The sequence below is a fragment of the Suncus etruscus genome, chromosome X (genome assembly GCF_024139225.1).
Source record: "Suncus etruscus isolate mSunEtr1 chromosome X, mSunEtr1.pri.cur, whole genome shotgun sequence".
NCBI classification, from domain to species: Eukaryota; Metazoa; Chordata; class Mammalia; order Eulipotyphla; family Soricidae; genus Suncus; species Suncus etruscus.
This window is the reverse complement of record NC_064868.1, coordinates 69,955,657-70,088,796: the sequence shown is the minus strand read 5'-3', so window position 1 is coordinate 70,088,796 and position 133,140 is coordinate 69,955,657. Positions and strand designations below refer to the sequence as shown.

The following is a 133,140-nucleotide window of genomic DNA, read 5'->3' as shown; positions in this document are numbered from 1 at the left end:
TGAATTAAAAAAAAGGTAATAGGGGCCGGGAAGGTGGCGCTAGAGGTAAGGTGTCTGCCTTGCAAGCGCTAGCGTAGGAAGGACCGCGGTTCGATCCCCGGTGTCCCATATGGTCCCCCCAAGCCAAGGGTGATTTCTGAGTGCATAGCCAGGAGTAACCCCTGAGCGTCAAATGGGTGTGGCCCAAAAACCAAAAACCAAACCAAAACAAAACAAAAAAACCGTAATAGTAGTTTGCAAAAAAATACTCAATGAATGGGCTGTAACAAAAGTCTATGGTGTGCAGTTGCCTATTTCAGTAGTCTCTATGTACATAAGTATTAGATCATAGTAGCAGACATAATCAAAGGAAATGGATAAGTCAGAGTATTTTGTCAAGAAACTGTCCTAATGAGCACTGTGTTTGGAGTCTAATATGATAGAGCACTGAAAATTACAGCGTCCAAACATTATCTGCAAGAACCCCTGTGGACAAAGAAGTTGAAGAGTTATTTTATACATAATAAAATTAAGGTACCAAAACATACTGATAGTGAGCACTGCAGTGGGAGTCTCTGGCTTCCAATTATATTCAGCATGGGTAAAAATGGGCAAAACATTAGAACATTATTAGAGACCTCTGTAGTGAGAGGCTGATTGGACACCTGTTCAATCTAAAAAGGTCTTTTGTTTTCGCAGTTTTCTTTGTAGTATAAAAGAGAGTAAAGGCTTCGTGATTCTCCTCTTACATTTGATTTGTTTCCTTCTCACTGTGCCCTGGTGCCTATGGTGTTTGGAGCATCTATCATTTAGACCACTGTGTTTCTTCGTGGAGTTATTCTAAATACCACATATAAGTGATATCACTCTGTATTTATTCTTCTTCTGGCTTACTTTATTTAACATAAATTTTTCTAGTTCGAACCATGTTGCTGCAAATTGCATGATTTCATCATGTTTTACTGCTATGTAGTATGTACATGTATGTATATGTACAACATCTTCATGATCCACTCACCTGTTGTTGGACATCTAGGTTGATTCCTAGTCTTGAGATTCTATTGTACTCTCTCCCCTTTCATTTATGACTCGATTTATTTGAGCATTTCCCCTTTATTTCCTTGTGAGTCTTGCCAGTGTTCTATCTTGTTTATTCTTGCAGAAAACTAGCTCCTGATCTCATTGATTCTTTGTACTGTTTTCTTTGTTACTATGTTGTTTATTTCTGCTCTGGTTCTTATTTTTTATTGTCTTCTACTTGTGTTTGGTTTCCTTTGCTGCTGGTTTTCCAGACAATTAAGGTGTACCTTTAAGCTGTTGTTTTTTTCATTTTCCTCTTTCATAATGTAGGTCTGTATTGCTATGAGTTTCCCCTAATTACTGCTTTTGCTGTGTCCCATAGATTTGGACAATTTGTTTCTTCATTGTCATTAGTCTCAAGGAATCTTTTTATTTCTTCCCTGATTTCCTCTCTGATCCAGCTGTTGTTGAGCAGCATGTTGTTTAGTCTCCAGGTGTTAGATTTTCTTCACATCATTTTTACCATCAATCTAGATCTCTGTTGTGGTCGGATTGGTGTAATTCTTATATTTATGTAAGTTAGATTTTTGTCTTATGGTGTGGTCTACCCTAGAGTAGGTTCCATGTGTACTTGAGAAGAATGTGTATTCCATTTTCTGAGGATAGAGTAGAGGGCTCTGTTTAAGTCTGTTAGTCCTAGTTCCTCTAGTTTTTTAATTTAGGGCTCATATATCTTTGCTAGTGGATCTGTCTAGTGGTGATATTTGTGTGTTGAAATATCCCACTACTATCACATTTTCATTCATGTTTCTCTAGGTTTGCAAGAAAAAGCCTTACATATTTTGCTGGGGCTGCATTTGGTGCATAAGTATTGATTAGAGTTAATACATCTTGGTCTATTGTTCCCCTGATAATAGTAATAGTAATAGTGTCCATCTTTAGCTCTGAGTACTTTTTTGAGGTTGAATGCAATTTGGTCTGATATAAGTATGGCTATTCCAGTCTTTTTTTTGTTTACAATGGCACGTGTAATTGACTTCCATCCCTATATTCTTAGCCCATGTCTACCATGGACTTTTAAGTGTGTTTCCTGTAGGTAGCAAATATCTGGATTTTGTTTCCTGATCTGACCGTCTACTTTTTACCTTTTAATGGGAGAGTTTAGTCCATTGATATTTAATAAAATTATTGACAGAGAAGGCTGTTGTATTGTTATATTGTGTAGGGTTATTGTTGTTGCAATGAGTATTTGGTTTGTATAATTCATCTCTAAGTAGTTCATTTAGACTTGGTTTGGTTAGTGCAAATATTACGAACTCTTTTTTGTCTGAGAATGTTTTTAACCCTCCTTCTCATGTACTGAGAGTTTTTTTGGACAGTGGACTCATTACAAATAATGAAATCACACCACAGGTTCATGCTGTGCAGGACCAGGAACCCTCAACCCAAAGCATTCCTACTCCTCTCTGGATCTAACAAAATTTATTGAAGTTGAAGAAAGGAAAACCAGTAGCAAACTCCAACAGGTAATTGGGATAACAAACCATCATATCACCCTGTAGTGTTCAATAATTAACGATGGTGCTGGATGGAGAAGGATGGATGGAGGGATTTTTCTCTGCCATCCCAGGTCACGTGGCTCCGCAATCCCCATTCAGCTGGCGGGTCCCAGGTTTAGGTGAACGGCGGAATCAGACTCATCCAGAGACAGGCATCAGGAAGTATCAGCTTCATTCATGCCCTATCCACCACATGTGTGGCCTATATCATAACCTTTTAAGCATTCATCCATTCTTAGCTAGCCCTGCATCTTAACTCCTTTCAGCCATCTTCCCTTTGACCTCCATGCTGGCAAAAGACCAAAAAAGCCTTAATTCCCTCTGGTCCATACCTTATCTACCTTTTCCAAGACCCCTCCCAGGAAATGGGCGGGGTCTTGCAGGTAAGGTCAAGTTATAAAGAAAGAATGGAGGGATGAGGCTTCATCACCCTAAAGCAGAGATTGAAGGCTTTAGGAGTAATCAGATTTAAAATTTCAGTACTATGCTCCATATCATCCTGACTTCGATGTAGGCTATGCACAGAAACCAGTATCTCTAACTACAGTGATTGTGTGAAAAATTTTTACTGGGACCACAGAGAATGACTCAGGGATTGGACAACCTAGTATGACTAGAACCCAGTGTTGGTCTTATGTCATAATACTTCAGGGGTAAGGTCTCCCTGTATTTAGGCCAAGGCTTTTCCTTTCTGTCTCTCCCATGTATTGCTGGGCCTATGCAAACAACAATTGCCACTGACACACATTTTTACTGTATTTAACTCTTATCCTAAAAAAGAGCTTTTTAAATCTTCATTTCATTCAAACTTTTTTGATTAATATCTTTATTTAAACACCTCGATTACAAATATGATTATAGTTGGGTTTCAGTCATGTAAAAAATACCCCCCTTCACCAGTGCAACTCTCCCATGACCAATATCCCAAATCTCTCTCCTCCCCACCCCACCACCACCTGTAATCTAGACAGGTTTTCTACTTCCCTCATTCATTCACATTGTTAGGATAGTTCTCAACGTACTAAGGATACTAAGTATCCTTCCTCTAAACCTGAATATAAGTCGGGCTATGTGCAGTATCCTCAGTGATTCCTAGACACTAGTTATTACAGTAACTGGCTTAGTATTTACTCACCACTGTAGATTACAGGCGGGGGTGGGGTGGGATGGAAGGAGATTTGGGACATTGGTGGTGGGAATGTTGCACTGGTGAAGGGGGGTGTTCTTTACATGACTGAAACCTAATCAAAATCATATTTGTAATCAAGATGTTTATTTGTTTAACTTTTTTGTGGTTTTTGGGTCACACCCGGCAGTGCTCAGGGGATACTCCTGGCAGCATGCTCAGAAATTGCTCCTGGCAGTCACGGGGGACCGTATGTGACATCAGGATTCGAACTGATAACCTTCTGTATGAAAGGCCTTACCTCCACACTATCTCTCTGGCCCCAATCAAGATGTTTAAATAAAGAAAAAAAAGTAAAAAAATATTCACTCACCACCTTACTTGCTGGCTTTATATTTATGATGAGCTTTTACCCACTTATGATCCTAGATGGGTCAGTTTTACAGCTGTGTAAGATATTGATAAATAAATTATGTGTATGTGATAGCTACTTTTATGTTAGTCTCATATCCATCCGTGTTATACATACTGCCTGCCACTCAGCAAAATATATTCTATTGTTTCCCTATGCTCATGTATCCTGGACTTGTTGCTTTCCCTACTAAACCCATTTACCTCTACAGCTCAATACCCCTTTTGCCTGGAACACCATCCCAGTCACACAATCTTGTGCCTCACCCCAACCCCTTTCAACCTTGTTACCTTGGACTGTTACTCATGACTAGAACCAACTTTTCGATTGGTCATTTCTCAAGAACTGATCTCAGCCCATGACTGGAGCTGCAGGAAATTATTGACACTTCCATTGCCTACCTGACAACTCTCAGCCAACAGATTACCTTGTTAGCTGATGTAATCCTCCTGAATCATCTTACCTTGGAGTTGCTCTCAACAGACTTAAGATGATGGGTCTATTTTTTGGGGAATGATGTTATTGCCTTGAACTTGATTCAACAGACAAAAGGAGATAATGTGTAATTCTTTATATGTATTTATTGGGGAACACTGTTGTTACTATACCTATGAAACAGGAATAGTGTACTACAACCTAGCCACAGTCCCCTTGTATCCCAATATTTCCTTGTGTCAATATAATTTTCTCCTTTTTACATAGACCTACTATAATGGGGAACTATGAGAGTGGAGTTCCTGGCTTATAGGGAGAGGAACTCAAAACTGAACCTTTGTCATACTGGCATGACTTAAACTTCAGTTTAAGTCGATCTCAGTTGCTCTGAGTTTGACCATAAACCCCCAAACTTTGAGTCCCATCAATGGAACCAGGGATAGATTTCAAGCCACCTTATTGAGGAGAGAACTAGAGGCAAGCTTTATGCCATCCCAGCAAGGACTTGATACCAAGGGATGCTTTATGATACCCTGGCAAGGACTTGCAAAACAAAGCATGCCCCTCTATTCAATTTTAAACATTATTTTTATTTTTACATTAACATGGTTCAAATGAACCACCTTCTTCCTGTGGAAATCATATACAAGATTTCATATTACACACATTCTGACCACTGTGACTTTAAACAATTCATAGAGGAACTTCAGAACTATATATGTATGGATAGTAAGAGTATGTAGGACAACTTATGACACAACACTTCTGGAGAAAGAAGGCATCCATTCTATAAAATGGCCTTTTGATGATGGTATACCACCATCAACCAGAATCTTGATGATTGGCTAAGTCTTATTAAAATTAAATTTCTTTATTGCAATGTAGCCCTTAGGAGAGCTACAGCATTTGCTTTTCTAAGATTAATTGAAAGTGGGACAAAATATGAAGATGCAGTGTGGTTTATAACAAAAGTGGCATGGAATTTTTATATTTGTATATATTCTTTGGATTTGGAGAAGTATTGTCCTAAAATGCTGCTGCACTTCAAAGACTTCAATAGTCACAAAAGCAATTGTTCCATCAGTAAAACTGGGGTGCCTGATGCCATTGCCTTGGAAATGAAACTTGAGATCAGACCTCCCTTTTCAGACCTATGGCCAACATGTTGGCATGCTGATTAAGTGTAATGAAGTTTCCATGACAGTATTGGAAAGCATTCCTTTTGAAATACTTTCTTTACTTGGCTTCTAGTCTCGTCTACTGATCTTTATTTGGCTCAGTGATGCATCCTTCCCAGTCATTTGTCCAACTCTTTATCCTCTACTTCATGCCCCAGATTTGGCCTTCATCATCTTGTTTTTTTATCTGCACCCAGGGTGCTCACCTATTGTTAAGCTATTCACTAAAAATTATAAATTTATTTTTCCTCTCCCTATTTCATACTAATCCCTATACATGTCTAACCAATTGTTTATTCAACATCTTTGCCCTAATATGTATAAAACTCATGATTTCACATTCCTCCAACTTTGTTTCTCCTCTAGTATGCTCATCTCTCCTTCCCAGAATTCTGCAGTTACACAAAAATCTTAAGATTATTTTTTCTTCTCTTTTAACTCACCTCATACCCAAATTATCAGCAACTCAACATTCCATTTTTTGTGATGTACTCAGTAGTGGGAAGGAACTACTCCTGACTCCTTGGCTCTAAACCTTTGAATTATTCCTGACCATACTTGGGGAACCATAAGGGACGCTATTGAGCAAACCCAGGTTGGCCATGTTCAAATGTCCTATCCACTGTACTATCACTCCATCCCCAACTCTACATTCTTGACTTTTAAATATAGAGCCGGAATCCTTTAATATCCAATCACCTTCACCATTGTGTGCATTATCATCATCTACTACACTAGCCTAAAACGGCCTGGAATACTACTATAATAAGCTATTTGGTATCTCTGCTTTCACCCTTTCCTTTTTGAGGGTGTTGAACCATACCTAGCCATGGTCAGAAGCCATTCCTGGTGGTGTGGGGGGTAAAACATAACTTGCTGCATACAAGCATAACCCCTCTGCTAACTCTCCAGTCTTGCTTTCACTCAATCTTCCATTTACCCTTCATGTTGCAGGGTAAGTCAGATAATGCCACTTTTCTGATCCTATGTCTTCAATTTACCCTTACATAATCCACACTGGGGTAAAAGGACCTTCATGAACATATTTTAGCCTTTTCTTTGTTTAGGGGTGCGGAATAACTGGCAGTGCTCAGGGGTTACACGTCAGTCTTCTGTAGGTAGTGATCTTGGCTTTTGCACAGATCAGAGGATGACAAGTCTTCTGACTTCATCCTATCATTAGATGGTGGGGTAAGGCAACCTGCTCTTAGCTCAAGATGTTTCAATTTTCTCATTTTCAGGATATTATATAAAATTTGGCACATGTTTGGTGTCAGAGCAATATTAAGAATGTCCCAAGGAGGGGCCGGGCGGTGGCGCTAAAGGTAAGGTGCCTGCCTTGCCTGCGCTAACCTTGGACGGACCGCGGTTCGATCCCCCGGTGTCCCATATGGTCCCCCAAGCCAGGAGCAACTTCTGAGCACATAGCCAGGAGTAACCCCTGAGCGTTACTGGGTGTGGCCCAAAAACCAAAAAAAAAAAAAAAAAAAAAAAAAAAAGAATGTCCCAGGGGGAGTTTGGTTCCTGGAGCTGTTACAGAGAAGACTGATTAAAACAACAGTGATGGAACAGAACTTCTATAACTGTAAAGAAAGTCTTCATCATAGGCTCCATTCTTTGACCCATTCAGATACCAAAATCTCTAGATACAGAGGTTTGATTTTATCATCCATGATGGAACAGAAACTTTCCATTCACCACAAAAGGACCTAGGGGAGAGTAAATGAACATGTACGGAGTTGATAGTTATTCTCATGACAGTATACTTCAAGGGAATTCCCCCTTCTAATTTCCCTAATATTTATTATGCCTATGCAGAAAAAAATGCAGCACAAAATAATTGGGGGGGTTGTTATTGTTGTTTCTATTGTTTTCATCTTTTGCGCTTTGTTTTGTTTTTATTTCAGGACTGTGGTTAGTGTGTGGTGTTTGTCTTTATTGCTGTGGTGCATTTTTTGATTTTTCTTTTTGTATTGTTGATGTGTTTCTCTTCCTTTTTTCTTTTTGTATTGTTGATGTGTTTCTCTTCCTTTTTACCTTTATTTTCCCAAATTAATATTTATAGCCTCTTGAAAAACTTCACCCATATTTTTGCTTGTTTGATTTTTTTTTTTTTTTTTTTTTTTTTTTTTTGGTTTTTGGGCCACACCCAGTAACGCTCAGGGGTTACTCCTGGCTATGTGCTCAGAAGTTGCTCCTGGCTTGGGGGACCATATGGGACACCGGGGGATTGAACCGCGGTCCGTCCAAGGTTAGCGCAGGCAAGGCAGGCACCTTACCTTTAGCGCCACCGCCCGGCCCCTGCTTGTTTGATTTTTACCACATTTTATTTTTGTCTTTTCCTCAAACAGAACCACATAACTTGAACCAACTTGTTCTGCCTTTCAATTTGAGGGGTAAACAATGGAGGGCACCAAGACCAAACAGTTGTATGATCACTAAGTAGTAATAAAAATGATCAGACTTTAATACCAAAACCAATCCAATGACAACAGAATTGATACCCAATCTACAACAAGCTAGACATAGTGGGTACCACTTATACTAGCAGCCCGGGGGGTAAGATATGGGCATATGGGATGCATGCTGGGAACAGGGGTGGAGAGAGGACAACTTTGGTGGTGGGAATTCCCCTGATTCAATGTCAATATGTACCTAAAATATTACCTAAAATATGTAATCCACTTTGGTCAAAATAAAAATCTTTATTAAAAAAACAACACTATTGGGGCTGGAGCAGTGGTAAAACGTCTGCCTTGCCCACACTAGGCTAGGATGGACTGCAGTTCGATCCCCGGCGTCCCATATGGTCCCCCAAGCCAGAAATGATTTCTGAGTGCATAGCCAGGAGTAACTCCTGAGCATCACTGGGTGTGGCCCAAAAATCAAATAATATCAATGTTGTTAATAATAATAGTATCACCCTTAAAACAAAAATAAATTCAGCTAAAATTATTTGATACAAATTTTATTCAATTGTGTCACAGAATTAACATAATAGGAATCTTAATATTTCTAGAGAAAGTCAGTTAGAAGACCTTCTAGGATGTTCATACCCTTAGCGTGGGTATCTGATCAAAAACTCCTGAGAAAATATTATCTGCAGGCCCACTGAGAAATCTTTTCCCTCAAGTCAGGATGGCTGGAAGATTCCTGAAAGATCTCTCACCAATAGGCCCATCAAGTCTTCTCTCTCAGTGTGGATAATTGAATGAGACATTCTGTTAATGAAACTTACACACACATATATTATATATATGCATATATATATGCTTCCTTCTGCTGCGTGGATATAGTAAAACCTTTCTCATCCTAACATAGGGATTTTTATAGACAATATAGTCTTGATTAAATTTATCTTTACCTGGAATACTCAACATGAAAAAGAAAACCAGTTTCTTCTCTCCTTGTCTTTGAAAACCATAGCAGTTTGTAACAGAAAGGATTACTTTGATCAGGAACTTCCCCTAGACACTTTGAATACCTGCTAAATAATTTACACTCCCAACAAGTGTTGCCAGGATAGAATTGGGCTATTGAATTTTACTAGGTATAAGTTCTGTACCCCTTCATATAGTTTATCTCTTTCAAAACCAGATCTTAGGAAGTTAGTCTTAGCCCCTAAAGCTAGAAACTGTTCCTTTAGGTAAAGGAAAATTGTTACAGGAAACCTGGTTTCTTGCTAATCTCTTAATTTATCTCAGAATGACACCTAAGGCCAGGCCAGAGAGGAACTACTTTGAAATGAAAAAGTTTACCTTCCTTGTATCCTCTGGCCTCCTAACTGAACTATATTCTATTCTAAAATTACAAACCACGGGGCCGGCGAGGTGGCGCTAGAGGTAAGGTGTCTGCCTTGCAAAAGCTAGCCAAGGAAAAATTGCGACCTCGGACTCTGCGGTTCAATCCCCCGGCGTCCCATATGGTCCCCCCAAGCGCTTAGCCAGGAGTAACCCCTGAGCATCAAATGGGTGTGGCTCAAAAAAAAAACAAAATAAAAAAAAAAGGATTACAAACCACCTAGAGCCATATGTAGTGTCTTAAAGGTAAAACAATGTACACTATTTCTGTTGTACTTTGCAAAGAAAAAAGTGAGCATTCTTTTTATACCTGTGACAGGCAATATACCCCTTATAAAACCTCCTAGTCTGGATATTAAACTCAGAACGCTGTTCTCCCTACAAGCATTGTGTGTGCTCTCAACATTTCTTCATAATTCACCGTATGCACCCCACTTCCCTGAAATCCTCAATTCATTGAAATTCATTTCAATTCATTGAAATCCTCTGGTGCTGTCAGACAGAAGCTAGCCGGCAGCACTGTTGTACTGAAACAAAACTTTGTTCTAATATTTTAAAATATTCTAGCTATTTTGTTTTTGGGTCACACCCAATACCTGAGCAGCAATGCTCAGGTATTATTCCTGGCACTGTGCTCAGAAATCACTCCTGACAGACTTGGGGTACCATTTGAGGTGCTGGGGATTTAATCCAGGTCAGCTCTGTGCAAGGTAAATGCTCTATCCACTGTGTTATTTCTCTAGCCCCTAATATTATTTTCTTAAATATTTTGTTTGGGGGTCAAACCTGGCTGGGCTAGCGGTTACTCCTGGCAGGGGATCATATGGGATGTTAGGGATCAAATCAAATTGGACAAATGCAAGGCAAATGCCCTACCCACTGGGCTATTGCTCTGGCCCCTATTTTTAAATGTTTTAAGGTTCAAAATAACTTCTCCAAGTAAAAATTTATTTAGGCAAGAATACCTTCAGATGGTAGATATACATAGATATATGCAAAATATTTTCACACAAACCAAATGCTATAATGTGGACTCTTGCTTGCTATCAAATTTGGCTCCAAAGGGAACCCCAGCTCGAGGACACTACCTAATCCCTGATTGCTGCAAACCATTTCTCAGAGTCCACAAGACCACAGTACAGGCTGGAAATTTGCCATGGATCTTATCCCCTCTCAGACTTTTGAGATTCAAAAGACTTAAAGGGGATATCTTTATTTTCTTTATGTTTATGTTTCTGTAGATGCATTTCCTTAAAATTATAACACTTAGTGTTTACTTCATATGTAGAGTTAGCTTCCTCCCAATCCCCTGTTGTTTTGGCTCTGCTTAAGAAATTCTAATAGAACGGTCTTGCTTGGGAAAAGAGCTCAGGTCAAACGAGGGCACAGAGACTGTATAGCTTATTATTTTTACCCCCCAATGCACCAGTAATATAATAAGGCATTGTTCCTTTTTCATAAACATACTAAAATGGGAGAATCTTATTATAGAAAGAAGCTCTTATCTAATAGGGATAAGAACCCATACATTTTATAGTGCAGGGTGCCTTCCACTTTGAACATTTGTCATGGAGACTTGACTTAGACCTCAATTGCCCAGACATTGATTGTCCAACCCCAAACCATGGATATCAACCTTAGAACTGGCAGTTTCCTGCATCAGCACCAGGAGTCAACCCCGCCCCCCCCAGGGGGAAGTCCCTAATACCAATCTGGTACCAACTTGCTCCACGGTAGGTTCTTATGACACCCTAATGACAGTGAAACAACAACTTGATTTAAGGACAGGTTGTACTACCTCACCACCTAACAGTGAGATGAAATCAGAAGATGCTCTGTTCTAGAAACTATGCAAAACCCAAGATCTCTAATTACAGAAGACTGACTACGACAACCAAGCAGAACTTTTCCTGGGACCAAAAAGAAAGACATTATCCCAGGCTTTGTCCTAGGATCTGTGCAAAAAAACAAGATCTCTAATTACATAAGTCTGACTATGACAATCACAGGAGAATTTTTCATGGGACCATAGTGAAAGTCCTTGGGATTGGACAACTAACATGCCCAGAGCCTGTTGTCGGACTTATGACAGTATGCTTCATGGGTAGAGACACCCTGTATCTCTTTATTTAAATTATTTTAAAGCCAGTCAAATTGAGCAGTGGAGGGTTATAACCCTGTATCTCTTAAGACAAAGGAATTTTCTTTCTAATTTCCCCCAACATTTACTGTGCCTATGCATAAAACCAACAAAAAATTAAAACCCCAGACCTTGCCACATCTGCCTTACCCTTTAAAGTAAAACCTTAGAACATGAATCATCTTCTGCCTCATATTTCTATGTCTTCCTACAAATTGAGAAAAGAAAAAAGTGGATAGGACCCAGGGGCCAAGTAGAACCAGGAACATTGAGTAAAAAAAAGAGGTCAGATCTATAAATACCTAAGCTAAAGTCAACAATAGAATCAAGAGACCCAAACTATAACAAGCTAAACACAAAATGGACCCGTTAGACTAGTAATCCAGGGGGTTAAGTGTGGAGATAGGGTATTCATGCTGGGAATTATGGTGGGAGTTCAAAACAGGTGGTGGGAATGGTCCTAATACACTGTCACTAAATGCCTGAAATACAACTGTAGAAGACTTGTAATTCACAATGGTTTCAATAAAAATTTTTAAAAAAGAAAAAAATGCATCCTATTAATATGTTATTGTTCATTCTAAAAAAATTCAAAGCATTTTTGGACCACACCCAGTGGTACTCAGGGGTTATTCCTGAACCTGCACTCAGAAATTGCTCCTAGCAGGCTTGGGGGACCATATGGATGCCAGGGATTGAACCCGAGTCCATTCTGGGCCAACTGCATGCAAGGCATACACCTACTGTTGTGCTATTGCTCCGGCCCCGCATTCTGTGGTTTATGTCATGATGCATTACCTATTTTTTATTTTTCATCATCCATTGCATACTATATAAAATGTGAAAAGTCCCAAATCATGTACAATTAATGAACCCTGAAATTAAAATGTGCTATGCTGCAAAAATAGTAATAAGATGATATGCCAAAATATTTTTTTATTTAAACACCTTGATTACATACATGATTGTGTTTGGGTTTCAGTCATAAAAGGAACACCACCCATCACCAGTGCAACATTCCCATCACCCAAGTCCCAAATCTCCCTCCTCCCCACCCAACCCCCGCCTGTACCCTAAACAGGCTCTACATTTCCCTCATACATTCTCAATATTAGGACAGTTCAAAATGTAGTTATTTCTCTAACTAAACTCATCACTCTTTGTGGTGAGCTTCCTGAGGTGAGCTGGAACTTCCAGCTCTTTTCTCTTTTGTGTCTGAAATTTATTATTGCAAGAATGTCTTTCATTTTTCTTAAAACCCATAGATGAGTGAGACCATTCTGCGTTTTTCTCTCTCTCTCTGACTTATTTCACTCAGCATAATAGATTCTGTGTACATCCATGTATAGGAAAATTTCATGACTTCATCCCTCCTGACAGCTGCATAATATTCCATTGTGTATATGTACCACAGTTTCTTTAGCCATTCGTCTGTTGAAGGGCATCTTGGTTGTTTCCAGAGTCTTGCTATGGTAAATAGAGCTGCAATGAATATAGGTGTAAGGAAGGGATTTTTGTATTGTATTTTTGTGTTCTTAGGGTATATTCCTAGGAGTGGTATAGCTGGATCGTATGGGAGCTCGATTTCCAGTTTTTGGAGGAATCTCCATATTGCTTTCCATAAAGGTTGAACTAGACGGCATTCCCACCAGCAGTGGATAAGGGTTCCTTTCTCTCCACATCCCCGCCAACACTGTTTATTCTCATTCTTTGTGATGTGTGCCATTCTCTGTGGTGTGAGGTGGTATCTCATTGTTGTTTTGATTTTCATCTCTCTGATGATTAGTGATGTGGAGCATTTCTTCCTGTGTCTTTTGGCCATTTGTATTGCTTCTTTGTCAAAGTGTCTGTTCATTTCTTCTCCCCATTTTTTGATGGGATTAGATGTTTTTTTCTTGTAAATTTCTGTCAGTGCCTTGTATATTTTGGAGATTAGCCCTTTGTCTGATGGGTATTGGGTGAATAGATTCTCCCACTCAGTGGGTGGCTCTTGTATCCTGGGCACTATTTCCTTTGAGGTGCAGAAGCTTCTCAACTTAATATATTCCCATCTGTTAATCTCTGTTTTCACTTGCTTGGAGAGTGCAGTTTCCTCCTTGAAGATGCCTGAAGTCTCAATGTCCTGGAGAGTTTTGCCTATGTGTTGTTCTATATATCTTATGGTTTGGGGTCGGATATCGAGGTCTTTAATCCATTTGGATTTTACCTTCGTACATGATGTTAGCTGGGGGTCTAAGTTCAATTTTTTGCAAGTGGCTAGCCAGTTGTGCCAACACCACTTGTTGAAGAGGCTTTCCTTGCTCCATTTAGGATTTCCTGCTCCTTTATCAAAAATTAGGTGATTGTATGTCTGGGGAACATTTTCTGAGTATTCAAGCCTATTCCACTGATCTGAGGGTCTGTACTTATTCCAATACCATGCTGTTTTGATAACTATTGCTTTGTAGTACAGTTTAAAGTTGGGGAAAGTAATTCCTCCCATATTCTTTTTCCCAATGATTGCTTTAGCTATTCGAGGGTGTTTATTGTTCCAAACAAATTTCAAAAGTGCCTGATCCACTTCTTTGAAGAATGTCATAGGTATCTTTAGAGGGATAGCGTTGAATCTGTATAACGCCTTGGGGAGTATTGCCATTTTGATGATGTTAATCCTGCCAATCCATGAGCAGGGTATGTGTTTCCATTTCCGCGTGTCCTCTCTTATTTCTTGGAGCAGAGTTTTATAGTTTTCTTTGTATAGGTCTTTCACATTTTTAGTCAAGTTGATTCCAAGATATTTGAGTTTGTGTGGCACTATTGTGAATGGGGTTGTTTTCTTAATGTCTATTTCTTCCTTATTACTATTGGTGTATAGAAAGGCCATTGATTTTTGTATGCCAAAATATTTTAATTCAGATGATACTATATTGTAAATGAAGCTGCTAAGGTCAGATCCCAAGATGTAAAAGTCACTTGTGAGGTCATATCTCAGGTGAGTAGAGCACAAAGAAACATCCATGAGCCACTTTAGGAGAGTAACTCCATTTATTGTAGGTAGGAAATGGATATTTATATTAGGGGAGAGTAAGGTTGGACTGTCAGCCAATTGGGTAGGACATGCCCTGGGCCTCCTTGAGCACCACTGGAGGTGGGCCCATTAAACAATAAAAATAATTTAGGTTCAGAAATATAAAGTTAGCCAAATGGAGGTTCTCCCGAGTCACACAGAGAAAGTGAGTTTGTTGATGAAAGATATATGGAAACTCAATTTGAGCCTCTTGAGTAATGAAGGGTATTCCAGTCTGTGTAGATTTATTTGATGTTGATCATGTGGTTCATTATCTCTAAACAGATAAGTGACGAAAACTAGTTTCTATGAAAAGTTTTAAGCCTTGAAACCCCTTCGAAAATAAATAGTTCACATACAAGTTCCATTTATTTCCCTGCAGGCACAAAGAAAGAAAATTAGTCACTGATATTTACCATGCTGATCCTCTACTTCGAATTCTTTACCAAGTAAATGTTCCCAGTGCCCTCCTGCACGTTAGCACAAAGGTGCCAGAGTCTCCAAGTAGCATTTCAACCAGAGAGTACCAAACGTTCAAGGGCTGAACAAGAGTACATTGGCAAAAATAATAGTTTTTCAACTAAACAAAATTTTATGAAATGGAAGTGAGTCATTATCTCCACATAATTGGAATTTGACATATAAAAATAATGCAGAAATATCTTATTACATATATTGCCTTATTAAATTTGTACAGGGCAATGGATGACCGCTGGGATTTGCTAAATCGCATTACATTCACACATTAAACATTTAACTGTACTATAATTTAGACTTAACTGTATTATAAGACAAAGTTGTTGACCAACAATATCAAGAGTTAAGCTATGAACAAGCTACCTTAGATAATACTATAAGGATAGTCTCTTTAAAACATAAAAGCCATAGAATGAATTTTACAAGGCAAACATTTTGACACTGTGGAGATAACAGACTTAAAATATGCAAAAAAGCAAAATAATAAGTTCTCTTGGTGAAATTAATTTATACAGAATCCCTGAACATGAAGAAAGTAAACTGATTTACCCGAATAAGTTTGGTGCATACTCTCCTTTCTTCTGGAAATTCCTTAAAAACAAAACAAAAAAGGAAGTGAGAGATACAGATTGGAAGTAAAATGCATGGCAAAAATGTAAAAAACTATACCGGCTTTTCACTGTCTAATTCATTTGATATGTTCTATTCCTATCCTCCTCTTGGATTCCTTTTTTATTTTCATAAAGGGGCCAGATATGGCTGTGGTCACCCTTACTCCTGAATCTGTGCTCAGGGATCACTCCTGGCAGTGCTCTGGTAACTATACGGATTACTGGGGATCAAATCTGGGTTAGCCAGGTACAAAGCAAGCACTTTCCCCACTGAACTATTGCTCTAGTACTAATGGATTTTTTTAAGATATTTTATTTTTAATGACTGAATTACTTATTCATGATATTGTTAATCATAGATTCATATGAAGCTAATTCTAAAACCATACCCAACACCAGAGTACCCACTTCTTTAAGTTCCCCAAGGATCACCTTTAGATCTTTTTTTGCCATTCCCTTTCAAATTCAGCTCTGTGGATCAACTATCCCATTCAGTTGCCTGTGATTCATAGTTGCTACCACATATGAGATCATTTGTTATCTATACCTTTACTTCTGACTAACTTAGTATGATACTTTTAATTTTTGGTTCCTTATGAATATGTTCTAAACTTTTATATTTCTCCCTAGTAGAATTAATAAAAGGAAAATAAAATCATAATGGCTAAAGTTAGCACCATATTACTAATCTATATACTCATTTTAATAAATCTATACTCAGGCACCTGGTTGAAGATAGAGGTATTAAGAGAATGCTTTCCTGGGGAAATGTACCTGTGTACAAGTGTCAAGGGTCACTCCTGACAGTGTTCAGAGGACCAGATGTGGTACCAGGGAATGGACTCAGGTTGACAAGTGCGATGGTAAATATTAAGTTCATTATTTAAAATAAATGCTTTATTAACTCTTTAGTCTATAAATATTGAATTCTTAATCAAAAGTAAGGCAGACTGAACACATTTATTCCCTAACTGGGTAGTACTGTATTTCACCAAGAAACCATCCTAAGCAACAACAGTTTTTATACATAAGAGAAAACTTTGTTTTTGGATTTTGGGCCACACCTGGTGACACTCAGGGGTTACTCCTGGCTTTGCGCCCAGAAATTGCTCCTGGCTTGGGAGACCATATGGGATGCCAGGGATCAAACCGCGGTCCATCCTATGTCAGCTACGTGCAAGGCAAACACCTTACTGCGGTGCCATTGCTCCGGCCCCCATAAGAGAAAACTTCTTATCAAATTATGTATAAGACATTGCATTTTTAAAGCTTGGAATTTTTAAGAGTTTTACATGTAGGCAGATTTCAATAATTTCATTTAAAATAAATGCCAATGGGAAATATAAACAAATACTTGTTAATTATCAACATTGGCATCATTTTTGAAACAACCTACTCATCTATTGATGGAAGAAGTATTCATTCATCCAAGATGTGATTATACATAGGCAACAGAACTACTCAGCTATAAAAAACCAAGATGAAATGTTGCCATTTAGCAACAATATAGATGAATTTTGAAGGTACTATTTAGTGGAATAATTCAAAGAAGGCCTAATACCATATTTTACGCATGTGTAATAAAGAAACAAGCAACATAACCTAAAAGCAAACTCTTAGTTTCTGAGGACAAAACTGAGGTTTCCACTGGGGAAATGGGATGGGGAATTGGTAAAACAGATAAAGGGGATTATTTATTTATATGGTGGCAGATGGATACTTTCTTGTAGGGATCATTATATACTACATACAGGTGTCAAAAATAATACTGTATGCCTGGAACCTATATATTACAATACAATGTTATCTTATGTTATCTTAATACAAATTAAAATACTAATTGGTGAAAATACTTCTAAAACACCATTCAGAATCCAACAGTACTGAACTAGTAGTTAATTATTTTCTATCCAAGAGTTTTGGATATGTTTTTATTTTGGCACAATACTGTCTCCTGTGACAGATTGTTGCTGATGCTGATCTGCTTAAACTATCTAGAAATGACTGTTTCTGAGTTCTTAGCTTCAGAAAACTAATCTACTCTTGGATCCTGTTTCAAGAAAAATCCAAAACGTGTACTTCACTGCTTCTTTTTCTTTTTTCCTTCTCCTTTATATCCCAATTAACTTTATTTCAGGGGTGGGGGTTAAAACAGTATCCCATATTATTTCCAATTTCCCCCAAACTGTTAAGAATTTATTCTACAAAGTCTGATTCTGATATTCTGCTAATGCACATAAAAAAAGTAAAAACAACTTCATGATTAGTTTCTGGCTGGCTCTGATCAAAAATGCATCCAAATGTGAGAAACTGAAATATTTAACTGAAAAGTTAAATATTAGGTTATGAATTCCATCTTTATTTTTCTAGTCCCAATTTCTCTTCTGAGCTCTAAGCCTCCACTTCAAAATACCTAATTATATTTTTTCTTGGATGTTAACAAGCTGTGCCAATTATAGTTAACAAACAACAACTCAGCATTCCCCACTAGATGGCAGCATTTACTCTCCAACTTTTCCCAGACATTGATAAATCACAGTTCTTGAAAGAAAGAAGGGTGGTGCAGCTGCAAACTGTGTTAAATTACTGGGAAACAATCATAAATTAAAAATGACCATAAGTATGCCGAATTATTATATAAGTTAATGGTTAAATGGAGTTTTAATTCTTAAAATTGTATGTATAAGCATGGTTTCATTTTGCATTACTTCATAAATGATGAAACTGTTACCACTACCCAGGTAATTAATACATGTGAAGACCTGAGATTCACACGCATTATAACATTTATAATGTAAAGGACAGAAAAAGCATATATATAAAAGGATTTATGCACACCACTATTCATAACACCACTTAGTACAATCACTTGGAATCAACCTACATGTCTAACATATAGGTGGATCACGAAAATGTGATACATATATACAATGGAATAATATATATCTGTAAGGAATGATGAAATCATGTAATCTGTTGTACCATGGATATAACTGGAAGATATTATGCTAAAGCAAGCAAGAAGAAGGATAAATACAGAATATCATTAATATGTGGTTTTTATAGTAAGTGCATGAAGAAATGCAATGGTTTAAATGTAAGTTGTATTGAACACCCTTGGCCCCCGAGGATAGTGAGGAGAAGGAAATATACTGAGCGGAGGAGGATAAAACAAATATAAAAGGATGGGGCCAGGGGCCAAGCGGTCTCAGGTGCATTGGTCAAGATAAAAAATAAAAAATAAGGATAGAGACCAAAAAGATAGCTCAGCTGTAGGGCATTTGCCTTGCATGTGGAAGACCCAGAACAGACTCAGGTTTGGAGAATATGGTCCCCCAAGCCTACCAGGAACAATTCCTGAGCACAGAGCCAGAAGTAACCCCTGAGAACTGCTGGGTGTGGCCCAAAACCAAAAGAAAAAAATCCCTGCCAAAGGCAAAAACAATGGAGTCAAGAGACCCAAACTTTAACAACCTAAACTTAAAAACAAAACAAAACAAAACAAAACAAAATGGGCCTGTTAAACTGGCAGGCTAGGGGGCAGGGTCTTGGTATGGTATAATCAGGACATCGATGGAGGGAGGTTGACACTGGTGGTGGATTGGCCCTTATTCACTGTATGTCTGAAACCAATCATGAAGAACTTATAAAATAACAATTATTTCTATACAATTGAATTGAATTTAAAAAGGTTTAAATGTACAACCCAATGAGGTTAATGCTATTAATACATTTAACAAACAATGTAATGAATCCCAACTAGTTTAAAGAGTTTGAGAGCAGGTGTACATGGCCAAAAAGGAAGCAACAACGTAGCATTCTTTCCAATGTAGCAAAATCTCCAACAAAAACTTAAAATATAGAATCCTGCTGGAGATTTTGTCAAATAGGATACAGAGGAGTCAAAATAACCTCTCCAGGGAAGAACCCTGAAATGGAGAAAACAAGCAGCTGAGCCTTAAAACAAAAGTGCAGGGCCATTTTTTTCATATTGATTTATATATTTTATTAAATCTTTACAATCAGTAATTAAAATCAAATACACAATTATGTATATGGATTATATAAACCCTACATTTGGAGAAATCTTAAGGCAAAAAACGAAGTCCAATCCTACTCAGAAAATACTGCAAAGAAAAACAAGGGATAATATAAAGCAAGATATTTAGGAGACTCAATAGCAGTGGGCTTAACCTTAGTGGCCTCTTGCAACCTTGATATCATTAATTTCATAATGCATGTCAAACTTAATGATACCATCTTTGGTTGTCTTCAAAATAGAAACAATCTGAGAGCAAATACCAGAACATTTTCAAGCTAAGGATACAGCATCCTGGTGTGGAGTTACATCTGTTTATCCCTAACTAAATATAGCATTTATCCCTGTCCACATCTGCCTGGTATAAAGTAACCCAAATAAACTGTTAAAGAGTAAGTAAACTGCCAGAGTGTAATCTGCATTTCCAAGACTACCCAAGCGACCAGCACTGTCATTCCAAATCCAAGGCTGTAGGCTCGCCATTTGCCCATCCTGGCATCCCTCTGTCCTCTTTTCTCAAATATTTTAATTTATATCTTCGATTTCCTGGATGTAAGGCCTTGTACTTTTTTCTCTCTTATAATATACCATCTAATAAATCATTAGATCAAACCAAGTAACAGTTTACATTTGAGCAAACTCAAATAACCCTGCATGGTTTGGAATATGACATGAAATGCAAATGTATTGCTAATAATCTTTAGTATAATCAATACTATAGATTAACATTATTAAACCACAAAATGCATAGAACAATGGAGAAACTATAGAAGTCAACTGTAGTTATGGATAGAGAAAGAGACTTAGTTATGGCTCCAAAGTGACTGAAATGCAAGGACTACAATGAAGACCTAAAATAAGCAATGCGTTAGCAACAGAAATCAAGGAGGCAATAGTGAGCGAAATTAAGCAATCACTAGATAAGGAATTCAACCAATTCAAAGAATTCATTCAGAAGATAAGAGAATCCATACAGCAAGAATTTAAAGAACTAAAGAAAACATTAAACAGGCACAGTAGCAGAAGCTCAAAGATGATGAATTATATAGACAAACTTGAAGACAAATCACAAGACAAACTACAAGTCAGCATTAATAAAGACTTCCAAAAAGAAACAAAAGTATTGGAAGAAAAGGTAAAGTACTTAATGAGCAAAGACAAGAAAAGTAATCTACAAATCATAGGAATATGGGGAGAGGAAAAAAGGAAAGGGGGTAGATGAAGTGGTGGGAGAGATATTAGCAAAGAAGTTCCCCCGTCTCTGGACAAATCCAAGAAGCAAAAACAGTGCCAAAAACATATAATAATCAAAAATGACAAAAAATAGAGATGAACTTCTCAAAGCAGTAAAGGAGAAGAAAAATCTTAAACAAGAACATAAGAATCATACCAATCTTCCACACACAACTGTCCGGACAAGAGTAGAATGATATGTTCAAATAACTGAATGAAAGATATTTCCAACCTAGAGTTCACTCTCCAACAAACCTCTAATTTATATGGGAGGGAGAGATGGATGAAAACATTCTCAGACAAAAAAGAACTTGCAACATTTTTGATAACCGAGCAGGGGTCTCAAACTCACGGCCCGCAAGTTGTTGCGGCCCTCCGTACAACATTTTGTGGCCTGCAGCCGGCCTTCAAATATCGCAGTATTCGCGATTATTCGCTTACCGAATAAAAATTGCATATTTGAAGGCCGGCCGCGGGCCACACAATGTTGTACGGAGGGCTGCATCAACTCATGGGCCGTGAGTTTTAGACTCCTGCCGGGTCTAAGTGAACTATGAAAGGTCTCATATACAAATAATGAATAACAGCAACAGCTCTATACAATATAATGGCACACCAGCTTTTTCTCTCAACAGTTTCCTTGAGTGTCAACAACTAAACTAGGGGTCCTCAAACTATGGCCCAAGGGCCACATGTAGCCCACAAAGTACATTTATCTGGCCCACCGGGTGTTTTTGCCAAAGAGATATACCCATAAAAGGCCTCTTTATTTAGTACAGTGAGTCTATCAGGATCTACAATTAATGAAGGATTGAAAAAATGGGAGACATTTGTAAAACCCCAAAAATAAACTTTCCTATTTTTCTGAGACACCCAATGAAAGCAATGATGCTCGTGATTCTGCACAACTTCTAATTTTTATTTGTGGGTCGAAAAACTATTTCAAAGTAACAAAAGAGCTTGTTGTACTGCAAAGCATCTAAGGAACAACTAAAGGAGAGGATATCTGGGCTGGAGCGATAGCACAGTGGTTAGGGTGTTTGCCTTGCATGCGGCTGACCTGGATGGATCCGGGTTCGATCCAGAGCATCCCATATGGTCCCCTGAGCCTGCCAGGAGTCATTTCTTAGCAAACAGCCTGGAGTAACACTGAGCGCTGCCAGGTATAGCCTCAACACCTCCTCCCTCCAAAGGAGAGGATATCTATGAAATGGTTTGCCAAATTGTGAATGGTTTGGAGCTGGTCTGGGCTAAACTACCTAGTATAACAACTGATGGTGCTCCTAGCATGATGGGGTCTAAGAAAGGAGTAATATCTCTCTTTAATGAAGGGATAGACAAACAACCATTCTCATCCAATAGCTATACACTGCCCCATCCACCGACAAGTGCTGTGTAGTAAATCACTGCGGTGGGACTTGTGGTATCTTGTGTTATCTTCATTAGAGCTAATAAACTAAACCACTGCCAATTTCAGGAATTGTTTCTTATTTACATTTTCTTTTTTAATATATATATTTAAGAAACATGATTACAAACATGTTTGTACTTTGTTTCAGTTTTATATATATAAATAAAAATTATATATATACAAAATTTTATAAATATATAGCACTTATATATATTTATATATTATATATTTGTAATATAAATATACATACAATTTATAAATATATATAAAAGAACAACCCCCTTCACCAGTGCAACATTCCCACCACCAAAGAAAGCCCTCCATCTCCCTCCTCCCCCACCCCTTGCCTGCATTCAAGACAGGCATTCTATTTCTCTCATTCACTACCATTGTCATGGTAGTTATCAGTATAGTCATTTCTCCAACTGAACTCACCACTCTTTGTGGCAAGCTTTATATCGTGGGTTGGACCTTCCAGCCCTCATCTCTATTGTCTCTGTGTATTATTACAATAATGTTTTTTATACTTTTCTTAAAACCCATAGATTATAGAGAGACTATTCTGTGTCTATCTCTCTCCTGACTTATTTCATTCAGCATAATAGGTTTCATGTCATTATCTCTCCTGATGGCTGCATAGTATTCCACTGTGTATATGTACTGCAGTTTCTTTAAACACTCATCTGTTGTCAGGCATCTGGGTTATTTCCAGATTCTGGCTATTATAAATAGTGCTACAATGACTATAGGTGTGCAGAAGGCATTTTTGTGTTGTGTTTTTGTGTTCTTAGTGTAATCCCTAAGTGCTAGATCATTTGATAATTCAATTTCCAGTTTTTTAAGGAATCTCCGTATTGTTTTCCATAAAGGCTGAACAAGACGGCATTCCCACAAGCAGTGAATGAGAGTTCCTTTCTTCCCACATCCCCGCCAGCAATGATTGTTCTTATTTTTTTGTGATGTGTGCCAGTCTCCATGGTGATTTTCAGGAACTTATGCATGAGTTAAATGTCAACTACGAAGATATTCTATACCACACAGAAGTCCATTAGCTGAGTTGAGTGAGAGTTTTGAAACATTTCTATGACCTACTTCCAAGGATTATAGCTACTTTGCTTTTATAAAAGTAAAGTACCAGAGCTCAATAATGCAGAATGAAAATGGCAACTCGCCTTTCTGACAGATGTAACAGAGTTACTCAACAGTTTTAGTGTGCAATTTCAAGGAAAGGGGAGATGGCAGAAAACTTCTTCCTTCACTTTTTTTATGAGGAAGCCTATTTTTACTTCAGATGCTTTTCACATGTGATTGTATATCACATATGAGCTGTAGGATTTACAAAGTGGAACTCGCTGAACTGCAGAATAGTGACTCTCTAAAACACACATTCAGGTCAAGGAACCTTCCTAATTTCTAAGCATCTCTTCCCTCTGAGATATACCCTAATCTCAGGAACCATGCACTCAAAATGGCAAACGTCTTTGGTAACACTTATGTCTGTGAACAGATTTATTTCCCAGAATGAAAAATCTGCAATCTCCAACCAGATATAGACTAAGATGCACACTTGTTATGACAAGCATTGACAAATTTGGAACTGGACAATGACCTCATTATCTCATTAGCCTAAAGCAGGCCCATACTTCCCACTGAAATACTGGTGACTTTGTTGATTTAACTTTGTTCTTAATTTTGAATATTGTATTTACTCCTTTTTTTACTTCAAAATAAAGTATATGCAGTGTGCCTAGGAACTTGTTCATACATTTTTAGAAATGATAGTCTGGTCCACCAAAGGTCTGAGGGACAGTGAACTGGCCCCCTATTTAAAAAGTTTGAGGACTCTTAGACTAAACACTCCCATCAAAAGGTGAAGAGTATATGGGAAACACAAAACAACCACTTTTGGCTTACAGTAAACATACTTAAAAATCTCAGGATAGACTAAGGCATAGACTAAAAAGATGGAGTACAATTAGAGAAGTCAATGGAAAACAAAGAAAGCTGGGACAGCCACACTTATATCAGATCAAATTGCATTTAACTGCAAGAAAGTAATTAGAGACAAGGATGACACTACTTATTGATTAGGGGAATGAAAGATTAACTCTGTTCAATATATTAATTACTGGGTCAGCAAAGTAGGTAAAACATTTGCTCACAAACCTAGAGAGTCATATGGGTGGAACCAGGATAGTAGTTGGAGAGTTCAACATGTCCTCTCGCCACTCAATAGATCCACTAAGCAGAACATTAGGAAGGACTAAGAGCCCTAAATGAGAAACTAGAAAAACTGGGGACAATAGATTTATAAAAGGTCTTTCATCCTCAGAAAGATGAATATTCATTCTTTAATTGTGCACACAGAACATTCACTAGAATATATCATATTCTAGGACATAAGACTAAATTGCAAAAATTAAAAAAACATAGAAATCAAACCAAGGGGGCCAGAGAGATAGCACAGTGGGAGGGTGTTTGCCTTGCACACAGCTGACTCAGGACAGAAGGTGGTTCGAAACCTGGCATCCCATATGGGATTGAAAGAAATTGACTGTAAAAAGAAGATGTTGAGAAACTTTAGTACCTGGAGACTGAATATGCTTCTTAATAACAGCAAGATCAAAGAGGAAATTAAGGAAAAAATTAATAGAATCCTTTTTTAAAAAAGAACTTTATTGACTTTGAAATCAGACCCAAATCTATAAAGTTCATTGAGAAAAAATAGGCAGAACACATCAAGACTTATAACTCAAAAAAGTCTCTGATGACGAAATGCCAATGATGACGGAATGCAAGAGTTATAGCATCAAACCTAAATAAATGGAACCATATCAAACTAAAAAGTTTCTGCATGGTGAAAGATACCCTGGTTAAAACTAGAAGACAGCTAATGGAATGGGAAAAATTTTTTGCACTCAACACATCAGATAAAGGATTGATTACTAGGATATATAAAGCACTCAGAAAGGTTAGTGTAACAAAACCTAATAAAGCCATAGAAAAATGGGGAGAAGAAATGAATAGATAATTCTCTGAGGAAGACCAACAATAGATGGCCAATAGACACATGAGAACATGATCATGATCACTCATTATTAGGGAGATCCAAATCAAGACAACAATGAGGTGCCACCTTACACCAATGAGGACGGCATACATCAAAAATAATGGGACAATTTCTGTTGGCGAGGATGTGGTAAGAAAGGAACTCTCATCCACTGCTGATGGGAATACTGCATTGTTACAACCCCTTTTGAAAACAGTATAGAGGGTGATCAGTAAACTCAAAATTGAGCTGCCTTATGATCCATTTCAAAAGCTCTTCACACCCCAAATGACAAATATTCTCCTCTAGTGCGAATGAAACATTCTATAGGTTAGACTACATATTGGGGATACAAAACAAATGTCAATGAAGTAATGAAGACTAAAATATCAAGGCCCAGGGTATAGCTCAGTGACGTAGGAATGCCTGCCATATAAATTTAAGATTATGGGTTCTATTGCCAGTGTGTGCTGAGCATGATCCTGGGAATTTCACTGTTTGTGATACCCAGCACTTCAAGAAACTTCTGGCCATACCACATCTGGTTATCTGTGTGAACAGAATAAAAAAGCGATGTGAGATGCCAGTAAGACCTAATAAAAATTTGCAAGCATCACAAGCAGGAAGTAAAAGCCCTGGCAAGCATATCTGTAAAAACATTATAGTAAAACTACAATTAAGAGTGTGACCCTTGGAGCTGGAACTTTCACAGCAAGGACAGCACTTGCCTTGCACACAGCCGACCCAGTTCGATCCCATATAGTCTCCTGAACCACTCAGAAATGTTTTATGAGTGCCGCCGGAGGTGGCCCCCCAAAAAATTAAAAAAAAACTCAGGGTTTTAAGAGTGTGACCCTTGGTAAATGCATGTTCAACCATCAAAACTAAAGATGTGCAACCATAAGCAAGCACTATGGCTGTGTGCGCAAGTACTCCAACCTTACGTGCAATATGCAGTGCATAAGACACTTGGTTGCAACAACAATAATAACACAACAAAGTGAATAGAAGGGGGATAATGATATCAAGTAACTCAGAATACACTGGAAAAAATCAATCAAAAAAAGAAATGATAGTAAGGGACAGAAGCAGAATAACTATACCAGAGGGGTGGGGAAAAATGGGGGACACTAGTGGTGAGAAAGTTGCACTGGTGAAAGGCAGTGTACAATCATTCTATGACTGAAACCCAACTATGAACATTTCAGTAACCACAGTGCTTAAATAAATTCTTAAAAAAGAAATATAGAAAATATTTAAAATATTTTAAACTAGAAATATCTAAACTAGATGCTATTAACTATTGGGTCAATGATGAAATCAAAGAGAAAACAAAAATCCAAAAAAATTGTAGCAAACAAAATTCAACTTATTAAAAAAGATAGTACATGGGCCAGAGTGATGGCACATGTTAGGGTGTTGGCCTTGCATACGGACGACCCAGGACAAACCTCGGTACAATCCCTGGAGTCCCATATGGTCCCCCAGGCCAGGAGCAATTTCTGAGCGCATAGCCAGGAGTAACCCCTGAGCATCACCGATGTGGCCCCAAAACAAAACAAAAGATAGTACAGGGCTGGAGCAATAGTACATTGAGTGGTAGGGTGTTTACCTTGCACTTAGCTGACGAGTCCCCATGGTCTGTATACGATGGGTCTATTAACTCTCCTATTTGAAATATCGTATTTATTTTATGGGAACTTCCATTCTTCTCCCAATTTTTTCTAAAGCCTGAACCATCTCCACTCAAGCAGAAGTTTCTCACTTTTCCATTTTATTGTATTCTATTTACAATAGCCTTCCTCTGCCTGAGTCCAAGTTATTGAAGCATAGTCATTTAGTTAACTTAGAACCACCAGAATCTATCACAATGCCCAAACATATATATACGTGTATGTGTGTTTCTTGCAATATACAACAAAAATGAAATTCATGGGATTTCCTATTTCTGATGCTATAGTTTTCAAAATAAAATCTAAAGATTATTTATTCTTACCTGTAGTAGAAAGGAAACAGTATAACAAAGTAGAGCAGGGTGATGAATTAAATTCAAACTATTTTTATATTCCAATAACCCAGCTATCATAAAAAGTTCAGGCTTAATATATGTTCCGTTCTCGAGTAGCTTGGATGTCCACAGGCAACCAACCATTACTGTTAAGTATTGATTAAATTCTTGATAAGTCTTGCTACTGAAATTGTGCTCCAAATTTGTCTATTGAGAAAGAAATAAAAGTCAATATCAATTATTTCCCCTTTTTCTTTGAATTTCCAAAAGATTATATATAAGTAAATTCAAATTTTAAGCAGTGGTGATTTAACACAAAAGTTTGTCATTCATACCTTTTTCAACAGCACTTTTTCCTTTGCAGACATCAAATTGTTATGATACCTAATGGGGGGAACAAATAGAATAAAACTTTAAAATTCATTAGAAATGTAAATATAAGCAAAGTGCAACTGTAATGTAAATATGTGCAAATATGTATTCAAATATCTAGTATTCTATAAAAGATTTTTATCCTTTTGTGATACATGGTCTTCAAAGAATTAAAAATCAATACACAAAAATGAGTTATATAGTAGAGATGCTATTTGACTGCAAATGAATTATACAGCAATAGAAAAAAATGAAGGGTTAGAAGGTACTGCTGGTAATGTGCTTGTTTAGTATGTAGATTCTGGCAATGCATATGATCCCTTACAAGTAGTGATGCCTGAGGGCAGATACAGGAATGAGCCAGGTATAAGCCCTGAACACCACCAGAAATCAGAAAAACTAAACTATATTTATGGTTTCATATTAAAATTACTAGTCTCAAAACAGTCGCTGATAGGTCTGGAGCAGTGGCGCAAGGGGTAGGGCATTTGCCTTGTACGAGCTAACCTAGGACAGACCACAGTTCGATCCCCTAGTATACCACATGGTCCCCCAAGCCAGGAGCGATTTCTGAGAGCATAGCCAGGAGTAACCCCTGAGCGTCACCTGGTGTAGCTCCAAAACAATCCCCTCAAACAGTCGTTGATATAAAATATTTTTTCTTAATGTGAATAAAACTGCAGAGTATATTATAGAAAAAAATTTTTAATGTAATTCGGGGCCGGGCGGTGGCGCTCGAGGTAAGGTGCCTGCCTTACCTGCGCTAGCCTAGGAGACGGACCGCGGTTCGATCCCCCGGCGTCCCATATGGTCCCCCAAGCCAGGAGCGACTTCTGAGCGCATAGCCAGGAGTAACCCCTGAGCGTCACCGGGTGTGGCCCAAAAACCAAAAAAAAAAAAAAAAATGTAATTCTTCACTTGCCTGAAAACTATTTTGTTCCTGTTTTGGGCCACACTTGTAGTGGAGTGTTCAGGAATTACTTTTGGCTCTGTGATGAGGGGATAACCTCTGGCAGTGTTCACAGTAAGTGTGGGGCCAGGAATCAAACGCACTCTTAACTAATTAGCTTTTTAAAAGCAGTATAAGTAGCTTGCTCTTCAAGCCTGTGTTCTCTTTTTAAAATGTACTCTGTGAGGGCCAAAGTGATAGCACAGATGTAAGGTGTTTGCCTTACACATGGCCAAAACAGGACGAACCTGGGTTCGATTCCCAGCATCCCATGGTTCCCCGAGCCTGCCAGGAGCGACTTCTGAGCACAGAGCCACGCGTAACCCCTGTGCCACGAGGCGTGATCCAAAACCAAAAAAGAAAAGTAAAGAAAGAACATGATTGAAACCCAACCACAATCATGTTTGTAATCAAGGTGTGTAAATAAAATATTAAAAAAATTAAAAAAAGAAAGAAGAAAAAATATATTTTGTGGACTGGAGTGACGGTGCAGTGGGTAGGGTGCTTGCCTTGCATAAGGTTGACCTGGCACTCCATCTGGTTTTCGTAACGAGTACTAAGTCATGAGCCCTTCTGGGTGTGGCCCCAAAACAACGAAATTAAAATGAAACAAAACACATTTCGTTTGCTATGTCTATGTGTATTTAATTCCTTTTTTTCCCTATGCTGGAGAAGCTTGTGCTATCTCTTGAACAGATATTTCCTGTCTTTTTCTCCCTTCACATCTTTCTAAATATGCTTTGTTCAATAAAAACTATTTGGCTCTGGGGCCAAAGATATACTATCTCTCAGGCCAGAGATAGTATAGTCAGTAGGGTGCTTGCCTTGCCAAAAGCTAACCCAAATTTGATCACTGGCATACCAAATGGTCTCAATATCCCCTCCAGGAGTGATAGAACTAGGCACAGGATCATGAGTAAGCCTGAGTACAGTTAGGTATGCCCCCCCCAAAACAAAAATCTTAGCTCCCACAATGAAATGATAAAAAATCAACTGCAATTGATCCATATTGGAAGTAAATCCCAAAAGAAAGTCCGATATCCATTCTTCACAAGGCTTAAGTAGAAAACTGGTAATTGTTTTATTATACTACAGTTGGAAAATCAAGACAGAATTGAGGTGTTGATTCATAAAACAGTACAAAAACTTTGTACCTGTGCATAATGTAACCTAGCTGGTTCAGGACACTGGCATCCATGCTTAAGAGTGCAGGATAGAAGACACCAGGAGGAAGTACCACCAACAGCGGAAGGTCATAATTTATAAATATGTCACATACCTTTGGGGAGAAATGGTATAATCAGCTTATAAGCTGTAACTCAGAACCCCTCAACTGAGTTTATATCAAAAAATAATCAGTATAAAATAAACAATAATAATTATTAGGGCTTGAACCTGCATGATTCATAAATAGGTAGCCACATGCTTGCTTAAAAATATATCTCACAAAACATCATCTTTTCCATTGAGAATTATTTCCTTATTGAAAATTTATTAAATGGTTATATCATCATTAAAACCTTTCATTTTGGGGAAAGAAAAGGAGAAAGCATATTTCTTTTTTTTCTTAAGTTCTCTAAATATTGATCTATTGTATCAGTTATCAACCTGTAAAACAAAAGAGAAAGGCTCTAACAAACACAACCAAAGTCAGCCAGATATTGGTAGAGGGAAGAATTTAGCACAAATTTCCTCAATATGCAATACTGTAGTTTAGACTGAATATGACAAAATACTAAAGGATCTGAATCAAAGGCTCTAGATGAGACATTCCCAAACACATTTCACTACCATCCCTTTTCAGACAATCATTACTAAGCAAACACCCTGTCCTTAGAAATCTTTCATAAGCAAACAAACAGAAAGCACTCATCATTACTCCCAGGACTACTAATTTTCCCCTTGACCAGTCCAGAGGAGATGATTTTACCCACTTGGGAAAATATTATACTGAAGAATAAGGTGGTCGAATGGTGTAAATGGAAAGCTGGAGAAACATTAAAGAACCTTCAGTTTTTGCCAGAGGCTGGGACTGTACATGGATGAAGTAACAGATTTGCAGATGCATATCTAAAACCAGAATCAAGCAACAAAATGTGTATTAAAGTGATTCCTGGACCAAGATAGCATCTTTTTTTTTTTGCTTTTCTTTATGAAAGTCAGTTATTCAAGTGAGAATACATTCAACTTCATAATGTGAAGCTTATTTTCATTATTTCATTCATTGGCTACCAAGGTCATAGTCAAACTTAGTGGTTATATATAATGTTTAAATAAAAAGCCAGTAGAGTGCTCGCTTTGGCAGCACATATACTAAAATTGGAACGATACAGAGAATATTAGCATGACCCCTGCGCAAGGATAACATGCAAATTCGTGAAGTGTTCCATATTTTTTTTGGAAAAAAAATCCAGTGACAACCATCACAAAAATCTAAGTATAAAATAGCAGATGTATTACCTTCTCATAGAAATCCAAAATAAAATGCAGTAAGAAAGTTCGGTTGCTTTCCAAGCGCATTGCAATGGTGGAAAGCCACCCTACATAGTGAATCAGTTCAGCCACAGAATTCATGGATCCATCTAAAGTTGTCTCTCTGCAATAAGAAACCATGACAATTGGCTCGATATTAACAAATCTTCACAATTTCCAATCTAAAATGGGAGAATATACAGCAGAAACATTAAGTAATTTTTTTCGTTCCTGAACTACATTAGGCAGTGCTTTTTGGGACACTTCTGGTGCTATTAGGGGACCATGCAGAGCCTGGGAAGAAATCTGGGGCTCCCACCTGCAAGGCTTGCATTCTAACCCTGAATTATCTCCCTAGTCCCAATGTATAAGTTTTTTAAAACCTAAATAGTTAATTATTAAACTTGACTTCATCTTGTAAGGCACTGTTTACATTACTTCATAGAATATCCTCAGCAACCCACTTTTACTAGTCAAAGTCAATATCAGAGAAATAAAAGATTAAGCTCCAGATAGATTTTATTGATATTGTCAAAGTCGAGGGACAAAGGAGATAGTAAATTAGTTCCTAGTAATTGATAAATATTGAACTTTAATATTCCTTACTACAAAAATCCTTGAGTAAAAGATATTTTTAAATGGCATTTTTAGTACGGCTGAAGAAAAGATTTTGTAAGAGGTGATATCAAAATTTCAGAATAGGGCTGAAAATTTGGCTCAGTGGCAGATGTATGACTTACAAGTAAATATTAAAATATATTCACTTCAGAGAAGTGTCTACCATTGAGGCAGGCTGGGGGTGAGGGTGGGAAATTGTCTGGCAATATACTGGTCAAGGGATGGGTGTTGGAACACTGTATGATCAAGACTATCAACAACTTTTTAATTCTGTATTTTCCAGTGATTTAATACAAAATTAAAATTTTTTTTCTTTTAAGCCTTACTGCTGAAACTGCCATCTTCTAGTAAATCACCAAATTGGCCAAGCGGAATGGAAAAATAAGGAATCATTCTATAGCACATGTATTGACTGGGTACATGTTGCCTGAGCACATGCTGCCTGCATCTCCCATCTAAATTTGTACTTTTCTATTTTCAAGCTGGGTTGCGTACCTGGGCTGTTTCCACCATTGAAGAAACTAGCTCTCTCTCTCTCTCTCTCTCTCTCTCTCTCTCTCTCTCTCTCTCTCTCTCTCTCTCTCTCTCTCTCTCTCTCTCTCTCTCTCGTGTGTTTCTCATTATCCTCCTTTTCTTATCCTCTCCCTCCTCTTCCTCAGTTTTTATATTTTTTAAAATATAAATCACTTTATGTTCTCTTGGTATTTTAGAAAACCCAAAGTTGTTTTGGCCACATATATGTGAATGTAAAAGAAAGGTAATAAAGTAGACATAAAAAGAATGTATACTGTTAAAAAGCAATGCCCCACAAATATTACCAAATACTTCCAACAATACAGAAAGAATACACAGTGTTATTAAGCGTGCAGTTGGAATCGCCATAAACCATAAAAGGTAAGAACCTTTCCAAGTAAATCAATATCTAGGGACTGGAAAGATAGTAAAGTGTAGAGGGTGTTTGCCTTGTTTATAGCCAACCCTGGTTACAGCTCTGGCATCATATAAGGTCCCCCAAGCACCTCCAAGGGGACCTGACAGAAGAGGCAGGAGTAATCCCTGAGCAATGCCAGGCATGGTTTCCCCAAAACCCCCCAAAAAAGATGAAACTAGAAAAATCATGGTAGTACTCAGCATTTGAAACACTCTAAAAAAACTGTTTACTAAAAGTATGAAAGAAAATTATTTTTAACAAAGGGAAACGAGTAAAAAAGATACATGTGTTTAACTGAAGAGCTAAACTGCTGCAGCAGGATAACACACTTCGTGAAAATCAGCAGAAAAGAAGTGAGTTACATTGGACCAGAGCAATAGCACAGCAGGTAGGACATTTGCCTCGCACATGGCTGACCAGGTTTGACCCCTAGCATCCCATATGATACCCTGAGCCTGCCAAGAGTAATTTCTGAGTGCTGCCAGTGTGGCGCCAAAATAAATACAAAACAAAAACAAAGAAGTGAGTTGCAGAAACAATCCCCTACAAATTCATGGCATGATAAGTCTAGAAGAGTAATACTACTGGCTTATAAAACCTTTTCACTTTAATTGAAATGAAAGTCAAGCCTATAACTTAATTAGTAAAAATGTAGCTTCTAGGAAAAGCTATATCTGAATTTTTGTTTTAGGGCCACACCTGGTGATCTGCCTACCTTTGCCTGCACTCAGGGAATATTCCTGATGTCACTTGAGGGACCATATGTAGTGCTGATATCAAACAGGGGTCAGTTGTATGCAAGACAAGCTCCCTACTCAGAGTACAATTTCTCCAGCCTCATATATGAATATTAAGCAAAAAGTAGATTAGGAAAATCTACATGTACAAATGTTTTTAAGCCTACAAATCAGTGCTTATTCCAGTGAAACAAAGTCAACAGGATAGCAGCTCAGTGTTAAAGCCTAGAAATATGGTGCGAAGGACCTGCAGAGCTAGTGGTTACCAAGTTTACCCAAGATGTGCTCGGAGTCCTCTTACATTACACTAGCAATACCTGGAAAAGTAGGTGATGTCAGAGATTGTATCTGAGTTTTGCATGCAACCCCACCCCTGTACCATCTCCTCATTCCTAAGTATAGTTTTAAAGCTTGAGAGACAATGATAAGTACTATTTTATGAGGGTTTAGTGCCACTGCAAACAGAAAGTTTGAGAAACTATTCAAGTGGGGAGGTACCGAAGAGTCAGAAAGTCATTTGTAAAACTCTATATTAACTATAATTTTTAGCAAAAACGAGCAATGTGTAATAATGCTGACTGTTAGTAATAGCCTCTTTTGAAGTGTTTCACCACAGGATACCACTGGCATTTTATTTATTTTTTTTAGTTTGGTTTTTGGGCCAAACCTGGCTGCAGTCAGGGGTTACTCCTGGCTAACTATTCAGAAATCGCTCCTTGCAGACATGGGGGACCATATGGGATATCATGATTTGAACCACTGTCCATCCTGAGCTTGCAAGGCAAATAAATGCCCTACGGCTGTGCTATCTCCCCGGCCCCAACACTGGCATTTTAGATAAAACAGATCATTGTTCAAGAATCTTACTCCTCTAGCTCCCAATAGATCATTTAGCACTTTTGACTCCCACCTACTAAATAAAAAACACACTCTCTTACTTGTCATCATGCCAATCAAAAACACCTTTTGGAGAACCAGTGATCAAGATTGATTCCCAGAATATTCAACAATAATTTAATAACTTTTAAAAGATACAGGTTATCTTTTAGAAGGATGGGAATATGGCATTAAGTTCTCATTTCCAAACTAGATGGGACTATTATTAAGAACTAAAGGGGCTGGAGAGAAAGCACAGTGGCGTTTGCCTTGCAAGCAGCCGATCCAGGACCAAAGGTGGTTGGTTCGAATCCCAGCATCCTATGTGGTCCCCCGTGCCTGCCAGGAGCTATTTCTGAGCAGACAGTCAGGAGTAACCCCTGAGGACCGCCGAGTGTGTCCCAAAAACCAAAAAAAGAAAAAAGAACTAAAAACCAAATTGAGGGACCCCAGATGCCAGCACCCCTATCTGCCTGACTTCTGTGCTATGCTGCATTTTCGGCCTGATTTCATCTGTAGGTGGCTCATCTGCAGACGGCTTGCCTTCCCTGGAAGTGAGTTTAAATGTCCAGAAAGGGGAAGACGCTGAACTCTGGAACTCAGATGCCAGCACCCCTATCTGCCAGTCTTCTGTGCTGTACTGCATTTTCAGCCTGATTTCATCCTGTGTGTGGCTCATCTGTGGACGGCTTGCCTTCCCTGGAGCCTTCCCTGGAGGTGAGTTTACATGCTCAGAAAGGGAAGAGCCAGAGGAGCTGGACAGCTCCGCTTCCCTTCTCGGTGATGCACATCATTTAGCCAATGAATACAAACACAACATGTAGAAAAACCCACAATACAAGCGTGACAATGGGGAAAAAACACAAGACAGCGCCAGACATAGAGAATGACGATGGCAACTCTGATGACTTGAACATGACCAACCAACTAGTCAGTCTCTCAGATAAGGAGTTTAGAGTCGCAATATGAAAGATGTTCAAAGAACTCAAAGAAAGTATAGAAGTGAACACTAATAAGAATTGAGAATAAGAAGATAGAAATCAGAAAACTCCAAACTGATATTTCAGGTCAAATATCAGGTCTGAAAAACTCAGTAGATGAATTGAAGAAAACCATGGTTGAGCTTTCCCAGGGGTTAACAGAAGCTGAGGATAGAATTAGTACACTGGAAGATTAAATGAATAACAATTCCATACAACAGAAAAAATTGGAAAAAAGCCTAAAGCAAATGATCAAACAATGGAAAAATTACTCAAAGAATGGAAACACATAAAAATAAAAGTCTATGATGATAAGCTCAACTAAAACAACTTAAGAATCATTGGAGTCCCAGAGACCCAGGAAAAAAATCTTCAGGAAGAATCAACGGTCAAAAACATCATTAAAGAGAAACTAAAAGAGCTAACGAATAAATGTGATCAAATCCTGCATAACTGAAGAGTACCAACTAAAAGAGACCCCAGAAAAAACATCCCAAGACACATCCTAGTCACAATGACGAATCCCACAGATAGAGACAGAATTCTGAAAGCAGCAAGATCGAAAAGAGAAATTACATTCAAGGGAACATCCTTGAGATTTACTGCAGACCTGTCACCAGAAATACTCAAGGCCAGAAGGCAGTGGTGGGACATAGTAACAAAACTCAATGAAATAAATGCATCGCCTAGAATACTGCACCCAGCAACACTCACTTTCTGGTTTGAAGGAACAATACATGGTTTCACAGACAAAAAACAGCTCAGAAACTTTACAGACTCAAACCCAGTCTTAAGAGAAAATTAAACAGCCTACTTTAAGACAAGACTGATCAACAGACACAACAAACTTTGATATAAAGATGGAACTAACTCCCAGGACAATTCTTTCTCTCAATGTCAATGAACTAAATGCACCAGTTAAGACACACAGAGTGGCTAAATGGATCAAAAAACTCAATCCAACCTTCTGCTGCCTAAAAGAAACGTACCCGAATAGTCAGAACAAACATAGACTCAAAATAAAAGGCTGGAGGAAAATCATCCAAGCAAACAACACCCATAGAAAAGCTGGAATGGCCATACTAATATCAGATGATGCAAACTTTATACGTAGGAAAGTTGGGACAAAGATGGACATTTTGTATTAATCAAGGGATACGTACAGCAGGAAGAAATCACTCTCCTAAACATATATGCACCGATTGAGGGGCCAGAAAAATATTTGATAAAATTGTTGACAAATCTGAAAAATAATATCAATAACAGCACAATAATTGTGGGAGACCTCAACATGGCATTGTCAACACTTGATAGGTCAACCAGACTGAAACCCAACAAGAATATACTAAACCTGAACAGAGAAATGGAAGAAAGAGGCCTAGTAGATATAGACAGGACACTCCACCCCCAGAATCCTGGATACACATTCTTCTCTAATGTACATGGGACATTCTCCAGGATAAACTACATGCTAGCACATAAAACATACCTCCATAATATCAAGAGGATAGAAATTTTGCAGGCTACCTTCGCTGACCACAAGGCCCTGAAATTATATGTAAAATACAAGGGGACACAGAAGAAAAACTTTAATACCTGGAAGTTAAACAGCCTAATACTGAATAACCAGTGGGCCCAAGATGAAATGAAAAAGAAAATCAAAACCTTCCTGAAAACAAATGACAATGGAGATACAAACTATCAGAACCTATGGGACACAGCAAAAGCAGTACTGAGAGGAAAGAAATTTTTTTTGCAAGCACACATCAGGAAAGAAGAAGGGGCATACCTGAACAGCTTAATGACGCAGCTCATAGAACTAGAAAGTACTCAACAAAAGGACCGAAAAATAGGGAGACAGAAGGAAATAACAAAGCTGAGAGCAGAAATCAATGAAGTGGAAACCCAAAAAACAATCCAAAAGATCAACGAAAGCAGAAGTTGGTTCTTTGAAAAAATAAACAAGATTGATAGACCACTGGCAAAACTAACAAAGAAAAAGAGAGAGAAACTTGATAACTCATATTAGGAATGAAAAAGGAAGATCACTACTGATATGGTAGAGATTCTAAGGGTAAACAGAAACTACTTCGAGAAACTCTATGCCAATAAAATGAAAACATGGAAGAAATGGATAAATTTTTGGACTCTTATACTCTTCCACAGTTGAAGGAAGAGGATGTAGCATATCTAAACACACCCATCACTATTGAGGAAATTAAGACAGTAATCAAATGTCTGCCCAAAAACAAAAGCCCAGGCCCAGATAGATTTACTAATGAATTCTTTCAAACCTTTCAAGAGGAACTACTACCAATCCTAGAAAGACTCTTCCTTGAAATTGAAAAAACAGGAAAACTTCCAAATAGCTTTTATGAAGTCAACATCACGTTGATACCTAAACGAGACAGAGATGCTATGAAAAAAGAAAATTACAGAACAATATCGCTGATGAATACAGATACAAAGATCCTCAACAAAATCCTGGCAAATAGGATTCAATGCCTCATTAAGAAGATCATCCACTACGATCAAGTAGGTTTCATCCCAGGAATGCAAGGATGGTTTAACATCCATAAATCTATCAACATAATACACAACATCAACAACAGGAAAAATAGAAACCACATGATCATATCAATAGATGCAGAGCATTTGATAAGGTCCAACACCCATTCTTGATCAAAACTCTCAGCAAGATGGGAATGGAAGGAACCTTTCTTAATATAGTTAAGGCCATCTACCACAAGCCAGAGGCAAATATTGTCCTCAATGGAGAAAAACTGAAAGCCTTTCCTCTAAATTCTGGCAAAAGACAAGGCTGTCCTCTCTCACCACTTCTTCAACATAGCACTGGAAGTACTTGCTATAGTGATTAGGCAAGAAAAAGATATCAAGGGAATCCAGATAGGAAAGGAAGAAGTCGAGCTCTCGCTGTTTGCAGATGACATGATACTCAGAAAACCCTAAAGTCTCTCTGAAAAAGCTTCTAGAAACAATAGACTCATATAGCAAGGTGGCAGGCTACAAAATTAACACACAAAAATCAATGGCCTTTCTATACACCAGTAGTAATAAGGAAGAAATGGACATTAAGAAAACAACCCCATTCACATTAGTGCCACACAAACTCAAATATCTTGGAATCAACTTGACTAAAAATGTGAAGGACCTATACAAAGAAAACTATAAAACTCTCCTCCAAGAAATAACAGAGGACACGTGGAAATGGAAGCATATACCCTGCTCATGGATTGGCAGGATTCACATCATCAAAATGGCAATACTCCCCAAAGCATTGTACAGATTTAATGCGATCCCTCTAAAAATACCCAAGACATTCTTCAAAGAAGTGGATCAGGCACTTTTGAAATTCATTTGGAATAATAAACACCCTAGAATAGCTAAAGTAATCATTGGGAAAAAGAATATGGAAGTAATTACTTTCTCCAACTTTAAACTGTACTACAAAGCAGTAGTTATCAAAACAGCATTGTATTGGAATAAAGACAGGTACTCAGATCAGTGGAATAAGGTTGAATACTCAGAGAAGGTTCCCCAGACATACAATCACCTAATTTTTGATAAAGGAGGAAAAAATCCTAAATGGAGAAAAGAAAGCCTCTTCAACAAGTGGTGTTGGCACAACTGGCTAGCCAGTTGCAAAAAATTGAACTTAGATCCCTAGCTAACATCATGTATGAAGGTAAAATCCAAATGGATGAAAGACCTCGATATCAGACCCGAAACCATAAGATATATAGAATAACACGTAGGTAAAACACTCCAGGACATTGAGACTAAAGGCATCTTCAAAGAGGAACCTGCACTCTTCAAGCAAGTGAAAGCAGAGATTAACAGATGGGAATATATTAAACTGAGAAGCTTCTGCACCTCAAAGGAAATAGTGCCCAGGATACAAGAGCCACCCACTGAGTGGGAGAAACTATTCACCCAATACCCATCAGATAAGGGGCTAATCTCCAAAATATACAAGGCACTAACAGAAATTTACAAGAAAAAAACATCTAATCCCATCAAAAAATGGGGAGAAGAAATGGACAGACACTTTGACAAAGAAGAAATACAAATGGCCAAAAGACACATGAAAAAATGCTCCACCTCACTAATTATCAGGGAGATGCAAATCAAAACAACTATGAGGTACCACCTCACACCCCAGAGAATGGCACACATCACAAAGAATGAGAATAAGCAGTGTTGGCGGGGATGTGGAGAGAAGGGAACTCTTATCCACTGCTGGTGCGAATGCCTTCTAGTTCAACCTTTATGGAACCTTTATGGAGATTCCTCCAAAAACTGGAAATCGAGCTCCCATACGACCCAGCTATACCAATTCCAGGAATATACCCTAGAAACACAAAAATACAATGCAAAAATCCCTTCCTTACACCTATATTCATTGCAGCAGTATTTACCATAACAAAACTATGGAAACAGCCAAGATACTCTTCAACAGATGAATGGCTAAAGAAACTGTGGTACATATACACAATGGAATATTATGCAGCTGTCAGGAGAGATGAAGTCATGAAATTTTCCTATACATGGATGTCCATGGAATCTATTATGCTGAGTGAAATAAGTCAGAGAGAGAGAGAAAGATGCAGAATGTTCTCACTCATCTATGGGTTTTAAGAAAAATAAAAGACATCTTGGAATAAAAACTTTCAGACACAAAAGAAAAAAGAGCTGGAAGTTACAGCTCACCTCATGAAGATCACTGCAAACAGGGATGATTTTAGTTAGAGAAGTAACTACATTTTGAACTATCCTAATAATGAGAATGTACAAGGGAAATAGAAAGCCTGTCTAGAGTACAGGCGGGGTTGGTTGGGGAGGAGGGAGATTTGGGACATTGGTGATGGGTAGTGTTCTTTACATGACTGGAACCCAAACACAATCATGGATGTAATAAAGTTGTTTAAATTAAAAAAAAGAGAAATGAAAAAAAATTGAAGTGAAGTGAGTGAGCGCAAGCAAGAGAGTGACTGTGGTGACAAAACAAAACAAAAAGTGAATTAAATAACAAGAAAATAAAGTGAATACTATTATATATTTGAAGGTATTTAGTAATATTAATTATTGTCCTTGGCAGAGGTCACACCTTGCAATGCTTATAGTTTATTCTTGACTCTGGTTTCTGAGATCATACCTGGTAAGGCTCACGGGGCCATATATATTGTCGGACTGATATCATTTTGTTTTTGTTTTGTACTACACTGTACTGTGCTCAGAATTACTTCTGGCTTTGCACTCAGGGAACACTCCTGGCAGGCTCAGGGGACTATATGTGGTAAGAGGGATTGAACCCAGGTCCACTACACTATTTCTCCAGCACCATGGTATCACTTTTTAAATGATGATGTCTACGTTTCTCTTTTAAAACATAATAAAAATTTTAACTATGACTTGGTAAGGTAAGGGTTCCTAAGAGTAACATTCTATATTTTCTTCACTTTTAATTATTCTCACAGTTTTCTATAAAATTCTAAAATAATGCTCATAAATAACATGACTGATGAGAAGCAAAGGTTTTTAATTAAAATGAGTCAAAACAACTTGTTTGAAGACAGAATTTAAAACTGTTTACTTGGGGTGTTTACTAAGTGAAACATAAATTTAAATTCTTAAGCTAAATTTAGAAACCATTAAATCTATGATTTTTTTCCTAATTTCATTTAGCAGATGAAAACTGGTAATTTTAATAGGAAATAAAAGGCTAAAATTAAAAGAAAAACAAACTGTTTAAGCAGTCCCTTAAAATTCAATCAGACTCATTTGGAGAAGAGTGTGGGCCACACCTGGCAATGCTCAGGGTTAACTCCAGGATCTGTGCTACAAAATCATTCTTGGTGGAGCTTGCAGAAATAGATGTGGGGCTGGAAATAAATAGTGGTCTCCTGCATGTAAAGCAAGTGTCATAACCCTCACCACAATCAATCACACATTTTACAATAACCAATGAATAAATACTTCGAATTTTTACTAAAATGTGAAAATAAATTAGTTCAATAATCGAAAAATTTTAAAGAAACGTAAAGCCAAAACTGTAAGGTTACAGTTTTTCTATCATCAGAACTGACTTTATATATAATAAGAATATACTTTATTAAGTGAGCTAAGCTACAAGCATATCAAAGCTTCACAGAGTTCTAAATCAATTCTTCAACTTTTTGCTATAACTCTTGAGACTAAGGGGCTGTTTTCTAATGATACTGCAGAAATGAACTAAATCTCACAAGGTTGTAGGGAAAAAAGACAAAGTAACATTATTTGTACAAGAAAGCACCACTAAGCATTTACATGGATTAATAAGGTTTTATGCCATATAAAATTCATAATCAAACATCTTTGTACAAATTATTCTTAGAAAAATTAAGTGATACTCACTGAGGATTTATAAACCTGTTCACAAGTTTCATTTGGTAATCTGCAGAAAGCCTCAACAGCCAATTCTGCAGCAATTCCTTCAAACTTTGAAGATAACTACACTGAAAGAGGAAAAAAATTATTTTCAAAATTATTCTCCATTGAGAACATCAAAAGATTAGAGATAAAAAAGGTTGCAGAGATGATGCCAGGTAATTCATAACCCAACAGCTTCTACTCTAACCTCACCAGACTGAGAAAGATGAGATGAATGCAAGTACACATTTATTTTACCATTTTCTCTACAACAAACACGCATCTACATACTGCTCAGCCTCCAATTATCACTCCAAGAGGATTCTTGTTTCTTTAAATTAGACTAATTTACAACCTCTAGTACATCATTAAATACAGCATTACCCGCCTCTTAATGTCTTCCTTCAGAGATCCTTTGAAGTTGTGACAGATACGAGTCTTCCACTCTTTTTACCTTGTCTACAGCTACAATTTACTCCTTCTGGGTGGCTATAATTTTATCTTTCTTCTGTGAGCATGAAAAACAATTCTAGATTTTCCTAAAATCTTAGGCCTTGTCTTGATTTTTCAGAGCCTCATTCACATACATACAATCTCTCATACGCACACACAAAACAAAATTTCTATAGTACTGTGTCCAGGACAAGTATGAGAATCATCATATCTGAATTTAAGGTCATATACATGACTGCAAAACCGAACATCGAAAAGCTTTCTTAAATGTCTTGATAAATAATGGCCTAGCTATACTTGAATACTGTTGTTGATAGGGTGCTCATTACTACTTCATGATTATCTGAATTAAAAACTTTTAAAAACTGACAAATAGAATTCAGGGTATAAAATATGTTCAAGTTAAAATTAAATTGGTACAATATAAAATAATCTTTTTTTTAGTTTGTGGGCCACACCAGGCAATCAGGGGTTACTACTGGCTCTTTACTCAGAAATTGCTCCTGACCATATGGGATGGCGGGAATCGAACCTGAGTCCGTCCCAGGTTGGCAGCGTGCAAGGCTGAGATCATTACAGTTCTTTCCAGACCATCTCTTCTGAAGCCCCCTACTCAAAACTATATCCTCCACAACAAGCTTCATGTTTTGAAAAGTATATTTTTAAGCCACAAACTCAATTTCTGGGTCCCACAGGAATAGCACACTGGCAAAGAATGACTGCCCTGCAAACAAGCAGTGGCCATGAATACCCAATGTTGCCCAAAGCGCCCAACAGTGTCTTGGCAGCTTTGCTGTCTGTGATTCCCCCACACTGCCATAGATTCCAGCTGTACCTCTGCCAGGTGGCTAAGGGATGAAAAACAATGTGAACACCACAGCCAGAAAGTGAAACACCTGAAGATCATGATGAATGTGAGCATAACAGCACTCCCCAACTCAGCAAGCAGTACAATAATAATTTGTATGCCCCGACTAAAGAGAGTGACTGCCAATGCGCATGAGCACTGCAACTAAACGTAGTACAAAACTTGATCACCAAAGCTAAGTGTGCAAGCACCACAACCTGATGTTCAATTCCCAGCAAGCACCACAGCAAAATATGGACAAACACCACAGTTATAGATACCCCTCCACTATAGCAACATTAACAATAATAAAGGAAGGAGGGAAAACAAAAATAAGAGACTTGAAAAAAATAGAAACTTATTCTGCATCTATTCATATCCTTCTGATTCATTTTATCTAAAGGCAAAAGAAAAGAAGAGCAAGAGAATCGATCTTAGCAGGAAATTTGCCACTTTGACAGTAGGTAGAGTAGGTCAGGGAAGAGAACACTATGGCAATGATAGAGAGAAGTAGTCACTTTGGACAAGGACTGAGTGCTGAAAGGAGATAAAGTGATATGAATTACATACTAACAGTAGATGTATTGTAAACTACAGTGCCTAAAAGAGAACAAAAGAAAAGAAAAATTGCCTACCACAGAGTAGGCAGGGAGCAGTAGCAAAAAGTGGGGTGGTGGTGGAGCTAATTGGATACTCGTGAAGAGACTGATGCAGGAACATTGTATACCTGAAGCCCAATCATAGATAATTTTGTAATTTGTAACTTACAGTGATTTTATAGTTTTTAATTTTATGGAAAAAAAATCAAATTTTCACTTTTCTTCCAACAGTACACATACCTGCATATCCATCTAATTATCTATAATAGCTTCTTCGCAGTCTTAAAGGGTAGTTGGAACCTTTTCGCACTTCACTATCCATTCAAGCAAATCCCTCTTAACTATTCTTCCTATCTTCATGGTTCTTCTGAAATTGTACACCTACAATTATTCTGTTTTTCTCCACATCTTTCTTCTTAACTGGCTCCTTCCATTCTACCTATGAACAAGTTAAGGTTTTCCTCATTCTAATGAAAATAAAAAGTACACAAATTTTCTAGATTCAAAGTCCAATAATACCTACCTCACTGTCTCCCTCTTTCTTTTAGACAAATTTTTTTTAAGACACATGTTTATATTTCCAGTCTTTGTTTCTCATTGATTCCTTAACATTGATTCTACCTCCATATTTCACTGAGTTGACAAAGTTAAACACCTTTGAAGTATCAATTCAAAATAAATGTATATTGCTGGCAACATTATTCCCTCACTTTTGATCATGCGCATTCTTTTTTTTTGGCTCTAATGTTCTCCTGGCTCTTTTCAGACTTATTTTATAGGTACTCCTCCTTTTCAATTGAGAACTAAATTCTATTTGTTGCTGAGGTAAGTCCTTGATACACTGAGTATATCTTTCTCTTTTCTCAATCTCAAATATAAACATGTGCATAAATCATATACTTATTGGGCCAAAGCCATAGCACAGCAGTAGGGCATTTGCCATGAAAGTGACCGACCCAGGATGAACCTGGTTCGATTCCTGGCATCCCATATGGTCCATCGAGCCAGGAGAGATTTCTGAGCGCAGAGCCAGGAGTAACCCAAGCGTCACTGGGTGTGGCCCAAAAACCAAAAAAATATTATGTACTTATTAGTTGAACCAACTGAAATTTCAAACTATCAAATATTTCTTCTAATCTACATATATTTCACATGCCATTAGATTGATGGAATAAGAGAGCAAGAAAACTAAATAAATGGGCTGTAGAGATAGTACAGCAGGTATGAAACTTGCTTTGCATATTGCCAACCCAAATTCAATTTTGCCACTAGATATAATTCACTGAGCACCACTAGTAGTGACATCTAAGCATACAACCAAGAGTAGCCATGAGTACAACTAGGTGTTGCTCAAAGACACAAAAAAGAAAACCCAATTAGAAAACTGGAAGATAGTTTTTAATAGTTGCATATTAAGATGCTAGAAATTGTAGAGCTGGGGAGAAGTGGTATATATTGTCACTTAAACATTATTAGCTACTATTAGCTACAAAGAATATAAATAAACCTTAAACTGAAGGCAAGTGATAGGCAATTAATGAGGTATGATTTGATTACAACAAACACTAACTATACCATTTTTTCCTGTCTATGTGGCCAATATCGACAGCTTTAAGGTGAAAAAAAACATGGTAAAAGAAACATTTCCTATGTCACTCTTGGAACAAGAATAGCCATTCATTTTATAAGAAAGTGAAAAATTCAGAAAGAACTTTTGAAAGATGAACTTCTGGAAGTCTCTCTGGTCTTCCCAAAAGAATAAGAATAAGACATTTAAATTTTACCAGAAGTTAGAATAATTTTATTAGCAAAATGAGTATGCTATACATAAAACTAATCTCAAAGTAAATTTTGCTTGCTTTTAGCATTAAGAATTCCTAGTGCCAAGAAGTATTTTAAGTACAGAAGGTTCTCAATAGCTAGTTATAAAATCAATGATTAAAGTACAAAAATTTAAACTATAACAAATTATGTATGGCTCATAATTGTCAGTTTATTTTTATAAATACTCATTTGCTACTTGCTTTAAGTTTCTGGTGTACCTGGAAACAATTTGGAGATATTACATGCAACAAAACCTCGCAAACATAATTTTTTACAAATATAAAATTTTATGCATTGACTTTGAGAGCTTAATACCTCAAGAATCCATGTCTACTCGATTACAGTGACTGTGGAATCCTGTAATATTAGTCACAGAATTAAACTTCCTACTTAATTTAAGTGCAATAGTCTTTTCTTACCTTGAAATAAATGGTTGATGTAAAGAAGATCCATGCTAGAGGGTCAAAAATAAGCGGTTTCAGCTCTAGGAATTAAGAATGAAAGATTATTTCATATCATTTAATATCACATTAAAACAAATGACTTAAAATTTTTATATAATACATACCAGAGAAACTACTAAGAGGAATCCAGCTTACAAGCTGAAGGACTTGTGACCGAAAACAATGGCCATCCCAGATAGGAAGGCTCTTATACAAGAAAGCTTCGCAGGAATAAAACCCTTCCTGGAATACAAGTGAACGACAAAATCTTATAGACAACCTTCAGTCATAATTTCATTTTAATCAAACAGTTTATTTTGTGTGACTGTTGTTTTATATTTAGACTACGTTTTATGATCATTGTATTAGATGCCAGATTTCCTCATAAAATAATTAGCTTATTCATAACTGAATACATTATGACCTTAATCAATAAATTTCAAAGATCATAAAATATAATCAGTTTTAAAGAGGGTAAAGATTCATGTTATGTATTTTTCTGAGAAATAATGGAGTTCTAAAGTCAATAAAATATATGCAATATCATACATCAAGGCCTTGGAGGCCATTGACTAAATGCCAATAAGGTCAACAGAGGTCATTGATTATATATAAAACACTGGACAGAGCCATCTTGAGAGATCTAAGTATCTAAATTGTTTACATTTCCACCAAAGTGAGCATACATGCCTACCCATATATCATTGTCACCCTTAGATTTAAACAACAGTATGCAAGAAGGCTCTAATCTAGACTTGAATATGACAAATACTCACTAGATCATCTCATCCAAAACACAGCTAAAACCATCACCTCTATTACGAAGAGTACAGTTTTCGATCCTAAATTTCATGTGTTATTTCTAGAGTTGCTCAACTATGTACTGGATATAACCCTTAAATATCCCACAGGCAACTATTGAGTTAAAACTATATTCTTTCTAAATGTTTAGTTTCTCTCTCTTTTGTATTTTGGATCACATTTGGCAGCACTCAGGGATTACTCCTGGCTCTGTGCTCAGAAATAGCTCCTGGCAGGCACTGGTTGGAGGAAACCATATGGGATGCTGGGATTCGAACCATTGTTCTTCCTGGATCAGCTGCATGCAAGCAAAAGCCTTACTGTTGTGCTATCTCTCTGGCCCTTAGGATAACAGCTGGAAGAAATACAGCTATTATAAAAGATGTGTACCATACATAGGAATTCCAGAAGGGGAAGAAAAAGAGAAAGGGGAAGAACAAGTAGTGAGCAAGATATTGGGGTAGGTTTCTCTACTAATCCAAGAGGCAAAAGTGCCAAACAAAGCACATCATAACAGAGCAATACCAAGACCAAATGGTAGCAAAGAGAGATCAACTTTTTAAGTAGTAAGGGAGAAAAAAATACAAAAGTATAAAAGAAACAACTTAAGAATCAAACCATATCTTCTGTTTGAAACAATCTAAAGTTGGGGAAAGTAATGCCTCCCATACTCCTTTTCCCTAGGAGTGTTTTAGCTATTCGAGGGTGTTTATTGTTTCAAATGAACTTCATAAGTGTTTGATCCACTTCTTTGAAGAATGTCATGGGTGTCTTTAGAGGGATCGCATTAAATCTGTATAATGCTTTGGGGAGTATTGCCATTTTAATGATGTTAATCCTGCCAATCCATGAGCAGGGTATGTGTTTCCATTTCCGTGTGTCCTCTCTTAATTCTTGGAGCAGGGCTTTATAGTTTTTTTTGTATAGCTCCTTTACGACCTTGGTCAAGTTGACTCCAAGATATTTGAGTTTGTGTGGCACTAATGTAAATGGGATTGCCTTCTTAACGTCCATCTCTTCCCTATCATTTTTGGTGTATAAAAAGGCCATTGATTTCTGTGTGTTAATTTTGTAGCCTGCCACCTTGCTATATGCATCTATTGTTTCTATAAGCTTTTTGGTAATCTTTAGGGTTTTCTAAGTAGAATATCATGTCATCTGCAAACAGTGAGAGCTTGACTTCTTCCTTATCAAAACAGCATGGTATTGGAATAAAGACAGACCCTCAGATCAGTGGAATAGGGCTTGAGTTCTCAGAGAACGTTCCCCAGACATACAAACACCTAATTTTTGATAAAGGAGCAAGAAATCCCAAGTGGAGCAGGGAATACCTCTTCAACAAGTGGTGCTGGCAGAACTGGTTAGCCATTTGCAAAAAAGTGAACATAGACCCCCAGTTAACACCATGTACAAAGGTAAAATCCAAATGGATTAAAGACCTTGATATCAGACCTGATACCACAAGGTATATAGAACAACACATAGGTAAAACACTCCATGACATTGAGACTAAAGGTATCTTCAAGGAGGAAACTGCACTTTCCAAGTAAGTGGAAGCAGAGATAAACAGATGGTAATACATTAAGCTGAGAAGCTTCTGTACCTCAAAAGAAATAGTGCCTAGGATACAAGAGCCACCCACTGAGTGGGAGAAACTATTCACCCAATACCCATCAGATAAGGGGCTAATCTCCGAAATATACAGGACACTGACAGAACTTTACAAGAAAAAAATCTAATCCCATCAAAAAATGGGGAGAAGAAATGAACAAAAACTTTGATAAAAAAGAAATACAAATGGTCAAATGGCACATGAAAAAATGCTCCTAATCAGTAATCATCAGGGAGATGCAAATCAAAACAACGATGAGATACCATCTCACACCACAGAGATTGGCACACATCACAAAGAACGAGAACAATAAGTGCTGGTGGGGATGTGGAGAGAAAGGAACTCTTATCCTTTGCTGGTGGGAATGCTGTCTAGTCCAACGTCTATGGAAAGCGATATGGAGATTCCTCCAAAACTGGAAATTGAGCTCCCATTCGACCCAGCTATTCCACTCCTACAGATATACCCTAGGAACACAAGAATACAATACAAAAAACCCTTCCTCACATCTATATTTATTGGAGCACTATTCACAATAGCCAGGCTCTGGAAACAACCAAGATGCCCTTCAACAGACGAATGGCTAAAGAAACTGTGGTACATATACACAATGGAATATTATGCAGCCGTCAGGAGAGATGAACTCATGAAATTTTCCTATACATGGATGTACATGGAATCTATCATGCTGAGTGAAATAAGTCAGAGGGAGATAGAGACGCAGAATAGTCTCACTCATCTATGGGTTTTAAGAAAAATAAAAGTCATTTTTCAACAATCTTGAGACAATGAGAGGAGGGCTGGAACTTTCAGCTCACTTCATGAAGCTCACCACAAAGAGTGGTGAGTGCAGTTATAGAAATAATTACACTAAGAACTACCATAACCATGTGAATGAATGAGGGAACTGGAAAGCCTGTCTAGAGTACAGGTGGGGGTGGGGTGGGATGGAGGGAGATTTGGGACATTGGTCGTGGGAATGTTGCACTGGTGAAGGAGGGTGTTCCTTATATGACTGAAACCTAATTACAATCATTTGTAATCAAGATGCTTAAATAAAGATATTAAAAATAAAAAATAAAACACTGAAAAGTGAAAAAAAAGAAACAATCCAGGCAAGAGTAGAATGACATATTTAAACTACTAAATGAAAGAAACTTTCAACCTAGAGTCCATTGACCAGCAAAATTCTCATTACAAGGGAGGGAAGGTTAAAAACATTCTCAGACAATAAAGAACTGCAATATTTAAGCCAATCAAACCCACCCTAAATGAGCTACTCAAAGAGAAATTACAGAAACCAAATCCCCAAATACAACAACAACCCTACACAATAGCACAACAGCCCTTTCTGTCAATAGTTTCCTTAAATGTCAATGGATTAATCTCTTTCCTGTCAAGTACTGATTCAGCTGTTTAGTTTGAGCAGGTGTCGAATAAACTGGTTTTTATAGATATCTATAATAATGTCCTAATGTTTTTAACCAGAAAAACGGGTGCAGAATGTGTTTGAAAGCATTTGGACCCCCACTAGAGTGCTCACTATAATAATTTTATTATGGCTATAATACATCCTTGCTCTTTTTTGTCCACAATGGTACTAGGAGATATAAGTTGGTCACCCTGATTCCACATCGCAATGCTATACTATATTAAAATCAGAAGACAGGGCTTCATTATGATAATTCCATAAAAAATTCTAATCTATTAGTTTTCTACTTGATTATGCCTGATAATATAATCTGTTTGTGTCCACAGATAGCAATGTGATATGCAACTGCATGCCACAAACTCCTGTTACAGAGTTCATTCACTGAATTTGTTACTGTAATCTGTTTTCAATTTTAGGTAGTTTACCATTATACCATAATGCTTATAATTTTAGATTGCTTTTAGGAAAGAAAATTGGATGCTCAAGACCCGTTAGACAATATTTCATGGTATCAACTCCTCTTCCTGTGTTCATTAACATATCATTTAGTTTTCTAGACTTGAAAATTATGATTGTTTTAAGAATGCTCTATGCACAATTTAACCCACAAAGTCTTTCTTTAGTAAAGGTTACCCTCACCAATCATGATTGTCCTAGTAAATGGACAACCTTTCCATCTGACTTGCTGGCTTTATGTATATTTTAAAGCATTCTGTACCATTTCACCTGGGTCAGCTTTTCAACTATAATCCAGTGTCTGTCCATGTGTGCACATGAACGTATGTGTTGGCCATCTCAATATCTGTCTTATGTCCGTCTGTAATATATAGAATATCTATGTTGTGTATTGCTCTTCTGACAAAAATAACACCTGCACCCCCTTTTCTTACCACCTTACAAATTCTTTTCTACTCCTTCAACACCCATCGGTTATTTCTCCCCATCTAACCCATTTTATCCTCAGTTCTTAAATCCTCACGAAGCAGAACATTCTACCCACCCCAGCAAGCTGCCAATCACTGTGATGGCACAGTGGTTGGGCATTTGCCTTGCGTGCGACTGACCCAGGATGGACCGTGGTTTGATCCTCCGGTGTCCCATATGGTCCCTCAAGTCAGGAGTGATTTCTGAGTGCATTGCCAGGAATAACCCCTGAGTGTCACCGGGTAGTGACCCAAGAAAAGAATATAAAAAGTGAGATCCGGGGCCGGGCGGTGGCGCTAAAGGTAAGGTGCCTGCCTTGCCTGCGCTAGCCTTGGACGGACCGCGGTTCGATCCCCCAGCGTCCCATATGGTCCCCCAAGCCAGGAGCAACTTCTGAGCACATAGCCAGGAGTAACCCCTGAGCGTTACCGGGTGTGGCCCAAAAACCCAAAAAAAAAAGTGAGATCCATTTTACTAAATTATATAATTTTTACTAATATATAATTTTATACATTCAATTCTATAATGGTCAATCTCTACAATTAGACGTTTTGTACTGGGGCTATAGTTCATTAGTACATATTTGATCCCTATGACCACAAAAGTTTGTTTCTTTGTGAAAAATTTTTACAAATTCTTTCTTCAAATCCAACAATATAATGGTAAATATGATTTTAATGCATATTTATTTGAGATGACTATTTGAATTAACAGAAGATAGAGAATAGTAAAGAAAAAGGTTTTCAATGGATATCTGAGTTAATTCTGGTTAAAATTATGAAATGAGTTGGAAATGAATGAAATCTTACTTGCAAGAAGCATTGTGCCTTGATAATAGTGTCCAGGAAGTTGGTGAATTCTTTTTCATTTTCATAAGTGTTCACCTTGTACCAAATACATTCTGGAAGAAAAATATTAAACATAATAATCTAGGTACACAAAAATAAAACAGGCTAGCACTTTAATATATCCTAGTCAACTCACACTATAAACTGTAACTTTTATGTGGCAATGACAATAAGAACCTGGTTATACTAGAAGTGAAAAAAATTAAGTGTAAAATTTACATATTATTAATATGAGTAACTTTATGTTACATAATGAATCAAATGCTTTAAATATATAAAGTTTGAGATAAATGTACCCTTCAAATGTGGTAAGCTAGGAATAATCTAAGAAGAATAGAAATTTAGTAAGCAAGGAAGAAATAAAGAGATTCCTTGAGACTAATAACAAAGGAATAAATTACCAAAATCTATGCGACATAGCAAAGGCACTAATTAAGATGAAACTTATAACAATACAGGCCTACATAAGGAAAGAAAAGTTAAAATCAACAGCCTAAAGGCACACCTTAATATATGGAAAACCAACAACAAAGGAACCCAAACACAAGCAGAAGAAAAGTAATAATAAAAAACAGAGCAGAAATCAACAATATAGAAACAAGGAAAATTATACAAAGATTTGATGAAACGAGGAGCTGGTTTTTTGAAAGAATAAAAAAGTAGACAAACTGTTGACAAGACTCACAAGGAATAAAAGAGGAAATGATCAAATAAATCAGATCAGAAATGAAAGGGGAGAGATTACATCAGAACTCCAAGAAACCAAAGATATCATGAGAGCTTGTTATAAACCACTGTACTCTTAACCTAGAGAACCTAGAAGAAATGGGCAGATTTCTAGAAAAATATAATCTCCCAAAACTGAAAGAGGAGTAAGTAGAAAGTCTAAACAGGCCAATCACAAGTAAGGAAACAAAAACAGTAATTAAGAAGCTCTGTAAGAATAGAAGTCCAGGATCAGTTGGGTCTATGGGTGTGTTTTACCAAACATTCAGAGAAGTGTTACTACCGTTGATCCTTAGATTGTTCCAAAACATCAAAGAGATGGAAATCCTCCCTAGTACCTTCTATGAAGACCACTTTTAAAATTTTTTGTCTGTATTGATAGTACAATAAATAAGAAGTTTGCCGTGCATGCTACTTAGCCAGATATAATCCCGATTACATAGATGAATCCAAAAGCACTGCAAAGTAATGACCACTGAGTGCATATCCAGGATATGCCATGAGAACCATGGATGTGGTTCAAAACAATAAAAATTAAAAATCCATATACATTGGTTCTCCAAAACCTTAACTATAGTAATTCTATGGAATATGTTATATATATTAATATATATATTAATTCTTTGTCATATATTTGGGGTCACCAGAGAAAGAGGTTTCAAGGTCCCAGTGGGATACCAAATTCTTTGTTACCTCAAGTCTTTTGTAGTCAACTCACAAAATCAGTGAATTCACATTTATGATATCAGCCAACCAACAACCATGACTGAACCCATGGGACATAAAGATATTGAACAAAATGTTTTTATAAATCTACGCATAGAAGAAAGTTATGGTCTGTATGGTAAAGTAGGCCAGAGCAATAGTACAACACATAAAGTGCTTTGCCTAGCTTGTGGTGGACTCAGATTTGACACCCAGCATTCCATATACCCCCCCAAGTCCACAGGAGTGATTTCTAAGGCAGAGCCAGGAGTAATCCCTGAGCACTATGGGTGTGCCTCAGAAACAAACAAACAAAAATGTTGGTGAAGTCAGGAGTGAGATGAAAAAAAAAAGCTCCATTTACAAACAAGAGAAGAAAACAGTACCAGATACAGAACCTTATATAGGATTCCACTGACAGTAGGCAAGAAAGATCAGCAAATTTCTCTGGCTGTGGAAAGTGGATAGAATGCCACCAAAATCACAATTACAGTACACATTCTCAAAGAGGGAGAGGTAAGCGTGAGCTGTGCTTTTCTGAGAACAAGGTATCAAGATGACTGGCATCATACTCTGGCTAGTGTGTAGCAGAAAGCCTGAAAATGAGTTTAAAAAGTCAGGCTGGTAAAGTGGCAGACAGATTGGGTGGTTTGGCAATGTGCCTTTAGCTAAACAAAGCTCAACACTGGGGATGGGAGGTGGGATGGGTACCATCTGTCCACCTACAGGAAAATGAATGTGAAACTTCCCCCACACAAACATCTCAAAATAGCACTTGCACCATTCAGCCATATATACTGCTCAGAGGAGTGGGCCAAAATTCTTGTATCTTGCCTAAATGTGTATGTGTGTGTGGGGGGGGGGGAGACGAACAGACACACACAACATCAGCTCCTCTTGAAAAAGGAACAAAGAAGAGAGCTACCTATTAGCTGTGCCCTCAATACAATCCCTCCTTTCAGTATTAGAATGCATACAACTGAATAATCTTGGACCAAAAATGAAGCACAAACTCCAGGCCCAGAGTTAGAGAAGGGTTAAGGCTTATGAAGAGATTGAGATTATTAAGGGAAAAAAGCAGTGGACCAAAAATTCACCTACAGACTAATATATCTCCACCTGCATAAAATGTTATAAAGATGGGGCTTATGTGGGGTTAAACAGAGATCCAGACTAGCAAATGAGGTCTAAAGTATGCACCTGAGAGGCAGGAATACTACATGTCAACATTCCAGGTAGAGGTGAGAGAGACTCCGATAGTGTTGACAACAAGCTGTCACTTCCACCACAGTGCATCTAAATGAGTACAGCCATTCATAAACCTACACAGAGGTCTGAACTGAGAAAAATGCAAGGCTGATTCTTGATGTGCAGAGACCCAAACTCAATGCCAGAGACAATATTGGAGAGGATATAACACCATAAACTGTGAAAATAGCGAGGGAGGGAGTTTGTAACTCTAAAGCCTCAGCCTGGGTTCGATCTACCACAAGCTTAGTTGCATAGGGACTGTGTGGAAATAGTGAACATGAACCTCAGGTTTCACCCCACTCCTACACAAAAGCAAACTCTCACCCTTGACCTCAATGCAAAGAAGCAGAAAAGCCTAAGAAAATTAAAGTATAGAGAGAAAGCTAGCAAAATCCTCAAGCACCCAAGAATAATACAACTTTTCAGATTTGACTTGTAAGGGACAATAGAGGGGTCCGAGAGAGTGTTTGATTTCCATGTAGCTGATCACTGATTGATCCATCATCCATTATTACCCACTCCAAAAACTGCCAGGAGTGACCCCTGAGCATGCAGGCAAGAACAGCCCCTAAACACCACGAGGTGAACATGCCCCAACCAAAACATTTTTTTTAAATAAAGGAATCAGAATAGGGCCTTGCAAACAGCCTGTCCTACTTAGATCCCTAACACCACATATGGTCCTTTGAGCACTGCCAGAATGTTTCCTGAAAACAGAAACATGAGTAAGCCCCAATCACAATAACCCAATAAAAACAAAAAATTAAAAATAAGGGGCCGGAGCAATAGCAGAGTGGGTAGGGCATTTGCCTTGCAGGTTAGACACCCAGGTTGGACAGCCAGCATCCCATATGATCTCCCAAGCACTGCTAGGAATGACTCCTGGATTCAGAGCCAGGAATAATCACTGAGCACAACCAAGTATGGCCAAAAAAAACTGTAAAGAAGGGTCAATGGTGGTAAAGTTGTTTAATGACCTCAACTAAACTACAGAATGGTCGTTCAACAAATACAGATAAAGCATGTGAGAGCGGATATGAGAAAGTTGCAATGATAGTCACTTAACTGAAGAACATGGTAAGTAAACTACTCATTGGAAGGCTATAGTAGCAAAGTGAAAGAAGCAAAAGAGTGAACCCGTGTGCTGGAAGATAAGGTATAGAAAGCCATCAAGAGAGAACAGAAGGTAAAAATGGGTGAAGATAAATTAAAGTAACATTCCAAATTATGGAATAATTCCTAGAAAATAGCATCCTAATTATAGGAGTCCCCAAGAGAGAGGAAAGAAGAGGGAAAGAATTACTAGTAGTCAAAGAAATTTTAGTTGAGAAGTTTCCTAATCTTAGAATCAAGTCATATACATGAACCAAGAAGTTCAAAGAGTACCAAATAAAATAGAAAATAAATAGAAGAACATCATAATCATAATCTTTCCCTAAGGAAAGGGAAAGATCTATTAGTCAAAGAAATGTTATTTTAATTTCATTTTAATATTTGGTGGCCTAAGATTAAATTTAACCTCATAATCAAAAAATAAATTTAGCCACACCTGGCAGTGCTCAGGACTTACTCCTCGCTTTGCATTCAGGATCACTCTTGGCAAGCTCAGGGACAAGCTATATGGTGTGCTGAGGACTGACAAAGTGACAAGTGACAACATTCTTGCAATAATAATTTTCAGACACAAAAGAGAAAAGAGCTGGAAGTTCCAGCTCACCTCAGGAAGCTCACCACAAAGAGTGATGAGTTTAGTTAGATAAATAACTACATTGTGAACTGTCCTAATAATGAGAATGTATGAGGGAAATTGAGAACCTGTTTAGAGTACAGGCGGGGGTCGGGTGGGGAGGAGGGAGACTTGGGACATTGGTGATGGGAATGTTGCACTGGTGATGGGTGGTGTTCTTTATATGACTGAAACCCAAACACAATCATGTATGTAATCAAGGTGTTTCAATAAATTAAAAAAAAAAAAACCAAAGGTCATTGGACATATGCCAAGACAAATACCTCACCTGCTGTATTATCTTTCCGGCACCATCAAAGAAATTTTAGTAGAAAAATTTCCAAGTCTGAGTCAGATATCATGTAAGAATCTTGAAGAGTATCAAATAAAATAAAACCAAATAGAACTGCAAAACACTGTAATAAAATGGCAAATGCCAAAGATAGAGACAGAATCTATAGAGCTGCAAGACCAAAGAATAAACTAACGTAGATCTATTAAATTAAGTTCTACATGTCACAAGAGCATGGTTAAATAAAACAAAGAATTTTGATGAAATAAACACCCCCAACAAGAAAATTCCATCCATCCATCCAGCTCGGCTGGATTCTGTAAATACAGAATTTACAAACAATAGCTGAAGAAGCACATGTCCACTAAACCAGCTTTGCTATTGCAAATGGCACTAAATGGTCTCCTTCAAAAGGTAAAAATTAACAAATACTTATAATCCATACAAAATGATGCTAATATACTCCTTAATCTCAATTAGAGTCAGTGGTCTGAAGTCACCAATCAAAAGGCAGAGTGGCTAGACAGAACTAGAAAACTGAATCCAACCAGTCATCTGCTGCTTATAAGAGATATACCTAAACAGTCATGATAAATACATGAAAACATTCAAAACACACAAGCAACCAGTTACATTAAAAGGCTAGGAGGTCATACTTACATTAGGAAACATATATTTAAAATTTAAAACATTATATGGATGAACATAATTATCAAAAGAACTATATATTATGACTGAATGCTCATTAACATCTATGCACCAAATGAAAGATCATCAACATTTATAAACCAATTGATAATAAACCTGAAAAAAAGATATTGGCATCAACACAATAATAGTTAAGAGTTTTAACACCTAACTCTTATCATGGGCTAGATTAACTAGGCAAAAAATAAGGAAATACTGGCCTTACAGAAAGAAATGGAAGAGTTGGATCTAACAGACATATGCAGAACTCTTCATTTCCCACAAGTTGATATACATTATTCCACAATGTACACGGAACATTCTCTAAAATAAAAATGGGGCTAGAGCAATAACACAGTGGGTAGGGTGTTTGCTTTGCACGCAGCTGACCCAGGTTCAATTCCCAGTATCCCATGTGGTACCCTGAGCCTACAATAGTTAATTCTGACCACAGAGTGAAGAGTAACTCCTAGGGGGCGGTGAGGTGGCGCTAGAGGTAAGGTGTCTGCCTTGCAAGCGCTAGCCAAGAAAGGACCTCAGTTCGATCCCCCGGCCCTGGCGCCTCATATGGTCCCCGCAAGCCAGGGGCAATTTCTGAGCGCTTAGCCAGGAGTAACCCCTGAGCATCAAATGGGTGTGGCCCAAAAAACCAAACAAATGAAAAAAAAAAAAAAGAGCAACTTCTAAGTGCCACTGGGTGTGGCCCAAAACACAAACCAAACCAAACCAAACCAAAAAAGATTAAAATCTGGAGCACAACATGGGTCTCTATCATATCAAGATAAAATCATGTGAAAATTCTTCTTGAAATTGAAAACTAACAAAAAACAGAAAGTTGAGGAAATACACAAAACACTTAGCAACAAAATAATTTATTATGGAATATCCACTGGCTCAAAGAGGATTTGCACTGGTGTAGGGGTGTCTGTTAGAGCAAACATCTGCCATGAGATAATGGAGCCCACTCACTTCCTGTGCTTTCCCAGGTCATGTAGGTCACATTCCCCAGTTACATAAGTTATATCCACATACCTGATTAGCTGCATGTACACATGCCCAATAAAGGACCTTCCCTTCCCTTGCCTTTCTGTTAACTATTTAACTGTTTAAATACTCCTTTCCTCCCACTGTAGTTGCTCATGAAGGCCTTAGTCCTAGGCTTTCTAACCACTCTAAGACTCACAACCTTGCTCCAGATCAGACATCACTAGCATCATCCTTTTGTTTTGTTTTGGGGCCACACCCGATGGCACTGAGGGTTACTCCTGGCTCTGTGCACAGAAGTTATTCCTGGCAGGATTGGAGGCAAATGCACTAACTCCCTAACCATTGACCTGCCTCATCTTTTAAATCTAGCATCCAAGTGTGGAGCACAGTGAAAGCAGCACCTAAGTTGGTTGAGTTACCAGCATTTTGAGAAGGGAACTGGGCCACTGGTCCTTTCACAGAAGTCTTACACAGCTGTTCTCTCAAAGGACACTGTTTCCTGTAGTCCCTGGTCTCCAGAGGAACAGTCTTCCCTGCAGCTGTTCCCTCTAGGGACACTGTCTCCTTCAGTAGTCCCCAGGTTGCAATGGAAGTCTTCCAGCAACCATTCCCTCTAAGGACAATGCTTCTTTAGGCGCCCTTGGGTTTCACTCCTTTCCTATATTTCTCTCCTTCCTATCTATTCTGTGGAGGAAGAAGTCAGGAAGGACTTGAACAAAGACAAAGACCAACAGAAGTTTTCTGACTAGGAGCTATACTCCAGTGAAAGAAAAGGGCATATATTTCAGTACCCTTGTTCCTGACTGCCTGTCATTTCTACAACTTTCCTCCGCTTGTCTCTCTTTTTTTCCTTTTGTAAAATTTCTCATTATCTTTATTTAAGCACCATGATTACCAACATGTTTGTAGTTGGGTTTTAGTTAAAAAAGGAGCACCTCCCTTAACCAGTGTAGCAACCCATTATCCTGAAGTCTCCAGGCTCCTTCTCATAGTGGAGGAATTTGACAAAGGGGGGAGACCCAATTGAAGGGATTCCCCCACTTCCCGAATCCCTTTCTCACATCCCTTTCCCCTGTCAGATCAGGGGGTGAGTATCTCACCGTATTTTGGTGGCAGCCTAAGACTGACAGTTTTTCTGGCCTTTACAGAAACTGCTGATTTTTTCTTTCCCTTTAATCACAGGCAACTCCCCCATGGAAGAGAAACAAAATCCATCGCCAACCCCTCTACCAGAAGGCAATTCCCCCTCCTCCCTTCTTGTCCTTCTCTGACCTGATGAGACCCCCTCCACTCCACAGCAGGCTACCCCTGACTTCAGGGACCACTAGGATAGCACTGGGAAGGATTCTTCTCCACTGTGCTCAAGTGTGGAGGTGCTGATTAGTGAAGAAAATTCCTGCTTCTAACAGCATATGAGCCCCTCTCCATCAAAAATGGTTCCATTGGAGAAAGGACTGTAAAACCAATGCCATAAGGATGGGTTCCCTCTACTACAATTAAGCTAATAGCAGAGAATCTCCCAGCCCTAAACTCAAGTTCCCCTCTTCTATCCCCACCCTGCAGATATTCTGGACAAAGCTTATCATGAAATCCTCCCATCAAGTTTACTATCAAAAGAGCAGCCCATTACATGCTTTCTAGATATAGGGGCTGCTTATACTCTTAAGAGGAATCCTGGCAACTCATTCTAAACCAAAATTTGTGGGAGTTGGAGGTGTTGCCTCCTACTCCCACTCTTGATAAATGTTACTTTACCTTAGAGAAATCAATAAGATCCCTTTAAAGGGACCTCCCCTTGCTGACTGCCCTTTCTACCAGGCTTCACAAAATGACTATAAAAGACTTTCCTAACAATGAAAGTTCTCTCCAGGTTGCCAGGGAAACCTAAAAGGGAGCCAAGCTGGCCCATAAGGCAGATTTTACACTTATCAGAAAATTCCAACAGTCAGCTACTGATAACACACTGAAAAAAAAGGTCATTTTAAATTCAAGCTTAGTGAGCTTAAAGTTCCCACAAAGAGGAGTTAGTTTTAACTCCAGTGGTTTCTAAGAATTAAGAATTGGATGGAAAAATGTTGCAAATTACTCTAATTAGCCTGCCTACTTCAGGGAAATGCATGATATTGTTTAGGTAATTTAATTCCATGTCAATTTTGTCACCAGATACCAAACTTAATGTTGGTCCTAAAATAGCTCTAACTATAAGTTTACAATTCTCAGAGTTCATGGTAATTTTAGTGAATGTTTTCCAAATGTAATGATACTTGCTTGTGAATATCCAAAAGCCACTGGAAAGCTATAGAACTGATACAACATTTTGTACAAAAGTTCTTTAATAAGTACCAAAGAGTATAATTTTGTCCTGCTAGGTGTAAATGCCTAGCAACTGGTTTTAAAATTTACAGAGGGCAGTTCCAAATCTCCCTTCCAAGAGCTGCAGTGCTGGTTTCTAGGCTGCTGACCTGGGAAGCTGGCATGCCGGGAGTGGGAGGGGGTGTTAAGTTAGAGAAAGGAGTGTAGATGTGTGTTCTATGCAACAAAGTGAAACCAAATGGTTGTAAACTGGATTATTATAAGCATATCTTTATATCTTTCAGAAATGTTCTAAAGTATTTGTTTTGGTTTGGGTTTTTATGGCCACACCCAGCAGTGCTCAGATGCTACTCCTGGCTCTGTGCTCAGAAATCACACCTGGAAGGCTCAGGGGATCATATGTGATGCCAGGGATCAAACCCAGGTCTGCCCTGGATCAGCTGTGCGCAAGGCAAATGCCCTACCACTGTGCTATTGTTCTGGCTGCTAATGTATTTGTCTAGGGAAATCTATGGAAATGTAGCTTAGATGCTCTATATTCATGTTATAGTGCCCTTAAAAAATGGACCTTTGGAAATGACACAAAATCAAGGTTTTCCAAATGAAACTAAAAGAATCAAACAAAAATGATAGTTTAAGTATATGTGGCTGGAAAACACCCATAAAGGTTAGTGATATAATCCAGATTAAGCAATAACTTATTTTTTTATAAAGGGAGACTGGAGAAAAGATGGGGGAGACATGCTTGTATTTTTACAGGAAAAGATGCCTAACCTGACACTTAAAATCCAAGAAAGTGATGGAAAAGACCCATCCAACATCACTCTGCTCACCAGGAAAAGAAGTTTGACAAGGAGTTGGAAAAATATTGATCCAAATTAATACTAGTAAAACACCAACCACTATATTTCTAACTGTGATTGCCATTTTGAATGTGTTGGTAAGTTATGCAAACGAACTAATGCAGGTAGCTGAATATACCACCTATAACATTCAATAATGCAACTATATGAATGCTCAATACACGGGATCCTAGAGACCAAGAAAAATCATCTGAAAATTGAATGTGCCTCAAATTATATACCCCCCGAACCATTCACATTATTGGATTTACCATCAGTAAAGCCAAGGGAGAGCATTATTTCAAATTTGCAGGTCAGATTTGACCTCATACCTCATTAATACTAGCAATGCACAAAGTGAGGCAGAGCCTGAAAATTCTTTTACTTTTTTTTTTCAAAGTCTTATATGTGAAAAGCCAGGGTTAAAAATTGGCACCTCTGGTACCCCAGATAGGAAAGAGTCAATAAGAAGCCACCATCCTAATAAGACAAGAGATGGATAAGAGAGTGTCCCTAAAGAAGAAGAGCTTAGACTTGGCAATGCCCTTTTCATTCCCCTACACTTCCCTTGTTGGCTGAAGTACTTGCAGTATGCCCTTCAACCCCTTAAGGCTGTCAAGATCTCAGAAAATCAGGACTGCTTTCTCTGTGCTTCTTTATCTTGGCTATTGTTTGCTGCTGTCCCTATAGATTTCACAGATAACCTGACTCCATAAGATGTCACTCCAGGGCCAAGACAACAGCTGTGGACCCCACTTCAAGTCTCTGCTATGAGAGGACCCCCCCCACAAGATAACCCCTGCACACTGGAACAACAAGCAACCCTTCCCTTGGTCTCTTCATCTGGTGTAATTTTTTAATTTTATTTTATCTTATTGAAACCATTGTGATTTACAAAATCCTTCATAGTTGGGTTTCAGACATACAATTAATTCTATTTTCTACAGCTCTCAACCTCCAGCCTCAGAGAAGTGCCAGCTAGTAACAGTGGTACATGGGTTAACCCTCTACAGACCTGATGAGATGTACTAGTCAATGCCACAGACCAGGATGAAAAGAGACATCTTCATTCCCTTGCTGATAACGGTAGGACTGATCACCTCTGTTGGACTCTAAAGTGGGGCACTAGCCCAGGAAACTTATCTCAGCCTAAGACTTCATCCACCTACTGCAGATCATTGATACTTCCACTGCCTCACTGACCACCCTCCAAGGACAGATAACCACGTTGGCTGAAGTGGCCCTGCAAACAGGTGAGCTCTGGATCTAATAACGGCAAACAAAAGGGGACATGCATGGTATATAAGAAAGATAAAAAAGTATGGTAATAATATCCAGAAACAATAGAAATGAAGGTTAGGAACACCAGTCCATAGTAGGAAGCTTGCCACAGTGGATCAGTGCAAGACAATGAAAGTTGGAAGTGATCACTCTGGAAAAAACAGGATACTACACAGGGATAAAGTGATATGCATAATACATAACCCTTCATTAAAAATTGTGCAAACCATGCTGTAAAAAGGGAGTAAAGAGAGAGAGAAAGAGAGAAAGAGAGAGAAGTAAAATGTCTGCCAATAGACAGGAAGGAGGATGGGAGAAGAACTGAGGACACTGGTGGCAGAAAACATGCACAGGTAAAGGCTGGTATCATTGGATGACTGAAACTCAATCATGAAAAATTCTGAAACCACAGTTCTTAAAGTAATAATTATTTAATAAAAAAGAAAATGAAGGAAGGCACTTGCTATTGCTAACATATAAAAGTACTGAATTTGAAGAGATATTTACTCAAATATTTATTATTATTCATTTGATTCGTAAATGAGTAAATTTGAGTCAAGGGAGAAGGATAGACATAAAATACTCACACTAATTTGTGGAATATAAAAAAAATAAAAGATAATATGACAAAATAATATGAAGGTAAAAATAAAGATGAGGGCTAGGAGGGTCGCCCATGATAGCAAGCTTGCCACAAAGAGTAATGAATGCAGTTAGGGTAGAGAAGAGTCCACTATTTTAGCTAATCACAGTAATCACACACTCTAAAGACACAAAGCACACAGCTTACTTTTCCTAATCCCCTATACCCTGTTTTCCCTGTACACAGAAGCACACACCCTGTTTTAATCCCTCTAACATCCTACCTGACTGGCTGACAAAGAGTTAATACTCTACTCTCCCCTAATATAAAAATCCTTTTCTCACCTATAATAATGTTAGTTGTTTTCCCAAAGTGGCTGGTGGATGCTTCTTTGTGAGTACTCTACTTATGGGAATTGACCTAACCAGTGACTTCAACATCTTCATTGGATCCACACATCCTTTGAAATTCCCAAATCTGAGCTCAGTAACCTATGTCTCACCCTGAAAGGGGGCTCCACTCTGGATAGCCCAAGGAAGCTCAAAAGGAATTAGAAAATTTTTATGGACCATCTCCAAGTCTTCTTCCCAGGTTTATACATACAGTAAAAGTATAATTGCTGCTCTTTGCTATGCCCCAATCACAAACTGCAGCTACAGCCCAATTATCTGGACCATTAGAAAGGCCTTATTTAATAATAAGTAACCTTAAACCTTTGCTCCATTTTTGGAATTGATAACTGACCATACAATTCAAGGGAGACTATGGGTACATTCCCTAATGGGCTATGATCCCCAAGTCATAGTCTTGATTCCAAAAGGGAAATTAAATTTTCCCATTAGAAAATCTCGACTTGTCACAACATGTCATTACCTTGCCTATTCCAAAAAAAAAAAAAAAAAAACAAAGTGATTCCATTCTATCTCTCAGTGATGCTCTTCAAAGAAACTTAGCTGATTTCTCAGGAGAAATGTTCTTTCAATATTCGTCTGGAAAAGACTGGAATTTTTTTTTCAGAAAGATGCCTTTTATAATTTATTCTATAATCCATTTGCTCACCCATCCCTTATGTTCCGGTATTTTATGTAGAGGGCTCTTGAGGAAAAGGTGGTATCACTGACACCTCACTGATCATTCTAAGCCTATATTCTAAGTCCAACCAATAAGTGGAACTTTCTATGTTGGTTTGTTTTCCTATTTTCTCATAATGTCCTATTTCTGGCTGATTGTTTCAACTAAAACTATTCACAAAACAATATTAAGAGGTCAAATCTGTTGATACATAGAGGTAGAGTGGCAGAAGAATTAGACAAAATGTGATAGCACAGGCATATCAGCCCAAAAATCTTTAAAATAATGATTGGGAAGATAAATGACCAATTTGCATGGTACATGCAACAAGATTCATATAAACTACTTGTATTTCTGATAAATGGTCTCCAGGAAGAGGTGAATAAAGCCGAGAGACAAAAAAGACATAGAGGAAATTATTGAATAAATTAAATTATTATGACTTGAAAATTGCAAGCAGTTCATGATTCTATTATTGTTACTTTTTCAAGGTCAGTTCAAATCCACGGTCCAGTGCTTCACCTGTAACAGAGTCTCAGACATTTGAGACATTTATGCATCTATCTGCCACTAGCATCCACATGCAAATGTACACTCCTGTATTGCCTCAAGTTATTTTCCATAATAAAACAGGCAACAGGTTTTATTGCAGTCACTACAGAGCTCAGAAATGCTTTTCCTCTGAGGGCAAGCAAAAGCAAAAATTACAGGAACGTGTAGACTTCCCTTTAGAAAACCTTGACTTACACTGTATGTTATTTATTCTAAGAATAACTTTAAAAAATGTAACTTATAATGGGGCCGGAGAGATAACATGGAGGTAGAGCATTTGCCTTGCATGCAGAAGGACGGTGGCTCGAATCCCAACATCCCATATGTTCTCCCGAGCCTGCCAGGAGTGATTTCTGAGTGTAGAGCCAGGAGTAACCCCTGAGTGTTGCTGGGTGTGACCCTAAACCAAAAAAAAATAAGTAACTTATTTTTGGGGGCCGGAGTGATGGTGCAAGCAGTAGGGTGTCTGCCTTGCAAGCACTAACATAGGGCAGACCATGGTTCAATCCCCCAGTGTCCCATAAGGTTTTGGAGTTTTCATCCTTAATGAATAGTAATATCTCTATATCTAAAATGTCCTCATTTTAATGTGCCCATGCAAAAAGAACACTGCCACAGGATACTATTGGAGCCTAAGATGAAATAATAAGAAGCCAAGTAATCCCAAGTAATCTTGTAAGGGCACCGATTTGTTATTGTGGTTAATTCTGCAGGGCAGGGTATATCTAGGGCACAGCTTCCTGAAGTTTCAGGCCTTAATAAGCTTAACTGTGGAGTTCTCTAAGGCTGGGCTGGGAAACTGAACTATTGACGAAAAAGTTCCCTAATTTTGTGGTGCTTGGGATTGGCCCCTGTCCCAGTTTCCCGAGGCAAGATTAAGTCTTGGTCTCAAGGGGCTGGGACCCAGAGTTGGAACAGAAAAGGACTGTATCCTGTACTTTACATAAACTTACTGGATTTCTGATATTCCAATACTAAACCAAGAAAATGAAGACATGAACAGACCAATTTCTGCTGAGAAAATTTAAATAGTAATCAAAAATCATCCTGAAAATGAAAACCTAGTCCAAGTGAGTTCACTGGTGACTTCTTCCAAACCTTTAAAGAAGAGCTTATGGCAATATATGTGAGACTCTTTCGAGGAACTGAAGAAATAGAAACACTCCCAGAATGTTTCTATAAGGCAAACATTACCCTGACTGATATCAAAAGCAAACAAAGGCAGAACAAAAAGCAAAATTACAGAACAATATTCCTAATCAACAGAAATGCACGTCAAAAAGATCATATCCTATGAACAAGTGGGATTCATCCTGGTGATGCAAGGATGATTTTACACACAAGTGAGTCAGTACACCTTATCAATATAAAATATATATTATCAATTGATAAAAAGAATGTGTTTGACAAGATCCAGCAACACCCAGTCAGAATAAAAAATCTCAAAAACTGGCAGTTGAAGGAACTTTCCTCAACATAGTCAAAGTCGATTATCACAAGCCAACAGCAAACATTATTCTGTATGGTGAAAACAGAATTTTCTAAAACCTCTAAAATTAGGTGCAAGTCAAGGTTGCCCATTTTTCACCACTTCTGCTCAACACAGTGCTGGAAGTATTTGCTACAGAAATTAAGCAAGAAAAGATAGTAAGGACATCCAGATAGGAAAAGAGTCAAGCTTTCATCATTTGCAGATGACATGATACTATACTTTGAAAACCCTAAAGATAACAGTGGCTATTCTCAGGAGAAGATGTGAGGTGCTGCTTCTCTCAACATCAAACACTATGAGGACTGGAGATATAGTACAGCATTTATAACACTTGCCTTGCATGCAGGTAGGTGGGGACCAATACCAAGCATCCTATATGGTTCCCTGAGCAACACCAAGAGTGGTGAGTGCATAACCCTGAGTATTGCTGAAAACTAAAACAAAAAATAAAAAAATGGGAAGAATGTATTGAGACCAGAGCTAAAGTAGTGGGTAGAGTGTTTGGCTTGCATACATCCAGACCAGGTTCAATCTCCGGAATCCTATATGCGTCTCCAAACCTACCAGGAGTGATTCCTAAACACAAAGCCAGAAGTAATCCCTACTCCTCCCAAAATGGAAGTCCATGGTATTGGAATAAAGAAAGACTCTCAGATCAATAAAACAGAATGGAAAAATCCAGAAACAAATCCTCAGATATACAGATAGCTAATCTATAAAGGAGCAAATAAATGAAGTGGAGCAAAGAAAGCATCTTCAGCAAGTGGCTGTGTGAAAACTAGTCAGTCAGATGGAAAATAATGAATTAAACCCTTTTCTAATACCATGCACAAGAGTAGGAAACAAAATAGATTAAAAGGCTTGATATCAGACCTGAATCAATAAGATAGAACAAAAATAGCAAACTCTCCATTACATTGAAGCTAGAAGCTTCTTTAAGGTGGCAATACCATTATCCAGGCAAGTAGAATCATAGATAGATAGATAGATAGATAGATAGATAGATAGATAGATAGATAGATAGATAGATAGATATGGGATGACATTAAATAAAGAAATTTTTGCATCTTAATGGAAACAACCATCAGAATACAAAGATACCACAAATTCTGGAAGATGCTATATAACTACCATTAATCTGATAAAGGGTTAAGATCTAAAATATGTAAAGTACTGGTAGGGGCTGGAAAAATGGTAAAGCTGGTAGAGTGTTTGCCTTGCATGTGGTCAAACTAGGTTTGATCCCTTAAGCACCACAAGGAGTGATTCTTGAGTGCAGAGTCAGGAATAAATTCTGAACACTATCAGGTGTGGCAAAAATGAAAACAAATAAAGAAATTACTGGTAGAAAAATATAATAAAAACACCTAACACAAAAAATAGAAGATAAGCAGAAACTTCCTCAAAGAAATATAAATAACCAAAAGGCACAAAAATGTACTGTATCACTAATCATCAAATGCAAATAAATGCAAATAAAACAAACAATAAGATACTTAGTCACACCAGAGAAACTGTCACACATCAAAAAAAAAAATACAGCAGTCAGTGTAAATGTGGATGCAGGGAAAGGACTCTCATTCACTGCTATTGGGAATGCAGATGGATCCAGCCTTTTTTGGGAAAATAATATGGATATTCTTAAAAAAAAGTTAAGAATTCAGCTTCTATATGACCTAGCAATTCTACTCCTTGGAGTATACACCAAGGATTCAAAAACAAAAAATATATCTGCATTCCTATGTTCACTGACATAAGCCAAAATATGAATGAACCCAAGTGTCCAAAAAAATGACTGGATTGGGGAGAGTGATGGCACAGCGGTAGGGCGTTTGCCTTGCATGTTGCACGTGGCTGACCCAGGATGGACTGCAGTTCAATACTCTAGCCTGGAGTGATTTCTGAGCACATAGCCAGGAGTAACCCCTGAGAGTCACTGGGTGTCGTCAAAGTCAAACAAAAACAAAAGATGACTGGTGCATATACACAATAGAATACTACTGAGCTATAAGAAAAGATGAAGTCATACAATTTGCTACTACATGGATGAAACTGGAAAGTATCACGTTGAGTAAATTCAATCAGAGGGAGAGGGACAGACACAGAATGAGCTCAGTTGTATGTGAGAAATAAAGAAACACAGTAGAAAATAACACATGCCTATAGGCATAAACAGGAAAGGGTACAATATAAAATTGGTAGAAGGAAGTATCACTATGGAAGGAACGAAGTGCTGGAAGGAGTTAGAAAATGCCGACCATAGGCTGGAAGTTAGAAGGTAACTGGGGACACTGGTGAAAGAAAGGTCACACTGTGGTGAAACTGATGTTGGGACACTGTATTCCTTTTGTTTGTGCTTTGGGGCCATACTCACAGCACTCAGTGGTTACTTTTGGCTATGCACTCAGAAATCACTCCTGGCAGGCTCAGGGGACCATATGCAATGCCAAGAATGAAACCCGGGTCCATCCCAGGTCGGCCCATGCAAGGCAAAATATCCTACCACTGTGCTATCTTCCTGGTCCCAAGAGACATAGTTCTGAAATAACTATTATAAATTTTGTATATCATGGTATTTTAATAACAGTAAAATAAATTAAAGCCCATTCTTTATTGTGTCTACAACATCAAGTACCTAGGAATCAACTTAACAAAAGCTGAAAGAGAAATCTATATATCATAATTAAAAAAAAAACAACAAGACTTAGGAACTTTACTCTTTCTCTCATTCCACATTCTTCTTGAAATTAGTATCATCCTGCAAAATATCATGTTACATTCCCCAAACTGAAAATATATTTAAAATAAAGAAAAAACATGAGGCCTCATAAAAAGAATAAAGATTAAGGCATATGCCTTATATGTCAGCCAGCCTAGTTCAATCCCCAGTACCACATGGTCCAGTTGTCTGAGAATCATCAAGAGGGGTTCTTCGAGCCCCTAAACACTGCCTAGATTGTAAAAAAAAAAAAAGAAACATAAAATACATCAAAATATTCCCTATTTGTGATTTTAGAGGATTAATGGTGCTGAAAGGACCATACCATTCAAAGCACTATGCAAATTCAATGAACTCGCCACAAAATATAACATGGAATTGTTAAGTAATGTGGTGGAAATATTGCTAAAATGAGTATCAAGTAATAAAACTCCCTGAATTCAGGAAGTAATTCTGGGGAAAAGACCAGAGGTCTCTGTCTCAACTTTAAATAATACTGTAAAAGAAACCGGAAGCAAGTGGTACTAAAATAAATGCAGACTACCAGACAAATGACACAGAATTAAGAGCCCAGAGACAAATCGTCAAATATATGGACCATCTTCATAAGGGAGTTAGAGGCTCTAAGTAGCAAATAATATTGGAAATATTTGATAGCCACATGCCAAAACATAATATACTAGATGCCAAACTAATTAACATAATCATAAAAGTTAATTTAAATGGATCAAGACTTTGATATTAAGAACAAATTGATAAAATGCCTGAAGAAAAACAAAGATATAATTCTCTACAACACTGCTTCTGAGGTATCTTCAATGAATCAATGCCACTGGCCAAAAAAAAAACATAAGCAAAAATAAATGAGAAGCTAGAGAGATACTTCAAAGTTGAGGAACATGCCTGTATCCAGCCAATGCTGGTTAACACATGATTCGTCAAACATCACTGGGTGCAGCTGTAGATGCTCTCAAGCACCATCCAGTTTGGCCCTTGAGGCCCAAAAGCAATGCTGGGTCCAGGTATCCTCAAGTCCTTCAATTTAACTGCTGGGCTGACTGACTGAACTGTCAGGAGGGTCTCCTGACCAACAATAAAATAAAAATCTTTGACACAGCAAAATTAGTTATCATTAAAACAAAAGACATCCCTATAAATGGGAGAATATACCTGCACACATATTTCTGACAGAGGCATTCTTTAAGATAAATAAAACACATACAAATAAAACAACAACATATAAATCAAACAATCCTGTCAAAACCTAGGAAGAAGCCAGCTATATCAAAATAGATGAAACCCTGCAGTTTTCTGCTTCCTCAATAGAACTGGACTGTGTCATGCTGAGCAAAGTGAATCAAAGGAAGGACATAAACCAGATGATTCTTCTCACATGTGGAATATAAAGAAACAAAGAGAACAAAAACAAATAACAAAAAGCCAGTAACAAACCCTGAGAGCTGGTCTACAGCTATGCGTTTTTAGGGGATGAGAGAAATAAAAGTGAGTAGAAAACAGACTGTGATTAGGGGAGGGATGCTAATATTCAGGATATGGTGTAGCAATATTGTGTTCCAGAAACATAACCATTAATTGTACTGTAAAGCTCAGTGCCAAAATTAAATAACATCTACACAGAGACTGGCACAATTCAAACTCATGTTATTCAAAGTCAACTGTGTTTCCATTTAAAATAATAACTCAGTGTTCTAGCTCACCAAGCAGTCTCTTCTAAGTTGGGTGCCATTGATTTGATGGCAATAAGAGGCTTAAATGGCAAATTTCATGACAAATAAAAATGAACAGAACTTGAATCATAAAGTTATCAAAGCAGAGCCACTCAATGAGTTTTGCTGACCATCCCAAAGTGTTTCCTTAATATGCTTTCTTTCTTGACTGACCCTTAAAATGATGAAGTAGTCTGGCACTACATACTTGATTATGAGAGAAAACAATCGCATCACGCAAAATATTCCCCTTAATAGGCTTGACATCCTTGCCAAAGAAAATCATTTGTAAATTAAATGTTCCCTCCTCATTCACAAACACTTAAGTATTAATTTTTACCTTCTTGCAGTGTTTGACTCAACCAATAATAAAACCTCAGTAAGACTGACTCATCTGTGATGCAGTTAATATAGTGAAGAAGCAGAGGGTTCTTCAGCACTGCACCGATCTGAGATGGCAGCTGCAAAGACAAAACAGCCAGTCAACCATTGGTGTATGAAAAGTAGGTCAGAGAAACAAGGAAATAGGAGAAAATATATAAAAATAATGGTCATGAAATGGAAAGAAAAATGCAAATAGAAGCCCATCCAGTCACATACCTCTAAGCAATGGATGTTTTCTAAGAGTTGTGGGAAGCTTTTTAGTTGTTCTAGTTTAACTGATCCTTTGCTACCAAGGTAGTCTGAAAGACTCATCCCACTTTGCCCATAATCGTTACTGGAGCTTCCACAATGTATCTCTGGTATAAGTGACTGAAAATTCCGTTTCTAAAGAAATCAAAAATAAAACAATCAATGAATAAAATATGTATAATATATAAATGTGAGCAGTCAATTAAATAAAAATATAAATATATAAATAAAATATATAAAATATAAATATTTATATTAAATATAAAATAAAATATAAAGTGGTTCAATGAAACAATCAGAATGTAGTTCGTATTCTAATCTGGGTAATTAATATAGATTTAAATATTTATTTTATCTTATAGTATTTAGATGATTAATGTTTTCATATAATTGAAAGAATTTAATGTTGCTCACATATATTCTATCATTATAGTCACACTGTAGATTTGTAGATATCTTTCAATGTCCTTTTATTTTTCACTTTCTTATATTTATTGATGTAAAGCATATTTTCACACAATTGATGAAATATATGTCCATATCTTCTTTAAATGAATAAAAGTTGGTTTCACAATTGTCTGAGTTTTAAGTACTTACTTTTTTTCCTGGACAGACATTAGATGAACCCAATATCATGTTTAGAGTAACTGGAAAAGGCCTCTGGTTCCTTTGTCTCACTTGAAGTAGAGCTATCTTCCACAGATTTTCTGAATTCTTAAAATAGATCTTTAAATTGGGATGTAAAGTACAGTAGATATCCATAAGTCAGAGAGATATAAAGTATAAATTTCTTCCTTAACTGAAAGCATGTTAATTCTAAGTATTTATACCCATAAAAACCATTTAGTCTTTTCTCATTTGGAATCTATTAAATATATCAAAAGAAATCTAAGCAAGTTTCATTGCCTAAAAACTTGCCACAAAGTGCCATAATACTAGATCTTAAAACTGAAAGCATTAAACACTGTAGTACAAACCAATGCTAACTTTATAAAAAATAACATCCCAGAGGTCAGAGTGTAAAGCACAATGGAGAAGGTAACCTTGCTTGCAGCCAACCTGTGTTGGATCCCTAGCACCCCATATCATTCCCCGTGCCTGCCAGGAGTAATTTCTGGGCACAGAACTAGGAATAACTCCTGAGCACTGCTGGGTGTGGCCCAAACACAAACAAAAGAATTCCAATCTCAATAAGTTATTGCTCATACATCCCTTACCTTTTTCCTTATAGGCAAAGATACAGAAATCAAAGTAGGAGCGAAGAATTTATACAGTGACAACAAAGCCTGGAGATGAGGTTGCATTCCCTGAAATAAAAAGAGTTTTCAATTTTCAATTCAATGACAAGAAGAAGTAATCATAATTTGTGTGTGTGTGTTCAGGAGTCAAAGTGATAATGCTAAAGAAAAGGCACATGCCTTATAAGGAGCCAACCTTGGTTCAATCCCAAATACCACTCTGAGCACCGCCAGAGGCCACTTGAGCTCAGACAGGAACAGTCCTTGAACACTGTCAAGTGTGTCCCAACATCCCACACAAAATATATGTGTTATCGGGGCTAGAGCAGTGCTGAAAAGGTGGGGCATTTGCCTTGCATGTGGGTGACGTAAGACGGACTACAGTTTGATCCCTTAGTGTCCCATATGGTGCCCCAAGCAGGGAGCAATTTCTGAGCGCAGAGCCAGGAGTTATCCCTGAGTGTCACAGGGTGTGCCCCCCAGATATACATACATACATATATATATACACACACATACATATATATATATATGTATTATCAAATCCTATGTGCTATAGCTATAGAAAGACTAAAGATAAACAAAAGAGATAATCAACTATCCTGAAACAATCCTTTCCTAACTTCTTGTCTTTTTTGGATGATCTTTTCTTCTATTTAACTTTCTTTATATATGCTATTTTCTTCTCCTTTCCCGGGGCTTAAGTTAATCAAGCATAAGGTTAGCATGGCTTACTTTAACATGTAGTACACTTAGGAATCAAATTTTATTTATTCTTAATTTAGACAAGACAGTAAAAAGAAAAAAACAGGAGTCCAAGAAAACAGAGCAAAGGAATAATTCCTATAAAATTAAATAGGAAATATAACAATATGTAGTAGTTAAGCAGCTTGGTAAAACTAAAACAAATAATTAATCTCACAATAAGGGCCGAAGTAATAATTCAGCTGGTAGGGAGCTTGCCTTGCACACAGCCAACCTTGGTTTGATTATATGTGCCACATATGGTTCACCAAACAGTACCAGGAGTGATATCTGATCAGAGCCAGAAGTAAGCTCTGAGCAATGCCAAGTGTAGCCCAAAAAGTAAACATGCAAAAATACACAATAAAAAGTCATTTCTGTGAAGTAACTATTTAATACATACATATTATCCTGAAAAAGCTTATCCTTAAAATTAATTCTAATGCTATAAAGAAGTTGTTTCATCATATGTCACTGGATAAAATACAGCATAATGTAAGGAAGTAGAAAACAGGGCTTAACAGTATTCTGGTGCCTGGAGCAATACAACAGAAGGTAGGGTATTTGCCTTGTATGTAGCTGACCAGGTTTTGATCTCCTTTACCTCATATGGTCGCAAGACTGCCAGGAACAATTTCTGAGCATAGAGCCAGGAGTAATAACTGACTACTGCTGGGTGTGGCCCCAAAACCAAGAAAAGAAAAGAAAAGAAAAGAAAAGAAAAGGGAAGGGAAGGGGAAGGGGAGGGGAGGGGAAGGGGACGGGGAAGGGAAGGGGAAGGGGAAGGGGAAGGGGAAGGGGAAGGGGGAAGGGAAGGGGAAGGGGAAGGGGAGGGGAGGGGAGGGGAAGGGGAAGGGGAGGGGAGGGGAGGGGAGGGGAGGGGAGGGGAGGGGAAGGGAAGGGAAGGGAAGGAAGGAAGGGAAGGGAAGAAAGAAAGAAAGGAAGGAAGGAAGGAAGGAAGGAAGGAAGGAAGGAAGGAAGGAAGGAAGGAAGGAAGGAAGGAAGGAAGGAAGGAAGGAAGGAAGGAAGGAAGGAAGAGAAGGAAGGAAGGAAGAGAAGGAAGGAAGGAAGGAAGGAAGGAAGGAAGGAAGGAAGGAAGGAAGGAAGAAAGAAAGAAAGAAAGAAAGAAAGAAAGAAAGAAAGAAAGAAAGAAAGAAAGAAAGAAAGAAAGAAAGAAAGAAAGAAAGAAAGAAAGAAAGAAAGAAAGAAAGAAAGAAAGAAAGAAAGAAAGAAAGAAAGAAAGAAAGAAAGAAAGAAAGAAAGAAAGAAAGAAAGAAAGAAAGGAGGGTCAGAGCGGTGGTGCAAGCCATAAGGCATCTATCTGCCTTGTGCACACTAGCTAGCCTAGGATGGACCATGGTCAGATTCTCCAGGCGTCCCATATGGTCCCTCAAGCCAAGAGTAATTTCTGAGCACATAGCCAGGAGTAACGCCTGAGCATCACCGAGTGTGCCCCGAAAACAAAAAAAAAAAAAGAGAGAGAGAGAGAGAGAACATCTATTTTAAACAGATTGTGAAAAACACAATAATCCAGTTTCTCTAAGGCTGAAATAGCTCCTGATCTCTGGAATTGTAATATATAAATAAATATTAAAATGGCTTTATTAGTTATATGTTTTAATTTATTATAATTTAATTTAGGAAGTATTAAGGCTTATGGCACTGATATTTAAAATTACTATTAAGAGTTGGATGCTTTTATAAAACATTTATTACTGGCAAGGTCTTTGGAACAATTTTCAAATTAACAAAATCTATTCTTGTCAAGTAAGATTCTTCCACACCTCACGCCCCAACAGCACAGGTATAATCCAGGTGTGGCACTGTTGGTTCCTGACATTGCAGGGCCTGAGAAACACTGCATCCATGGGTGTTCACATTGAAAAATACAGTCTGCTTAGGTAAAAGTGGCCCACCGACCCACTGGGTACTATTTCAAATACCTCACCCCCCAGAAATTTATAGGAGAAATTTCTAGTTAAACATGGTATTGAATAATGCATTGAACTGAGTATTCCAAAACTAAAAGTAAAGGAATAAAAAAGACAAAGCACAAGTTCAAAGACAGCAAACAGCTGAAGGACAAATGAGACATGTCAATGTAATTCTGCAATAAAGGATTTTGCAAATTTTTGCAACGTAATTTTGCAATAAAGATGTTACTAAATAATAAATATTTAGTAACCAACTCAGTAAAACAGAGAAAACAAAACAAAGGTAAGGTCTCAAGAGAAGAAACTTAAGGACTTTTACAAAGGTGGGGAATTTGCAAACCTTTGCTCTGAAGAGTGGAATATAAAAAGGCAGAAAACAGGAGTCAGACCCAAAATTCCTTAACTGAATTGGTAAACATTAGAGTTTTACTCTGAATATGTACTGAAACATCTGGCACAGCAGAAGGAGCTTTCCCAGATTCTTTCCATATCTTACAGTACTGATATGCAAAAAAACCCTACGTTGGTTATTTGGTTTAAATTTGTCTGGGACATAATTATCTTGTCGATAATTATTCTGAATGATTTTGTGAGGGTGCCTTAGATGATTAAATAGATTGACTTCAAGTAAACCAGGTTACCTTCTAGAATATGGATGGACCTCAATTAGTTGAGGACCTATATAAAACAAAAACACAAGGATTTCCCAATAGAAATTGAGAATTTTCCTGTGAAATACCTTGGCACTTGGCATCAGCTCTTCAAGGTCTCTAACCTGCTGGCTCATACTGTAGATTTTGGACTTGCCAACACCCACAATCAAATCAGTTTATTCCAAACACACATCCTATTGGCTCTATTTTTTTCTGGAGAAGTCAGACTAATACATCACCTTCTAGGGTAAGAAACAGAATTCCTTACTATAAAGTTATATAATAATGGGGGGAGCATTCCAGTGAAAAACCAGATTCTATAATAAAACAAGTCTAAGTAATACATAAGTAATACATAAGTTTCCAAACACCATTTTAGAACTTTACTGTTAACTATGGACAAACTATACCAAGATTTATGGACAAACTTTACCAAGATTTGAGAAAAGTCTCCACCATAAAATAGACAAATTGAAGAAATGTGAGAAAATAGAAACAATGTTGTGAATGTTCTTTATAAATAGGTGTTGATAACAGAAAGGTTTAATATTAAACTATAAATAATTAATAATGGAGGCACACAAGTAATGACTGGGTTTTAAAATCCTCACAATAACACAGTAAATTATTGTTTTGCGGGCAGCACACCAAACAGTGCTAAGAGGCGATTCCTATATGATGTTCAAAAGTCACTCCCAGCAGTGCTTGGGGTTATTTTTATGCCAGAGATCTATCCAGGGCCTTTTGTACACAAAGAAAGCCATCAAGTTTTTGAGCTACCTCCTCACCTTTTAGTTATTGGGGTGTTTTTTTGGGGAGTGTCACACCAACTGATGTTCAGGGTTTACGCCTGGCTCTGCATTCAATAATTATTCCTGGTGGTGTTCAGAGGACCTTATGGGATGCTGGAACCCAATCTAGTTGCATAAAAGGCAAGTACCCTACCCACTCTACTCTGAGCACATTTATTTTTAAACTAAAACATATATTAGCTTTAGTTAATAAAAAAATAATATGGTTTTGATTTTGCTAAGAATTATGCCATTGATATGTTTTGCTGTTATGTGGGAAAATGAAAAAGTTCTAGTAATGTGAAAAAGAATTCAATTTGGGCAAAAACATCATTCATATCCTCAATGAGGTTAGAGAACATATTGTATCCAGGAACCAAAACAGAAAACTATAAAAAGAAACAATCATTGAACTACAATAACAGAAAATGTCACATTAGAAAGCTAGAAATGTGCATGTGTTTGTGTTTTTAATAATTTATCTAAGCACTATGGTTATAAAAATGTTCATAGTTGGATTTCATTCTTCAAATGTATACTACCCTTCAGCAGTATAACTTTCCTGCCACCAATATTGCCTGTTTCCCTCCTTCTCCACCCCTTGCCTGTCTTGGGACAGGCTTGTTTTTGTTTGTTTTTGAATTTTATTTTGGTTTTTGGACCACATCCGGTGGTGCTCAGGGGTTACTCCTGGCTTTCTGCTCAGAAATAGCTCCTGGCAGGCATGGGGGACCATATGGGACACCGGGGATTCGAACCAACCACCTTAGGTCCTGGGTCGGCTGCTTGCAAGGCAAACACTGCTGTGCTATCTCTCCGGCCCCTGTGTTTGTATTTTTAATGAATTTAAAAGCCTTTAGTAAAGTTTTGAAGGTTTTGGCCATTAAAGGCACTAAATCTCTCTTTTGTTTTAAACTGAAAGCTTCATATGCTTATGTAACCTAATAGGTCTACTAGAAATAACAATGTAAGAACGCTATAAGAAGGGATGAGAATCAGGGAATATCCTAAAATTTAAGAAATTAAAAGATTCGGGGTCGGAGAGATAGCATGGAGGTAAGGTGTTTGCCTTGCATACAGAAGGTCAGTGGTTCAAATCCCGGTATCCCATATGGTCCCCTGAGCCTACCAGGAGCGATTTCTGAGCATAGAGCCAGGAGGACCCCCTGAGCGCAGCTGGGTGTGACCCAAAAACCAAAAAATAAAATAAAGAAATTAAAAAACACTTTCCTAAATCACATACACCCTCATTTTTATCATTCTCTCACACTCACTTTCCAACTATGCAACCCAGTTCCGTAAACAGCTTCTACTATTTAACAACCATGCTTTGCTTATGTTTTTTTTCTCTGCCAGGAGTATCCTTCTCTACAATCTACATAAATCCTATTTATGACTTAAAATTACTGTTCAGTTTGTGAATACTCTGTGTTGACCCTGAGACAATTCTCACTTTTAAAATTCTGATGACTCATCAACAGAGGCTATAAATTACTTGAACACGATGTCCCCATGGGCTTTACATGTCCAAAAGAATATTTCAATTACCCAGCACATAGTACATTAACCAGTGTTAGGGTTTTGTTTTTTTGGGGGGTACTCACCATTTTGGCCTGAAGACTAAGTAATTTCCGCACACGAAATGGTTTAACTAGAAAAGGTTTTTAAAAAAAGTATTATGTATCTGGATAGAATAAAAAGGAATCATATGACTCATAGTTCATATAGCTTCTTTTGATAACATATCAGTAACAAATATTCCATTTAGGTAAGGCATTATGATAATTTGATAAAAGTACTAAAAAGCAGATATTGCAAAATCTCTCATTATACTGTTAATTCAACTTCATACACAAATGTTAATCCTACAGAATTAATACATCACAACCCAAATGAAAATACTTACCGTGTTCCTTTTTGGTAAGTAAATATAAAAAATGGCAGACATAAGGGCACTGTTAAGACAAAAAAATTAAAAGGTAAATGCCAATATACTTTAAGCACAGTAATTTGACACATAGTCAGCCTTTCACTGTTTAAACAAAAAAAATTCAAGACTTTTTTGAACTGAACAACAGGTTCACAAAGTTTCTTTCACATAATACAGAAGTGACTTTAATACAATAATTTAGTTTGCATTCCATTTTCATGTAATTTATACAAAATACTGCAACTTGAAAACCAGAATTTTTTTCTGTTCCTACAAACTTAAGACCAGAATGATAGTACAGAGATTAAGACACTTGTCTTGTATGCCATCAATACCTGCTCTTTCTCTGGCACCATATAGGGTCCCCCAAGCACTGCCAGGAGTGGTCCCTGAGCACAAATCCAGGGCAAATGCCCTACTCACTAAACTATCACTCCACCACCCTGAGTGAAGATTTTGAAAAGCTAGTACACTAAAGACAATATATCAATGGTTGATGAGAATATAAAAAGATGCTCAATATCATAACCATTAAAGAAGTGCAAATCAAAACCATAATGAAATATGTCACATAACCTAGATATCTGAAATCAATTAGGAGCAGGGATGTAGCTTGGCTGCACTTGCCTTGCATCATGTGTAAGATTCAAGTGTTGGCATTGCAAAAAATGAACATATAAATAAAGTGTTGCCAATAACATGATGAAAATGAAATTCTCATACACTACCACTAGAATGAAAAGTGTACATGTCATGAAACTGGAACCCTTTTATGTCAGTGTGGAAAAGTCTGATGGCTCCTCAAATGCTAAAAATAGAATTACCAAATGAGGGCCCGGAGAGATAGCACAGTGGCGTTTGCCTTGCAAGCAGCCGATACAGGACCAAAGGTGGTTGGTTCGAATCCCGGTGTCCCATATGGTCCCCTGTGCCTGCCAGGAGCTATTTCTGAGCAGAGAGCCAGGAGTAACCCCTGAGCACCGCCAGGTGTGGCCCAAAAACAAAAACAAACAAAAAAAGAATTACCAAATGATACAGCAATTCTACTACTAAATATGCTCCCAAAATAACTGAAATATGGGTACAGACATATAGTACAACAGGTAAGATACCTATCTTGCAAGCAGCTGACTTGAATTTGAAACCCTGCACTCCATGTTTCTCTGATCTCTAGAACTGAAGAAGTGACACCTGAGCACTGTCAGGTATGGCAAAAAATTGACTATATTCATAGTATCTGAACATACTAAAAACTTACTACTGTGAATCATGTTCTTTGAGTAGACTATAGTATGTGAATAGTATCTCAATTAAGGTATTTTTAGTTGCCAGACAGAAAAGAAATGAGATTAAATCAGACTGATCAACATCTATAGAAAAGTATGGAATATTACTTTTAAATGTCCTGAGATATTTATGTCAGTCTAGTATTCCACATACAGCAAAACAAAAATTTAAAAATAAGGGCATAATAAGGACATTTTAAAATAGATTATCATCCAAAGACCCAAGTTAAAAATATATTATTTGGGGGCCAGAGGAATAGCACACTGGGTAGGGTGTTTGCCTTCCACACGGCTGACCCAGGTATGATCCTTGGCATCCCAAAACCCCAGATAGCCAACAGTGATTTCTGAGCACAGAGCCAGGAGTAACACTTGTGCACTGCCAGGTGTGACTCCTACCAAATATTTCTTTTTGGTGGGAGGCACACAGAGCTAGTTCTATAGCTGTGCTTAAAAATTACTTCTGGGGCCCGGAGAGATAGCACAGCGGCCTTTGCCTTGCAAGCAGCCGATCCAGGACCAAAGGTGGTTGGTTCGAATCCCGGTGCCCCATATGGTCCCCCGTGCCTGCCAGGAGCTATTTCTGAGCAGACAGCCAGGAGTAACCCCTGAGCACCGCCGGGTGTGACCCAAAAACCAAAAAAAAAAAGAAAAGAAAAGAATTACTTCTGGCATTATGACGAGGACCATATGGAATGCCGGTGGATAAATTTGGGTAAGCTACATGCCAGGGAAACGCTCTACACACTGTATTATCACTCTGGACCCTAATACAATATTCTTAAAAATAATTTCCTAGACAAAAGAAAAGAATTTCAGATTGAAGATCTAAATACAAAACAAATATATGAACAAAATATTAAGTATGCAGGCAAATCTAAAAAAAGCATCATTGTAAAGATAATACTGTCTATGCATATATATGGAAAGTGACGATTAAGTGTTATAATTAGGCAATAGTAATGATCTAGGAGAACTATGATTAGAGTTAAAACATGTGAAATCCCTTGTATCATTCAAAATGAAGGTTAAAATTCTGACTTTCAGAAAAATCATTTTAGGGACTTGAGTAGGTAGAGAGCTTGCCTTGGAACATAGCCAAATGGGTTCTATCATCAGCACCCCAGAGGGTCCCCTGAGCCCTGCCATAAGTGATCTCTGAGCACAGAACCAGAAGTAAGACCTGAACATATCTGGATAGGGCTGAAAAAATTTTAGAAAATTAAATAAAATTTTAATTGACTAAAATAATAATAATAAAAGTATTAACATAAATTTTAAATAATATTAACATAAATGTTAATAAATAACTCTAACAGTAATTCTGAGCCAATCATGCCTGCAGTTCAATGCCTAGGGCTCAAGGATGTAGCACTGCTCAGGTCTTGTAGTGTCAGGGATGAGCCGGGCTATTCCAGAAGATTCAGGGGTGTCCACGGTCACACCCTGCAATACTTAGGGACTTCCATGCTGTACCTGACATGATCAGAGGACTATGTGTTACTGGATATAGAACTGGGGATTAGCTGCATACAAAGTATGCAGCTTAATACCTATATTATCTCTCTGACCCATATCAATGACATTTTATTTTAAAGTAACTTTTCAGTTTTTGTGAGTGGATTTTTTTGGGGGGGAGAGCACACCCAGTAGTGCTTAGGACTTACTCCTAGCTCTGCACTCTGGAATCATGCTTGTCTAGACCACATTGCAAGGCAAGAACCATATTCCCCATACTATTGCTCCAGCTGCCAAAAATAGTTTTCTATAAAATAAAAATAGTAAGAAATGTGAAATTGTCAAAATTTAATACAGAACAGTAAAAGAAAACACAGATATTATATGTCTTCCCAAATAAGAGGTATAGGAAGTAAGAATCAGAAAAAAAAGATCACTTAGAAAATTCAAAATTTGTAGTAACCTTTAATCAAAATTTAGATTTTATAAAAATAACAGCCCAACTATGGTATTTCTTCCAAAATGTAGGAAGATACCTGAATTCATTTCTAATATATCAATAAACATTATAAAAGTAAATAATTCTCCAAGTGAAAGCACAAAGAAATCATTAAAGGCAGACTGGCAGGGGCTGGAGAGATAGCATGGAGGTAAGGCATTTGCCTTGCATGTGGAAGGACGGTGGTTCGAATGCCAGCATCCCATATGGTCCCCTGAGCCTGCCAGGAGCGATTTCTGAGCATAAAGCCAGGAGTAACCCCTGAGTGCTGCTGGGTGTGACCCAAAAACCAAAAAAAAAAAAAAAAAGACAAACTGGCAGCAGGATACTCACTCAGAAAAAGCATTTTCACCAGAGGTCAGTCAGCCTGAGGATAAAAGGAGCTCCAGGAAAAGGGAAGGTGTCTTCCAGCCACACAGCCCCAAGAAACTGAGGCAGACCGAAAGACCATAAGAAGACTCTTCTGAGTCTGAAGAATCATTTCCATCCAGATCTGTATGCACTGATGGAAACACAAGGGTAATGGTCTTTCAGCCACCCCAGTTAGGCTCCTGCCCAGCTTCACAATTGCAAGAAACTGAGGCAGATAGAGAAATTTTCACCCCAGGTCAGTGGGACACAAGAAGATAGTGGGAGCTCTCCTTCACTGCACAGCCACACATTTCATCTACTCAATTAGCCCTACCACTTTTCTCTCCTTCAAACAAAACCACGTAACTTGAACTAACTAGTCCTGCCCCCCCAGTTAGAGGGGGAAATAAGGGAGGCACAGGACCAAACAGGTGCAAGACTACTAAGTAGTAGGCTAGATACAGAGGAGACCACATATTCTAGCAACCCTGGGGGTGAGGGAAGAGAATATGGGAGGTAGGACAAAAACGGAGGTGTAGGGAGGACAATTTGGTGATGGGAATCCCCCCTGATTTTATGTAAATATGTACCTAAAATATTATTGTCAACAATATGTAAGCCACTATGATCAAAATAAAAATTATATTAAAAAAAAAACCACCATCACACTACAAAGGTCACTATAGTAAAGCATCATAATCGTAAAGCACAGAAGCCTACCATGCTTAGTGTATGAAGGTGGTAGTTAGTTCTGAAAATCAAACTAGTATCAGCCATCTATATTGCCTTTTGGGTAATGATTTTGAAAAGGAAATTTGAGTATGTTCAAGAGGCTCGAAGAAACAATGTAAAGAAAAGCTAACAAAACCAAAGAAGAAATGAGAGAAGAAATGAAAAAAAAAAACCTACTGCAGTAGCGCAGTGGTAGGGCATTTGCCTTGTGCACGGCTGAGCCAAGACAGACCTCAGTTTGATCCCTGGTGTCCCATATGGTCCCCCCCAAACCAGGAGTGATTTCTAAGCGTCACCAGGTGTGGTCCAAAAAATAAAACAACAACAACTTCAAACAGGAATGATAAAACTAAAAAAGTTGTTAGGTGAAATGAAACTCACTGAAAAGCCTCAAGAGCAGAATAAAAGCAGAGGACAGAATTAATATACTTGAAGATGAGCTTCATAATACCTCTAGACAATAGCAGAAGATGGGAGCATATTAAAATAAACAAAAAGATAAAAAGTTCTAAAAACTAAATGAAGGATGACAATAGAACTGTGAGATAAACTCAACAGAAATAACATACAATCATTGGGGTCCCGGAGAGACAGGAAGAAAACCCCTCTGAAGAAATAATGATCAAGGCCATCATTGCTGAGATGTTCCCAGAGCTAAAGAGTGCATGCACGCATATCCTGGAGGCTGAAGAGTACCACTTAAAGAGACCCAAATAAAAGTACCCAAAGAACATCCTAGTCACAATGATAAAAAACAGACAGATTACTGAAAGCAGAAAGATCAAAAAAAGAGGAAAATACATACAAAGGAGCATCCTTAATATTTACAGCAAATTTATCACAAGCAACTCTCTGGGTCCTAAAACCCTTGGTAGGAGATAGTAAAGAAAACCTCAAATGAAATGAATACCACACCAGGATTATTTCACCTATGTAGACATTCATTCAGGTTTTACAATTCATGGATAAAAAATATCTCAGAAACTATACAGACTCAAAATAAACATTAAAAAATCTACAAAGTACATAAAGGCAAGACAAACCCACAAAGACAAAAAAATTCTACAAAAAGATGGCAGAAAATACCGTGACAATAACTTCTCTCAACACAGATGAAAAGCACCAATTAAGAAATAAAATGGCAAAATAGATAACAAAATTGAATCCAACATTTTGCTGCTTTCAAGAAACACATTTGATTAGCCAGAACAAACTTATACTCAAAATTTTGAAGACAAGTTTTCAAGCAAACAATTTCCTTAAAAAGGCTGAGGTGAGGGCCAGAGCGGTGGTGCAAATGGTAGGGTGTTTGCCTTGCATGTGCTATCCAAGGACAAACCACAGCATCCCATACAGTCCCTCAGGCCAGGAGCAATTTCTGAGCCCATAGTCAGGAGTAAACCCTGAGTGTCACCGGGTGTGGCCCCAAAACAAAAACAAAAACAAAAGGGCTGAGGTGGCCATACCATATTAGATATCAAATTAAGTCTCAAAAAGGTATTAAAGAAAGGTCATTTCTTAGTAATCAAGGGATATGTACATCAGGAAATCACACTCATAAACATATACACATCCAAAACTTAGGCCAGCAAAATCTTAAAGTAACTGCTAACACACATTAAGGAAGAAATCAATAGTAACAATAATGGTTGAAGACTTTTAATACTGCTCTGTATATTTTGATATATTATCCAGGCTAAATCTCAACAAGGATATTATGGTTTTGAAAGAAGTAATGTAAGAGAGGGGTATTAGTGGTATAATATAATTAGGAATATTATATATATGTGTATATATATCTTTTTATGCCCCCAAAACTGGTAATACATTCTCCTCCAATGCATATGGGACAATCTCCAAGACAGACTCCATGTTGGGCCACAAAAAATACCTCTATAAAATCAAGAGGATAGAAATTGTGATAGCTATCTTCTCAGACCATGATGAACTAAAAATAGAAGTGAAATCATAAACAAAAAGAAGTAATTTTAATATGTGGAAATTAAACAGCTCACTACTAACTAACCAGTGGGTAAAAGAGGAAGGCAAAGAGGGAATCAAAAGATACCTGGAATAAAAAGAGAATGAAGACACAAATTATCAGAAATTGTGGAACACAACAAAAGTGGTATTAAAATTAAAATTAAAATTCATGGGGCCAGAGAGATAGCACAGTGGCAGGGTGTTTGCCTTGCATGAAGGACAGTGGTTCGAATCCCGGCATCCCATATGGTCCCCCGAGCCTGCCAGGAGCAGTTTCTAAGCATAGAACCAGGAGTAGCCCCTGAGCACTGCCGGTTGTGATCCAAAAACCAAAAAAAAAAAAAAAAAAAAAAAAGGAAAATTCATAGCTTTGCAAGGATTCATGAAGAAGAAAGGGCCTACATAAATAACATAATGGCACAGCTTAAGAGATTAGAAAATGAGATTATCGATAGTACAGTATAAGAGTGTTTGACTTACACATGGCCCACTCAGATTCAATCCTGGACATCCCATATGGTCCCCCAAAGCCTGTAAGGAGTAATGGCAGAGCACAGAACAGTACTAACCCCTAGCATCATCCAGTGTGCCTGCCCCCACAAAAAAATTGGAAAATGAGCAACAAAATGAGGTAAAAGTAGACAGGAGCAAGGAAATAGGACTAATTAGAGGAGAAATTAATGAACAGCAAAGAATCCAAATGATCAAAAGCAAATGAAAGCAAAAGTTGTTTCTCTTAAAAAAAAACAATAAATGACTGGTAAGAATCAGAGAGAACCCAAATGACACAATCAGAAATGAACAGGAAGATGTTACAACAGATATTATAGAAATTCAAATGGTAATCAGAGATTACTTTGAGAGTCTTTATGGCACTACAGAAACTAAAATAAATGGATCAACACTTGTACTCTTTTTTGGGGGGGCACACCCAGCAGTGCTCAGAGGTTACTACTGGCTCTGTGCTCAGAAATCACTCATGGCAGCTCGAGGGATCATATGGGATGCCAGGAATCAAACCCAAGTCCATCCCAGGTCAGCATGTCTAAGGCAAATGCCCTACTGCTGTGCTATCTCCCTGGCCACAATACTTGTATTCTTATAACCTCATGGTTGAACCAAAATAATGTTGAATAACTGACCAGGCTTATCACTATCCAAGAAATTGAAATGGTAATCAGAAGGCTTCCTAAAAACCAAAGCTCAGACCCAGGTGGATTCAATAGTGAATTCTTTCAAATCTTTAAAGACCTACTGCCATTCCTTTTTCAGACTATTCCAGAAAATTGTTAAAACAAAAACACTCTGAAACCATTCCTACAAAGGTAACATCACCTTGATATCAAAAGCAGACAAAGAAGCCATATTAAAACAGAATGAAAGGCTTCTATCCTTGATAAACATAGATACAAAGATCCTCAAAAAAATACTAGCAAATAAAAACAAACAGTTCATCAAAGAGGTCATACATGATGAAGTCAGATTCAGCCCAGAGATGCAAGGACAGTTTAACATAAAAGTCAATCAACACAATATTCCATCAAAAGAAGAAATGAAAATCATATGATCATATCAACAGATGCAGAGAAAACATTTGACAAGGTCCTGTACCTATTCATGATAAAAACTCTCAATCAGATGTGAAATGAAGAAACCTTCCTCAGTGTCAAAGCCATTTGCCATTAGCCCATCACAAATATACTCAATGAGGACAACCTAAAAGACTTTCCTCTAAGATCTGGCACAAGACAAGTTTGCACACTCTTGCCATAATAAAGTACTGAAAGTACTCGCACAGGCCCTCAGATCAGTGGAATAGGCTTGAATACTCAGAAAATGTTCCCCAGACATACAATCACCTAAATTTTAATAAAGGAGCAGGAAATCCTAAATGGAACAGGGAAAGCCTCTTTAACAAGTGGTGTTGACACAATTGGATAGCCACTTGCAAAAAATTGAACTTAGACCCCCAGCTAACATCATGTACGAAGGTAAAATCCAAATGGATTAAAGACCTCGATATCAGCCCCAAAACCATAAGATATATAGAACAGCACATAGGCAAAACACTCCAGGACATTACAGGCATCTTCAAGGAGGAAACTGCACTCTCCAAGCAAGTGAAAGCAGAGATTAACAGATGGGAATATATTAAGCTGAGAAGCTTCTGCACCTCAAAGGAAATAGTGCCCAGGATACAAGAGCCACCCACTGAGTGGGAGAAACTATTCACCCAATACCCATTAGATAAGGGGCTAATCTCCAAAATATACAAGGCACTGACAGAACTTTACAAGAAAAAAACATCTAATCCCATCCAAAAAATAGGGAGAAGAAATGAACAGACACTTTGACAAAGAAGAAATACAAATGGCCAAAAGACACATGAAAAAGTGCTCCACATTATTAATCATCAGGGAGATGCAAATCAAAACAACAATGAGATATCACCTCACGCCACAGAGAATGGCACACATCACAAAGAATGAGAATAAACAGTGTTGGCGGGGATCTGGAGAGAAAGGAACTCTTATCCACTGCTGGTGGGAATGCCTTCTAGTTCAACCTTTATGGAAAGCGATATGGAGATTCCTCCAAAAACTGGAAATCGAGCTCCCATACGATCCAGCTATACCACTCCTAGGAATATACCCTAGGAACACAAAAATACAATGCAAAAATCCCTTCCTTACACCTATATTCATTGCAGCACTATTTACCATAGCAAGACTCTGGAAACAACCAAGATGCCCTTCAACAGATGAATGGCTAAAGAAACTGTGGTACATACACACAATGGAATATTATGCAGCTGTCAGGAGAGATGAAGTCATGAAATTTTCCTATACATGGATGTACATGGAATCTATTATGCTGAGTGAAATAAGTCAGAGAGAGAGAAAAACGCAGAATGGTCTCACTCATCTATGGGTTTTAAAAAAAATGAAAGACATTCTTGCAATTTTAATTTTCAGACACAAAAGAGAAAAGAGCTGGAAGTTCCAGCTCACCTCAGGAAGCTCACCGCAAAGAGTGATGAGTTTAGTTAGAGAAATAACTACATTTTGAACTGTCCTAATAATGAGAATGTATGAGGGAAATGCAGAGCCTATTTAGAGTACAGGCGGGGGTCGGGTGGGGAGGAGGGAGACTTGGGACATTGGTGATGGGAATGTTGCACTGGTGATGGGGGGTGTTCTTTACATGACTGAAACCCAAACACAATCATGTATGTAATCAAGGTGTTTAAATAGAAAAAATGTATAAAAAAAAAAGAAAGTACTCGCCATAGCACTTAAGCAAGAAAACTATAACAAGGAAATCCATGTAGGAAAATTCAGGCCCTCATTATTTGCAGATGACATATTATATTTGGAGAATCCTAAAGATTATACAAAAAAGCATCTGAAAAATAGATTTGTATAGGTAAGTGGCAGAATTCAAAATTACTGAACAAAAAATCCAGGGCTTTTCTATAAACAAATAATAAAAAAAGAAAAATATTTTCAAAAACAATCTCATTCACAATTGTGCCTCAGAAAATCAAGTTAGATTATATGTTAAAGGTGCCTAGGGATGCAACTCAGCAGTAGACACTTGCTTTTCATGTTTGAGACTGACTCTGACAGAGTGGAAATGGTCTAAAGGGTAAGGCGTCTGCCTTGTCTCTGGCGCACCCAAACATATCGAAGTTTGAATTCCGACGTCCCCGGAGCCTGCCATGCCACGCCCAGTGTGACCCCTAAACAAACAAACAAACGAATAAGAGATTGACTCTGGATATGATGCCCAGTACCACAAAAATGACATTATTTCATTAAACTATTCCATCAAAATGATTAGAATGATAGTCATATTTTTATAAATGTAAATGACTCTGACTTAATAGGTAGAGTATTTGCTTCTACATTAAATTCGTTCAAGATGTTGCTTTCACTGAAGTACACAAAGAAATTCCAGCCTCACAGATATATAGTTGAAAAGGGAGGAATATTTTAAAATTTCAAATAATTGTAGTTACTAAAACCAAAGCACAAAGAAAATTGTGGCTAATAGCCTTAGAGGCAACAACAAAACTTGGTAAGTTGTACTATCTTAAGAGTTAGTTTCAATGTCAAAGCTGAAACCTTATCTACAAACTCTTTTTTGTACTGTGCTCCATTAAATTTATTGAATACAGTTTGTATTCTAAAAGAATCTTTTGCCCATGATTTTGTAACATTGTGCTTGGTCATTTGGAAAATACTCTTTTTGCCCAATTATACTACATTTCAAAATACTGACACTTTGCAGCATATAATTATCTAAAACTCATATCCATGAATGCCACCATAAATCAAATCAAAATTCTTTTTTTTGTTGTTTTGATTTTTAATTTTTGGTTTTGGGGCCACATCTGGTGACGCTCAGGGGTTACTCTGGACTCTGCGCTCAGAAATTGCTCCTGGCTTGGGGGACCATATGGGACACGGGAGGATGAACCAAGGTCCGTCCTAGGTTAGCACATGCAAAGCAAACAAGATACCGCTTGTGCCACCACTCTGGTCCCTCAAGTCAAAATTTTTTATATATTGGGAAGTTGTCCAAGTCAAAGTACAGATATGATTTTTTCCAAATTTGTACTTTTTTGCTTGACAGCTGAAACTTCATCACTGGAAACATCCAGTTTGAAATGACAGATTTGCTTTCTTAATTTTTGAGAAAAAATCTGCCAATTGCCAAGTAGAATAACGACAGTTGATTATGTCTGCTAATCTTTCCAGTAAAATTGATTTTATGTATTAAAAATGAAAGCAATTGATGGAACGCTGAAGCCTGGCACATCTCTCTGGACTATCTGTCTTCTGTGCTGCATCTGCGGGCCTAATTTCCTGTGTGTGTGGCTTCATCTGTGGACAGCTAGCCTTCACTGGAGATTGAGTTCCTCCACCCGAAAGGGAGGAGCTGGTTGAACTCTGATGGAATGCTGAAGCCTGGCACATCTCTCTGGACTGTCAGTCTTCTGTGCGGCATCTGCGGGCCTGATTTCCTGTGTGTATGGCTTCATCTGCGGACGACTAGCCTTATGTGGAGGTGAGTTTTTCCACCCAGAAAGGGAGGAGCCAAAGGAGCGCAGCCACTCCGCTTCGCTACGCGGCCACACACATCATTTAGCCAATGAATACAACCACAACATGTAGAAAAACCCACAATACAGTGTGACAATGGGGAAACAATGCAGGACAGTGCCAGATATAGAGAATGAAGATGGCAACTCTGATGACTGGAACATGGCCAACCAACTAGTCAGTCTCTCAGATAAGGAGTTTAGAGTCACAATATGGAAGATGTTCACAGAACTCAAAGTATAGAAGGAAACACTAATAAGAATCAAGAGAATATGAAGATAGAAATCAGAAAACTCCAAACTGAAATTTCAGGTCAAATAACAGGTCTGAAAAACTCAGTAGATGAATTGAAGAAAAACATGGATGAGCTTTCCCACAGATTAAGAGCAGCTGAGGATAGAATTGGTACACTAGAAGATGAGATGAATAACAACTCCATACAGCAGAAGAGATTGGAAAAAAGCCTTAAAGCAAATGATCAAACAATGGAAAAATTACTCAAAGAATGGGAACAGATAAAAATAGAAGTCTATGATAGGCTCAACAGAAACAACTTAAGAATCATTGGAGTCCCAGAGACCCAGGAAGAAAATCTCCAGGAAGAATCAATGGTCAAGAACATCATTAAAGAGAAACTACCAGAGCTAAAGAATACAGGTGATCAAATCCTCCATGCCTGAAGAGTACCAACTAAAAGAGACCCCAGAAAAAACACCCCAAGACACAATTCAAATCCCACAATGACAAATCCCACAGATAGAGACAGAATTCTGAAAGCAGCAAGATCAAAGAGAGAAATTACATTCAAGGGAAGATCCTTGAGATATACTGCAGACCTGTAACCAGAAACACTCAAGGCCAGAAGGCAGTGGTGGGACATAGTGACAAAACACAATGAAATAAACGCTTTGCCTAGAATACTGCACCCAGCAAAACTCACTTTCAGGTTTGAAGGAAGAATACATGGCTTCACAGACAAACAACAGCTAAGAAACTTTACAGACTCAAAACCAATCTTAAAAGAAAAACTGAAAGACCTACTTTAAGACAAGACTGACCAAGAGACACACCAAACTTCGATAGAAAGATGGCACTAATCCTAGGACAATTCTTTCTCTTAATGTCAATGGACTAAATGCACCAGTTAAGAGACAAAGAGTGGCTAAATGAATAAAAAAACTCAAACCTTCTACTGCCTACAAGAAACGCATCTTAATAGTCAGAACAAACATACACTCAAAATAAAAGGCTGGAGGAAAATCATCCAAGCAAACAGCACCCATAAAAAAGCTGGAGTGGGTTCCCTCCCTTGTGTGGCTCGGGGGGAAACTTTGTTCCCTGTGCGGCTTGGGTGAGAATTTTGCTCCCTTGTGCGGCTTGGGGGAAACTTTGTTTCCTGTGCGGTTTGGGTGAGAGTTCCCTCCCTTGTGCGGCTCGGGGGAGACAGGGTTTTCTGTGCGGCTTGGGGAGAGTTTTGCTCCCTTGTGCGGCTTGGGGGAAACTTTGTTTCCTGTGCGGCTTGGGTGAGAGTTCCCTCCCTTGTGCGGCTCGGGGGAGACAGGGTTTTCTGTGCGGCTTGGGGAGAGTTTTGCTCCCTTGTGCGGCTTGGGGGAGACTGTGTTTCCTGTGCGGCTTGGGGAGAGTTTTGCTCCCTTGTGCGGCTTGGGGGAGACTGTGTTTCCTGTGCGGCTTGGGTGAGAGTTTTGCTCCCTTGTGCGGCTCGGGGGAGACAGGGTTTTCTGTGCGGCTTGGGGAGAGTTTTGCTCCCTTGTGCGGCTTGGGGGAAACTTTGTTTCCTGTGCGGCTTGGGTGAGAGTTTTGCTCCCTTGTGCGGCTCGGGGGAGACAGGGTTTTCTGTGCGGCTTGGGTGAGAGTTTTGCTCCATTGTGCGGCTCAGGGGAAACTTTGTTTCCTGTGTGGCTTGGGTGAGAGTTTTGTTCCCTTGTGCGGCTTGGGGGAAACTTTGTTTCCTGTGCGGCTTGGGTGAGAGTTCCCTCCCTTGTGCGGCTTGGGGGAAACTTTGTTTCCTGTGCGGCTTGGGTGAGAGTTTTGCTCCCTTGTGCGGCTTGGGGGAGACTTTGTTTCCTGTGCGGCTTCCTTGTTGTCAGGACCGCCCCCCCCAGTGAGTCCCTTCCCCCGGGTGGGCGCCTGGAAAGGCAAGTTGAGCAACCCGAATAGTCGGGGGAGATAGGGCCAGCCATCTGGACTCTCAGGTGACCTAGAGCAGTCCACCCCCTTGGGCCCTGGAGCGGACCTGGGACTCCCCAAGGGCGAGGGCAGAGCCTCAAGGGTTGGACTGAGGGAACTCCTTCAAGGGAGATTTGGAGGGGGTGGAGCTCCATTGACTCCCAGAGAAAGGAGGGTGGATTGAGAGCTAGGCTCAACAGCGCCAGCAACCTTTGTGACCAGGAGTGGAACTGCACCGCTGACAGAAATAAGGAGTAGAAAAGCTATAATAACCACTGCAGGAAGGCTGAACTCTAGGTAGCAAAGGGGAGGACAAAGAGCTAGGTTCAACAAGCCCACACAACAGCACCCTCTAGAAACACCTTCAGGAAGAGGACCAAAGAAGGCCGAAATTAGAAGCCACAGCACTCCAAAACACACCATTAAATACAAAGAATTATGCGTAAATCAAGGAGATCCCTAATAACTGGAGACAACATGACAAACCCTATCAAGTTTCCAAGTCCATCAAAACGCACAGACCCACGGGAAGAAGACCTAAAAGCGGTCATGAGAAAGGAAATGCAAGAATTACTAAAAGAAATGAAAGAAACCCTAACAACCGAGTATAAGAAAACCATGGATGAACGAATCAGCCAAATTAAAGAAGAAATGTCAAAGAACATGAGAGATTCCATACAGAAAGAAGTGAAGGACTTAAAAGACAAAGTAACAAGCCTTATGAGTAGAAACACAGAGTTGGAGAAGCACATCGAAGAACTCGAAGGAAAACTACAATCAAAAAAAGATCAAGAAACCAACAAAGAAATAAAAGGCAAAGCACTGGAAGGAAAAATCCAATATCTAATGAACAAAGACATAAGAAACAATCTAAGAATTGTGGGTATACCAGAAGGGGAGGAAATAGGGAAGGGGGAAGAACAGGTAGTCAGGGAGATAATAACAGAGAACTTCCCCACACTCTGGAAAGACACTTCAGGACAAATCCAGGAAGTCAAGAGAGTCCCTAATAAAATAGACCCTAATAAACCCACACCAAGACACATAATAATCCAAATGGCAAAAAACAAAGAGAAAGAGGAACTCCTGAAAGCAATAAGGGAGAAAAAACCCCTCAAGTACAAAGGAAAGGACATAAGAATCAAACCGGATCTTCCATTTGAAATAATTCAAGCAAGAAGACAGTGGAATGACATATTTACACGACTAAATGAAAGAAACTTCCAACCCAGGGTCCAATACCCAGCAAAACTATCATTCATATGGGAGGGCAGACTAAAAACATTCTCAAACATGAACGAACTTGAACTATTTGTGCAAACTAAGCCGATCCTAAGCGACTTACTCAGAGATGAATTACACAATCCAAACCCCTGATTGTAAGAACAACCACTCCACACAATACAACTGCACAACAGTCCTCTCTATCAATAATTTCCCTAAATGTGAACGGACTAAACTCTCCATTTAAAAGACACATAGTAGAGAACTGGTTAGGAAAAATAAACCGGACTTCTGCTGTCTGCAAGAAACACACCTACAGCTACAGGATAAGCACAGGCTTAGAATAAAAGGATGGAAGGTAATTATTCAGGCCAATGGAAAACAAAAAAGAGCAGGGACAGCCATTCTTATATCAGACCAAATTGTATTCAACCTCAAGAAAGTGATCAGAGACAAAGAGGGACACTACTTACTGATCAGGGGAACATTAGATCAAGAAACACTAACCCTGGTCAACATCTATGCACCTAATGTAGAGTCAGCAAAATATGTGAGGCAACTACTGGCAAACCTGGAGAAACACATGAAGGGAAATGTGATAATAGTAGGGGACCTCAATACTCCACTATCACCACTGGACAGATCCACCAAACAGAAAAATAACAAAGAAACAAGAGCTCTAAATGAAAAATTAGAAGATTTAGGGCTAATAGACTTATATAGAGCCCTCCATCCCCAGAAAGCAGAATACACATTCTTCTCAAACCCACATGGAACCTTCTCCAGAATAGACCATGCATTAGGATACAAAGCCAACCTATATAAGACCACAAAGGTAAGGATCATAAGAAGTACCCATTCAGATCACTATGCAACAGACGTTAAAATTGATGTCAAGAAGAAGCAATGGAGAAAAACTAGTACCTGGAGATTAAACAACATGCTGCTCAACAACAGCTGGATCAAAGAACAACTCAAGGAAGAAATAAAAAGATTCCTTGAGACAAATGACAATGAAGAGACAACATGTCAAAATTTATGGGACACAGCAAAAGCAGTAATTAGGGGGAAACTCATAGCAATACAGGCCTATGTCAAGAAACAGGAAAATAACAAAACCAACCGTTTAAAACATCACCTCAAAGAATTGGAACAACAGCAACAGAGAAATCCAACCACAACCAGAAGGCAAGAAATAATAAAAACCAGAGCAGAAATAAACAAAATCGAAACCAAGAAAACAATACAAAAAAAAATCAATTAGGCCAGGAGTTGGTTTTTTGAAAAAATAAACAAGATAGACAAACCATTGGCAAAACTCACCCAAAAAAAGAGGGAAAACACCCAAATCAGCAGGATCACAAATGAAAGGGGAGAGATTGCAACAGAACCCCAAGAAATACAACATATCATGAGATCATACTATGAACAACTATACTCAACTAGGTTAGAGAAGCCAGTAGAAATCGACAGATTCTTGGACAAACACCCTCTTCCAAGACTGGAAAAGGAAGAACTAGAAAGCCTAAACAGACCAATCACCTCAGAGGAAATTGAAGATGTAATTAAAAAACTCCCTAAGAACAAAAGCCCAGGCCCAGATGGATTTACAGGTGAATTCTATCAAACATTTCAAGAAGACTTACTACCACTTTTCCATAGGCTCTTCCAAACCATAGAAAAAACAGGAATCCTCCCCAACTCCTTTTATGAAGCTAATATCACACTCATTCCCAAAGAAGGCAAAGACACCACCAAAAAAGGAAACTACAGACCAATCTCACTAATGAACATAGATGCAAAGATACTTAACAAAATCTTAGCAAACCGAATTCCACACTTCATCAAAAAGATCATACATCACGACCAAGTGGGATTCATACCAGGAATGCAAGGTTGGTTCAACATACGCAAATCAATCAATTTGATACATCACATCAACAACACGAAAGACAAAACCCACATGATCATATCAATCGATGCAGAGAAGGCGTTTGACAAAATCCAACATCCTTTCATGTTAAAGACACTCAGAAAAATAGGGTTAGAAGGAACTTTCCTCAAGATAGTTACAGCTATATATGAAAAGCCAACAGCCAACATTATACTTATGGCGAGAAACTAGAAGCATTCCCACTAAGGTCAGGAACTAGACAAGGCTGTCCACTCTCTCCACTCTTATTCAATATAACCTTAGAAGTTCTAGCAATAGCAATCCGACAAGAGAAGGGAATCAAAGGAATTCAAATAGGGAAAGAGGAACACAAGCTATCTCTATTTGCCGACGATATGATGATATACATTATAAACCCTAAAGAGTCCACAGTAAAACTCCTAGAAACAATCAGACAATACAGCAAAGTGGCTGGATACAAAGTCAATACACAAAAGACAGTAGCGTTTCTATATACAAACAATGAAGTTGAGGAGAGAGAGATTAAAAATACAATTCCATTTAAGATAGTATCAAAAAATATCAGGTATCTAGGAATCAACCTTAGAAGAGAAGTGAAAGACCTATACCAGGAAAACTTCAAAACACTCCAGAAAGAAATTGAAGACGATCTAAAGAAATGGAAGAACATCCCATGCTCATGGATAGGTAGAATTAACATAATCAAAATGACTATCCTACCCAAACTCCTATATAGATTTAATGCAATCCCTATCCAAATCCAGACACAATTCTTTAAAGAATTAGAACAATCATTAACAAAATTCATCTGGAACCACAAAAGACCCAGGATAGACAAACACATACTGAAAAACAAGAAGCTGGGTGGAACCTCCTTACCTAACTTGAAACTATACTATAAAGCCATAGTAATCAAAACAGCATGTTACTGGAACAGAGACAGGACTTCAGACCAGTGGGTCAGGACAGAATTCCCAGACATAAACCCCCAGATATACAGCCAACTAATATTTGATAAAAGAGGCAAGAATCTGAAATGGAACAAAGAAAGCCTATTCAACAAATGGTGTTGGCACAACTGGAAAACCACATGTACGAAAGTGAAAATCAACCCATACCTCACTCCTTATACAAAAGTCAACTCAAAATAGATCAAAGACCTTGAAATCAGACCCGAATCTATAAAGTTTATTGAGAATAAAATAGGGAGAACACTCGAAGACCTATATATCAAAAAGGTCTTCGAGAATGGAGCACCAATGGCAAGAACCTTAGCAGCAAACATAAACAAATGGGACTACATCAAACTAAAAAGCTTCTGCATGGCGAAAGAAACCTTACTTAATGCAAGAAGACAGTTAACAGAATGGGAAAAAAATCTTTTCTCTAGACATATCAGATAAAGGGCTGATATCTAGAATTACAAAGCACTCAGAAAACTGAGCCCCTCAAAACCAAACAAAGCCATAAAAAATGGGGAGAAGAAATGAATAGACACTTCTCTGAGGATGACAGAAGGATGGCTTACAAACACATGAAAACATGCTCACCTTCACTCATCATCAGAGAGATCCAAATCAAGACAACAATGAGATACCACCTTACACCAGTGAGGATGGCTCACATCAAAAATACTGTAGAACAATCTTTGTTGGCGTGGATGCGGTATGAAGGGAACTCTCATCCACTGCTGGTGGGAATGCCCCCTAGTCCAACATCTATGGAGAACAGTCTGGAGAGTACTCAAAGAACTCAGAATTGAGCTCCCTTTTGACCCAGCAATTGCACTCCTAGGTATATACCCCCAAGTTGGAAGAACATTCATTCCAAAATACGTGTGCACCCCACTATTTATCACAGCACTCAGTATAATAGCCAAATCTAGGAACCAACCGCGATTTCCAACAACAGATGAATGGATCATTAAGATGTGGTATCTAGGGGCCGGGCGGTGGCACTGGAGGTAAGGTGCCTGCCTTGCCTGCGCTAGCCTAGGACGGACCGTGGTTCGATCCCCCGGCGTCCCATATGGTCCCCCAAAGAAGCCAGGAGCAACTTCTGAGCGCATAGCCAGGAGTAACCCCTGAGCGTCACAGGGTGTGGCCCAAAAAAAGAAAAAAAAAAGATGTATCTATACACAATGGAATATTACATGGCAGTCAGAAATGATACAATCACAGATTTTGCAGCAACGTGGATGGACTTAGATCATGTTATGTTAAACGAAGTAAGTCAAAAGACAAAAGATAAACACAGAATGGTAGCACTATTCTGAAGCACATAGAACATACATCTCAATCACAACTAATAATTAACAATCAAATAACAGGGTCTAACATGGTAGAAACTCCAATCACTGTAATAGTCAACATATACCTGGGAACAGTGCCCAAAACACATGAAAAAGGAACAACACAAACTCTCGACTACACATTATACCACAAAGAAAACAGCAACACCAGAACAGCAGCATAGAGAGAACAGGTACGTAATCAACCTTCTACAATAATGGCCCATAATAATCCTGTAGAGATCGTATACAGGAACACAGGTAAAGAATAACAAGGCAAACCACTGACTCCAATGGAAACATCCCATAAAACTACGTATTAATGCCTCTATCTTACTATATTTAAAATAACCTCTCAGCTTTTCTGTCCACAGGCGTTCTTGGATACAAAGGGCGGACAAGCTAAGATGGCAACTCGGGATACCACACGAGATATCATACCCAGTTTGCACTACGAGATGGCCCTGAGAAAACTCTTTAACATACACTTTATCTCTAGGTTTACCTTCTTTTAGGGTTTCAAGCACGTGACCAGTCAGACCACCGAAGCAGTAACAGCGACATACAGACCCAAACTACATTCTCTATTCACTGAACACATTCAAGCAAACCAGCATTCCCTTGCTATTTTCTCCTCTCTTCTCACCACTTTCTTGGTTATTTTTTTCTTTTCTATTCTTTTCTTTACTTTCTATCCTTTCTCTTCTCCCTTTCTTTGTAATGTATTTTTCTCTTTTCTCCCTCCCTACCCCTTCCATACACCTTACCCTTCCCCGCCTCTGGAAATCCAACTATCCCTCCACCCCTCAATCCCATCCAGACCTCCCTCAATATTAAAACACTTCACCCTCAGTCCTTAATCTATTAGGCAACAAGATCGACCTCCTACCCCAACGAACCAGTACCCAGCACCCAAAAGAAGGGACACCCAGTCAAACCCACACCTTGTCCCGGGCAAGAAAAGACAGCCAACTCCCCCGCGGACTCATGCTGCGAGGCCCTCCCTACCAACTCCCCCTAACATGGACTGTTTCTTGAAACCGGACCTAGGTCCAAAAGTATCCCCAATGCAAGAACTCTTCCAAGACCTCCCTGCCGCAAATTTTTACCAACCTGAAGAAGGTCAGGGGTGTGATAGGAAGATGCCTGGGAACCCACACATCACAAGAAAAACCCAAAAGACAATGGGAAAAACTGTACTTCCAACATAGGCATAAGACCTGTAATACACCACCTCGTTATCTGCTCTCCCCCAAATGTAAGGTAGTCTTTTGCACCACTTTGGTCCTTTGAAATCTTCGCTAACTCATTTTAGTTCTTTTTTTTTTCTCTTAAATTTATTTATTTATTTCTTTTAAATGTTGGTCCTATATATACATTTGCGAGCACATACATTTTTATTTATTTTATTTTATTTTATTTTATTATTATTTTTTTTTATCATTTTTGGGTATGTGACCTGTGTCTGTTATCCCCTCTGTCCACCCCCAACCACACCGACAATACAATGTGGCTCCACCTACCCCTGCAAAGACACACTAAATAATGGGGAAATCTTACATATAAAAAAAAGAGCTCTTATCTACTAGAGATAGGAACTCATAGTTGTTTACAATACAGGGGTATCTCCTACCTTGAAAATATGTCATGTGGAATCACTTAGACCTCAGATGATTAGATGCCATTCATCCAGCCTTGAACCCTGGATCCCAGACATAGAATCGGCACAGCTCTTCACAAGAGCTGCAGGAAACAAACTCCATCCGGAATAGCCTTAATACTGCGGGGTCAACAACAAGGGCCAGCTCTAACATGATATCCTGACAAAGAGGAAAATGTGAACAACTTGACCTTAGAGCAGATTAGCCTACCTTACCAGCTAACGACAAGACAAAACCAGAAGACTCGGCACCCTTTGGTAGGTCCAAAAGCCAAGATCATGACTTACAGAGGACTGGCTACTAGAACCACGACCAGACAGTATACATCTTGGGACCAATAAAAAAGCCCTAGTTTAGGGATTGAACTATGACTTGCACAATAAGCATGATCCCCAGTCCCAAAGGTCTGACAGAGACAACTGCAACAGAATGGGCCTTCTGGAAGCACAAAGAAAGACGCTAACCTAGGTACCATCCTAGGTTCAGTGCAAAGACCAAGGTCACCAACCACAGAAGATGGACTAAAACGACACTGAGGTAACAGAACCTCTAGAACCACAAAGACTGACTTCACCATAAGTCCTACCTCAGGATCTGTGCAGATACTGAGACCTCTAAACACAGAGCTCTGAGTGTATCACCCTGGACAGAACAGAAGTCTTCCACACACCAAAAAACACCACCGGGAGAATAAATGATCCTGAGCAAAGTCTAGAGCTGATCCCATGACAGTATACTCCAGGGACGGAGAAACCCCATATTTCTTAGACCATGTGAATTCCTTTTCGAATGACCCCAATATTTACTGTGCCAGGGCAGGAGGGGAAAAAACAAAAATACAAAAAGCACAAAACCTTGGTATTATATATATATATATATATATGTATACATATATACATATATATCTTTTACCTTCATTTATTATTGTTATTATTATTTTTATTTACCCATCTATTTTGGTCGATTTCTCTGTTTGGGTGTGATTATTGAAATCGTCCCCAATTATACTTATTTTTTTCTATTCTTTTCTTTTCCTTCGTTATGTGCTATGCCATGTTTCTTATTTCAAGACCATGGCGTGTTTTTGGTTTGTTTGTTTGTTTTTGTTTTGTTTTTTGTTTGTTTGTCTGTCTGTTTTGCTTTGTTTTTCAGCTGTTTTTTGTGGTGCTTATCGATATAGCTGGAGTCCTCACTGGATAATTGACACTTTTTTTGGTACTGGTGGAGTGTTTCACCTTCTTTCTCTCCTTCATCTCCCAAATCGATGATGAGAGCCTCTAGAAGGATCCCACCCATTTTGGGAGTATTAGACTCTTACCCCAGTTTATTTATCTTCTCCTTTTCAGGCAAAACCACGCAACTTGAACTAGCTAGTCCTGCCTACAGTTAGAGGGGGAGATAAGGGAGGCATCAAGACCAAACAGGTGCAAGACTACTAAGTTGTGGGTTAGATACAGAGGGGACCACATATTCTAGCCGCCCTGGGGGTGAGGGAAGAGGAAATGGGAGGTAGGACAACAACGGAGGGGTAGGGAGGACAATTTGGGGATGGGAATCCCCCCTGATTTTATGTAAATATGTACCTAAAATGTTATTGTCAACAATATGTAAGACACTATGATCAAAATAAAAATTATATTAAAAAAAAAAAGCTGGAGTGGCCATACTAATATAAGATGATGCAAACTTTATACGGAGGAAAGTTATAAGGGACAAAGATGGACATTTTGTATTAATCAAGGGATACGTACAGCAGGAATAAATCACTCTCCTAATCATATATGCACCAAATGAGGGGCCAGCAAAATATTTAATACAATTGTTGAGAAATCTGAAAAATAATATCAATAACAACACAATTGTGGGAGACCTCAACACGACATTGTCAACACTTAATAGGTCAACCAGACTGAAACCCAACAATAATATACTAGACCTAAAAAGAGAAATGGAAGAAAGAGGCCTAGTAGATATATATAGGACACGACACCCCCAAAAACCTGGATACACATTCTTCTCTAATGTACATGGGATATTCTCCAGGATAGACTACATGCTAGCACATAAAACATACCTCCATAATATCAAGAGGATAGAAATTTTGCAGGCTACCTTCGCTGACCACAAGGCCCTGAAATTATATATGAACTACAAAGGGACACAGAAGAAAAACTTTAACACCTGGAAGTTAAACAGCCTCATACTGAATAACCAGTGGGTCCAAGATGAAATCAAGGAGGAAATCAAAAGGTTCCTGGAAAAATGATAATAAAGATACAAATTATCAGAACTTATGGGAAACAGCAAAAGCAGTACTGAGAGGAATATTTATAGCTTTGCAAGCACACATCAGGAAGGAAGAAGGGGCTTACCTGAGTAGCTTAATGACGCAGCTCAGAGAACTAGAAAGTGCTCAACAAAAGGACCCAAAAATAGGGAGACAGAAGGAAATAACAAAGCTGAGAGCAGAAATCAATGAAGTGGAAACTGAATATATGATAAATGATATAATGAATATATTATAAATGATATAAATATATGATAAATTCTTCAGCTTCATATTTGAAAATGTCTGTGATCTTTCCTCATTCCACTTTTTCAGTTTTACCACCCACCAACACCTGGAACAACTCTAAATAAGTTTATTCTACTTAAGGTCTACTGAAACACAATTTACACACCTCATAAACCTTTGACCTATAAAACATCATTTCCTCCCATCAAATCTCAAATCCTATTCAACTTAAAGGCTTAGCTCAACACCCACATGCTTTATGATGCATTTTCCAATCGTTCTGTGATTAGATTACAGTGTCCCCTTCCTTCCTAGAAGTATTACATTAGTATTATAAACTGTCTTTGATTATTTTTTTCTTACGATTCTGGAAATCAAATTTAGGGTAAAATATATACAAGGAAAGTGATCTACCACTGAGTTCCATCATTTTAATGCATCAGCCCAATCATTTTAACTTCCGAGTTGTTATTTTATTCTATGTGCTTTCCTTAAAGCCCCCCCAACTGGATTACAAATCCTTGAAACACAGAAATATTTTTGCTAAACTTAGAATTTTTCACAATGCTTATCATGCACTATTAAAATGCAATGAATAGAAGTATAAATATCAATGTAGCGGGCTCCTAGTTAACGTTCAGGAGGACCACAGATCCCACTAGAGATTATCAGCCAACCAGGTCAGCAAGTCAAAGCATGGGCCCAAGGAATAATGTTACTTGGGCACTGCAGTGCCAGGGATATACAGGGCATGCTGGCAATACTGGGAGCTTTGGGGACTGTGTGGTGCCAGGAATAAAAATTAATTACTTGATAATCGCGTACCCTATCTCTGGCCACTAAAAGTCTTAATTTTATTTGGGGCTGGGGGTTGGCCATACTCAGCAATACTTAGGGATTACTCCTGGCTTTGCACTCAGGAATCACTCCTGGCAAGCTCAGGGGTACCATATGGGATGCCAGAGATTGAACCCGAGTCAGCTGCCCGCAAGGCAAGGACCCTGCCCATAATACCATCACTCCACCTCCTAAAAGTATTAATTTTAAAAATAAGATCAAAACAGATGAATGTCCCTCCCAAAGACAAGAGGAGCTGGCTATATAAGTGATCTGAAAACTACTGATTGTTCATGTATGTGTTCCAAATGGGCAGTAGACTAATTTCTCAGAATTTTTAATGTTTTTTTTTTTTTTTTTGGTTTTTGGGCCACACCCTGTGACGCTCAGGGGTTACTCCTGGCTATGCGCTCAGAAGTTGCTCCTGGCTTCTTGGGGGACCATATGGGACGCCGGGGGATCGAACCGCGGTCCGTCCTAGGCTAGCGCAGGCAAGGCAGGCACCTTACCTCCAGTGCCACCGCCCGGCCCCAGAATTTTTAATGTTTAAATAGTAATCTATTTCATCAAAACCAGTTCACTGGCATCTCCTGAAGAAAAATCCTGTATTAATCATTCCAATCAGTTATTTTTTGCTGTGCAAATTAAGAGAATGTAGAGTCATAGATACATGACTGATTGCTGACATGATTTACAACAGAAAGAACAGGACCCAGGAATAGATAAGTGGTAGAGTGACTACCCAAAAGATTCGATCCATGAAACCACCATATAATAAGTGCAATCTCTAGCACCACAACGAAGTGCATAGTATTTGGGCACCAGATGTACATGAGCAACACAAGCTAAGTGTGTAACACTTAAGTGTGCACAAAAAGTGTGCATCTCCTGGCAAGAATACGAACTCAAGTGTGCAACCCCAAACAAGCACAACCCAGTGTATATAACATCCCCTCATAATCACAACAAAATAATAGTGAAAGGGGAAAGATAGTGAAGGAAAAAATTTAAAACAGAACATATTGAAGCATTATTTTAAAAAAATTAGAAGAAAATGGCAACCATTGCTCTACATCAGAAAAACGTATAATATAAATGCAACTCTATGGTTCATTTCCTTAAAAATATAATTAATATAATATAATATAAACATGATATTAACTAATTTGTCAATTTAAGAGGAAGGTATAAAATAGTATGTCATTATTTATACCTTTTTTATATTTAATATATTTTGAAAGAAATGAGGACAGACACATTATGTGGTACTTTAAATCTTATATTATGTATCAACGTATGAGAATGTACCATTTGACCAATGTACAGTAATATTCAGTTTTTACTTACGAGAGTATCATCCTGCAATGAAGCAAAAAAGAAGCCATAGAGCAAGTTAATCTGCTCCTTGTGATCAATGAAGTCGAACATTGCAACCAACCAACGATAAAAAAGTACCTATCAAGAGACAAAATGCTTATCTTTAGAGGAATATAATTGGCATAGAAGAGCTTAATCCTACTCACACACACACACACACATAAAAAGAGCTGCTTTAGAAACTTCTAGCACAAAACAGGATAACAGATTTTATTTCTCAGTAAATATATGTCTGTTTCAGAGTCCTCGCATCAAGCTATTGTTCCAAAACGACAGGCTTTGAACAAAAGACCACTGCCATTATTTCTTAAGTGGCTCTTCCTTGCTTACCCTTAAGTGGTTCTGAAGGACTCATCATCAAAATGTTTTAAAAGATTACCTTGGGGGGCCGGGCGGTGGCGCTGGAGGTAAGGTGCCTGCCTTGCCTGCGCTAGCCTAGGACGGACCGCGGTTCGATCCCCCGGCATCCCATATGGTCCCCCAAGAAGCCAGGAGCAACTTCTGAGCGCATAGCCAGGAGTAACCCCTGAGCGTCACAGGGTGTGGCCAAAAAAAAAAAATTACCTTGGTGCTACCAGGACATTTCCCAACACAAAGCCAGGAGACGGCCTTAACCACAGAATCTTCTGCTATCAGGGTAGCTGGAATCATGCACTTTAATAACCGAGTATTTGTGGCAGCCCCTGAAAAGAAGAAAAACTCTAAAGTGAACTGCATTTTAATATCTCAGTGGCTCCCCTCATTATTATTTACTCCTGGGCCTAAGAAAGTTCACCCTATATTAAAACTAAAAAACAAAACAATGGGGGCCAGGCGGTGGTGCTAGAGGTAAGGTGCCTGCTTTGCCTGTGCTAGCCTTGGACGGACCGTGGTTCCATCCCCCAGCATCCCATATGGTCCCCCAAGCCAGGAGCAACTTCTGAGCATAGCCAGGAGTAACCCCTGAGTGTCACCGGGTGTGGCCCAAAAACCAAAAAAAAAAAAAAAAAGAACAGTAATATCATATCAAAGTGTAGTTCAAGGACTAGGAATGTGGGTCAGTGGTAAAGAACATGCTTTACATGTGTAGGACTCCCCTACATTGCAAAAAAAATTCTAGTATGTACTTTCATTTCTAGTACAGATTAAAAAGCAACTTCATTGCTAGAATAATTTTAATCAGGGTAATAAAATTATTTGGGAATTAGTTTTGACAATTATGTAATATTATGAATAATATGCTAAGAAAAGCATAGTATGTATGCTTTAAAGGGGAAAATATTATAGTATATGAATTATACCTCAAAAAATCATTTGTAACATGGGTATAGCTCAACGGTAAAGCACATGTCTTACATGCATACATCGTTCACTCAGGAAATTTCATGCTATTTATTTTGTTATTCGTATCACTGTTTTCATTTTATGGGGACCTACCCAGCAGTCCTCACAGCCACAAGGGCCACATATGGCAATGCTGGCAGGGTGGGCATGTAATACCATAAGTCAAACCTGAGACCTTGAGAATCCAAGACATGTGTTCCACCACTGAGACATATCCCTGGCCCTGTTATTATTTTTCAATGGCACAATAGATTCTAATTTATTTATAACTATTTACAGTAACTTGCATGGGCTACTATACTTCGAAAACATATTTATATATTCCATCCCACCCCCCAAAAGTGAGACAGGAAGACAGCAAATGTAGCATTTCTCCCTAGAATTAGCTTACAGTAATATTCTATACTAGTCTAAGCTTTTCATCATGTTCTCATTTTCATGATTCTCTCATCTGGTTATAGAACTGATGTTGCAAAGAACAGCTCTGCATATGCCCTACATCAAACTATGCTTACTCATTAAATATGCAATGATCAATTTATTTTTGTATTTATAGTATTTTAGTGGTATTACAGTATGATCATAATCATTTACTGAAAAGTCACAATGCAGAATTATGAAAAACATTTGATACATGTATATTTAAGGACTATTTTACTCTTGAAAAAACATTTTTATTTTTATTGTTTATTTATTTTGGTTTTGGGATCAAACCCGAGACTCCTGGCTCTGCGCTCAGAAATCACCCCTGGCAGGCTCAGGGGACCATATGGGATGCCGAGAATCAAACCACCATCAGACTTGGGTTGGCTGCGTGCAAGGCAAATGCCCTACCACTGTGCTATCTCTCCAGCCCCAAAAGAAGCATAGAAACATATTATACATGCCTTAAACACTTATAAGAGGAAACAGAGCAATGGCACAGCGGTAAGGCATTTGCCTTGCACGTGGCTGACCCAGGACAAACATTGGTTCTATCCCCCGGCGTCCCATATGGTCGCCCAAGCCAGAAGCGATTTCTGAGCACATAACCAGGAGTAACCCCTGAGCATCACTCAGTGTGGCCCAAATGGAAAAAAAACATTTATAAGAATTATAGTGGTCATATTCAGTCACTGAAATAACACTCTTATTAACTCCTAAAAGAAACACTGTAAGAAACATCTAATTTACATGTATCTGAGGACCTCTATTTACCTTATATTTAAAACAAAAACTGTAGGGTTTGAGAGATAATACAGTGGTGCCTACCTTGCACACAGCCAACCTGGGTTCAATTGCCAGCACTCCAAATATCCACCAAGCTCTGACAGAGTGATCCCTGAGTACAGAGCCAGGCTACTGCCAGAAATGGCCCCCACAAAAAACCCAAAATTGTATAAATTTAAGGTACATAAAACAACAGTTATTATCAAGTTAATTTACCAATTTTCTCTTTACATATCGTCATTGTTCTACAGTATGCACCTAAAATCTACTCTTGGCAACTTTCCAGTATCTACTACACTGTTATTAACTATAGTAATCAATCTATACATATTCATCCTGTATAACTGAACAATCTATCTCACCAGTTTCTATTCCATGTTCCTATAGCAACTAATGAATCACAAGAGTGAAAAATCTCTACTCTTATTCCCACCTCTTCTCTCCCCTAGTACCATTTTGTAGCCTATATAGTTTTAAACAGCCTTTACCACATACCACATGTATCAAATCTGAAAGAGAAATTCAGGGACCAGAGCGATAGTTTAGTAAATAGGGTGCTTGCCTTGCACACAGATAACTCTGGTTCAGTTCCCAGCACTCCATATGGTAAGGCACCTGGCTTTTATAAGGATGACCTTGGTTTAATCCCTAGAACCCCATGGTCCCAAGTCAGTCAGCAGTGATGACTGAGCAGAGCCACGAGTAAACATTGAACATGACTGGGTGTGTTCAAAATGAAATAAAACTTAAAAACAAAAAATAGAGTAAAGATCTTGATGTTATGCTTGAAACCAAAAACTATAGAGAGAAAAATATAGGCAGAGCTCTATGATACAGACTGTAAAGGCACGCTTCATGACTAAATGGCATTGTCTAAACCAGTGGTCCTCAAACTATGGCCCACGGGCCACATATTGTATTTGTACCTGTTTTGTTTCTTCATTGCAAAATAAGATCTATGCAGTGTGCATAAGAATTTGTTCATAAGTTTTGTTTTTACTACAGTCAGACCCTCCAATGGTCTGAGGGACAGTGAACTGGCCCCCTATTTAAAAAGTTTGAGGACCCCTGGACAGAACAAAAAATAAATAAATGGCTTACACAAATTAAAAATATTCTGTAATGCCAAATAAAATAAAGAGTACAGGGGCCAGTGTGATAGTACAGCAGGTAAAATGTTTGCCTTGCATGTGGCAACCCAGGCTAGATTGCCTGGTATTCCTTATATTCCCCCTGCACCCTGCCAGGAGTGATTCCTGAGATCAGAGCCAGGAATAAACCCTGAGCACTGCCAGTTATGGTCCCAAAACAAACAAAATAAAACAAACAAAAGGAGACTAAAATAACTCTATGAAATGGGAGACTTACCACACATATGACAAAGATTTATAAAGCACTCACCAAACTCCAAAACAACAAAAATACCAGTTTTAGCTTTGACATTCAGCAAATCTTTATGCCCATTCTGAGCTTGTTTCCTTACCTTTAAAAAAATGTCAGAAATCTAAAATACCTTCCATGTAAATGCAGCTGGAACAACAGTATAGCAGGCAGAGCACTTGCCTTGTGTGTGACCAACCTGGTTTCCCATATGGTCTCCTGGCCATACTAGAAGAGCATAGCCCAGATCTCTAAACTGTACTCCAAGAAACAAAAATAAAAAGTTTACCTTCCACATCTGAATTTGTATGAAATCAAAAGGTTCTTCTTGAGTAAAAAGAATACTAATCATATGCCTTTTCTAAAAATTGCTCCACCCACACTGCATATACATATATTTACAGTATGAATCCTAGCTTCCAAAACAGTGATATGTTAATCCAAGGGGTCATATAACTAAATGTAAAGGCTAGAAAGAAATCTGAGGTAAAAGGGTCTCTGAACATGCACTGACCAAAATTCATTTAAAAATATTGGAGCCGGAGAGATAGCATGGAGGTAAGGTGTTTGCCTTTCATGCAGAAGGTCATCGGTTCAAATCCCAGCATCCCATATGGTCCTCTGTACCTGCCAGGGGCGATTTCTGAGCATAGAGCCAGGAGTAACCCCTGAGCACAGCTGGTGTGGCCCCCAAAAAAACTCAAAAAATACCAAAAAACAAAAAGAAGAGTCTACACATTTTACATATAAAGATATGTGGTAACTACCCGTTTTCAGGTAATCAAAATAATTAAAACATTTTTTATTTTATGGGCCACACCCAACTGTGATTTACTCTTGGCTCTGTTATCAGGAACCACTCCTGGCAGTGCTCATGAGGCCATATGTGGTGCCAAGAATTGAACTGGGGGCAGCTGAAGTAAAACCTCTCTATTATGTCTCTAGCTTCACAGAATTTTTTTAACTAATAGGGCAATTTGAATATAAGAAATGTCAATTTTTACCATCATACTAGGTTGATCTTATGAAAACACAAAGAATTTTGACTGATTCTGATGAAAAATATAATTCAGTATCAGGAAGACATAACTAATAGCAAATTGATTACATATGCACCCACTTGACATACCAAATTTGCCACTGAGTGCCACATTTAATAGAATATCAATTCCTTCTGTAGACAAACCATTCTTCTGAGCCATATTTTCCACAGATTTCAAGTGTTTTCCTAGATTTTTATCTCGACTCCGTGAAGTTTCTATAAAGTTGAAAAAAAGAAACACTATTAAACAATGCACCTTTAAAATTAATTCAGTCTTCAGCATCAATTGCAACTTGGGAGTACTTTTTGATGGGCTTCTGGCCACACAGAATGATACTCTGGGGTTACTACTGGTTCTGCATTCAAAATATACTCCTAGTGGGTACAGGGGATTATACAGGATGCTGAAGGTAGAAATCATGTTGGCTGCAAAATTGCTCCAGTTCTGCATCTTGGAATACTTTAAAGTAAATGCATGGAAAAAAAAAAGGCGCGGGAAGGGGCAAAAAAGAAAAAAAAGTAAATGCTTGGAATAAAGCATTTTACATATCTTTATATAAAAATGTCTTCTTAAAAACCCTTCAAAGCTTTTAAAATTGGGGCTAGAGCAGTGACACAGTGTGTAAGGCGTCTGCCTTGCACATGCTACTAGCCTAGAACAAACAGCAGTTTGATCCCCCGCATCACATATGATCCCCCCAAGCCAGGAGCAATTTCTGAGTGCATAGCCAGGAGTAACCCCTGAGCATCACCGGGTGTGGCCGAAAACCAAAAACCAAAAAAAAAAAAAGCTTTTAAAATTTTAGAATATTTGACTAATAGCATCTTGATGATGAAAACTGAAAAATCAATACTGCAGCAGCTCTACCTAAACTAAGAGCACTTAACGTTGGCTACCTATAACTGTTTCAATACTAGTGCAATAGATTTTACAGTCCAAATAAATGAATAGTAGTAACCAGAAGGAAAGAGGAATAAAGGGAGTGGGATATATTTTCAATATGTTTTATCTTTATATATCTTTAGATATAAAGAATTAACTGTATGACTGTATGATGGCAGACAAAAGTTAGACATTTGGTAGGGATCAAAATGCATTCTATATGGATATGAAAGTATAATAGGAAATTTATATATTATAAACCAGCGTTTCTTTACCTTTTTCACACCTAAAGCCCCCGTACTGAACCTGTTTCCCCTAGCTTCATGCCATGACCCCACAAATGTGTGCAATTTTCAGCTGTGACCCCCTTCAAATATCCTAGGGATCCACTGAGAGGAGCTCTTATATCCCCAGTTTAGAAATGCTGTTATAAACCAAGAAAATTTCCATTTAGGAAAAAAGTACTAAGGCCATAATTCTCAAATTTTGCTAAACAAAGGGACCAGCTAAAGAATTTTTAAAAATCTAAATGTGCGTTGGAGATAGTACAGCAGGTAAGGTGCTTGCCTCTCACAGAACCAATCAGGGTTCAACCCCAGAAACCCATCAGCTCCCAATAGCACCACTGGAAGTTATTCCTGAGTACAGAGTTTTTCAAAGTTTTAAAAAGTTTTAAAAGTGCTCTTTTGTTATATGCCAGCTAATATAAAATAACTACTTGATAAATACCTCTTAAATAGGAACCAACGATATAATACAATAGTTAAGACCACATGCCTAGCATGAATTCTATCTGGGTTTGTTTCCTGGCACTACATACTCCCCAAGACTGCAGCCCTGAATACACTGCTGGAAAAGGCACTGGAGGCCCCTAGCATCACCAAGGTGATCCATGTACCAACCACATAATGAAGCTGTAAGTCAGAAAGCATCATCTGATCCTTGCATTAAAACCCACCTGGTTGGCCAAGAAATCACTGGTGGAACCCCATACATCCCAAGCATCAGTTGGGAGCCCCCTCCTAACATTTATGAAACAAATTCATAAATTAAAAAAAGTTTCCTTTGAAAAAGTTCTTTTTGGTTTTGTGTCACACCCAGTGACACTCAGGCATTCATTATTCCTGGCTCTGTGCTCAGGAATCAACTCTGACAGGCTTGGGGGACCATATGGGATGGCGGGAATTGAACCTGGTAGGTCTCGGGTTGGCTGCATGCAAGGCGAATGCCCCACTGTTGTGCTATCTGGCCCCTGTTAAAAACGTTTTACATATTTACAGAAACAGAGCCTTTATAAAGAAAATCATGTCTTACCGTTTTCAAAGTATCTCATTGCTATTTGAAAATCTGTTTCTATATTCTCAGTATGTTCATAATCTTTCTTTGAACTGATTTGTTGATGTTTTGAAGTGTTCCTTGTGTCACTTAAGTCTTCTGTTACTCTGCTGGCTGAGAGATTAGTCTGATAAATACTTGGTAAAGTCCATCGTCTCTGAGGGTACTTAACTTTCCTTTGTATCGGCATTTCTGCATTTGTTCTGTAGAGAAACAAGTGTCAAGGCACCATTAATCAAACAGTATCTATTTACTCCACAAAGACAGTAATCATACCTACCTATGTTTTGAAGTGTTCTTTGTGTCACTTAAGTCTTCTGTTACTCTGCTGGCTGAGAGATTAGTCTGATAAATACTTGGTAAAGTCCATTGTCTCTGAGGGTACTTAACTTTCCTTTGTATCGGCATTTCTGCATTTGTTCTATAGAGAAACAAGTGTCAAGGCACCATTAATCAAACAGTATCTATTTACTCCACAAAGACAGTAATCATACCTACCTATATTCCCAACGTTTAGTATTTGCTATCAAGCATATAACAAGCACTCAGTAAAAATTGGTCGAAGAAATAGTACAATAGGTAAGGTGCTTGAGTTGCCTTCAACCAACCTGGGTTTGATCCCTGGCACTCCAGATGGTCCCCCAGGCCTCACCATTAGAGCACAGAGACAGAAGTCCTGAGCACCATCACGGGTGTGGACCCAAAAACAAACAAACAAACAAACAAACAAACAAAAACAAAAATCTAGCAACAACCAGGCAACAAAACCTATAGGAAAACTTTCTCATAAAATATTTACCTGAGTCTATCAACAGTATAGCGGGTAGAGAACTTGACTTACATGCAGCCGACCTGAGTTTTATCCCCAACATTCAATCTGGTCCCTAAGCCCACTAGATTGATTCCCAAGAGCAGGCGCAGGAGCATGATCAAAAACAAATAAACAAATAAAAATGAAATGAAATTGAAATTGAAAGTTATTCAAGATCAGATTCACCAGTTGAACTGTTTTTTTTTTTTTTTTGGTTTGGGTGGGGGAAGAGTAAAAACAGCAATTTTTCTTAAAATAAGCTACCATATAAACAATTCCAAAAACAAATTGACCTCATTATATTAAACTTAGTTTTCCACTACTATTTTTCTTTACCCCACTTTAATTTTGCTTTTACACTTTTATGCTGTGTCAGTACTACATTAAAAACTACATAGTTCAAAAGTCAAACTAGCGACCACATTAAGGATTCTCAGAAATAAACAACCAATTAATAAATTTATTTATTCAGTAAATAATTACTAAGGATCATCTACATGCCAAGCACAGTGCTAGTTACTAGATATAAAAATAATAACAAAGTGACTACTTTCATAAAACTTATAGGGGAGAAGTAGGGAGGAGTATGGGTGTAAATAAAAATGTAAATAGGAGCCACAGTAATAGTACAGTGGTTAGAGCATTTTCCTTGCCTGTGGCCTAGCTGGATTCCATCCCTGGCACCCTGTATGGTCCCCTGGGCCTGCCAGGAGTGATCTCTCAGTGACCAGGGCATAGCCAGGTGTGTGGCACAAACCTCACCAAAAAACTGTAAACAATAAACCATGAATTTAATACATAGGGAGGTGATAAAAATGAGATGGGTGACAAGCTACACTGGCATGAGTGGTCAGAGAAAAGTGCTCTGGGGGACCTTTAAAGGAAGATATGAATGCCAAGAGGGAATCCAGCACTTGTAGATCCAGTAGAAGAACAGTTCATGGAGAGGGAGCAGCAAGACCTGCTGAGAAACATTAAGACCGACAATGGATGAAACAGAGGTATGAAAGAAGCAGAAGATAGTGGGAGACAATTCCTAACAGGTAGGCCAGAAGTAGATCCATAGTGATCATATAGAACAGAGTAAGGGTTTTGGATTTTAAGACATGGTCTGTCTTAAAAAGGTAGAAAGCAGCATTTGTTTCAAGGCCATTTGGGCTGTGGTGTGGTAAACAGAAACTTGGAGTCAAATTATGAAAACAAATAAGTTAAAAATATTTTGCAGAGGGCCGGGCGGTGGCGCTGGAGGTAAGGTGCCTGCCTTGCCTGCGCTAGCCTAGGACGGACCGCGGTTCGATCCCCCGGCGTCCCATATGGTCCCCCAAGAAGCCAGGAGCAACTTCTGAGCGCATAGCCAGGAGGAACCCCTGAGCGTCACAGGGTGTGGCCCAAAAAAAAAAAATATTTTGCAGAAATCTGGAGGTGAGAATGACAATAGCGGTAGAAATGAAAAAAATGACTGCTTTCATGGAATATGTTTTGGAATTACATTGAAAAAGAGTGAATTGAATTAATGAATGAATTAACAAATGAATACATTAAATTGAAAAAAGAATGCTAAAAGAACTGGCAGGAAGACCAAGGAAATGGCTCCAATAGTTAGAGGGGGGGGGGAAATCGTTTGTTTTCGGGATTCTATGTTTTGATCCCCACCAATGATCCACCTTAGAGAGCGACCCACCCACACAAAAAAGATAGAAAACACTAAGTAGGAAAAAGGAAAGAGAAGAAGCCGTAACGATTTTTATGTCTTTGGCTTAAAAAAAATGGAGAGAGATAGCACAGCGGCGTTTGCCTTGCAAGCAGCCGATCCAGGACCAAAGGTGGTTGGTTCGAATCCCGGTGTCCCATATGGTCCCCCGTGCCTGCCAGGAGCTATTTCTGAGCAGACAGCCAGGAGTAACCCCTGAGCACCGCCGGGTGTGACCCAAAAACCAAAAAAAACAAAAAACAAAAAACAAAAAACTAAGAGAATGGCCGAAACCCAACTCAAACCCAACGCCCTAAATGCCTGAGATCAAAGCCAGAAATCAAAATTCATTTTCAAGCCCCAGGTAGTAGCTAGTTACTAGGATTCTACAAAACAAAGGCGCCTTTTGGGGTTTTTATTTCACCCAATCGGTCGTTTTTCGCGGAATAATAAACAAGGGCAGAGAAACAGACTTTCTGAGAAAGCCCTAACTAGAAGAGGCACCAAGATCAGACCGAAATGAGGGAAAAACCTCGATCCCAGCCCTAACTTGGGAACTCAAAAAAATAAAGGCGACTGCATTCGCACTTGGGGGTCCCCCCCCCCCACTTTCGCGCGCTGTTTACAAAATAACTCACCGAAAAAAAAGTCCTCGCTCCAGCAGTTTCAGAAGTCCGAGCGCCGCTCCCAGATTCAAAGACGTGGGCTCCACTCTGCGCATGCGCTTCCGGGAGAGCCTTCGCCAACCATTCAGCCGACTGAGTTCTGCTCAAATCTGATTGGTTCAACTTAATGGCGCGCTGAGAGCCCGCGTTTAACGCCAGCGCCCGCCCTCATTACGGATTCTGGGAGCCCCGCCCTAGAGGGTGGGCCACTGTTTTTTGGAGCCTTCTGATTGGCTAGACTTCCTACGCGTCTAATAAAGCCCCTTTTCAGCAGTTTGCTGGACCATCAGTGCCCGATTTTTTAAATTTAATAAGGCCCTTTTATGGAGAGTTTTGCTCGGCTTGATCCCCAGTGTCAGAACGTGGTAGAGAGACAGGAAACTGCCAAGTTCACAGTAAAAGCTGCCTCTCACAAGCAGGGGCCAAAGACGTCAAGGTTTTTTTTTTGTTTTTTTTTTGGGGGGGGGTCTCACCCGGCAGTGCTCAGGAGTTACTCCTGGCTCCATGCTCAGAAGTCACTCCTGGCAAGCACAGGGGACCATATGGGACGCTGGGATTCGAACCAATGACCTTTTGCATGAGAGGCAAACGCCTTACCTCCATGCTATCTCTCGGGCCCCTCGTCAAGGTTTTTTGACATCTGCAGCTCTTTCTTTCTCCCAGGTACAGATAAGCCAGCGAGCCTAGTATACCTGGCTCAGCCCTCCTTTGACGGAGAACGGCCACACTCATTTTACGAGAATGGCCTTGCAGTTTTCTAGAAATGTGTCCCCAGTCAGACGGCTTGCAAATAGCCGAGTCCTGACTTTGAGGAATCCACTGACTTTAAATGAACTATTAAAGTGTTTCCCCAAAATAGAAGGCGCCCCCACACACAAAAAAAGATTAGAAAAGGAGGAGGTAGTAGCCCATGGTGCAGTATGGGGAGGGGTGTTTTTATTTGTTTGGTTAAAGAGGGGGCGCTATTTTTCGGGGTATTTTTGTTTGCTTTTTGAAAAGGCCACTGAGTTTGGGGAACTCAAACATCACCAGGACTTTGAGATCTGAGCTTTACTTAACTCCTAGTTTAATCACTCACTAGAACAGGAATCAGAGAGAAGAGATACAAACTTAACAGCTCTCTCTAGTTTTGTCGAGGTCATAACTTTGTTTTATTTTGTTTATTTACTTATTTATTTATTTTGGTTTTTGGGCCACATCCGGCGACTCTCAGTGGTTACTCATGGCTTTGAGCTCAGAAACCACTACTGGATGCCAGAGATTAAACCTGGGTGTCTGTGTGCAAGGCAAGCATCCTACTCGCTGTGCTATTATTGCTCCGACCCTAATAACTTTAAAATATTTAAGATAACAAAACTGTAGGTGAAAACTTTGAAATCTGAAAGAGAAATGGAAAATCCAAGATTAATCTGATGCCATAGGGAAAGACTCTAGTAGAAATGATTTATCATATCTTATGATTTCAGAATACTTTCATAGTCGATAATTGACTCACATATTTTTACAGTAACTGCTCTATTACACTGAAGTCTTTAGTCGTTTTTATAATTTAATCATTTCATACACTCAAATACATAGCAGGAAATTTTTTTTAAACTTCAAATTTCCTTTTTTGGTAAATGATAAAACTGGAATTAAGAGTAGTGAAGTAATTTACATAATTTGACATATCTGTCTGATATGGCACTTGCAATTATACTTAGTATGCTTGCAAAGCTATATGAGATCATTCTTCCACCTTCCTTTGGTTCTATCTAATGAAGAACTCAAATCTAGAGATTGTGTTGTTGAGATCCAATATTCCATGATTTATGTGTCATGTGTTGACATCACAGAAGTATGAATGAACTTTATTAATAATGAAAATTAGTATCCTCATTACTACACTAAGTGATTATACCCTTCCTTTATCTTTCCTCCCTTTTATCCACTCAAATAGAGTCTGAATCTCTTGGTATGCCCATTTGTTTCCAAATTTTCGTTACTGCGCAGTTTTCTCCAAATTTCAATTATTTTATTTTGAAAGAATGACATAAATAACAGAAAATTACCAATTAACAACAACGATGACATTGAAGAAAATACAATAATTTGTACTCCCCATATACATTTAACCCCCACCCACCCATTTTTCATCCCTGGCACAATAGAATCATTAAAGCATATCAAACAAGGAGAAAAGGCAGTATGAAATGAAGAAAGCAATTTTCATACTGCTCAATCCAATTAACCCTTCTCAAATATCATTTCCTCATTAAAATTCATCCACAAGAAGAAAAATAGTGTAAAGTATACAATGCTGGATGTAACTTCCCTTGAGAAAACGTGTTTCTTTGCTTATGTTACCAAAGTTCAATGAGAATTCATTATAGGTAATGAATCTGTGAGGGAAACATTGGCTATTTCTCCTCTTGTCAAATTTCAGATAATTTAAAAGAACCACAGGTTTCAAGCCGGATTAATCCTTGCTCCTTCAACCACAATGAAACAACTGCCAAATTTTAGTTGCTGAGAATTATGGAAGTGACACAGCTTTTGATTTAGGAAATACCATAAAGACTACTGATAACAAACTTCAGTTCCAAAATGAAGTAAAGGGAGTAAAGGAGTTTAGTAGGTGAAGTTTAGACAAAGGCAGAGTGATGCTTCAAATTTCACTACTTGAAAAATCAGATTATCTATTGATTGTACAGATAATCTTGATAATCTATGCAATCATTAGGCAGAGTATCTAGTGATAGTTTTATTTAAATTTATTGTAGAATATTAAAATGTATACAACTATTAAAGTTGAGTGCAATCCATTTTACATATAATTCAGGATACCAAATTGAAGGAATTGTTTTCTAAATTGGTAGGGTTAAAATTTCAGCCTAACCTATTGAAAGATTTCTTCACCCACATGAATACATGATGTGCTTTCTAAGAAAAGATTCTTCTTACAAGAGATACTGCCTTTGCAAAAAAGGGTAAGGATGCCTGGGCAGGATTAATTCAAGATCAGAGCTCCACACGTGCATATGTCTATATGTACATGGGCAGAAATACACATACAGTAAATACATTTTCCTACATATAATCTCAAAATCACATCCTTGCTGGAGTCCATCCCCCAAACACATTTCAATAGTTAGCCATGTACAAGCCGCAAGATGTGAGTTGCTCCAGAGTGATAAAAGTTGGTGCACTGTATAGGTCTATGAGGGAAGGTCATTTCAGAGTATACATGTACACAAGCCAAAGCGCTATTAAACTGAAAATTAAATGTTTCCCTTTCCCCCAAGATAAATACATCAAATGAAAAACACACACTGACATCTTTCTGGGTATTACAGAGGCAACTGTCTGGAAGGGTCCACATTAATCACTTCCTTTGTACTTCCATTTTACTATGACAACTTCATTTTACCCTGGGGGGCCTTCTCATATAAAGTGGGCTGATCCTCAGCTTTGGTAATTTTCCCTGGTGAGGGTTTCCTCTCAGAAGACGGTTCTTCAGGCTTACGAGCAATCATCAGGCGGCAGGTAAGCAGAATTCCAAACACCAAGGCATGGGCATAGCGCTTGAGAGGATCACCAATCAGCTGGTGGAAGAAGAGCACAGCCAACACCAGCAAGAGTAGTATGAAGTTGGCCACATCTTTGGGACGTCCAGGCACTAGGGTCATGATGATGCCACAGACCACTTCAAGGATGCCAATGGTTTTGCGGAGAAGAATTGAGTTGATTCCCATCTTCCTGAGCAGAGGAAGGGCTCTAACATAGCTCTTGTAAGCACGTTTCTAGAGTGAAATACCATAAGGATATCACATAATTAACCAAGATTTTAACATTAGAATGAACAAAACATGAGCAAGGTTATCTTTTGTCATGCCAGCCAACGATCTACTATTTTTTACTGTGTCCCTTATTAAATGCCTTGCTATTATGAAATAAAAAGCAATAAGCAAAGCCCTATGATTAAAAACTTAGTAAATCAAAAGTAAAAAAAATGCCAATATAGTTTTATGTTTTTCCTAATTATAAAAAATAAACTTAATGTTTTATAATAAAATTAATTTTTCCATAGAAATTGATATGGTATAGACATGTCAACATTTTTAGAAGTTGTCTATTCAAATACTTTTTAGCATTTGCCTAATCAAACCAAGATGTATATGAATACAAATAAAAATGAAATAAGGCAAAGTACAATATTGTAAAGCCTCACAAATTTGGGCTTCCCTAATTTGTAATCTGTGATATTCAGAAAAGAGGCTGATCTGGAGTTTACATTTGTAGAATATATAAAATAATTAAAAAACAGGATGTACTATGCAAATATAAAAAACTAAAATATGCAAATGTCAGACACTTATATATCTTTAAAATATAGCAGAATGGAAATATTCCTCATGTCCACTAAGATAAATTCCTGGATGTTTATAAGACACTACTTTGATTAGACTGGTTGAAGTTCATTAATTTTAGTTTAATAAACATCTATTGAGCACTTACTATGAATTATGCAATGGAACTATGGAGATGAATAAGATAAGATCAAGAAGCTCTCAGTCTAGTGAGGGGAAACAGATAATAGTATTACAAAGCAGCATAGTTAATGGTATATAACAGATCTGTATAAGGGCTATTCCTTTATAAATCAATAAAAGACATAGGAGTAGGAAGTCATTGGTTATATTATACAACAGTAGATTTATATTTACCTTTATATCAGATAATGATATTTTTCACTATTTAGATGGTCTATTGCTATTTTTAAGTAAATTGGTAAGATTTTTATCAGGTGTGGGAGTTGGGCCGTACCCAGCAGTGCTCAGGAAGGTTTTGTTGCATTGCACTCAGGGATGACTCCTGGCAGAGCTCAGAGGACCAAATGGGGTGCCAGGGATCAAACGTGTATTGTCCACATAAAAGGCTAATTCTATACCCTCTTACTAGCTCTCTAGATCCTCAGGCATCATATTGTTTAACCCACTTAGTTAACTAATGCTTTATTTACTTAAATATCCATTGATTCAGTTAATGTTTAAGTGCTTCCCTTTGTAAGGCACTTTACTAGGTATGTTGAATACAGAATTCGGGCTTTCAAAGGACCAGCCTTCATGAAACTTGATCTTTTAAAAACTATTATTGAATACCTCAGTGCAATGAAGTGTTATTGGTGTTGAAAAAAGTCATGTTATAGGTACATTAAGGCATACCAGGGGAAGGAAGTAGACAGAGAAAACTCTAGAGCAAAATCTTAAAAGATCATGTGTTTGATAGGTCAATAGACTTTGCAAGCAGAGAAAAACAAGTGGGCAGAATCCTTGAAGTACAAAAGGTACGGGGTGTGTTGCTAACACTACCCAGCTCAGCATAGTTTAGAAGAAAGTAGAGGGAGGTGAGACATGATACAGGAGTTATACATATAGACAAGATCATGTAAAATTATATGTATTGTATTGTAGAACTTGAATTTAGTCTGTAAGTCGAGGGGAACACATAATTTTTTATTAAATCCCTTGTAGAAGACAGATTGGAAGAAAGAAATATGCTCAGAAGCAAGGAGGTAAGTGACAGACCTAGACTAAAGTAAAGACAGTGAAGATAGATGAAAAGGGAAAAAGTAAAGAAAATCTGAGGGATTAGAGAGATAGTACAGCTTTCCTTGCATACAGCCCAACCCTGCACTACTGATGACCCCACTGATCACAGCCAGGTATGGTACAAAATTTTTTAAAAAATATATTTTGAATTAAATGTCAATAAATATTGAGTCTTGAATATGAATATTCTTGAATGTGAATTTGAATTTCTACTTAGTGAAAAGGAAAATGTCTACACTCTGTAAGGACCAGAGATTGTTCTGTGGTAAATTGCCTGCCTTGCATATATGATACCATATAGTGCCAGTTTGATCACTGGCACTACTCCAAATGCATCAAATGCAATCCCAATATCGCTAACATTTGGGACCCTGACTCACACAAAGTATATGATCTCTAGTAAACTATAACCAAGGATGTTCAATCCCTGATCATTGCAATAACAAAAAGGGTAGTAAGGGATTAAAGTGGAAAAAATTATCTTGCCTTGTGGTGCAGATATCTGTAGAGATATCTAAGATATCTGTAGAAAGGTATCTGGTAGACATGCAATAAAAACTCAATAAGCAAGGTCAGGACTAAAAATATATAGAACGAATTGTTACTAGAATATGTGTTTTAACATTATACATACAAGAATGTGTGTATATGTGTGAGTTTCTAGGAAAATATGTAATAGATGCTTTAGAAATGAGAAAAAGGAGAGAGAGTCTACAAACTAAATAGAAGTATGATTATGGGCGAGAAAGAGAATACAGGAGATAAGATACTTGCCCTGAATGCTGTTAAGTTCTCAACACAATATATTGTTCCCAAAGCACTACTGGGTCATTCCTGAACACACAGCTAATAATAAGCTGTAAGATGTCACCCAGCATTAACCCAAAAAAACATAAGCATTCCCCAAATTTGCTCTTACCTTTTCACCCAGCCCTCTAACATATAAAAACCCACTTGGATCACTTCATTTCCCCTCTCCTGGGGGATTGTTATTAGTTTAACGAAGAAAGCAGTTTGGCTTTGAGGGCAAAGAGACATCATGAGGGTGAAGCCACTGACTACTAACTCCTCTGACTGGATTGGTTTATTAATCTCTCATGGCTACCCTACCTTCATCAGACCCATTTGCTGGGGGGTAGAAATACGGTGCATGGGGTGATCTCACAATTTGGGGGATTTATTTTACAATTAACACCCAAACAGGGACCAGAAGACCTGAAAAGACCCATATGATGGTGAGTTATTTGACACTCTGGTGGATTATCACTATGATGGCCTCCTGGAGGTTGACTGAGAGTGCAGAGCCCATCAGTGGAACATCAGTGCATATGGCCCTTGTTCTGAATGTGACAGAGGGCCCCCAGATGGGACAGAAACAGGCCGTGAAGGGGAGAGAGCTGAAGACTCTGAGCAGTGTTCCAAAGGCCAAGGCCCACTGCCTTTATTCTACCAAAGGTGCTTTGTGTGAGGATCTTGGTCCCCCAACCTGCAGCAGCTGATTGAGGTCACAGCTGGGGTAGAAACCAAAAAGGAAGCCCCAATTGAGAGGGACCACAGCAGGGAGATGAACAAGTCCCTCGCACCCAGATTCCAGCCCAGGAACCAAAGGCCTTTCTGTCCCAAATGACCTAGCAGCCTACTACAAAAGAGAAAGATGGAGAAGGTGGAGAATCCAAGCCCAGCTAAAGCCCAACTGAGGAGAAGCTGCTTTCAAAATTTCCTGCAACATTTTTTTTCTTTTTTTTTTTTGGTTTTTGGGTCACATCCAGCAGCACTCAGGGGTTACTCCTGGCTCTATGCTCAGAAATCGCCCCTGGCAGGCTCAGGGGGACCATATGGGATGCTGGGATTTGAACCACCGCCCTTCTGCATGCAAGGCAATTGTCCTACCTCCATGCTATCTCTCCAGCCCCTCCTGCAACATTTTTCTAGGTTAATCTTTCAATCCTATTTGGTTCAATGATTGTATTTCTGGTTAAACTGTGTGTTTTACCTGTATATATTTAATAGATATTGTTTAGTTCTATGCCCCACTGCAAACAAAATTTTTATCCAAATTTGGTACTTTAATATTAGTTTGCACAGTTCTGGGGAAATACATACTATTATTACATTTCTAATGGCTCTCAGCTATTCCATTGGGAATGTTTTCCAATTGTTGTGATATTTGATTAGATATTTTGTAGAAACTTATTCTCAAATTATATTTGCAAAAATGTTCTAATGTCTTTGTCCACAGAAGTCAATGGAAAAGGAACTTGGATACTATAGACTCTTAATACAGTGCTCATTACAAAAATTTTTAAAAAACTTATTTTCAAACTAAATATATATCTACAGAAATGTTCTTGTGATGTTGTTTAGGGAAGTTTATGGAAAAGGAATTTGGATACGATAGACTCATTATACAGTGTTCAGTGAAAGAATGTTTATAAATTTTCAAATAAAGTATATCTGCAGAAAAGTTCAAAAGTTTATGTTCAGAGAAGTCTATGAAAATGTTGTGATATGTATAAGACAAAGATATGGAAAAATCTGTTTGTTTTAAGAATGATGTATACAATCTAACTTTTGACATTTTTACAGCCAATTTTTACTGTGCCTATGCTAAATAACAACCATTTTTTAAGTTCTGATTTGGGATTCTCGCCTCTGGCAGAGAAAAGTAGAACAAAACTTGCGTGGCTTTTTTCATTTTTTTTGTTTCTGTTTTGTTGTTGTTTTTGTTTTTGAACAGAAAGGGTGGCATTGTAACCTAAACAGCTATTAACCCAAACAAAGGCATTCCCCCAATTGCCTCTTTCTTTTGTATCTAGCCCTCTGATATATAAAAGCCAACTTGGATCACTTCCCCTTCCCTTTCCCCTTCCTGGTGTATTAATATTGGTTTAATAAAGAAAGAGTAATTTGGCTTGGAGGGCAGAGAGATATCACGAGGGACTGACTCTCTGACTCCATGACTCTCCTAACTGGATTGGTTTATTAATCCTTTGTGGCTACTCTAATTTTTTAGAACTGTCTGCCAGAGGTTGGAGATATGGTGCTAGGATTAATTTCATGTATGATTTATTTTACATAAAGCCTTGTACACTGTAAGTTATGACCTCCAAACAAGCAACAAAAAATCAATGTGACCTCTTAGAAGCAACTGGTACTTATAATAATGTTCATATGCTACACATAAGTTTAGAATACATAGAAGGTCATTTCTGGAGGCAGTGCAGGGGGGAGTCATGAGGTGCTAGGGAGCCAAGCTGTTCCTCATGTACACAGTTTCATATGCAAACACTGCAACCTAATCCAATATCTCTCTAGCCCAAGGGTGCAAAATTTAATACAGCAATAAAAACACTCAAGAAAAATAATATCTCTGAGCAAGACAAAACCAAAAATTTAGATTAAGTCTGTATCTGACAGCATTTGCCTGACAGTTTCAGTCACCTATTCCTCATACTTTCCCCATTAAATTCTGCCTATATTAATATTTATTTCATCCTAGCCATTGCAATTTACTTAAGTATGTGATAAAACATAAGTATTTGCTGTTCTTCCTCTCTTCTTCCATATTGTTATATTCAAAGACTTTCTGAGCAAAATTAATGGAGATGCTGAACAGTACACAGAGTAAGATCCTAGTCTAAACTGAACAGATCCATCTGTAAAAGAACATGTTCAAGGATCAGAGAACCTTTTGGTGGGTGAAGAGAAACCTTCCTGTTTCCCCCTCACATTAACCTAGATACCTGTATTCCCCCTGTACTTTGAAAAAAGATCAGAGGTACAGTAAGATAACTAAATCTAGATCCAAGAGGCTGCTTTAATCCATTTAATTAAAGATCGTTTCTAGTAACAGAACGAGTCCCATTCAAGAAGTATAAGAATTGAGAATTTTCCTAAGATTTAAGAATTATAAATCTATAGAGAGATGGACTGCAGGCATATGAAAGTGTTCATCATCACTGAGCACCAAGGATATGCAAATGAAAAGGATAATGAGATATCACCTCACATCAGTGGAAATGGAATTCATCAAAAAACAAAAAACTGGTCAACCAGTGTTGTCAAGGATGTGGTGCAAAGGGAATCCTCGTTCACTGTTGGTGGGACTATCCTCTGTTTCAGCCTCTGTGGAAAACAGTATAGAGATTGCTTAACAAATTAATAAGAGTTTCCATATGACCCAGCAAATGTACTCCTTGTCATCTATCTAAATATAAACATTAGATATTAAACATATATGCACATATATGTTCATTGTATCACTAATTATAATAGGCAATATATAGAAACAAGTCAAACATCTAATTGCCAACCAGTGGATAAATATTGTATACACTGTGGAATATTGTATACATAATGAATTATCATTTAGCTACAGGGAAAAAATAGTCTTTTGCTGTAATATTAATTGAGTTCGAAGGTGTCCTGTTAAGTAAAATAAGTCAAAGAGAGGACAAATACTGGATGATCTTGCTCAGATATGGGATATAAAGAAACAAATCAAGGAAATGAATGGGAAATTTTGAAAAATGAAAAACCCTTCAACTTTGACTACTGAACTGAGATTACTAGAGAGGAGGAGAGCATGTGGGCAGAGTAGAAGTGACATAAGGACAGTATAGGAGGTCTTTGTCATATCAGTGGTGGCAGAGATGCAGTAGGTTTGTACAACACAAGCATAAATGTTAACAATATTGTAACTATGTCACCTCAATTACAATAAAAATTGTGGATCTTCTGGTAAAATAAAAACAGGAAACAAAATGAGTTTCTTACAGTCAGTTGGAGCCAACACTTCTAGGTGTTGGTTGAATAGCTTCTAGAAATTCAGTTTGGGGCTAGCGCTAGTCCATTAGTCAAGAAAAGATTCTTACATATATTTATCTGTATGTAGCCTGGGACAAACATCTTAAATTGTGTTCCTATAACTAAAATGATATTTTCTCTTTTTTCTCTCCAAATGGTATAATTCCATATTACATTTTTTGTTTTAGGGTCATGTATGATAGTACTGGGGGTCACCCCAGGTGGTATGACTGCAAAGCAAGTTACTTATACACTGTACTATCTCTTCAACCCATATTAATTTTTATTATTTATCTAACCTCTTAGAGTGCAGAAGCAAATAATTTTTTATCTGTTACCTGTTTCTTTCCTCAAGAAGAAATTGCATGTGATTCCATGTTTTCATCAAATCCTTAGTTCAAAGCTTAGTAGGTAAAGACAGCATCCTTTTCTCCAGGACCCCAGACAGAGAATGTTTAGTTTGTTAGAGATGGGTTTAAACTTGGATGGGGTTTGGCATTATAGGAAGGAAGCCTTTTATTCTTTTCCCTATAGAGTAAGATGAGACATCAAATAAATCTTGCTCTTGCCACCCTATCAATGCTTGGCCTAAATTTTAACAATATTGAACCTAGATCTCTAGGCAACTAGATATCTATAGACGATTTGCAGTGATATAATGGGAGTTGATTGACTCACTCTCCAAAAGGCTCTTACAATTCATGTTGTTAGGACTGTTTCTTTTCCATTTTAATGACCCACATACTGTAACCATAGTTTCTATACAGGGATGAAAGCAAGAAAGAGAAGGGTTTAGTCAAATATTGCAAATTCCTTTCACAGAGTCAATTTCCCCCACAATATTCCTAGACTGGACTTCACTTTTTTGGGAGGAGGGGGACACTGACAGACACACTCTGGTGTGTCATCCTCCCACATGCAAAGTATGTGCTCAACCCTAAATTGTTTGGAGAAAATTACTAACTAATTTTTGCACCACAGTTTCCTCTGATGTAAATTAAATTAACTATTTGAAGATATAGTCAAAGAATCATAGCAATACATATCATTAATAAACACACAATTATAAATTTATAGATTTTCAAGCCATAGTAATTGTTTTAATCATAGTAACAATGAATGAAACAGATTCTTATAGTATAAAAGGAGATGTGATTCAGAAATTAGTCAAAAGCATATGGAAATTTATTTAATTATATATATATATCTTTTATTTCTTCTCACCATTTTATATTCTCAATACCTCAGGGCCCATTATTTCATCATATTAATGACTTTTAATTTAAACAAGACTGTCTCATAATACTAATTTTATTATAATAATATAACTGGCCTAAGTCAGGTAAAAGGACAAAATGGAAACAAAGGAAAAGTAGTTTGGTTTACTTACATTCACTTGTGTCAACTGAGTCGGAAAAAAAAACAATTTGGCCTAAATACTATAGAGTTTCAATAATATAAAACACAAACCCAGGAAAAGCTAAATTAGAAGTCAAGGAAAGAATTATGCCTGGGGGGCCAGAGTAATAGTACAGTGCTTTGCCTTGCACACAATGACCCAGGTTTGATCCCCCAACACTCTATATGGTACCCCAAGCCTTGCTGGGAGTAATCTCTACTGCAAAGTTGAGTAAGCCCTGAGCATCTCTAGATGTGGCTCAAAAACATACCAAATCGGAATTGTGATTGAAGAGATAGTAATTGTACAAATTCAGGAGGAGTGTTTCTGGAGTGCTGGCCATGTTCTTTTTATTTTATATGGGTTTTGGCTTTACAGATAGATTAAAAATATTCCTATGTACATTTTCAATATGCATACTGTATTTCTGAAAACTCAATAAAATTACATAAAAGCAGATGTAGGCACCAACAAAACATGGCTTGGATAAAAATCACACAGCCTGGTTGTTATCTTACACCATAAAGCATATATAACTGCCACAAAATTTACAGAATTAAATGTGATTTTCTATATGAAAAGGCACATATGAATCAGAGATCACTCCTTAAAATCAATAATTCATCAAATGGCAATTGTCAAATACTCATGTGAATTATAAACACCATTTAAATTTCACTTTTAAGTGAATTTTAAATGTCGTCTAATGCTTAGAATGTTGAAGTGAAATTTCTACATTTCACTGTTCCAATGCCTACTTAAAAAGGAAGTTGGCAAGCTTCATTCTATTAGCCAAATTGGATGCCTACCTCATTACTACACTGATTACTGTCAATCAAAATTCCCTTTGAAACAAACAGCTTTTGACCACGGTGAAGTTACAAGATTCCTGGTATAATCTTCAATGCAAGTTAGCTTCAGGTAACTAACTGTGTGAGTTTCCTCTCTGGGGTAACTCAGTTTCTTCATTGCAGTTATCTGAGGGCAGTCTAGATTTCAATGAATTACAATCTTATTTGTTGAGAATCAGTTAATAGCAATGATTTTTTTTTTGGTTTTTGGTTTTTGGATCACACCCGGCAATGCTCAGGGGCTACTCCTGGCTCTACTCTCAGAAATCTCTCCTGGCAGGCTCGGGAGATCATATGGGACTCCGGGATTCGAACCACTGTCCTTCTGCATGCAAGGCAAACATCTTACATCCATGCTATCTCTTTGGCCCCAATAGCAATGATTTTTGAAACTTTAAAATTACCTCTGGATAGTAAACAAACTACCCAATATCTTTCCTAGGTTTACACAAAAGGAAAAGCTATTTAACTCTAGATACTTAAATCAATCAAATTGACATTTCCAGTAACAGAATGCAAAGAAATAACTCCTGTCCTGGCATATGAAGGGCCAAAATTCCTTGTTTGATTATGATTATGACAAGAATTTCCTATGTGCTGCTTGTGCTTACAGGTTTCAGTCTCTGCTGCAAGGACTAGATACCAAAAGTATGCAAGTCACTGTACAGGAATGTGCCATGCAGTTTCCATGTGTTGTCTTCCAATTTAGAGTGAGAGTCAATGAATGCTTTTAGGTAAAAAAGAGGGATGTCTTGCTGAATTCACATGAGTTTCTAGAGTATTCGATAACAACATGTGTTAAATCTGGAGGAGATATAGTGTGACACACTTGAAAATTCTGCTTCTTCACAGGATCCACTTGGCATTACCCAGCACAAGTGTGGGTTTTTTATGTTAGCTTATTACCTAAAGGGTTGTTCAACAGAGACTATGAAAATAGAACCTTACTCTTTAAAATGTCTGAATTCAATTCCTTCAAATCACCATTCAAATTAGTCATAAAATCATTGAATATAACAGAATCAATTGTCATCACCTCACTGAGAAAATGCAACATTGTACTAACCACTTTCATATGTTAACATTTACAACAACCTCTAAGGCAAGTACTATTATTAACATTTTACAGATGGAAAAATAAACTGAGACTCTGAAAATGGCTGAACTCAAACCCAAATCAACATATGACTCAAAGCCTATAGTTTTCCTATTAACTATTCTTTACTTCCTCAGTAGAAACAGGAAAGAAGTTCAAAATGATTTTCAGCAGAAAGCATAGGAATTTCCCATAGAAGGGATACAAGAAAAAAATAATCTAGAGAAAAGTAAAATAAATTTGTTTGAAAAACTGATATCAAAGTAAAATGAAGCCTGAAAATGTGAATAACTTGTAAAGTTAATGGCTACAATTATTTACTAGGTATTTCTAGTTAACTTGTACAAGTATTTACTTGATATTTTCACGAATCAGTTGTTCTGACACCCCCCCAAAAAAAAACAATTGTAATCAATATTGTCTCCTCTACTGAAAACATTGAATCATGGACTTGATTATTTTTCTCTGCCCAAACAGTAACTTCTTCTATAATTTTAGTTGTTTTTATTAAACTAGCTCTGCTTTGGTTTGTCCACTGTAAAATAATAAAAAATGAATAAAATGAATCTATTAAACAGATGTTTTTAAAGATTAAGTCATCTTAAAGAACAATAGCAAGAATACTTCGAGAGCATATAAAGAAAGCCTCTGCAGTCAATACATCGCAAATTTGCAATGTAAAATAATCACTTCTAATTGGGAAACAGAAAATCCCAAATAATTAATAATTCTAGATGATCTAGGTTCGTGGTTGTAAATGGTGATAATCCCTTTCTGAGACAGAAGAAATGGCTCCTGAGCTGTATAAATATGAACTCATCAGAGAAATCTGAAGTTATAACCAGACAAGTCAATTCTGTAATGACTCATTCATTCACCCGTCCATCATTTGTACTTGAATTAAATTTTCTTCATTTTCCATGAGTTTAGAAATTAACTATGCAGTGGTCCCTGTCATATTTCCAACCTGAAATATCTAGTAAATATTCCAGGGTTGAAGACAGGAAACTATGGAAAAGGGCAGCCTGAAAATTCTTCTGAAGCTACATACTACTGCGTAGTCTGTTTCCAAACCAGATAAGAATCCTTCAATTTCTTCTTGCTGCCCCTGAGCACAGAAGCATAAAATCGTTCTACACTCACACAGTGGGGACTGGGATGCTATCCATATTATACTATTTAAATACATTCCATTGTATGACATGAAATATTCTAATTTGTTTCATCTGTCTTTAACTAGACTGCAGTAAATTCATTTCCTAGGATGATGCTTACTATGCTTACTATAAACCTACTTTCGCTAGTCCTCCTTATGTTCTGTGACCAAGCTGGTAGAAAGCTTCCCGGTGACTCCATCTTAGTTGGATTGCCTGCAGAGTCTAACACTATTCAGGGTGTAGCATGGGGACTTCTAATTTAACTGTGAAGAGTCTGGGAATGGGAAATATGTTGAAGAATGCTTGTAAGGAAAGGGAAAGCTATATGCAAAATGGATATGCAGAAAATAAAAAAAAACATGATCACATTTACTAACTTATACTATAATAAAAACTGTTGTTACCAAGAGAAAAGGTAGTAGCATTTTTTTTCTTCTTCTACCTTCAATTTCATCAAGCCCTTTAGAAGATTTCACTAACCCTCGTCACCTATGTAGCGTCCCTAGTGCAGGCTGCCTTGCATACTTATTTTGACCTGATTTCAATTTCATCTGGTCTTATAGGCTGGGAGGAGGGGAGGAGAGGAAAAACATATTAGAATTTATCCCTGAAGCCCGGTCCTCCACCCCAAGGGGATTCTGTGATACATGGAAAACACCAGCTCCAACCCTGAGACGGTAATCAGAGCTTTCTAGAAACATTTTTTAAGTACGTAAAACTTATCTGCATCCATTTACACTCACGTTGAGTTCTTCTAGAAGGCTCTGTAGTGCTTTAGGAGAGCTATTGATTCTTATTAACATGTATTAATCAATTTTCCTCTAGCTTCCTCTTGTCTCTTTCACATCTCCCTTCTTCTCCTAAGCTCCTTTCCTTCTTGGCCTTGAAACCCGAGTAATAGACTACATTCCATAACTAGCGTCTGGCAAAGGCAATGCGACACAGGTTCCTTTCAGTTGGGGTGGGGAAATGATGAGGCAAAGTGATGGGAGGAGATAAGAGACAGAAAGTGCTAGAAAAATCCAGACGTCTAGTACTCCACAGGATAAAAGCAAATCCTCTTCACACCACGTCGGGAAGAGCAGCCCAGCCCCCAGGTTGCAGAGATGTTTTGGCAAGTCACCTTCATTGATTACAGTTATGCAGAAGGAAAAACATATAGAGGGCCTAGTTCTAGCATCAGCAGGAAGGAAGGTGGGGATTACAAACAGTTTTGTGGGAGAGATAAGGGAGCCCTTGTAGATTTGGCAGATTAGCTTACAGAATGAACAACAACAACAACAACAACAACAACAACAAAACACCCAGCTCTCCTTTGAGAGAAGATGGCAGGTGCTGGGTGACCTTTATTTGGATCAATACTGCTTTGTACAGGGAGACTGAATGTCCCATGGGGAAAACAATCAGTTCTGGTCCTGAATCGTTCCCACCCCTAAAAATTGTTCATTTTAGTTGTTCAACCTGCTCTTTTTCTCCGTCTTTGTTCTCCCCCTTCCCCAAGATAAACTCTCCAGTTTATGCTAAACTCTTAGCTCCAAGGGTATCAACCAGACTTTCACACTGGTAACCTAGACTTTACCTGTGCTCAGAGGACCAAAGGACACCCGCCAATGACAGGTGTCAAGCAGGTCTCAGCCTTCTGGGTTACTTGGGAATAAAAACCTCCCCCAACTGGCATTCTGAGCTCCTATACAGTTGCTCCTAGCATAGACCACAGACAAAGTCATTCCTGTTCAGCTGCTTCTTCAGAAAAAGTTGTTGGGGTGAAAGGACAGTCTAAGAAGGTGTAGGGGTTAAAAGATGGGACTGTAGGCTGAGAAGGAAAGAAGGGGAGAGGTACTCGCAGTCCTTTGTGGAGTGCGCTTTCTCACCCCCTGGATTCACTTACCATCTCAGTGTAGGCATCCTTGCTGAGCCTGGGAGTTAACTTGATAGTTCCCATAAAAACAAAGAAGAGTCCCAGGGCCACAGAGAGGGCCACCACAGTTATGGTTCTGGGGGATGCCATGGATCAGCAAGGCAGGTCCCAAGTGAGCCTTCTGCTTTGAAGTCGCAAACAAATATCGCAGAAGGAAAAAGAGGGGAGAGAAAGAGGAGAGAAACGCTGCGGAGGCTGCAGTCAGCTGGAATGACAAAGGGAGAAAAGAGAGCTAGAGAAAAAAATTGAAAGATCGAGATTCAACCTCTCACTACAACATTCGCTGGGTCCTAATGCCCTACCTTACTCCTTACTAGCCCCAAACATAATATCTTAGTTAAATAAAAATCTAAGTTAAAACCAGTGTTTTTAATGAGGAATGGTGGGAGAACATAAATGATATTTAGCATTTTGTCTCTGAACAGCTTTGGAGGGAAGAATTAGGGAATCACTCTTTTTCCACAACTCACCCCGTTCTAATCCTTTAGTGTAACTTGCACAAGTTTCCTTCTTCCCCACTCTCTTCTTTTCCTTTCACTCCATCACAATTTTAGTCCTTAGTAGTTGCTGGTACCAGCAATTGGTAATACTCAAGGAAAAGGTGCAACTTTGGGGGCCAGAATGATAGTACAGTGGGCGAGGTTTGTTTTGCACAGCTAACTGAGATTTGATCACTAGTCTGATCCCTGAGCATAGTCTGAAGAAGCCTAAGCATAGCCAAGTGTGCCCCTCCAAAATCCTGTAACTTTGGCCAGAGAGATAGTAGATAGTTATTTTCTTGACGTGCAGTCCATTCCAGTTTGATGCCTAGAACTGGATGATCCCTTAACATAGAACCAGGAATAATCTCTGAGGACTGAGCTAGAAGTAAGTCCAAGTACTTCCAGATGGTATCTACCCTCCCCAAACCTGCAAGGTTGTCAGACTTGATAACTAACAAGAAAGCTTTATCAGAAAACTTTGAGTAGCCCAGGGATATTAATCAGTTTAAATTTTAATATTCTAAGCACTCTGTGTATTTTACTTCTGCCTTTCTTTTGGAGCTCTTTGGATGTTCCTGTTTTAACAGTTCCTACACCATGAGCCACCCTTTTCTTCTATTTTCTCATTGCTGCACAACCTGAGCTTTCCTACATCCACAGCTTTGACCTTTCTTTCTCCTTACTGCACACCTATCCCTTAAAATTCAGCCTCTTTTTCATTGTCACTGCCTCCAGAAAGCCTTTTTGCTTTATTTACAGATAGATATAATCTTCCCATCTCTGGCTTTCTTTAATAACAACCATTAGTAATGGACTACTTATTAAGTCCTAGACACTGCCTGTGTATGAATTTATTTAATTATAGCTAGTGAATAGAAAACCAGAATTCATACCAAGGCAGTCATTACCAGATATCCAGATCTTCACTATTGCTCTACGTCTTCTCTTTTTAATAGTTTGCATTTCACAAAAAAAGATATGCATGATGAATGCACTTTTTTGATAGTTTTTATTAGGGGAGTGAAAACAATCTTTGGGGTAAATTCCCAAAAGTCCATAATTTAAATCCCAGTTCCACCATTTAATCTGTGGACTTGAATATGTTTCATAATATATCTGAATCTTCATCTCCACATTTATAAAATTCTCACTCAAGGGTTTGTTGTAAGAATTCCATGTAAGTAAATAATTATCTAATATAGCATCTACTTAAACTGATGCCTCAGTGGATATAATTCTCATCTTGCTTTTTTTTTTAAAAAAAAACCTTTCTAATACACACTACAACTCCCTGAGATTACAAACACTTAGAAATTGAAACAATTTTTATATATCCCTTGAACTACCTGGAACAATGCCTTTTGTGTCTCAGATTCTAATAAATCTTTGCTGGGGGAATACTTGACAAATTTAAGTACAGATAAATAATTTAAGTTATAGATATCATTTGCATCTTATCATGGAAAGATTTAGACTTGTTAAATATTATGATTCAACCTATACATAATTCAATCGTCTATAAGAAACATAAA

The 133,140-nt window shown here is 38.1% G+C and overlaps 2 protein-coding genes and 1 non-coding gene across 3 annotated transcripts; 1 reads left to right on the top strand and 2 right to left on the bottom strand.

Annotated features, from left to right (window-relative positions):
- Positions 1–14,972: 14,972 nt before the first annotated feature.
- Positions 14,973–114,364, bottom strand: CENPI (centromere protein I). The gene is made up of 23 exons (XM_049766926.1): positions 114,282–114,364; positions 111,122–111,345; positions 110,198–110,206; positions 109,012–109,140; positions 104,535–104,653; positions 103,941–104,048; positions 78,524–78,572; positions 78,222–78,268; positions 72,475–72,564; positions 71,855–71,983; positions 71,225–71,392; positions 70,965–71,085; positions 51,632–51,723; positions 46,179–46,296; positions 46,030–46,094; positions 41,896–41,973; positions 39,973–39,989; positions 31,305–31,440; positions 29,999–30,123; positions 27,859–27,907; positions 27,512–27,730; positions 15,722–15,763; positions 14,973–15,071 (listed from the first exon to the last, which is right to left on the bottom strand). The coding sequence occupies exons 1-23, from the start codon at positions 114,362–114,364 to the stop codon at positions 14,973–14,975; spliced, it is 2,316 nt and encodes a 771-aa protein (XP_049622883.1).
- Positions 31,134–31,240, top strand: LOC126000193 (U6 spliceosomal RNA). Its single transcript, XR_007492554.1, has one exon. It is a non-coding gene; the product is annotated as a U6 spliceosomal RNA (small nuclear RNA).
- Positions 114,365–117,084: 2,720 nt separating the features above from the next.
- On the bottom strand, positions 117,085–131,353 carry TMEM35A (transmembrane protein 35A). The gene is made up of 2 exons (XM_049766640.1): positions 131,097–131,353; positions 117,085–118,090 (listed from the first exon to the last, which is right to left on the bottom strand). Exons 1-2 carry the CDS (start codon positions 131,214–131,216, stop codon positions 117,698–117,700), a joined length of 513 nt encoding a protein of 170 aa, XP_049622597.1. The 5' UTR covers positions 131,217–131,353; the 3' UTR covers positions 117,085–117,697.
- Positions 131,354–133,140: the final 1,787 nt, after the last annotated feature.

What these genes read in the sequence shown, in the direction of transcription:
- CENPI (XM_049766926.1), bottom strand. Translation starts at nt 114,364, where the DNA reads ATGCGCAGAGTGGAGCCCACGTCTTTGAATCTGGGAGCGGCGCTCGGA. An exon ending in AATGTCCTGGTAGCACCAAG is followed by an intron (nt 104,049 to 104,534) that starts GTAATTTTTTTT and finishes GTCTCTTGATAG; the next exon opens with GTACTTTTTTATCGTTGGTT. An exon ending in TCCTCTTAGTAGTTTCTCTG is followed by an intron (nt 46,095 to 46,178) that starts GTATGTATTATA and finishes CTTAATTCCTAG; the next exon opens with AGCTGAAACCGCTTATTTTT.
- TMEM35A (XM_049766640.1), bottom strand. Translation starts at nt 131,216, where the DNA reads ATGGCATCCCCCAGAACCATAACTGTGGTGGCCCTCTCTGTGGCCCTG. An exon ending in AGGATGCCTACACTGAGATG is followed by an intron (nt 118,091 to 131,096) that starts GTAAGTGAATCC and finishes ATTTCACTCTAG; the next exon opens with AAACGTGCTTACAAGAGCTA.